This window comes from Carassius gibelio, chromosome B19, assembly GCF_023724105.1.
Source record: "Carassius gibelio isolate Cgi1373 ecotype wild population from Czech Republic chromosome B19, carGib1.2-hapl.c, whole genome shotgun sequence".
Taxonomy (NCBI): Eukaryota; Metazoa; Chordata; class Actinopteri; order Cypriniformes; family Cyprinidae; genus Carassius; species Carassius gibelio.
Window position 1 is genome coordinate 15,585,991 of NC_068414.1, and position 122,234 is coordinate 15,708,224.

Sequence of the window (122,234 nt, forward strand, 5' to 3'; positions counted from 1 at the left end):
AGGACAACAAATAAGTAAGCAAAGTCATATTTACAGAAGGAAACTTGGAGTTTGGTTGTGAAGTTGGAGGTGTTTATGTAGGACATAAAAGAAGGAAAAAGTATCAGTGTACAGTTTCGAACATAAACATACAAATAAATCACTTTTAAATGTATAAATATATTTTTTTAATGTATTTATTACAATCACAAAGTTCCATGTATTGTTACTCACTTTCTCAAAACTATTCACTCTGTGTTAAACTGCGGATCATTTATCACTGCTTTGATGCAAGATGTATTCAATGACTGCATCTGTAAAATCACATAAATCCAACAGGCAATTTCAAAACTGTTAAACTTCAAAGCCTTGCATTGTACAAACCTGAATAAAGACAGCAGTTTGCTAAATGTGCAGGAATACCAAACTGAAATATATTCTAAATCTAAAACTGAAATACTAGCAAAACAATTAGATGTAGTCTAGTTGATGTAGCTTAGTTTTATTATCTGTACAGAAAGGGACACATTAGGAATAATATTCTAATGTAAACATGACCACGCAACACAATTCAGTGAATTAACAGTAGAGAGTGGAATCTGTCTTATGTAATGACATTTAACAAAAGAAAGCATTGTATTCCACCTTTTATTAGTGTTTTTCTTTCTTTTTTTTTAGGTCATTCATTGTTTTATAAGTGTCAGAGTACTTGTTGGGTGACAAGCTTTGCTAGTGTTATTGAAGAACCAGTTGATTTGAGTGTTTTGTTCGATAAGTGTTTTGTTCGTTTTAGTACATTCTGAATGTGCAATTAACTGCTGTGCCAAGCTTGAAATCTGAGTTTTGATATAGTGATCTAACTTTTGAGAAATGTGTCCTAAGTTATTGTAAAATATGCAATAGACGTTTAACGTTGTTTTTTTAAAATAATATTTTAAAATGTACAACAAAACAGTGAATTCATTAATAATTTATCAGCAAAATTTTGCTATATTATTATTATTATTTGTCCATGTAACTTACTAACTTTTCTTTAGTTTTGTCAGGCCATTGTAAACACTTGGACGTGAGTTTTCCAGAAGTTTCCTAGCAACCGCTGACGCTGATGTCACTGTGTGCGGACATATCGCTCGAGCTCTCCAGCGATAAAAGTGCACCTGTTGAAATGGATGTATTATCTGAAGCGAAGTCTAAACCGCTTTCCACGCTGTCAGTATTCAGCTTTATACCTCCCAGAAGGACAGAGCCCAGAGAAATGCGATATTTCAACTGCAGCCCCAAGGTAAGAGGCATTGCTCATTCAAATCCTCCTGCAATCACTATACGTTTATCCGTTAAAACTCATGTTTAATCATAATGCACGTTTAAACGACATTTATAGTGAAAATAACTTATTCATGCCTTAAAATGGCTAGAATGTAACTTTTCACCCTTACCCTGTGTATCATACCCGGATGATAATGAATATGCAAATTCATCCCCGCCTCCATTCACTTACATCAGCAGCGGGTACTTACTCGATTAATAAACACTTCACAAGGACATGTGTCAGTTGAAGAGTAATTCAGCCATATACGTTTGAGCTGATTTCTAGTAAGTAGAGAAAGAGAATTACACTGGGTAGTGACGACAAGTCTCATTACAAGAATAGTAATAATGTGTATCGCATTGGACAAGTAACGTAGCCTAATTGATAGCGTTTTACTTTGATACGTATAAATAACTAATAATGTGTTGCTTGTGTTACACAAACAATGTTACCAGGTTTTCACAAAAACAAAAACAAACAAACAAAAAAAAACCCCGTCCAATTAATACTCAAATCTAGCCTCAATCGATCTTTGGTGGGGGACCATCGGGAAAACCATGGCAACTTGTTTCTATAATATGCTAATTCTATATTTAATGATATTCATATAATATGCAAATTATATATTTAATAATATTCCTATAATATGATAATGATATGAAAATCCCCGCCCCCAACTTGTCAGGATTGGTCACATGTTTGTAATGGTAAAATGTTTCAAACCACAATGCAAAAGACAATTTTACTGATATGGTTTGTCTTAAAGCATATTAAAAACAGCAGAGAGACATAAACAATGTTAAAAACGTATAAAAAATGAAATGGATGTCTTGACATAAAATACAAATCCTTGTGGCATTTGCAAACAAATGTTCACTTGGCTATGTCTGCACAATAAATACATTATAGGCCTATTAGTATATTTAGTTAAAATATAGGTTTACAATTTAATTTTTTTTAGTTGTATTTTTCTTTTATAAATGCTATTAATTACATTTCTATATATTTTAGTGTCACTGGACCACGTTTTGGTACACATTTTCTAAATTTGTCTCATACTACAGGCCCCAGAGAGGTCTCTGTATGACTGCTTACACCAGAGCACTGAGGACTACGATAACAAACTCCACCGTGATGACAGAAAACACACCAAATCCCGGGGCCTGGACATCTTCAGTGAGGTGCGCTTTATCCCAAAACCCCACAGAGACCCATACATGTCAGCTCGGCAGTCCATGCATTGTGTGTTGATCTTTTTTTAACAATGCTCTCTAGAGGACCTAGATCCCAATACATTTCATCTCAACTTCCCATCTTAGGAGTCGTCTAGACCAGCACCGGTTCTGTCCTCATCTGTGTATGGCCGATTTCCCCCGCTGCCGTACGACTCGGGGAGGAGCTTTGCTCGTGTTGCTCACATTCGTTCTGATTTCTACAGTAAGAATGGGATCACCTGGACCGTGGAGGAAGGCTTTGGATCTGTGGCACCCGTCTAAATTTGTCTCTAACATCTGGTCACAATCTGTCACTGCATATTACTGTCAATGTCAAAAAACAAATGTCTGATGCTACAGGCAGAGCAGATTGTTACTATCATCTATACAGTATAATATATTAATCACATGAATGTCTTTATGTTACATGGTGAATAAAAACATTGTCAACATTCTCATGTCCTCAATCATGCCTAAAAAACAGCCTAAAAATAAGAAATGATGTTCTACAATAATAATTTATTAATGTTATCAAATAATTGATATTAATTAGTCCTGCAAAGCGATTAATCATAATTAGTAACACCCAAAATAAGTTTTTGTTTATTTAATATATGTGTATATACTGTGTATATTTATTATGTGCGTGTTTATATTCAAGAAATATATATTAATATTTATATATGTATATATTTAAATATATACATGTTTTTGTGTGTGTATATATATGTATGTGTATATATATTATATAAAATATAATAAATTAATATGAATATACATTGTATACACACATGTAAGCAAAAACATTCCTTTTGTTTGCTATTATTATTAATAGTACTATAATATATAGTACTATTATAGTACTATATATAGAAATGTTTTATTTCAATTGACAATGTTTCAACTATATATATATATATATATATATATATATATATATATATATATATATATATATATATAGTTAAAACATTATCAATTGAAATAAAACATTTGGTTTCTTTTTTTTTTTATGTGGTTTTGATTGGTTTTCATATAAAGCCTATTTAAAATTCATAGAGACTTTGGCATTTATATACAAAGACAGAGACTTTGACATTTATATATAAATTTTTAATGGAAAACAAAATGATAGCATCAAAACATGGCCACCTTTGTCAATTGTCTTTATTTTACAAAATCTCTTCTGCTTTAAATTATGGATTGAGCAACACACAATTACAAGTCTGGGTTACACAGAGCCTCTGAGCCATCCATTACTTATAAAGCAATGCAAATAATCTAGTATATGTGGTGCAAACAGAACGCTGTAGAGCGCCACTAAAATAGGCCAACGTTATATTGAACTGTACATGTTTTAATTAGGTCAATGACTGACTGGTGTGTGACTGAGGTTCAAGGCATTACATTCCCTTGTGATAAGGATCGTGTCATCTCAGTGTGAACGAAGAAGGTTTTGAGATCCCCTTTGCCCTTCACATTGATGATCCCTCGACAGGAACACGTGTAGCCCAAGGTCTGCAAGATCCGACTCGTCTCCTCGGTGACCTGTGGAAGGAAGCACACGAGATGTGATCCACTGAAAAACCCAGAAATAATTCAGCAGGCTTGTGAAGTAAGTAGGTCAGAACAAGGATCGACCTGGATTTTCCCAAGCACCCCTGTGCTTTCCATCCTACTGGCTACATTCACAGAGTTCCCCCAGATATCGTATTGTGGTTTCTGTGCTCCGATTACTCCTGCAATTACTGGGCCGTGGTTTATTCCTGAGGAGAGAAAAGCCGGAAACATTTGACACATCCTGAATGCGTTATGAAGTCTGTAGCACAAGGCTATTATGAGACTCTCTGCTATTTAGGAAAGGCAAATAAAATGCTGCCGGCCGTAAAAGTGCTGATGGGCCCTGCTTACCCACTCGTAGCTTGAAGTCATTAAAGGAATGTTTGTTGATGACGTCAAGCTTCCCCACCAAAGCAAATGCAAACTCCACCATTGTCCCAATGTGCATGTACTGCCGGTCGTGGTCCTTCAGAATATGAACAGGGCACTATCAATGCACACATCTCAGTATTGACTACACCCTGAGACTCTCAAGCAAGAAGCACCACAGCCAGGTCCTACAATAGGTCTAACGAGACTGTGCAATCAATCCAGTGTAACCTTTATGAGAGTTATAATTTAGGGCTGAACACAACAGCTCAAATTTGTACCTGTGCGTACTCTGGTCCAGGGGTCACATTCAGCCCCGTTGCAGCCATGTATGTGCTGCCAATCGTTTTGATCTTCTCCACACCACTGAATTTGGGTTTTGACAGCAACTGTTGAGAACAAAAGCATTAAGAGGAGATGTTAATGTATTTGATCTCGGCAGACTAGATCTGCTGTTCCATACTGCCCATACTACACTCTTTATTAGGATCCTAGTTGGTTTAGTTTACACAAAAATAAAAATTCTGTCATGGAACTAGAACATGGAAACTAGTTCGATTTCATTTATATAAGTAAAACTCTTACTTAGGACCTGCCCCCCTTTTTACTGCTATGTCAAGCTTGTAAACTAGAACTTAGTTCTGCTATTAAAGTAGGTATTACATAATTGCTCTTATCTCAAAAGCCAGACTGTTGACTAGTCTGATCCACTTTTCTGCTTATTATAGCCAAGAACCGCCCACCTAAACTGGAAGAGACCATCTAATCGTCACATAAAGCAGCCAGAGTTCATTTTATTTTTATGTGCCATTTATGGGTGGATTTATCTGAAACTGCTGATACCACAAAGACTATTTTTTTCAAAGGGTACATTTTCTCTAAGCAATTTTTTTTTCAATAAAGTGCTATTTTAGGATAATTTATGAAATATTCTGTTTAAAACTAGCCAAAGGACCAAAGCATATGCCTACAACGCATAATATCATCTGCTTATCGTTCTTCGATTTAGTTTTTGAGGTATATCAGGGCCTGTAGTGTAGCTTTCCACAGCATCTGAAATCAAAACAGGGTTGTGTCAGTGAGTTTACCTCATCAAAATCTGCTATAATCTCATTAAGCAGCCTGAGACACTCCAACCCCTCCTTATTAACGTCAGATTCCGTGTAAAATTCCTTGAAGTCTGGGATGGAGGCGAACATCACACACACCAGATCGTACGACTGATGGTAAAGATCCTGTCAAAAATGCAGCATACAAAATATATCTGGTCATAAAGACATAACAGACGCATTTTCACAGTTTTTTTTTTTTTTCAGACATTTAGATGCTACTTACCTCATTTTTCCAGTTTCGCCCCAGGAAATGCTCTGCCACATGGGCAGGAAGTACGTTCTCCAAAAGCACCCGGTTCAGGTTCTCCATGGTCTCGATCTCCTCACACTCCTTCTTAAACTTGTTCCTCCACAGGAAGTCTAACCTACAGTAATATTCATTCTGTTACAAGAGGACACAGAGGTAAAGAGATGGTACACATCTGATCACCGTAATGTGGCTTTCAAGATGACAAAGAAAACAGAATCAAAAGCACACAAGGACAGTTCATTTTATGGTATATTTTTACGGATTTTTCATGCATAAAGGGCTGCTATCATGAAAAATCGCTTCAATTTTCTCTTAGTTGTAGCTTTGTGTTCCAGTAGACATTCATTGTGAAACATATATCTTGAATCAGTGGAAATGGCACCTTGAAAGGCATTAAGTATGCACAGATTTCTCACTCAGTCTATATTTGCTTTTGCTTATTTTTGTCTGTTCATTGCTTTGGAGAAAAATCAGTCCTCGGCTTACTGATCAACCTGAACACTGCATTACTTATAAATGAATTCACCTAACAGCACATTTCAAAAATACAGAGTTCATCAGACAGGCCTATTATCTAGGGACAAATAGCCTCTCACAACAGAATTAAAAGCACACAGTGAAAAAATCAAGTCTGACCCACGGCCGACCTGAAGAGATACTGAAAAGTTTTCAATGCAGACTGAAAAACACAATTCTCTCCATATTGTATACTGTGAAAAAACCTATTTCTTATAGTGGTATTTATTAAAGGCTTTTTCGTAGGAAAGCTTTATGGTATTGTGCAGTCAGAAGCTGATGAGTGCTGATAATGACTGAAGCCATAGAATCTGGGAACATATTTGTGCTGCCACAAAACTTCTAAAACAACACATTTCAAGGTGAGACGTGACTATTTTTAGATTAGGCTAATACATATTATTAAAATGTCATTGCATTAACATTCAGGGATCTTTTACAATTGAATCAACTGAATAACTTTAATTAAAAGGAAGTACTACTGAAGGAAAGGAAAGTACTACTTAAGTTAAACTCATTCTGCCAAATACCACACAATGATGCACTTACAATGGAATCGCATTCTGGAGATGAAAAGGCAGAAATGTGATGCTTTCATTTTGGTACAAAGGCTTTTATTAACTCTTCCTTAAAAATGTGTATACTGCGTATTTAAGTTTCAATCGTCATTTCAGTGGTGAAACTAAAACATGCATCACTGTAATTCCTGTGGGTGGATTTTTCTCTCCATGTACCTCCGAGATCTCCAAATTAAAAGGATTCTTAAAGGAGCAGTTCACCCAAAAATTGAAAACTGATTAACCCTCAAGTCATCCAAGATGTAGATGAGCTTGCTTCTTCATGGGAACACATTTATAGAAATTTAGCATTACATTATTTTCTCACCAATGAATCCTCTGCAGTGAATGGGTGCCGTCGGAATAAAAGTCCAAACAACTGATAAAAACATTACAATAATCCACAAGTAATTCAAACTCCAGTCCTTAAGTTAACATCTTTTGAAATGAAAAGCTGCACGGTTATAACAAACAAATCCATCATTAAGGCATTATCACTTCTGTCTAAAAACCATTCCATAATCCATAATAATGCTTCCTTCAGTGAAAAAGGTGCTTGATCTATGCATATTTCTCAAGAAGAAAAGATCTTCAAAGACAAGATGACTTTTTCACTGGAGAAAACAATAGTATGGACAGAGGACTGTTAAAAACATCTTAAAGATTCTTACAAACATGAATCTTTTCATTTCAAAAGATGTTAATTGATGGATGTGGATTACTTGTGGATTATTGTGATGTTTTTATCCGCTGTTTGGACTCTCATTCTGACGGCACCCATTCACAGAGCAAGAGCACAAGAACACAGAGCAAGTATGACAGCAGTGTTGAAGCTGAGGATTTCAGACTGAAAGAGACTCACCTGTCTGGCAAGCACAAGCAAAGTGACGAAGAAAATGAACAACGACACGGAGCCCATGGTTTTCAGATCTTTAAGAACACCTGGCCTGTGGGGGGAAAACAGAAACATAAACTTTAAAAGTCAAGAGGATACAAAAATGACAAAAGTTTTGTGTCTAGAGTAGGATATTGGCTATAGGAACTCCTCAGCAACTTTGTGTTCGTCTAACCAAATTCAGATTATATATGCCATAGGCATGGGCATAAATGTTGCATTTGTTGCAGTGGCCAATTTGACCCATTCCGTAATCTTAATCCATTCAGGAATGTTTAATAAAGGCAAGGAAAGGAGAAAAACAATAAAAGAAACAAAGAAAGAATAATACCACAGAAAAAATAATAATTAAGAAAGAAATACAATAGGCTGTCGTTTAAAAATGTTTTTCATCCTTCACTGTTAAATCCTCCAAAAAGACTAATCCAGACAAAGCCTGGCATCTCAGCAGCAGCACCTGTCACTCATAATCCCTGGAGATACTGAGAGACCTACTGGAAAAAGTCTTCATCATTTTACTCACTGTGTGTGTGTGCAATTGAAAATATTAAAGAAGTGTCATCTACAAATAAATAAAACTACAGATTTTTTTTGTGACAACTTTTTGTGACTACTATATGTGGGAGAAAATGGGATTCCAGTACCGGTCGGGTTGCTTGGTCTTGTAGAGGGCCATGCTGTAGTCATCCAGTATGGAGGCGTGGGTCTGAAGAATGATGATATTATAACCCACTACAGCAGCAAGCATAATTATCATCTTCAGCTCATAGTTTATCCTCAGGAACACAGAGCATGAGATCAGTCCCAGAATGCAGCTGTAGATGAAATACTGCCGGGGCAGAGACAGCCAGTCAGATTCACATCTGTACATTCATCAGGGCCAATCAGTATCAATCAAAAGAGAACTATGAAGCTTGAATGTAAATGCTAAGTATTTAAAGAGCGGGTCATATGGGTTTTTAAAAAAATATCTCTTTTGCAGTTTATAATGTAGCTATCCTTAAATGAAAACAATCTGCAAAGTTGTTAATCAAAAAAATTAAGGATAAATAAAGATATCGTCTGTCAAAAGAGAGAGTCTACTCAGTCACCTTAACGAGTCGTCATATTTTCGAATCTTTTGCCTGTTACCGGTATACGTCACTCGGTAACACATATGTATCATCCCCGCCTGCCCGTGAAATACAAACAGAGTCTGACCTGCCCACAAACACTTCTGCTATTAGTGTGTTTACATCATTTTGAGATAACGCTGTGTTCAAGGATACCACAGAAATACAATTCGAACCTTTTGTTTTGTGCATGTCATTTTATCAATGATTGCTTCTCTAATCCTGACTTTTATCTTCGTTGGCTTCTAATCTTCTTAATTTGGACTAATAAGCTCTCCGAACCACAACCTGTAAGTACGATTGATACATTATATGTACATTTTCAATCGAGTGCTCAATATATCTAATATGTGATGTATACCTAGTGCAGCTTTAGGTTTCCAGGGAAAACATATTACTGTCTTACTGAACTAGTTCTGATATTTCTCTGAGAACTTTACTATTTGCTAAGAATGTGTCGATTATTGTAGACTGATGGTGTTCTAATGATTTTGTTGTTACTTCATTTAATAATAAAGAATGTATTGTAACACACAGACTTTATAATAATTGTGAAATTGGTGTTTATACTCTGTTCTGTGTTCTGATTAAAAGTTAAGGCAGAGTGTATTTTGTCTGTCATTCTTCAAACATTACAGCAGACATATTGTGGTTTACAAACTGTATTGTTTCATCAGTTAGTCACGTTAGCACTCAGCTAATGTAGGCTATCCACCATTATTGTTTTAGTGTTCGCAGTTTAGCAGCTAAACTTTAGCTGTGGTCACAGTTGGTTTGCATAAGTGTTTTTGTATTTTGACATAATTATAAAAACGGATTGGCACACTATATTATTGTTTTATGTAAAGGTGCTTTTTCAATGGTAGCGCTGGCTTACTGGCTCAAAGACTCCTCTAGGCCACTCATAACAGGCTTGACGTGCTGACCAATCAGAGAAGAGTAGGCTAATGGAAGGGAGGGGTTTGCTCCGATCTTGCTAGGAACTAATCATTTTGGAATCATTGGCAAATGACTCTTATATTAAATGCATATTCTGAGAAAATGTCAATGTTTTCTGAACTTAGATGCATTTAAACCTCTTTTAGGGGACTCCAACACATACTAGGACACTTTGAAATACCAGACAACCTGCTCTTTAATAACAGAAGCCTGAAATATTATAAAATAGATGTTACTAAGAAATGAAAACGTCATGTACACCAAGCGTCTTTTTTAAAAACCAATGTACTGTATCATTCTAGGAAAACGCTTGAGGACTCTTTTGTCCAGCATCTTGATATCTGTAGAGATCTACAGATATACAGTCATTCATAGCTCTCAGTGCATAACTATATTTTCCAGTATATCTTTCATCTGTGAAATGTCACTGCAGTGTCACCATACATAAGCACGCACAGTATACAGTGACTTATTATATCCTTATGGCGTGAGAAAAATTGGTTTATCACATGACAATCATAATTCATTGCAAGTCTGTTCTGTCAATGATAGATACAAAGCATTTTTTTAAAACCACCATCTCAAAAGTTGTCTCAAAATGTTTTCATGTGGGTTTTTAAATAAAAGGTTATTCATTTCACTCCATTCTGAGAAGCAAGTTATCAAGAATTGTGGGCAAAAGGCATGATATAAGATTTGTTGCAGCTTACTGGCAAGTAGAACTTGTTGTTTGAGGAGACTGTTTGACCATGTGGACCATCCATACTGTTGTTGGAAACGTTGAGTGGAGGTGATGCTATCATCTTGTCTTCGCCTAAGAAGAACTTAAAACCCAACAGATGGAGAAAACAATATTTAGAGCATTACAGCAGAAAGACACCATGATTCTTAGCTAAACACATCTGTTGCATTTGTGACAAATATGCATCATAGTAGTTCATAACACTTTTTTTTACACAAGTGCAAAATTCAACAGAAATCAATAAGCTGTAAGCAGATTGGAAAAACAGGATAACCAGCTGCCAACTTAGGCAGAACAGAAGTATCTATGGATACAGTTTTTGTCCAGTTGAAGCAGTATGTAATTGAAAAGATGCTGAGATGTCTGAAGCATGTTATCTGTGGTGTATGTGATTACTTTAATTCATTTATTATAGAAATACAGTGGACAAAAAATGTTTTGACACTTAAGACACAATAACAAATGCATAACTGTCACTGCAAGAGAACAAAATAAAAAAAATTCAAACAAGTATAGCTGAACAGTGTAACATTTGATCTTAAGATATGTGAAACCAAAAAATTCAAGTATTCAGTCACATTCCTCTTGTGTTTCTCTTTCACAGAGACAACCACTCACTTGTGCTCAGGGATAACATAATTAGATCCATACTGGACCATAGCCCTAGTACTGTGATGCTAACCGATGAATACCGATGAAAATGAATCCAACCAGACAGCTGACACTGATTCTACTCTGGGCTTAACTGTGAACCACCACAGATTCCACAGCTAAAGCCCTCCAACTGGGCCAAAAACTGATTTATCAGCCAACTGTCTAAATGAATGTGTCATGTAATATATTTTGTAAATACTGATAGGTTTATGTATGCTAGGAATGAAAATTGTACACCATTTAACAAAGAAGGCAACTGGCCTTTATATCATCTGTCTTTGTTGCAGTCTTTGACCAAGTTTATTACCTGATCTAAGCTCTCAAAGTTTGGTATGATAAGAGCTGAACTGTACCACTACATGTATTTTCTTCACATTATTATGAAGTTAAACAGTACCTATATCACATTTACTATCTGTGAGGTTCCTCAGGGTTTGGTACTTGGTCCCCTTCTATTTTCTATATACACAAAACTGGGACTTCTAACAAAACTTTAATAGCGTAGTGATATTTTGTAATATTATTTGGGGAAAATATCCTCTTTTACATGTCTTTCAGGTCACAAGAGGTTTAAAAAACTAGGTAAGATCAAGATTTTAGTATTACCCTTATTTCTAGTTCCCTGAATTACTGAACCATAAAGCCAGCAGGCTGTTGATATGTCGGCATAACCATAACCAAGGAAAGCACAGGATATTTTGCTTATTGGACATGCTCAATAATAACAAATTATACAGTATTTGAATCTAATAAATGTCAGTCATTTTAAAAGCAGTCTAATATAGCTGATATACTAGGTATTAAGTAGTAGTGATGCTCACCATATTGAACACGGCCATGACTAGGATAAGTGCAGTGGTTGCCATGGTGAGCGCAAGTCGTATCCAGGGCTTGTTGGTGATGACTTTAGAGGAGCTGGGGAGCCTGGGCACTGTGCAGGAGGCTGCTTTGCCCCATTGCTACAGCAACAAGAGAAAAGTAGAAAACAAAACAAAAACGAGCTTAACTCCCACCAACGTCATTAGCATATCTGCTTCTATTCCAAATGCTCAAGGTTATGACTGTGCCCCACAAGCCAGAGACACATTAATAAACATAACTTTACAGTGAGTGAACATATAACAAAACAAAAAAAAAGCCATCTAAATCAACTTGAAGGAGGAAGTGAACATGAAGCGTCAATCACAATTAATTTTACTTCCATAATTTATATAAAAATGTAATTGACTAAATTAAGGACTTCTTCCCTTCTGAAACATATCTGGTATAGTTTTCCTTCCTTGTAATGTCTGACCCTCCTTGGACCCCAACAGCAATTTCATTGGCTGAAACGAAATTTCCCATTGTTTGTTTCAATCAGTTTAAAAAAAAAAAAAGAATAATACAGTTTAGAATTGTAGCTTAGCACACCACTATTTACCAGCAACCCATTTTCGATGATTTTGAAAGAGGAATTTAAGAATCTGTCTTAGATCTACTGATCCTAAATCCTGACAGACCATCACATGAAAAAGTAAGGTGAAGTACATTGTATTTAGCATTTAAGGTAAATAAGAAGGCATCAGACAAATGATTCACTTAAGTAACGTTAGTAGCAAGAACTTCATGCCAGTTCCTCTCTGCTTCCCTTCTCTTCATTGTAAGTCAAACGAGCCTGATTACTGAGTCTCTCACCTTTTGTTTGTAATGGCTCTTGGTGCCTCTGTCCCGATCTTTGAGTAGTTATGCTTGTTGGATTAGGAATGGTGAAATGGGGCAGGTTGTTATACCTGAATAGTTCATTTGCATGCTGTGTTTAAGGTCGTCACCCAGATGCTTTGTCTCCATTTCTAAGCAATGCCCCCTAAAGGTATATAAACTACAATGTATCACTGCCTTAGTTAGACTTTTGATGACTTCAGCATCATGCAGCGTGTTCTCAAAAAAGAGTCCTGCTGAAGATACCCAACAGTCTCCTGGCCCTCGCTTTTGAGTTTCCAACAGTGGCCATGAAGAAACTGAGATCTGTTTGTAAAACTCACCTTGCACTGACTGCAGTACTAATGTAATGTTGTAGAGGCTGTGTAACCTTTAGTGAATTTATGCTACACTGTCAGGATGAGTATTAACGGGGCTGAAGTGGAACAGCCCTTTACAAAACACTTAACCTAGACCCTGTAGAAGAACGCTTCTGGCTTAAATCAAAAAGAAATAAAAGAGGTAGAGGAGCTAAAAAAAAAAAAAAAAAAAAAAAACTCTCACCAGCCAATCACACATTAGTTACATCGTCAATACAAAAAACAGCTTTCAGTATTTAAACCTATCACTTCTACTGGATAACCTTAACCTATTTTTATATTTTTAAATCTGTGGGCCGAATGTGAACTCTAACATCAGATAAATGGGAAACAAAACTGAGAAAGCCTCTTAACTAGATTCCACAGAGCTCCAGGCACTTATGACTTTGACAGTTATCTGTGAAACCAAAAGAGGGTCCTACCATAAAAGAAACTCAGATTGTGAGTGCCAGAGCTTTATAAAAATGGCCCCATTTGAACATGTTTTTGAAAGTTTTTGAAAGAGGTCTTTTTATCCTCAAAAAGGCTGCATTTATTTGATTACAAATATAGCAAAAATTGTAATACTGTGAAATATAATTACAATTTAAAATAAATGTTTTCTATTTTAATATATTTTAAGTGTCTTCAGTGTCACATGATCCTTCAGAAATCTTTATAGTATGCTGATTTGATGCTTAAGAAGCACCATAAATATAGGCATAATTTCTCTTTAGTTTTTTTTGGGGTGGAATATGACCAGAACATGTTCTTGACTGATTTCCCACGAGTGAATCTACAGGCCTTTGAATATTGAATAAGCCATTTCGCTCTAAGCTTTCATCATATATTAAAGAGGAAAGAGCAGGAGAAAGAAAATAGGGAGACATACAGCTGACATTTACTTAAGCCATTTATGTTCCACAGGTCCAAAGTAGCTTGTAATTTGATTACAGACAACGCTCCCTAAGGGCAGAGAAAGAGTGTTGTTCCTCGGGTTAAAACAAGGAAATTTCAGCCTTGTTTTGATATGGTGTTTTTTCCTCCCGGTATGGCATTTTGTCTAATAAGACGAGGGTCTCAAATGTGCGGAAACCTTAAATAATTTATTAAATGACATTTGAGTACACATTTATTTCCTTCATGGAAAATGGAAAAATATGTAACATGTCAACATCTGAATAGACTGAATAGACAACCCAACCTGCCTCATTCACTGACAATTCACTCTCAAAGAAAGCTTCTTAATATTACCGTCTACGAGTGCGAGCACCACTTACCAGTATGTGACCAGCAAAACAAATGGCGAGGATCAAGGCGAGCAGCAGGAAGGCCATTCCGAACGAAACTCCAAGAACAGTGGTTCTGTGACAGACAAAATCATCAGAGATACTCCAAAGCATATGTATTCATCATCAGTTTTTTATTTATTGTAATTTTTGTAATTTACCCTAATATTACTTCGTAGTGTCTATTTACACTAACATTGCCCACCATTGCGTTGTTGGACTAGTCAACATTACAAAACACGGCTGTCAAACAACAGCTCCAGTGGTAAAACATGTAGCGCAGACTTTTTGACGCGACTGACCCGAGTTCGAATCCGTCCTTTGCCGAATTCGTTCTTGTCCCTTGTCACATTTCATATCACATCAGAAATGCATTTATTTTCAATTAAAATTAAGGAAAAAAATCTAAAGCTGATAATGAAGTATTGGACAGGGTTCGGGTAGGTTTATGGACGGCTTTGTCCCGATAAGTCAGCATCCATTTAATAATATTAATAAAACTTACAATTTACACTCCTACATTATTATTGCATACAGTTTTATAAAGTACACAGAAGTGCAGATATTTGCCCCTATTTGCAAAAGTAGCATTAATTGCAGAAAATAAACAGAAGCTATGGCTATTTGCATTTGGTGTAAATAGCATCTCTCGCTAGTTAAACTTATTGCAAATAGCTGCTGCCCAAATTATTTCAGTTCGTTTAATTATTTAATCATTTGTAATCAAAGAAATCTATTTATTCTGATAATCAAAATTTTTGTAATTTAACTTAAACTTCTTTATTTCAGTTAGTTGCTAAGCAGCATTCACATTTCAAAAGTTCTTTCTGATACTTTTAATTTTTATTTAGCTTTAATTGTTGTAATTTTGATACTTCAGTTTAAACCGGCTGTATGTACATTGACATCTAGTAAGGCAAATGTCTTCTGTTTCTTTCCCGTGTAAGTTTGGTGAGCAGCTATGCAATGATATATATTCTAATATTTTTATTTTTTATTTCATTTTTCAGCTTTTAAGCGAAACAATTTTCAATAGATTTAGTTTTAGTTAACATATGCCTTCTTCAGTGTAGATCGTTGGAATCAATAGGAGAAAACAATTCTGATTGCTTAGAATAACAACAAAAGATATATTTTAATCAAGATTCAAGTTAACGTTCAAATAGAAGAAATAGTGTGAGACATACTAGAAGCTGAACTTCAAGGCTTTGGTGCTGCCAAAAAACAAGCAAGCATCACATATTTTAAAGGCTTTCTGGATATGGAAACAAAAGCATTTAGTTCTAGTCTTTGTGGTGCCATATCTCATTATAAATCTGATATAAAATCAATGTCAGGAGGTGAGAACTCTGCTTGAGAGAAAGTGCTGTGCTCTCGACTCTTGTGAATGCGTTTTCGTTAGGCATGAGCAGTAAATTTGGGTGAAGTCTTGCATAGATTTTTCTGACTTCATACAAAAGAGAGACATCATTTCCAAACCAAATTGGCCTCTGATTAAAAAAAAATCTATAACTGTCTCCTCAGGGCTGTCTTTTTCAGGCTGGCATTGACATTCTCATCATCCCGTTCTTTATCATTGCACTCATTTTCTCTCAATTGTATAGAAATGTTGTAATATTATTATGTGTCACTTGGTCTAAGAGCTGTGGGAGACAGCCGCGTAATTGCATCGCAAAAGACAATGAGATACTTGGAGGATGTGGTGGAGATGGCCCTTACTTTGGCAAGACTAAGAACTGCACTATGAAGATGCAGAAGAAAATGAGACAAGCACAGGTGACGTAGTACTTGAAGGCCGGCAGAGTTGTGGCTCTGTACTGTAAGAAAAAAAAAAAAGCTATTACGGTTTTCTATACGTTTTTGTTCAGATGCAGATTTCTCTTTACAGTATTTGCCTTTCAATAATACATCTGAAGGTGAAATGTACCTCTTTTTCGAGTGTCTTATTATGAAAGAACAGAGAAATCCTCTGAATGTCCTCCGACTTCAGCCACTGTCTGGTGGAAAGAAAGCATAAATTAAGTCATTTATAACAATTCAATCAAATTGTCACGATGAATCGCTATTATAATAGCTTGTTGGGTGACACTGATGCAAAAAATACTCTAAAAGTGAAAAACTGTCAAACGTAGTGTTGTATTTTTTGTATTTAATATAAATAAAAACATTTTTATTTAATTATTTAATATTATATAAATTATAATTTGTTTTATTAATTAATAAATCAACTGAATATTTTGTTTTTATTTTACTAAATACATTTTAAATTAAAATAAAATAAATAAATATAAAATAAATATGAAATATATAAAATAAATAAATAAATATATATATTGCTGATTTAGTTAAGATTTTGAATCCCATTGCGAGGTCAGACTTGATCCTTGTTAACATTTAGCTATTTAGCAATTCATGAATTACTCAATATGGATAAGATGCAAAGCATTATGGATGCTTACTTCTGTGAGTTAATGCCATCAATAATGCGAATGATTCTTTCGTTCAACTCCTCTTCAAATCTCTTTTTCTGAGATTTTGTCCTAAAAGGGAGGGAAAAGGAGAGAGAGAGTCTTTAAACAACCATGGAAATGTAAATGAGGTCAGTGTGAATGTACTGAAAGGTTATTTTACTTGAATTTAGATTTTTGTTTTTTTGTGTTATGTAAAGCAATAAACAGTCAAAAAACTGACCTTTCAGACCTTTGCTGAAAGCTGTACTGCCCTAACGGCACATCCTGTAAGAAAAAAAAAAAAGTGACAGTAATCACCATGTAAATCTCCCATTAGAATGACTGTATTTTTAGCGTGTGTGCTCAGGTTGACTCACGTGTGTGTTGATCTTGCCATTCTCGTTGGTCATGCTGTCTCGATGGTGGAGGTTAGCAAATGGTTTGGCTGCTCCCCAGGACTCGAGGTACTGCGTCATGCGGACAGACGCTCTCATCTTGACCCCATCCAGAGTGGGACGAGGCCGAGCAGGTTGTGGGGGACTCCGTTTTTCTGCCTAAGCATGAAGTAGAAACACAGCATGAAGTACGAGTCTACATGGATATAACAGCACAGAAATCCAAAAAATCGAAGAATATGTCCTGAAGCGGTGGGTCACAGATGTGTTTTATAATATATTCTTGATCCAAGTGTATTACGTGATCAGATACTGATATTCAAGATATTTCTGTCTACTGTGTATTTCTGTGTACTCTGTATTAACATTTTCATTCAGTATAAGCTAATTTAATTGTAACCAGATTTTCTTACAATAATCTTATTTAGGGGCGCCATGTACTGTTTTTTTTTTTTTTTTTTTTAATTAAATTAATTTGAAATAAAAATAGAATTAAATTTGAGAGAAAACTGTGTCTTGTGTTCACATTTCTTATTATATATAAATTTATACATTAAAAAAATATATAAAATGGCTTCTTAAAATATATATTCATTCATGTAAAAAGCTGCTTTACACATGAATTAATATGCATTGTATGAAAGGGGTCTCTTGTAAGAGGTTTGTCATATTTGAGGGTGCTTTAGCTTGAAACCAAACGATAGAAAAACCCTGCTATAGTATAGAAAGATAACAGTGGGTGCCTCAAATCTGTACGGACTACTTTACAGCAACTTGATTCATTGACAGTCATCCATTAGAATAAAACAAAAAAAACGCTAATTGCCATTAACTGAACAACAGTTGATAAAATAAAAGAGTACAACTAAACAAACAAGCAAAAGCCCTCCAAACTCAAAAGCAGTCATCATAACGGCAGTGTGGAGGGAGTGGGTGTGCAGTGGGCTGTTATGATAAGAGGGGCCCAAAGGCTCAAACTGAACAGAAATAAATGTATGAGTCTCTTATGAGAAGAATTTGTTGCTTTTGTAACCTCGGGCAAAGCAAATGCATTGTTGGAAAGTAAATAAGGCACAGAATAAATAAAAGAATAGGCGTTGTTATTTGAATATATGGTGCCAGGCATTATGATATCTGTGGGCTGAAAAGCCCACACACATCTGAATGGACGGATGTTCAGGAATCTTCTGGGTCTTGATGCCCATTTCCTCGAACTTGTGTTTTGACAAACACTCCCTGCGGTTGTCAAATATGACCACAAAGTCACGTTTGTGTAACCGCACAGTCTAAATAGTGTAATTATGCTAATTAGTGCTCAAGGTGAATTTAATTGAATGCAATGCAAAGTTGCATAACTAGACACATTATGACACGATTTATTAACTATCACGCAGCAGGTGTTGGTTTGTCTATGTTTAATACTTTTAACTAATTTTCTGGGTAATAAACAGACATTTTTGTTATTTATAATTATGTTGATTATTCAAAATATATTTTTTTATTGTTTCCACAATAGTTATTATCATAGCTGATGTTTGTTCTAAACTCCTAACATGATTTAGGCCAGTATGAAACCTCTAGCAAACACAAAGCAGCACTGTTGTCTTCAGAAAATGTAAATGTCTAGTTATTTATAAATGTGAAAGCTGGACTACGTCACTTTTTACCTTCGGGTTGATGACTAGGTACGTGATGATGCCGTGCTCTTTCAGGTAAGAATCTCTGCTTTGTCCGTTGCCTGGCTCGACTTGATACGCTCCTTTCAAATGCTCCAGTGTCACAGAAGAGATGTGAACCCGTCTGGAGAGGAGCACACAACTATTACAGGCTGGCGAATGAAAGAACACTTCACAAAAACAGGTGCATTATGTGAGTATTTCACAAATGTTCCAATGCCCACAGAGACAAAAGATTCGAGATACAAAAAATGAATGTAGTGCTTTGCGTTTTTGTTATTTTTGGGGTTATTCAACGAACACTCATTAGTAGCACAAAAGCACATTCACTGTGCTCTCAACAGAGCATTTTTATTAACGTCAAGAACCCTCCATGAGCATAATAGCACTTGTGGCAAATATGTGAAAATCATAAAAAGGGGAAAAACAAAAGTCATATGCTGATCTTACCCAGGTACACCCCCCGCCTCCATGTGATTGGCCAGGGTGACGTCATGTGACCAAACATCATACTGCCATTTCTGGAGGCCGATCACACCGCAGAGAACATTCCCAGAGTGCACTCCAACACGCATGTTAATGTCAACTCCGGTAGCATCTCTCACCTTCCTGAAATAACAAGTAAATTTGCCCATTGTTTACTATTTTAGATACTTTTAAATAACAATAATACAAAAAAAAAAAAAATTACATTATTTGCCACTATAGTGTAATTGAAAACGTGTTTATGTAACTCATTGTGACATTGTGATTATTATTTAATCAGCATGTAATTAATTCCAAATGCATTTTGATCAACTTTCAGAATTAAATTGTATTAAAATATTCTTAAAAAAATACGTAAAAATGATTTTTCTTTTACAATTTTTTGAAAGAAATGTATATGTAGGCACAATTAATATTTGTCTACTAAGCTAATTTTAAACATAAACCTTTGGACTGAAAGGTTTTTTAAATCATAAGAAACACGTTTGGGTACTCCTGATTTTATATTACTATTGTATGTAAATAAGGCAAGTTTTCTTCCCGTCATGAAACATATTTCTTTTACAGCTAGTACACACTTCTCAGGCTCTCCCTCCATCCTTTGAAATGACTGAAACAGCACCATATTTCACTGACATAACTCGGCTTGACACCAGAAATATTTCTAGCAAAGTAAACATCAGAAGGTGCCAGGATTGCAAGCAGTACGTGTTGGTTTATGAGGGAGTGTGTCTGGTATATATTCATTCAGCACTCAGAACGTATCATATCTTGTGTTTCAGATAAGCCCGTTTTAATGTTCCTGCTGCAAAAAAACAGTCTAGACCAGCATGGTTTTTTTTTTATGCAGGATGGATTAATGGATGAGGCAGGATGGGGAAGTCATGGCCTAATGGTCACAGATTCTGACTTGTAAACCAAAGGTTGTGGGTTCGAGTCTCGAACCAGCAGGGATTGTAGGTGGGAGGGAGTGTATGTACGGCGGTCTCTCCCACCTTCAGTACCATGACTGAGGTGCCCTTGAGCAACCCATTGCTCCAGGTGTGTGTTCATGGTGAGTGTGTGTGTGCGCACTTAGGATGGGTTAAATGCAGAACATTAATTCCGAGTATGGGTAACCTTACTATGTCACGTCACTTTCATTAAGCTAGTTTTGGTGCTATTCTAGGTTGTGGACCATTATTAAATTGCTTAACCCCCCCCCTCAAAAAAAGGTGCTGGTGTTCATTCAAAACAAATCAAAAAGCAGCCAATGGTGCATTTTCAAAAAAACAAAACAAAACTAAAACAGCCTCTAGTGCTCCCTCAAAACAAAAGGTACATGGAACCCCAGGAGGTGTGTTTAGTTCTCTGACAGATCATTTCAGTGTATCTGTCACACACCATTCTTATTACTTGGAGCCCCTCAGCTTGAGATATGTCATGCTGGAAAATACACGGGAGGGTTCTCAATTACCCCCTAAAATGGATTTGTGTGTGTGTAAAAGAAAAACATTGCAGTAGTGTAACGTAAAGCAAATGTGTGGCAAGAGAGCGGATGAATGAAGAATGGGTGAGGAATCTTGAAAGGGATTGGAAAAAGGGGCTGCACTTTGAGATGGAGAAAGAGATGAAAAGGAGAACGTGTGGGTTTCAACAACATCACACATCTGAGCCTCTTGAGTATGAGGGTTATTTCAGCCTCCGAGAGTAGTGCTTGAAAAGACAGACACCATGGGAAAAATGGACATAGAAATGGTCTTTTGTAGATGATGAAAAGGTGTAATGTGACAAACACCTCATGTGTATTGGTTTTAGGAGTTTGAAGCAGATATAACTCTAAAGGTCTTTTTGTTCTAATGAAGAAATGGAAAATGGGTAATGTACAATCAGCTGGTCATTATCTCAAAATAAATCCTAACCGGCACTGACTTATGAGATGCCCAGCAGGTGTTCCACAGGCTGGCAACCGTACGGCATTGTAAGCCAGTAATATTTAGGTTAAAATGGCCTATTAAGACTGAATTTTACAGCGTGTTTGCACAGACATTTAAACTACCACAGCTATGTAGGAAACTGAAATTTCCTGTGACAAAGGTCAATAATACAGTTTAGTGGTTATTATGCAAACATATTTTAGTGCAGGTCGCTGTGATGGACCAATTATAATCTAGTTTGAGAAAGATAGCGTGCTCTTTTACTTGATGGCCTCACACATGTCCAGCCCCATCTTCACACAGTCCTTGGCGTGATCAGTCAGAGGGTCCGGCAGCCCTGACACACAGTAATAGCAGTCGCCCAGGATCTTGATCCGCATGCAGTCGTTATCCTGCATCAAACAAACCATTAAGACAGCAGTTACTGAAGACATGATATTCTATACAGCAAATTTTTTTTTATATCATATCAATATATCAATTTATCAATTTGAAAGTATGTTAGAGACTAGGTCTAGTTGTCACAGAGGCTATATCTCATGCCTGTTGGGACATATGATACCTTGGCTATCTGGTCAAATTTGCCGAAAAGCTCATTGAGCATGTAGACCAGTTCTCCAGGTGAACAGTCACTGGCCAGACGTGTGAATCCAACAATGTCTGCATACAGAATGCTGTGGAAAATATTTAAATGTTTATGAAAAGCAGAGTTATCCAAACTGTTAAAGAGTATTAAATTATGTTTTTGCACTGCAATTAATGCACACCTTGCAAATAATTATTTTCGGAATAAGTATTTTTCTTGTTATCCAGTACTGAAACATCCTTAAAAACACAACCATGGTGATATTTAGACCAGCAGTATGATTTTTGTGATACTGCACTTACAGTAGATGGACAACCAGAACGGGTAATACCGCTGCGTGAACCACCACCACAGGGTTGTAGCGTTAACTGCAAGTCAGTCGTGTGTTAAAATCATTTGCGAAACAACCACCGGGTGGCTCAAATGGACGGATTGTGAACTGAATGTAATTGTAAAATGTTGGTTTGTTAATGGAGATGAGAGGAGGGAGTAAAACAACAATAAAATTATAATATAACACTGTAACTGTCAGGACTGGGGTATGATCTGACCTTTTTTCTCTTTCTTTTTTACTTATTGTTCTTTTTGTTTATTTTTTTGTTTCACCTCATTATTCTACCCTTTCGTTTTGTTTCCGTTTTTCTCTCTCATTTATTTTGATCTATTTTCTCTGGTTTTCCTTCCTTTCACACTAGTGCCAGCTGATCCCGTTTAGCAATCTATGCTGCGGCTTGTCTGACACACCTGTTCCCTCTATCTCATTACCCTATTTATTCTGCTTGATTTCAGCACTCGTTGTCAGTGTGTTCTGTGATTTTTGCCGTTTTCAGCTTCGGTTCTGTCCTATCTCTCCATATAAAATGTAACCTGTGTTTTACCCTCAGGATTTATCGGACTGTTCTTCTGGTTCTTGACCGTTCTCAGCTCTGTCTGCACCTCGCTTGACCCCCATCTGCTCGACTATTCTCCTGTCTCCCATTTTGTATTCATTGCTCCCTTCTCTCCTGGTGCTTACGGAGGCTGAGCACATTACCTGTACGCTGTGCAGATGGAAGCTAAAAACTGAGCCATTTTTTCCCAAGCTGAGTAGTGTTTTTTTTTTTTTTTTGAACGTTAGGCCTTCGCCTTCCTTCTGTAAATAAAACTACTTTTTTCAGCTTCATCTGCTCTTGGGTCCTTATCTGACCTGACACCACACACTGACCAAGAATGGACCCAGCGGATGACTCAACTTGGCAGTCTGTGGGAGCGATGTTGGGCTGTCACGAAATGGAGATTTCACCTGTCACTCATAACACATATAAGGCATACAACTGAAAGCAACAGAGAACCTTGTACTCGGAAAAGTGACGCAAAAGGGTTACCCTGCTGTCACAGTGTCTAGCCTGTGTTTCCCTGGGTGTCCACTAGTGGTCTCACTTCCCCATATAGTCACCCCACTTCAGGTACTACATTTACCACAAGCCTTTGTCCGATTCATCACTGGTAATTGCACACCTGCTAATTGCACTCAGCTGTTCCCACTTTCATCATTTTCACCTGTCCATATATAGCCTGTTTGTTTCTATCAGTTTCATGGAGTCCTTGGTTTATATCACCCTGCTTTTTCATGTTCCCTAGTATTTTTCGTGTTTCTTGTTTTGGACTGTCTTTCTGATATTGACCTTTTGCCTGATTGGGTTACGATTTTGGATTCCCCTATTAAAACACTGCAACTGTATCTCTCTGTTTGTGTGTGCGTTCGTTACACCTGCATGTTAAATAGTGACGCCAAGAGGTCCTGTCAAAGCATCAATATGTGACATGATGGGAGAGAGAACATGTTGACTTTTCAATGAATTGTTGGTTGACTTATTCAATAACTCACTCAAAAAGAGCAACTTGTTTCATTCCTGTATGAATCTGTGTTTTTCAATGAATGGGTCAGTGAATGATTCCATAACACACTCACAAAGGGTGTAACTTGTTTTGCTTCTGAATGAATCTGTTTTTCAATGAATTGGTACAACTAAATGAATCAATGTCCAAGTCATTGACTTGTCACCACCTACAGGTGTATCAATGTAAAATTCACAAAAGAATCCCCACCACTAACAGACTGACTGTCTGTTTGGAACAAACACAGACAAACAAAGAGATACAAACTGTTAAAAGTGTCATTGGACTGTATATAAGTGCTCTTGGAAAGCTGCTCAGTTGTTGAGATTTGAGGACCCAAACTGTTGAATGAATAAAAATATTTTCTATGGTAATTGACATCATGCCACAAATGCTTTCCAACTTAACTTTTACTGAACCCAACACGCACCTCTAATACCGCCAATATCCTTCAGTAACATTAATGACATGAGTGCACGGCCTGCCCTGGAAGATGCTCTGTGAAATCCATCATGAATTAGAGATACAGAACATTATGTAGATGCCAAGAAAATATTCTTAGCTTTTTCCTTCAGTCAGTTACACTGAGAACAAGCAGAGCAACAACCAACCTCACCGATCAAAAGGATACTGAAGTAGAAAGAAAATTTGCATCCAAAACAGAAAACTACTCGTTCTTCAATGCAATCAACAAAAATCAATGTGTTTTGGTGAAGAGCCTCTGCAACAGTTTGCCCTATTTAGCTGAAGATTGTGTTTGTTTTTACTTTTTAATAGAAGCACACGAAAGTGTCTAGGCACTTTTAAAAGAGAGCTACTTATATCTAGGTTGATGAATAGCTTGTTTTTTGTGTGCAGACAGAAGGAGGGCAGGATGGTTTGACAGGATCTATTGAGGGTATGACAGCTCGGCGGAGAGCAGGTGCAGTGCATAAGATATGTATATATTTTCTAGGCTGCCTAAAATAAATCAGCTGAGCGCACAGATAGTATGTGCCACAAGTCCTACCTCACATTGGTGTGTCTCTGTACGTAGAGGTTGTGAAAGTTGTTGGTGTTTTCCGCCTGGCCGAAGTTAGGCCCCTTCAGTCTCTGAATGATCTCTTCCTTCATCACCCTCGCAATGTGGGCGGGCAACAGGGACAGCAAAAGACGCTCCTATTGGTTCAGAAGAGAGGGGGGTGGTAGTTATATGTCATTTTGTGGACAATTTCCCCCAAAAAAGTAAGCAGCAAGAACTGTTTACATCATTTATATAAAAAATAATTAATAATAATTGTGTACCAAATTCTGCATGATTGAATGATGAAAACTGGAGTAATCATGCTGAAAATTCAGCTTTGCATCACTACTAAATTACATTATAAAATATATGGAAAATATCTTAAGCTGTATTTATTCGATTTATTTGAAAAAAAAAAACTGTAATACTGAGAGATATTATTTCAATTTCTAATATTGGGTTTCTTTTTAAATATACTTAAAAATATCATTTATTCCTGTGATCAAAGCTGAATTTTCAGCATCATTACTCCAGCCTTCATTGTGACATGATCCTTTAGAAATCATTCTAATATGCTGATTTATTATCAGTTTTGGAAACAGTTGTGCTGCTTAATTTTTTTGGGGGGGGATTCTTTTATGAATAAAAAGATTTTTAAAAAAAATGTATTTACAATTTTCATATTTTCTAACAATATGATTCTTTACTATCAGTTTTTATCCATTTAACACATCCTTGCTGAATAAAAGTGTTCATCACTTAAAAAAAAAGAACGAAAAAAAAAATGACTGACTCCAAACATTTGAACATTAGTGTATATTGTAAAACAAGATTTCCATTTTGAATATATATTTAAAAAAAAAATTTTTTTTTACATTTTATATTCATAAAAGAATCCTGAAAAAAAACCCCAATAAATCAGACTATTATAATGATTTCTGAAGGATCATGTGACACTGAAGACTGGTGCAATGATGCTGGAAATTCAGCTTTGCATCACAGGAATAAACTGTTATTTAAAAAATATTATTTTCTTTTTCACAAATGATGGATGTCTGGTAGAATGACAGACAGAAAATAGGAGAAAAATAACTGAGGTAGATGAACAGACTGAATCATAGCAGTGCAACTAACAGATGTCTCTTGCCGCTAATTAACTAAATATATATATATTCTAAAAGAAAAATTTGAGACTCTACCAATGAACATATGTAGACATCGTTTGCTCAGATGCTGTTCTGAATTTAAACAGCTGAAATCTATTAAACTTTACACTCCGTCTCTTTTTTTTTTGAAACATGTTAATGCTAGAGATCTTATCCACCAGGCTGATTAAATGACCAATATTTGGCTTTATCACATAGTTTTGGCATCAACAGAGAACTGTTCACAGTTGGTTAATTATCATAAGTGGTCAGCATGCTCAATGAAAAATGTTTGTTTATTTGAATTGTGAATACATTTTGTACTTCATCAGCCATCAGCCGCCCTGTTCTTCAGATATCCCATTGGCTTTGACCATGTTAAACCCATATTGGTCAACCACTAATTAAGTCCATTTTCAACCTGGGGTTAAGTAATGCATCACACTTGATTGAGGGTTAACACAGGGTTACAGAGAACAAATAACTCAAAGAAAACTTAGAACAATGTGAAATGTGGAACAGGATTGTGTTTGAGGTTTGAAAAGCCTATTCATTTTTCTTTTTATTATCCCGTCACTTTTCCCCATTCCCTTTGTTTTTCTTTCAGAGACCGCCCTGCTTAATGAAGGACAAATAAAAGAAAACAGAATAATGGGGTGTGTGCCGTGTGCTGATTGCGACTTCAAGAAAAGAGGAGAAATTATTTATACTGTACAGTTTTTACCATTGTACTCAGAAGAAGATGTGAGTGCTTTTAAATAACAGTCCATTAATTTAATGTATTATTATCAAAAATGAGACAAATCAAAGAAGGTTGTCCACTCTAATGGGTGCATGTGCTGTGGTCTGACAGAGTGACTGCGAAAGGAAATGATGTCATTAGTCCATCTTGCGGTCCTTTGTCTAGAGTATAAATGGGCATGATGGTTGCTCTGTTAAAGTGCTGTAAGAAAAAGTGATGAGGATGTTAAAGATCACACAAAATGCTTTCTGTGTTCAGTTTTGACTGTAGTAATAATAATTCAAAAACTTTGAAAAAAAAAAAAAAATCTAAACCTTTACAAAAAGTTGTCTGAGAATTTCTAAATATATATATGTAATATTTAGTTGGTGTTTTTAAAAATTTTTTTTACTACAAATTGTATAGTTTATTATGACTTATTATTTAGTGTATAAACCATATAACCATGGTAATGAGGACCATGGTTTTACTTCTTGTGACCACCATCCTACTGATACTATAGTCAGCTAAACTCTGGATTCTAAACAAGAACTTCTGTTTGGATGTTAGGTTCTAATTGGGGAAGTTATCCAAATTGGAATTGTTCTTTTGCGGAAGTCGTGGCCTAATGGTTAGAGAGATGGACTCCTAACCCTAAGGTTGTGGGTTTGAGTCTCAGGCCAGAAATACCACGACTGAGGTGCCCTTGAGCAAGGCACCAAACTTCCAACTGCTCCCGGGCGCCGCAGCATAAATGGCTGCCCACTGCTCCGGGTGTGTGTTCACTGCTCTGTGTGTGTGCACTTTGGATGGGTTAAATGCAGAGCACGAATTTTGTGTATGGGTCACCATACTTGGCTTCATGTCACTTCACTTTGATGAATTTTAATTGAAATAAAATGTTAATTCAATAAGGGCCTGAATTTAAAGATAAATATCAGTGTCTTATAAGCTCTTAAAGGGAGATTCACCCAAAAATGAAAATTGTCATCATTTATTTAACATCATGTCATTCCAAACCTGTATGAATTTCTTTCTTCTGTGTAACAAAGTATGAGAAATTCAATAAATTGTTGTCTAAACAGTAGAAATCAAGGGTTACCAAAATGGTTTGGTAACATTCTACAAAATCTTCTTTTGTGTTCAACAGAAGAAAGTTGTTTTTAACAACATGAGGGTGAGGAAATTATGACAGAGTTTATTAGCAATAACGTTCCAGTAGTCAAGCTCAAAATCAATGCTTTACTGTCAAGTGCTTTTCAATATGACAAAAATGCATTATCATTTCTGTCCTGATTTATGTAGTAATTTATTTAACTTCAATTGAAGGCCCTATGACCCATCAAAACATTCAAGGGGAATTTTGGGCCGGATTGGCTTGTTTTGCCCAGGGCCAAATTTCCAACACCTGTCCATCCAAGTTAAAAGAATTTAAACGTTCACACGCAGCATCGCTCATCAGTGTCACTTCCAAAAGAGTGGACCAATCAGAAGACCACAGAGGCGGGCAAGCACTGCGAGCTTTTGTTCACAGTAGCAAGTAGCATGGCGACTCTTTTTTGATGGCAACATTTTTGCACTGCGCTTTAAAAAAACATATATATGTTGTAGTGCTGTATCTTGCATTTTTTGTGTGAATGGCCCCTTACGGTGTTACTAGTTGATTGCTTCTTGATATCTTGAATAAGAGGTTTTCAGCCCACAAAACATTTGAGAGATAAAAAAAAAAAATAATAATAAAAATAAAGAGTTTTCTAATTAATATTTTAAAAACACACTCTCAGAAAAAATGGTACTTTCAATACTTCAGGGACTAAATTGCAATATGTACCTTTAAGGTACTAATACATACAATTTAGGGGTAAAAATACAAAGATGCACCTTTTCTCTTTGGTACCTTTTTTTCTGAGTGTAGGCTGCCAAAATTACATGAATTTAAGATTAAATACTGAAAATTGCAAATGCAAAACTAGTTTACAAAACATATTAATCAGCACTGTTTTCAGAAAGGTTTCTTGAGCATCACATCAGCATATAAGAATTATTTCAGAAGGAAGGATCATGTGAGCATTTCTTTCAAAAACAGAGAAAAAAAACTTTGAAGGGAAGTCTATATGTTAAAAAGTAAATATCTGCTGCATTTTGCTAATGTTGTGCTGTGCTCTTTTTATCCCAAAATATATTTTAAAGGTAATGTTTTATTCACCCTTGAAATGTAAAATGAGGTGTATCCGTAATTAGGCTGATGGTCGTTGCTGAACTAATGTTCTGACTGAATGAGCAGCCAGTGCGCAGCTCTGCAGGAGGTAGATGAAGGAAACACACCGGCATGTTTTACAATATGGCAAGAGCTGACGCTAACCTGATTTTACCAAGTGAGACATGTTCCTGGGACAACATCGTTGTTGACCCTGGAACAACATTGTGATTAACCAATCAGATTTGAAGAACCAGTTTATAGATTTTGTGAAGTTTATGCTTAAAATCAGTGTTTGGTGCTTGTACATCAGTGTCATTCATCTATCATTTCCTCTGATTTTAGGGATTACTCATGGTTAAGGTTAGGTTTAGGTGTAGGGATATGGTTAAGAATATATTTTTGGAGTAAAATGTTGTTCCAGGGTCAACAAAATATGTTGACCTAGGAACACATCGGACTTGGCAAAATCAGGACGTGCAAGAGCTGACAGCTGAAGCGGTCATACTGCAGAACATACATGATTCAATCACACTGGGCAGTCAGTGAGCCAAACATTGTCTTTGCCTTGTGCTCTGCAATTGTTCTGCCAGGAAATCCCCCAAAAATCAACAACTCTGATAACATTCGTAGAGTAATGGAGCCGAGGGCATGTGTTGGAGCAGGGTGATATTTCACCTTAGAGAGCGATAATTCCTGATGGAGCAGAAGTGCAGCCAGTGATATGCCTTTATCTCACCGCTCAAATTTTCAAAATATCATTATTTCACCCAAAACAGCAATGAGCACAACTAACCCATGCAAGCGAGAGGCCTTGTACAGACTTCCGCCCCACCCATAGCCAACAGGAAACACAGCGCTGGGGGGAAACAAAGCTATTTTGGGACAATGCAACTCTCGACCCCCTGTGCCTTCCGATATTAGCTGCGTATTGTGGTGGTATAATGATCTCTTCACTACAGCTGCAGGAATGACTCACGCTCAAGCCTAAACGATACCTCCCCAAACGAGGCCTACATTAACTTCCTGTTCCCTAAAGGACCGGGCACCACGCAGTACAGCGCTGTTTATCTGTCCTTTGATAGCAGCAGGGAGTCAGGGCATCCCTCTCGGTCGTACTGTACCTGCTGATGCTTCTCAAATTCCAGTTTGATGGGAGACTTGATGCAGTTGCAGGTGTCGTGGTACGTCTGTTTGAGAGCCAGGTCCATCAGGTGTTTGTGATAGGCTCCCGCCACATTTCCACAGATGAAGATGATGATGTTAGCCAGGATCTGTAAAGACACATAAAACAGGTTTCGTGAGAGGTATAGAGATACTGCCAAAACAATACATTATATAGATACAGTGCATTCAGGAAGTATTCAGACCCCCTGATACTACAATTGTTTCAATTATTTTCTTTTTCTCAATCTACTAACTCCATAACTCACACTGAATATTTATGTAAATGTGACATTTCAGGGTTTTATTTTTTTCAATAATTTATAGACATTTTTAAAATTCTGTTTTCAATTTGTCATTATGACGTACAGAGTGTAGATTGATGAGAAAATAAATATATTTAAATGTATATATATATATATATATATATATATATATATATATATATATATATATATATATATATATATATATATGTATATATATATATATATATATATATAAAATTAAAGAAATTAATACTTTTATTCAACAGACACATTCAATTAATAATACATTGATCAAAAGTGACAGTAAATACTTTTTATATTGTTACAAAAGATTTGTATTTCAAATAAATGTTTTTCTTTTGAACTTTCGATTCATCAAAGAATCTTAAAAAATATATCAAAGTTTCCTCAAAAATGTTAAATAATATTAAATAAACTGTTTTCAATATTAATAACATTGATAATGATTTCTGAAGCATGATGTGATACTGCAGACTGGATTTATGATGCTGAAAATTTTATTCAGCTTTGCATCACAGGAATAAATTAAATGTAGGCTATATATTACCCATACACACACACACATTTTTTCAATTTTTTTTGCAGTTGATTTATGATAGATAGTTTATGATATACACTTTTCCACTTAATATTATACATCAATATTATCAATATTATTGTGATCTATATATCATAGGTTGACCAGAAAAGGTGACCACAATAACATTTCTCTGCAAAATGATCACATAATGTGAACTGTAATCATATTGTGTCAAATATGTTATTTTTTAATTAAATAATTGTACAAAATTTATATATTACAGTGATAAAAGGAGAGATGTGATAAATTTGTAATGAAAATAAATAATATAACAATGCAATAAATCCTGAAATTATATCTTAAAATATGTTTTTTTAAAGCAAAATACAATTATGTATATTGTAATATACAATTTTATATAATACACATTACATTTTTTTTATTTCAGGGTGAAATTTAGTGAGATTAAACCTTAATTAATAACAAAATTGAAAAAAACCTTAATTACAAGCAAGTGTTTATAAATTATCAGACTGATAATGGATATGTTAAATATTTAGTACTAAATGAATGTGGAGACTCAGTGTGCAACCGATACAGCATTGGTATACAGTATAAAACAAGTTATACAAGCACTAAATTGCCTGGTAGGTACAGGAAGACATTAGTGCCAGACCACAGACACTTCAGGAAAATATGCACAGCAAGCCAAATGGCTTTTGACTGAGTTTCAAATGGCAGAGGTAAGTGCATTAGTGAAAGATGGAAGCAGTATAAGGATCCAGAGAGGGATGTGCCTCTACACTGATTCAAGAGATATTGATCTGCAGGAAAAGGGAATTCAGCAGCCCATGAAAAGCTTTCAGCAGCCTCGTGCATTATGTCAGACAAAGCAAATATCAACGCAATACTGAATACGGTGCTATATCTTTCACAAATGGAGAGCAGGATGTGTTAAATAATTGGGTTTAATTGCAATAAATGAAACTAGACACAATTGTGTAGACACAATAAGGCATGAACAATGACAAACCATACAATAATGAAGATTTGACTCATGAATATTGGTGCATGCATGGAATGAAAGAAGACTGTCAAGAAGAAATAGTTTAAATAGATTTTTAAATTTAAATAATTAATTAATTAATTCTGTATGTAAATTTGTTTTTTTGCCATCATGTAAATATAAAAGTTAATTTTAATTGTATAAGTTAAATAAATAAATAAATAAGAATCAGGTTTCATTTTAAAAGTAATATTTAATTTTGGCTTAATATAAATATATCATTTAATTTTATTAAATAATTTTATGAGCAAAAATATAAAGAAATAATCAAACAAATACATAAATACATTTAAAACAGTTTTCTTTTTCAAGTAAAATTTAACCTCGGCTTGATTTAAATATACAATGCAATCGGAAAGTATTCAATTGCCAGTTAATTGCCAAATTATGAAAGACTTGAAGCTAGAAATTGGTGCCAAAGGTGTTTTAACAAAGTTGTGTACATGTGATTATTATAATTTTTTATATATATATATCCATTTGCAATACATAACGTGTAAACATGTTACTAGTTAGACTTTATCCAAAGACTTTTTCAAAACTATAATTCCTGACTAAATGTATAATCAAGTGAAATATTATGAAGTTTCAATAACAATATACAATACTATACCATTCAAAAGCTTGATGTAAATAATATAAATGTAACAAATAAAGATAACTGTAAAAAATGTAACAAACAATGCTGTTCTTTCAATTTATCCCCCCTAAAAAACTGAAAACAATATTCTCAGCTCTTTTCAACATTAGTAATAATAATAATAATAATAATAATAATAATAATACATGTTTTTGTAGAAAATCTGATTGTTAAATGGATTTCTGAAGGACTGTGTGACTGGAGTCACACGATGCAAAATAATGCAAAAAATTCAGTTTGAAAGTCAGCTTTGATTGTTCCTAATAAACTGTTTAACTGCTCCCGCAAGTGGATATTAAATTATGTTGTGGGATAATTAAATATATTCTTAATAAACTACAAACATAAAATTATATAGATTTATCACATCCTCACAGTAACTCATCCCTCTCAGACACATAGCTGACTGAAAAACTCATTATGCAGCTCATTATGCAGATTATTATGCAGCTCATTATGCGGGCCTTTGTCTTCTCAGGTGTAAATCACAATGATATTCATGATAGTTTACGCCTACTCGCATATGACTTTTACCAGCAAAAAGTGTCTTAGAAAATTTAAACCAATATATTGTTTTCTGTGAGTGAGTAAACAAGACGATTTTCATATAATTTAGAAAGAAAAATTCTAGGCTACAAGCTCCAGTTCTCAATAGTCCCGGGAACCAATGTTATGTATGTGTTTTATTGCCTCATTCAAGTGATTTAACATTTTTAGTTTTTCACTAACCACGCATAACATTTTTTTTCTCAAAAACACAATCATGTACGTATACATGCTGCTCACATATTATTTTAACCAAGTTTGTGCTGATTACAGTGCGAGTAGACTTTAGCCATTTAGATGTGTATAAGCAACTGAAAAAAGCACAAATGTATGACAAAACTTCTCTAGGCCCCAAAAATATTCTTAGACTCCAGAGAGTTAATATGTTTGCAGATTTCAAACAAACTTCTATCATGTTGTCATTATGGGATATTGTTTGTGGAATTTTTGAATTTTTAGAATTTTTGAATATTGCAGTATTATAATTTTGGAATAAGGCTGTAACATAACATAATGTGAAAAAAGTGAAGTGCTTAGAATACTTTCTGCATGCACTGTATAATTTATTTATATTTTATAATTCAAATAAATGAATAAATATACAAACAAACAAATAAATATAAAAGGCTTCTATTTTAAGTAAAATGCATTCTTGGCGTAATGTAAATGTATAATTTAATTATATTTAAAAATTCTAATAAAATAATAAAAATATAAAGTAATAAACAAACAAATAAATATAAAACTTTTTTTAATTAAGTCATGATCTTGGCTTGATGTAAATAATTATTTTTTTTATTTAAATAAATGAATACAAAATAATTTCAAAACAGGTTTCATTTTGAGAAAAATGTAATTTTGGCATGATGTAAATATATAATTTAATCATATTTTTATAATTTAAATAAATAACAAATCACAGATTTTCTTTTGGAAAGATACTTTCTAAGTACAATAAAATGTCATTTATAATGTCATACTGTATTTCTTATTTTTTTTTTTTTTTTATGAAGTTTAATTCAGACAGGTCCTTGACAATTCACCAACATAGTAAGCGAGTTTAAATCAACACTATTCGATCATAAATATGAATTTAGGGTATGGTAGCTTGTGATGTTGTGGAGAAAACCACAAAAAATTATTATAGTAAAAATGTATTTATTTATAATTTTAAGTAATTAGTGTATTTTTGCATGTAATAAGTAATTTGTAATCAACAGTATACCAGAAATGCTGTCAATAAACCATAACTTGCATCTGAGCTCTGATCATGTCTTCAATTTGCCCCATTTAAAATATGTGGTCGGTCTCGTCTGAGCCTCTTTCAGACTCATCAGATTTGCAGCTTCTGTGGCAGCCTCCAAACACACATCTGAGTTGAGCGGCGGAGTAAGAACAGACGGACTTGTTAAGGTTCACCCCAGACTGTGCAAAGGCCTCTGTCACTTTAATTAGACTACAACCTCCTGCTAATATCACTCAATGACATTATTAGCAGATTAAACATCAGACAATTACACAACACTCTTCACAGTCAACAAAGAGCTCCTCAACGACCCCTCATCATCTTAAGGTGCATTGTTTGGCTTCCAGAAATTGATCAAGACCAATCGAACATTAATTAAGGAGAAGTGCTGTTTGCCTTGAAACTCTGTCTGGATGTGTCTGTGCTGAGGACAGCTGTGTTGGTATCAATGAACGACTTCAACAGAAACAGAAACCGCTTTTAAACAGCCAATATAATGTAGTATTACATAATGACTGATTGCATATGGCATAGATGTATATTTCTCAATTAGATCTGGTTTATCAGTTTGATTGGTTGATAGTGATTATAACATTATAAATAAAGAGCTGGTTAAAGCTTGTGTTTTCTCTCACTCCAACCTGGGTTTCTCTCTGCAGTGGGTGAAAAATTTATATATGCCATATGAAATGAGCACGGAGGGGAAATTGCTCCACTTACGTAACGTATTTCAAACTGGATTTTAAGATTTGTGTTCCTCGCTGACTAACATTGGAAATATTGGTGCTTTTTCAGCTATAGACGCCTTTGGACTAAAGACAACTCTTAAGACGCTCTAATTTAATTTCTGCACAATAATGTTCAGCCATATATGCACATATATACAGGATTTGTTTCCTCTCAAGTAAAAACAATTTGCACCGGTCTAATTTCCGCCACATCTCAAATTATTTATTTTATTGAGTTTAATAGCATTGGATTATTGATATTATAATTTTATAATAATTTTTCAATTTTGGGGGGGGATAATTGACTGGCTTCATTATCAGACTAGAGCTTAATTTTTTCCAAATGACAATTCCTCCCAAAATAAACAAACAAACATACAACATATTAAACTAGATTTTTTTCTTCACAAAGACGAAGTTGACCATTTCCCCCAAACTACTTCTTTCTCTCTCTCTCTCTCTCTCTCTCTCTCTCTCTCTTCAAGCATGTGCTATTTAAGGGCTGCTCCACCTGCATGAGACACACCTGTATCTCACTGGGAGAGTTTTATAGGACAGATCCTTCGAGAGCGGCCTTAATAAGTCATTCTTCTGGCTGTAATCACTGAGCGAGGAGGAAGAGGCCAGACATTAAAGTAAACGAGCACAGAACAGGGTCTGCAGGGAACCATAGCTTAATTACAAAACACTGGCATCTGACATCATCTCTGCAACTCTGACCCAGACAGATGTGACCCTGTTGTCAACTTTGTTATTTTTTTAGCCTCTGATTAACACGAGACCTTCGACTGCCGAGAACATCAGCGGAAGTGACGTCCAAAGCCCATAAAGCCTCTATTAAACAAGTTATGACCCGCAGCTCTGGAGAGCACCTGACATAAAGAGGTCGTAACGCCTGTAATGAGAGCGAGGAAGGCTTGATTAACCGCCAGTGCTGAATGTGAAGGGTCGTTAAGGTTGGTTTTAATGAAGCTCTCCTACTGTTGGAGGACTGACCGCGTTGAAAGTGTTTACAGAACCTTAAAGCGGATTATTTTCAAGGCTTTAAATTGGACTGGACAACAGCTTATAATAACAATCTACGCCCTTCCTCTACTGGGTTCTTGAACGTAATGCTGCTGCCTCTCGAACACAATCTGACAGCCAGTATTTTTGTGTTCCTGTGGACCATGTGACTAGTGTGTTGCCTTGGTTACATGTGCTGTGTCTGAAAAACATATCCGCTTGAGATCTGCTTAGAAAAAAAAAAAAAAAAAAAAAAGGTTCTGGAAAATCGATAGAAAGGTAGGCATGAATTATTATTTAAGAGTTATGTAAGACTCTTTAGTACAGCAAACGGAACAAAAAGCAGTGCATTGAAGTGCAGTCGGTGTACCTGTCAACGTAAAATAAATATAAAAGGCTTCTATTATAAGTTACATTTATTATTGGCTTAATGTTAATATATAATTAAAACATCAAAACAGGCTTCATTTTGAGTAAAATGTAATTTAAGCATGATGTAAATATATCAATGAATTATATTTTTATCATTTAAATAAATACAAAATGAAAGAGTTTATATTTTCTAAGCACAATTAAATCATTTTATTTAATTAAAAAATGGTTTAAAATTACAAATCAGGATTTCCTAAAGACATGCAGTGAATCATTAGCAGTCAAAAGGCATGGACAGTCACTTTTGCAGCTGACCCTTTTGGAGGAGAGTATTAAAGTAAATCATGCAAAGTTTTGTGTTGGTCATTTAACTTAAGTTACTGCTACTATTTTTTTTTTATCAAGAGTCTTCATCCCAGTTTGCGCATTGTTAATGTTACTGCTGCTATTATTAGTATTATGTAGTTGCACTCAATTTGCTACGTTACTGTACTATTGTTTTACACATTATTCAATTTTGCACACTTGCACATACAGATGCACATAGTCTATATTTCTACTTCTGCAGCATAGTTTTATTTTTTTTATGTTTGTTTTTATGTGTGCGTGTTTGTTTTTAAATAGTTTGCACTTGTCTTTGCCTTCACTGTGGGAAAAATACAGTGCACAGGGAAACTTGTTTTCTTCACTGTGTACATGATAATAAATGCTTTAAATCCTTGAATCCGTACAGGTATTCACGGCATTAATTATCACCCCCCCCCCCCCCCCCCAAAAAAAAGCATGTCTTAACCCATTCTGCTTCTGTGTTGTTAGTAGATTACATGCAGTATTATCATTAGTTCATCATTAGTTATGTTTCCATCCACCTATTTTTTATGCACATTTTGGGATAGTAATAAAAATTGTTAAGCTAGTGTGTGTTACAACTAACCCTGCATTAGCATTGTACCCTGTGCTCTCCATTACACTTGACCACAATGCATTTTCAAAGGGAACAGTTTTTAAAACCTAGTGTTGTACAGAGCTTTATTTACTTTAATTTTATTTAAAAAAAAAAATTAATTACTTTGCACTTTAAATTACATGTGTTTAGTGGTCCATACTGTATGTAACCGATGACACCATTTATTAATTGCGGTACATCTAGTAATAAGAAGTGATAAAAGGCAGTTGAAAATGTTTTATAAAGTTCAAACACTAAATGCGCAACATTTTATGTTTTACAAATAAAATGAAATATCTAATTTATTTTCGGCACTTCAGGAATATTTTCCTCAAATTCTGAGCTTAGGCATTTTTCAGACCTCAGACAGACTTGCACACTTACTTTCTGTCGCATACAAACACTATCAAGCCCAGTCCCAAGTGGCACACTTCACATGCACTTGTACTCTTGCAGACCTACATTGGCTACCTTGTGAACGTGATCGTTAAGTCCACAAGACTGTAGTGTGTCCCATTCGTTGTTTTAGTTTTCAGAAGGATGTGCTCTTCTGCTAAGCCCACACTGGTGCGAGCCCGCGGCAGACTTCTAACCGACATACAAAGTGGCATTTCATCACAAAAGTGTGGAGTAAACAAAAGTGTTTAGGGAGCGATTTGGCACAGGGCCTCAAGTGGCCAGTAAGTTTTAGTTTGTGTTTTGCTGACTCTTCTTCATCCATTGATATTAGGTTTTATACTGACACCTAGTGGCATGGAGGCATTAGGTTTGTTTGCTAACTGCTGCCGCTTCACAACAAAGTCGTTCAAACTTTGTTTCATTCCTTTTCATGTACGTTTTTCCATTTCACTTGACTTCTTGTTCTGAAATTTTATTAGTCCACTTAGGGCTGGGCGATATATCTAACAATATGATCATGCGCATCTAGTCAGTAAATCTCCTGCTTTCAAATGGTGCGGCATTTAATAGACAGAGCCGCAGATCACTGACAAGCTGCGCAATATCGCGTTCATTATCACCTTCATTATATAATCCAATATATATCTTCTGCCAATTCTCCAGCCTAATGCTACAGTGTTTAAAAAGAAGAAGATCAGGACCAATAGCCGGGTTTCCATCCAAAGTTGTGAAATTAACTTATGCACGAAATTTGGAATATTGCTCAGAACAAGCACCGTTTTCCATCCAACGAGTCAAAAAGAACAAAATTATCACTTCTTGATAAAATGGCACTATACATCATTAAGGAAAGTAGGAGAGGGTACTGAATTTAATAATTTCCTATATAAATACTTGCACCTCAGCACAAGCAGACGAAACGCGGCTAAAATGAATGCGGCTATCGCTTTCGCAGGTGGATGCTGCTGTTTGGGAATGCAGTCGTTTAACAGTTCTATGAGGCAGTTATACAGAAATACTTTGATGACGGACATTGCTCTGGCATTTCAGAATGACTGTAACATCATTTTAGATGCTGTGGAACAAGATCGGTCCACTGGTTAGTCAGGATTTACAGTCCCATAGCGCAAAGTCACATGACTTTTTTGATGCGTTTGGAGAAATCTATTCGCAAAATGCATTTCCATCTCCGATTATTCGCATTAACCCTTTTTGCAAAAGTCAAAAACCACTTCAAGCGACATAAAAACATTTTTGCGAATTAAGGCATTTTTATCAGCATTTCCATCACTCGATTCTGATGCAATACTTCAAAATGTGCATAAAAGCAGGGTGATGGAAACCCAGCTTATGACACAGATCTGAAACAGCAAACCTTCTGGAATAACACTGGATGGAGAAATGTTGCCTGTAATTTCTGAAAGGAAATGTGTCATTTATGTGGGAAGGCCATATGATGAACAAAACTGCCAGGCTGACAGTGGAGGATTATGGGAAGTGTGCCCTCCCATGACAGCAAAGCCATATAGGTCATGGTGAAACACCCTCACCCCTGACAACCCCTGCATGAAAACAGAGTAGAAACATCCTTCCACATTCACTCGCTCTCTCTGACTCACATTCTCAAACACATTCTCGTGTCTCAGACAACTTTTTACAGTACAAACTCTTTGGTCTCTTTATGCCATTCTGGTGCTCAAAGACTGTCACCGTTTATTCTTAGATACTAGCTGTTCCTTTCTCAGCCCACACAATGTGTGTGAACAAAATCAACTGGAATGACACACACACACACACACACACTCTTACCTGCCAGACGAGGGCTTCCATGTGGTCGGTAGCGTTCGAGAGCCAGATGCTGAGCACTAATGTGTGGGAGGATGAAGTGAGGACACTAGCGATGACAGCATCCCTCATGGAGAACGGCAGCATGGTGTACACCACAAACACAATAAACAGGAAAAACGACACCTGCAAACAGAGTTAACATTGGAGTGTCATTTAACATCTACAGCTCAAAACATAGGATCAGGATAGATGCTGAAATACACTGCATGACTTTGCCCAGATTTTCCCCCTGATTTACAGGTTAGACAAGTTGACGCTTTTTGCTGAAAGTCAAAGTCAGTCTGCAGATTTGAGTTGACAGATTTCAATGAAAATCACCTAGTGTAAGATGGTCACAGACTTTATTTTTTGCATCAGGCTATGATTCCATCCAGTTGGAGGATATCAAACGTATCGGATATTTTTACAATGCATATTGCTTATATTTGTGATTCCTCTTGTAGCATTAAGGTACGTGTTCCTGGATGGGTTTGTTGGGTTTTGTGAAGACTTGAAACCTGGTAATGTGTGATCCTCTGTCAGTTAAGTGGCTAATAAATTAAATACACTGATAGACCATTAGAGTAATTTGTATTGTGTTATATTTGTTTTCTAAATTTTCCTAATGGCTATAAAATTACTTGTTTATATAATACACTTTTTTTCATTTCCATTTTCATCACAGAATAAGACAGAAAATATATTTTAGAGTTTTTATAGGCTATTGTAATAAATTCTTCGAGCTCGGTATTTAGCCTGGACCCAGAGCACTTCTCCCCATGCTAGGGAAGGTACGGGGCTGATGGTGAGGAGTCAGGGTGGTGGAGGGATGCTGAAAGTCTGCAGAGAGAATGAAGGTAAGAAATTTTAGGTTATTTACAGAGGTTCTCTCTCGAGCTGACAGGACAGATCATGTAATTGCTGATGTTGAATTGGCTGGGTTAATCATATGTATCATAATCAACTTGCTCCTCTTGAACTTTGTTAATAAAACATCATGTGTCGTCTTCACGTTTTTTATTCAGTTTAGTTGGAGCGATTGCTAGATACCTTTGCCAATATTATGGATTTCCTGGCATGTTATCACTTCTATGAGTCCGTTTTTCTATGAGTCCGTTCGAGTATGGATGAAACACACTGAGAGTGTTAAGAACAAAATCATAATGTTCACATCGCCTCATTTTGGATTTGAATAAAACGTCAGGGCATGCATAGACTATATTTTCTTTTTTAATTGAGATCTAGATTTAATCACAATGGTCCCTGAAAACACACTTGACTGAAAAAGTATTATACTGTACATCCATGGATGCTGCCTAGTGTTTAAATCAGAATTTTCAGATTTTTTTATTCATATTTAAGCACATGCATATATCAAACAACACAATTAGACATTAAACAGCATATAAATCAATCTCTCCATCTATGCTTTGATTATCATTCTGAATCCCACCTGGACATAGTCTTTGATGAAAAGCACAGCAAACCTTTTTCTTTATAATGCAATTTACACTCACATGTTCAGATATGTTGATATGTTTCATGTTCAGATATTCATACAACAAAATTTCGTTGTCAGGGTTCAGTGGCCTCATTTATCAACAGTGCATATGCACAGATGTGTGCGTAATGAGTGCATAAGAACAGTTTCACACAAAGAGTGGGATTCACCAACTTGTACTTACAGTATACGTAAAAATGTGTGTAAATATAAGCACACCTCTGAGCATGCTTACACAGAGAATATAGTGGTAGAATAGCGACACTACACATACAAAGCATTTAAGAGTGTCACAGTTTGCATTAAGCAATTCACATATGTCCTGTGTTTCCTTTAATTATAAAACATTCAATTTATCACTTGTCTTTAAACAGACAAGTTTTGTAACTGGTGTCAAACCCTATAAAAGACAGCTATGACAAATGTTTGTCTCAGACTGTGCAATGGCTTATGTTGCATTATTGGAAGTCTTGGCAAACAATACGCTCCGTGGAGAACGCATTTTCAAAGACCCCACTGAGAGTGAGAGCACAGAATGACTTCTCAGTCGGTAAGGCTTGATTTCGGTGAGGACACATACATTAACGTGATTTACACATACATTCACGTGATTTATAAAGGGAGGTGTTGTCACAATATATGGTTCATTGGAGATGTTTCTGAATCCAAGTGAACAAGCATGGTACTTATGCATATGTAGTATTTAGTAGTTCTGTACTGTTCTGTGTCATGTTTTGCCCCTGTTTCTGTTTTTTCTTATTTGTTCACGTTTCTCTCCTTATTTGGCTTGATTATTCATCCCATGCACCTCTGTTTCCCCAATCATCCCCTGTATTTAAGTTCCAGTCTGTGCAGTCTGTCTCTGTCAGGTCTATTTGTTTCTACCTGTGTTTGCCCAGCTCCTTTTGTGGATTATCCTGTGTTTTTGTCATTAATGACTTTGAATTCTATCCCATGGTTCCTAAATTCTTTCCACAGCAGTGTAATGTGACAGTTCCTGGGGCCATTCCATTTTTATAAAAATGAGAAAAAAATGCAGGTAAAAAGTTAAGTGGGAAAAAGTAGTTGCAAATGTTTTCGAAGATAAACCCACTCGTCTCTGCGGCAATAAAATGGCAACACTTTTTACTGCATGTCGTGCATGATTTGGAGGGAAATTAAACACTAAAATGACATTATGTTTAATTCCTGTAGGAAAATTGTAGGTTTAGGGATTTGTTTGGCTATTTGTGACTTTGAAATTAGCTTAAATTAACATTGAGTCACCACATGTGACGTTTTCATAACGATTCAAGACAAGCACTTCAAAAGTGAACTGATGCCATGATGAAACACGGGTCGTGAGTGTTTGTTTGCTTGCCTTCGCCTACAGTGCTGAGAGAGTGAAAGGCTCTCAATCAATACTGACAATTTGATATGTTTTTTCACAAAGGCCTTTATTACAGGAGAGTTTCACAATTCATGCTGAGGTGGACTGGAGCTCATTATGACACTGACAGCCTCACAAACGCCAACCACCCCTAAATAATCAACCACTCAAATTTATGAATCAGCATCAATAACAGACTCAAAAATTCTAAATCATCTGTGTATGTATTTTGGGCTTACACATTATGTGTGTAATATATTTGCGCTCCGGCTCGGCTGTCCAATATAGTATACATTTTTAACAAGATTTTTATATAATAACTTTTTCAGCCTGCAACCTTTCGTAACAGCCTGTTTACAAAACCAGTCTTGCTGCACAAAATGTGCTGCTCAAACTGTTCATACTGAAATGATCAGGGACATTGTTAAAAATAAACTTCAGCCACTTTTTCCATACACTGGGATCCTACGGAATAATATAAAGAGAGCCTGGAGATACACGCAGCCAGAGGAAGCACAAGGTTTGGCAAACTTTCCCCACATTTCACCGGTATCATTGGTTTATGTGGTGTTTAGGAAAAATATGATCTATCCTGCTTTCATCTTGTTACCTCAGGTTTTTGATCATCCAGTAGGCCTTATTGATGTAATAAACGTGGGCGCTCCTGAGCTCATGCATTCATCATCAGAAAGTTACGTAAATTCAGTTTAGTAAATGCACTTTTTTGACTGGAAAAATAGATAAGTTCTGAAAGTTTCAGTGTACATCAAGCTCTTTTATCTCAAAAGATAAAGACATTTGTCTGAAATTTGACTTGCAACTTTTACTAGAGGTGAAGAATGCTCTGCTAAATTGAATGAAGGTGAAAAGTGAATATTAATATTGTTTTTTAAAGAAAAACAGAACATTATGTTACAGTTTTATTTTTTATGTATTATTTGAGTCATTGTTAACTAACTATTAAAGTAAACAAACTTAATTAGCTGCTTATTAATAGTTAGTAAGGTAGTTTTTAAGTTAAGGTAAGGGGTAGGGTATTAAGGCATTTAAAATATGTTCATGCACAATAAGGTATTTATATGTGCTTTATAAATACCAATAAAAAGCCAATATGCTAGTAATATGAATGCTATAAGCAACTAGTTAATATTGAGAATCGGTCCTTAAAATAAAGTATTACCATTATAGTATAGTTACTTAGTTGTTGTTAATAAACTTTTAAGATTTCTGAAATAACACCTGTTATCACTGGCTTACTTGTGTGCTAACATATTTCATGCTGACATTTATCACGGTAGCGAAGCTGCTAAATAACGAATAGGTATTAATATTCAGGAACGCTGCTAAGGGGGAAAGCAATAAATGGTACAAGAGGGTCAGAAAACCTGGTGATGCCGCTGCCCACATTTACACACATTTAAGGGGTAGTTCAACCCTTCTTTCTTCAGTTTCTTTCTTCTGTTGAAGACAAAAGAAGAACTTTGAAGAATGTGGTAGTTGATGATAGCCAGTGACTCCCAAAGTCATTTTGTCCATACTATGGAAGTCAATGGCTACAGTCAACTTTTTAAATACTTTTCTTCTTTTGCCAACACTCATGTTTTTCAAAAGAACAATACAAAAATCAGGTTTGCACAATATGTCCCCTTTAAATGATCTGTGGTCTTATAGTTAGTGCCAAACTGCAGGTTTCATCAGGTTTTTAACGCTTCAACGATGTAATGCGCTCATAAATATTCCAAAACGTATGTTTTATATATATTTTACACTGAGTGCTGTTTGTGTGTGTGTGTGTGTGTGTGTGTTTGTGTGAGCGAGGGCTCAATATAGCACTGGAGGAATGGCAGATAGGGCACTGGACGGCAGCAAAGCCTAATGGATTTCTGGCTTGGTCACAGAGCACACACACACACACACACACACACACACTCTGCCAAAAAACAAACAGATTGCAGGGCAGAGATTTTTCTTGAGCCTTATCGATCGCCATTTCCACTCTGTCCGGCGCAGAGGAGGATCAGAGAAACCATCAGGAATGGTTACATTTGGCTTATGAAGGAGAGAATCCCCTAGCAGACAGAATGCTCCGCTGGGCTCCGGGCCGAGGGACGTCTCACACTTTCACCTCGGACTGGACAGATAGCTTGTGTTTTCACTAAAGTTTTGAAGTGTCGGGGTTCAGCCTCAGTTCCATGCCTGCTTAAAGTACTGGTCTACTGGCTACCAGGATTGAGACTGGCAGTTCATTTAGTGCTCTTATTCTACATCAGACCAGGTTATTTGGCACTCAATCCTAAATATTTTGCCTTTGTATGACCTCTGGTTCCTAGTACATACATGGGAACTAGACTCATGAAGAAATCAAGCATGATACAGCATTAAACTGATAGATCAAGTGAACATACAGTTAGTTAGGTCCATATATATTTGGACACTGACACAATTTTCATAATTACGACTCTGTATGCCACCAGAGTAGAATTAAAAATAAAAAGATGAAATTGAAGTGCAGACTTTAAGCTTTTATTCAAAGTGATTGAACAAAATATAACCTAAAATGCTTAGGAATTACAAAGTTTTTTATACACAGTCCCCCCATTTTCAGGGGCTCAAATGTAACTGGACTGATAAATGTAATCATACATAAAATGTTCATTTGTAATATTTTGTTGAGAATCCTTTCCAGGCAATCACTGCCTTAAATCTGGAACTCATGGACATCACCAGAGACTGGGTTTCCTCCTTTGTGATGCTTTGCCAGGTCTTTAATGCAGCTGACTTCAGTTATTGTGTGTTTGTGGGTCTTTCTGCCTTTAGTTTTGTCTTCAGAAAGTGAAATGCATGCTCAGTTGGGTTGAAATCTTGAGATTGACTTGGCCACTGCATAATAATCCACGTTTTATACCTTCAAAAACTCCTAGGTTGCTTGTATGTTTTGGGTCAATGTCCATTTGTATGAAACACAGCCCAATAAACTTTGCCGCATTTGCTGAATCTGGGCAGACAGTAGCTATATTCCTATACAGAATTAATCCGGCTGCTTCTGTCTTCTGAGACTTCATCAATAAACACCAGTAACCCAGTGTAAATGGAAGTCATGCATGCTCATGCTCACACACTGCTCCACCATGTTTCAAAGATGATGTTATATGCTTTGGATCATGAGCTGTTCCAAGCCTTCTCCATATTTTTTTCTTCCCGTCTTCTTCCCGTCAGGCTGATCTTAATTTCAGCTGTCTAAAGAATGCTTTTCCAGAAGTGATGTGGCTTTTTTTTTTCTTGTTTGTGCCTTGTGGTGAATCCTCTGTATTTGCTCTGGTGAAGTCTTCTCTTGATCGTAAACTTTGACCGTGAAACACCTACCTCCTGGAGAGTGTTCTTCTCTTGGCTGGATGTTGTGAAAGGGTTTTTCTTTACTATGGAAAGGATTCTTTGATCATCCATCAATGTTATCCTCCATGGACGTTGAGGCCTTTTCATGTTGCTGAGCTCACTATAGTGAACACCAAACTGTTAATTTGTTCCTGCTATCTCTCTGGTGGATTTTTTTTTGTTTTTGAAGCCTAACAATTGTCTGTTTCACTTGTGTGGAGAGCTTCTTTGACCACATGATTTGGGTTCACGGTAACAGCTTCCAAATGCAAATGGCACACTTAATCAACTCCAGACCTTCTACTTGCTTAATTGATGTAGAAATAACAAAGGAATATCCTACATCTGTCTATGAAACAGCTTGAGTCAATTGTCCAATTACTCCTGGTCCCCTGGAAAAGGGGGGAGGTGTAACTCCTCAATCTTTCCTCTAATTTTGAAGACAATACCTTCAAATTAAAGCTCAGATTGTGCACTTTAACCCATATTCATTAACTGTAACTTGAATCTGTTTTGGTCAGCAGTTAAAATAATAAAAAATGTGCCTGTGTCTAAATATATATGGACCAAACAGTTAAAAGGAGTGAATAAATATTTTATGGAGGAATAAATGCTGTAATCAACAAATATTCAAACGAATATGGATATATTTCTAATTCATTTAACAGCACTTTGTAACAAAGTTTTCAAAATCCTTATACTTATTTCCAAATTCAGATTGGATTTTAAATGCCAGATTTTTGGTGTGGACTTTTGGATGTCACTGTATCTTTCCATATGGCTCCATTTTTTTTAGCCAGTCTTTGTGATCATGACTTGTTGGGCTGAGAACAAATAGAGTCACAGCTGGTTTGAGATCTGTGAAACTCTCTGATCTCATTTGGAGCGGTTTGCCGGTATTAATCAGTTTTGAATTATCATAGGCATGCAGTAGCTGCCAATGGGATTTGCATTGAGGTTTTGACTGTACGTCACAGATTTCTCATTTGCACTAGATGGAAAAAATGCTCAGCTGCCCAACTCAAAGCCAGGAATCCTAATATCATTAATCCAGTCTGATGCTATTTTAAAATATTAACAAGTCTAATTATAATTTAGCTCATTATTAATATGTCCCTGTAGAGAATCTGATTATTTAAGTTGATAAAAGATTGTATAATCATCTGGTGTGTCCAAATCTTTAAATACATTTTCAGCTGAACTATTCCAGGACTGAGGTTATTATAATTAACTAAGACCTCGTGACATGACATTTTCACTGTCCCACGAGATCAAAATGAATATAATCAATGTTGTTGTTATTTAAAATAGTGTAAATTATCAAAACATTTCTTAGTCTTACATAGAACTGTTGTTTAAAAAGCTGCAATGTTACTTGATTTTGATGAGAATACCTTCAAATTAAAGCTCAGATTGTGAACTGTCAAAATTGTCCTGAACTGTCTTAAGCATGGTTCAGTGAATTACAACTTTTATATAAAAAACAAACAAACAAACAAACAAAAAAACCTTCCAAATGTTTATAAATACCTCCGACATGACTGTACACGTGTCTATTTTAGTAAATGGCAATAATATTTTTATCTATATATTTCTGAAATTGAAGGACCCCATTTGTGGTGGTGTTACTAAAGCCCCCTATCGAGCTCATGACATGTGCACGTGGTCAATTTTTCTCTCAGAATTGTTCAAATATTTACCTTTTTTGGAAACATTACAGAAGTGTTACGTTTTGTTGTCCTTTAGTGTGATTTTTTTAAATCAAAAACTGCATGTTAAACCATATAATCACTTGAAATTATACAAATGTGCCTTACAAATGGCTAATGACAGGTAAGCTCAGAATAGCAAGGATAGAAAAAGGATGAAAAATCCTTTGGTGTGACAGAAAATGTCCACCGGTGTGACACCACAGTGTGATCACACCACAGGAAATAAATTGTCACACCACAGCACAAGGCCCCTTAAAAAAAAACATTTAAAATAATTAAATAAGATTAGTTTAACTCCTTTTTATTATTTTTGATAATTTTCAGTGTTCTTAAATGCAATAAAATCATTAATTAAACTATTTTCTGATGTTTTTGCAGAAAACATGCACTGTAATAAAGTATCATGAAAATAAGTATAAAATGTGATACTTTGTTTTTGAAACAGAAAAAATTGAGGGAGCGAAATAACTGGAAGAGAGAGTACATATACAGAAAATGAACAGTGATCCACAGAAAAGAGGAGATCTTAAGAGAACAATGCAGAAAGTAAGCAGAATCAAAATGATGCCTTAAAAAGAGTGGCCATATGCTATATATAAAAAAATAATAATAAAAAAAAAATTCACACCTTTATGATTGTAGCTTGAATATCAATCATATTTAGCTGTGCCGTACATGGACCAGGGGGCTAGAAGAGATTCAGTAATATACTGATTGACTAAGAGACTGACTCTTGTTGGTGAAAATGATTTTGTTTTGTTTAAAATCGTGATATTGCTTATATCAACAATTAACTTTCTTTCTCCTTTGACATGTCCAAAATTAAATAGAAATACTTTAATAACGTCTCTGTTATGTTTGTAACACTGGTTCCCTGAAAGAGGGAATGGAGACGTTACGTCAGTGACTGACGAATTTGGATCTCGCTAGAAAGATGAATCACCTTTGAGTGTTAACAAAACAAGCCAATGAATGTTGCACGCAAGATTTCCATCAAACACCCCGACCAGCAGCGTGGGTTTATAAGGAGAGCGCGAGCAGTCGCACATTCAGTTTTTCGTTGAGGAGCCGAGATGGTGAGTCTCGGCTGTACAGCAGTGATACAGCAACTGTGGTGATGGAACGTAACATCTCCATTCCCTCCTTCAGGGAACAAGGGTTACATACGTAACCGAGACGTTCCCTTCCAGTCAGTCATGTTCAACGTTACGTCAGTGACTGACGAATTGGGATCCGTATGGAAAGTGCCACTATTGCTGACCCCCTCCAGTGCCCTGCGAAAGCCGGCAAGTCCCCCCACAGCAGTTGGGGCAGAGGAACTTAGGAAGAGGAATCTGCCACTGCTGTTCTGTAAAGTGAGAATTGGATAACACTGGGAAAGCGTACCCAAGTAGGGGAATGCTATGGAACCACATCCTGCGAATAGGAAGTAACATGTGGAAATTAAACATATGGACTGGCCATAGGGCAGTGCTACATATGGAAGCCCTTGCGGTAGACTCAGCCTGCCTGGGGTGAGATCAATACACAGCAGAAATAGCAGAGAAATCTCTGCCAGGGGAAGAAACAAGCTTACCATGGGGGAAGCTGTACCGTGGAAGAATACACATGTGAGCTCACCCGAAGAGGGCTAACCTTGGACATACACATGAGTGCTGGACCTGGCATCTGGTGCTCTGCCATGCCTGACTGCCGAGGGTGCGGGAGGAACTTCAACAGGGTTTGCCAAGAGGGAAACTGAGCTGAGAAGCACTTAAGTGCACATATCTGGACCGTAGAGGTGAATGGTGCAGCAAGCGTAATTAAAACTGAGCCGGTCCAACATTACCAGCCATCTGAAGCCAGTGCACAAGAGGACACAGGCTCTACACAGAGATTATAGAATCACGCAAATGTGTTAGGTGTTGCCCAGCCGGCGGCTGTACACATGTCTGCCATCGAGGTGCCCGTGCCAACTCCCAGGAGGAAGCCACAGGTCTTGTAGAGTGTGATTTCACTCCAAGGGGGCACGGTAAGTGATGAGCCTGATATGCTGAGACTATAGCCTCCACTATCCAGTGGTCAAGTCTTTGGAGACAGCCTTTCCCTTCTGCTATCCTCCGAAGCAGAAAAAGAGCTGGTCTGAGGTCCTGAAGCTCTGCGTGCAGTCCATGTAAATGTGCAAGGCATGAACGGGACATGACAGAATGACTGCTGGGTCTGCCTTCTCCCGGGGCAGCGCTTGAAAGTTCACCACCTGATCCCTGAAAGGCATGGTGGGAACTTTGGGCACATAAAAAGCTCACGTTACTCCTCTCCTCATCAGGTTACACTGGCTACCAGTAGCCGCTCGCGTCAAATTCAAGGTACTGATGCTTGCCTACAAGATGACCACTGGCATGGTACCAACATACCTAAACTCACTAGTTCAATCTTATGTGCCATCCAGAAGTTTGCATTCAGTAAGTGAACAACGGCTTGTGGTGCCATCCCAAAGAGGTTCAAAATCACTCTCACTGACCTTTTCCTGAACTGTGCCCAGTTGGAGGAAAGACCTCCCAATCTCAATTCGAACTTTACTCATTTTCAAAAAACATCTAAAGACTTTTTTGGCAACACTTAACCAACTAATACTAGCACTTACCTTTTCTTTTCTTTTCTTTTCTTTTCTTTTCTTTTCTATCATATTCTTGAAAACAACAACAACAACAACAACAACCTGGCTACGTGTTCTGTAGTAGACTTGCTGAGACTTGTTATGGCACTTGTATACTGTTGCTGTTTTCTTGTTGGTCTGCTTGCTTCTATTATTCTCATTTGTAAGTCGCTTTGGATTAAAGTGTCTGATAAATTATTAAATGTAAATGTAACATCCAGGCAGGGGTCTCAGGACAACATGAGAGTTGGCTGGCCCAAATTCAAGGCATGAATCGTTGACCGAAAATGCCTGCAGGTATCCGACCCTCTTGACCGAAGCCAATGTGGTGAGGAGCACCTTCTGTCTTTAGCGACAGAAACATAAGCTCAACTGACTGACTGCAGAGGCTCAAATGGCTCCAGCATCAAAGCTGTCAGGACCAAGGGGAGATCCCAAGAGGGTACCAGGTGAGGGCACAGAGTGTCCAGCCTCCTTGCCCCCCTAAGGAACCTGATGACCAGGTCGTGCTTCCCAATGGACTTGCTGTCTACTGCATAGTGGTGTGTGGCAATAGTGGTAACATACACTTTGAGGGTGGAGGGAGATAGCCTTTGCTCCAGCCCATCTTGCAGAAAGGAGAGCACAACCGTGATTGGGCATCTACGGGTGTCTTCCCGGTCCGCTTCAGCGTGTAGGCATGCCTCGTTGAGGGCGCTCTAGCTGAAGTGTTGGTGTTTACTACTGCTGGAGGTAAACCACCTAGAACCCCCGTGTCACGTGCACCCTCATCCTTCCTCAGATTAATTTCCCAAGGACGGGCTGTCACGAGGAGCATCAGTTCTGGGAACCAAGTCCGACTGGGCCAGTATGGCACTACTAAGAAGACCTGCTCCTCGTCCTCCCTGACCATGCACAGCGTCTGTGTGAGAAGGCTCACAGGGAGTAGAACAGCTGGCAGTGGGACGTGTCCGGAGAGGCAAACAGGTCTACCTGAGCATCCCCAAAGTGTCTCCAGATCAGCTGGACTGTCTCGAGGTGGAGTCGCCATTCTTCCGGAAGGGTGGGCTGTCGTGAGAGCTTGTCGACTGCATGATTGAGCTCACCTGGGACGTGAATGGCACGAAGTGACCTCAGATGCTTCTGACGCCAAAGGAGGAGATGGCAGGCGAGTTGCGACAGGAGCATAGACCACCCTGGTGGTTGATGTATGCAATGGTTGCAGTGTTTTCCGTGCTGAACAGTACGTGCCTGTCATGCAGCCTCGATCTGAAGCGGTGCAGAGAAAGCCATACTGCCAGCAACTCGAGGCAATTGATATGCCACTGCATTTGAGGCCCTGTCCAGGTGCCTGATGCTGCATGTCCATTGCATATGGCACCACCGCCAATGGCCGAGGCATCTTTTGAAACAACAACATGCCTGGACACTTGCACTAGGGGGACCCCTGCCAGCAGAAAAGCAAGGTCCGACCAGGGGCTGAAGGTTTGGTGGCAGTACGGGGTCACTAAGACCCGGTGTGTGCAATGTTGCCATGCCCATCTCAGGACTCGATTGTGAAGCCAAAGCTAGAGCGCTCTCATAGGAAGCAACCCTAGTGGCGTGACAGCAGCAGCGGATCCCATATGCCCCATGATCCTCTGAAACAGCTTCCATTGAGAGACGTGCTGACAAGTTTACCGAGTTCAACTCCATACCGAGAAAAAAGATTCTCTGCACAGGGGAGAGTTTGCTCTTTTCCCAGTTGACACGAAGGGAGGACTGGGGGAGGGGAGGACCTTGTACTGATCGCAACATTGTAATGGTCATATTCCCACAATGAGAACATGACTCATCCACGAATGCTGCCTACGCATGCTCGAGGCCTAGGCACGTGATGCAGTGATCGCAGAGATGTATAGTAACGAAGTAGAACTACTTCACTACTGTACTTAAGTACTAAAAGGCGGCATCTGTACTTTACTAGCGTATTATTTTTTTCTCCTACTTCCACTTTTACTTCAGTACATATTTTCGCTGAGTTTAATACTTTTACTCCGATATTTTTTTATGTGCTGCATCGTTACTCGTTACAATTATAAAAATGTTACGAATCATTCCATTACAAACCCACATTACCACAGCCAGAACTGTAGATGGCAGGTTTGATGAAGCTGACACATCATTGAGCGAATCAAGCGAGACTGCGCGTGCTGACTGAACTGCTGTGAAGAGAGAAATGAACACAGAGCCGAACCAGATAATGACTCGTTCACGAATCAAGAACCGGTTGCATCGGTTTTCGGATCCCCAGTAGTTCTTTCTGAAAGAAGAAAACAGTAAACCGATTCTTTTGCGCTCGACGTAATGGCGTCATTGGCGTTGACTGCAAGCCTTCGGTTTACCTGGGGTCATAACATTAGCACAGAATCAGTTCAGAATCAATCACCAAAAGAATCCGTTCAGACGCTCTGTGTGTCAGTCTGCTTCACGCTGAATCACACATGCGCAGTATCATCAGCTCCTCGGTTCACGAATCGGACGCGTCTGACAGAAACGGTTTTTGACTCGTGAACGAGTCTTTATCTGGCTTGGCTCTGTGTTCATCTTCAGTTCTCTCTTCACAGCAGTTCAGTCAGTGTACTGTTTGAGTAAATGAATTACTCCGGGATATTGGTTTGTTTTAACTCAGAGGGAGTGTCATACACATTAAACAAGTTAACATCTTAAGTCATTTGTGGATTAATGCGTATTAGAGACGCGAACCGTTTAAAATGATTCCGTTCGATTTGGTGAACTGTTTCAAAAAGATCCGGTTACATTGAATGATTCGTACACGAACCGGATATAACAAACTGCTTTGTTTTTAACTGTCTTACAACAGACACGGAAGAGAAGACAATGCTGAATAAGGTCGTAGTTTTTGCTATTTTTGGACCAAAATGTATTTTCGATGCTTCAAAAAATTCTAACTGACCCTCTGATGTCACATGGACTACTTTGATGAAGTTTTTCTTACCTTTCTGGACATGGACAGTATACCGTACACACAGCTTCAATGGAGGGACTGAGAGCTCTCGGACTAAATCTATAATATCTTAAACCGTATTCCAAAAATAAACGGTGGTCTTACGGAACAACATGAGGGTAAGTTATTAATGACATAATTTTGCAAATTGTGCGAACTAACCCTAGTAACTGTTTTTTGTTTACAAAAAGTTACAGTCAAAGGAATTGTGATTGTCCTTTAGTGAAGTGAAGTGACATGCAGCCAAGTATGGTGACCCATACTCAGAATTTGTGCTCTGCATTTAACCCATCCAAAGTGCACACACAGAGAGCAGTGAACACACACACACACTGTGAGCACACACCCGGAGCAGTGGGCAGCCATTTATGCTGCGGCACCCGGGGAGCAGTTGGGGGTTCGGGGCCTTGCTCAAGGGCACCTAAGTCGTGGTATTGAAGGTGGAAAAAGAACTGTACATGCATTCCCCCCACCCACAATTCCTGCCGGCCCGAGACTAGAACTCACAACCCTACAATTGGGAGTCTGACTCTCTAACCATTAGGCCACGACTTGATTTAGGTTAATCAATTGAAATAGTAAAAACAAAATGTTCAAACTTTTGACTACTTTCTTTAATAACTACATAACACAATACTTGTACTTTTACTTTCAGTACTTGAGTAGTAAATTTTAAAATAGACTACTTGCAATACTTAAGTACAAAAAATGTTGAATACTTCAGTACTTCTACTTAAGTGTGGTGCTTAAAGAGCACGTCAACTTCTACTCAAGTCACTTTTTTGATAGAGCACTTGTACTTTTACTCAAGTCTGGGTCTCTAGTACTTTATACATCTCTGAGTGATCATGACCGTCAGATGGAGCCAAGAAGCAAACACATCCAGAAATGCACGAATGGAAAGACATCTTTAAAAAGATGCCCCGTCACTCATGGAGCTCTTTTAGTAATTGCTCTTTTAGTTGCTCTTTTTGTGAGAACACCGAAGTGTTGAAGGCCCAGGAGGATTTGCAGCGTGACTGCAGAATGGGTAGCTGCATCACGCCTAGATCGTTTTATATTTGTATATTAAATTATTGTATATTATTGTTATATTAATAAAAGTTTTTTTTAATATCAGCTATTTCACTTTCATTTAGTTTAACATGATGTACTAAAATAACTCAAACTGAAACCAACCAAATTAACAAAAACTTAAAATGCAAACAGATGAGCTATGGGTTATTTCTCATTAATCTGAATGATGAGAAATTCAGATGTATAAATCTATATACATGTTATTCCTGCATATTTTATGAGTACAGTTTGTAAAACAACATTTGTTTATACCCAGATTACCTTAAATTGTCTTTTTAACATATGTGACCCTGGACCACAAATGTATACAATATATTGTATTTTTGGATAATGCTTTTGATCAAGAATATTGTGTTCAGATATTATTGCTATAAAACCTTCACATATAATTAGATTGTAACATATGTAGAGCATATTCTTAAGGGTTGCTAAGGCAACAGATGGTAGTAAATACATAAGACACACTTAACAGGTTTGCTTTTCATAGTGAATAAGATTATGTGATCTACTGGGATTCTAATGTCTGATTAACCAGTCTGCACTGCTTTGGTATTAAGAAAGCAAAGGGAAATGGAATAATCTAATAATAATCTAAGAATCTGAAAGCCTTATATTAAAAGAATAATGATGTAACATATAATAAATAGTGTTATCATCACACGCAGTCCAATCACATTTATGGATCTCAGGAAAATCTCAAATAAACGGGGTAAACTGAGGATAATTTGCACACAGAATTTAAATTATTAAACACCTGGTATGGCAAATTTACATTAATGACATAAAATGGCAAATTACATTCTGCGACACTAAATATAAACAACATACCGAACTTATTCACATTATTTCATACATTTAACTGATATATTCAGTTTAATGCTTTTATAAATATTATTCGAAGTTTTTTTTTTTATTTAGGCCAAACCATTGTGTTTTACTAATATTAACTAAATATGAATTTTACCTAAATTTAGCATCTTATACACTCTAAGAAAAAGTGTCTTCTTTACACTTAAATGGTATATATTATTACCTTAAAGATACCAATATTATTAAAGTTGAAAACAATTATAATCTGTACTTTATTTGTGTCATTTAAAGTGTTACAAACAAAATTTACTACCAGAATTAACCTCAACACATAAAATGCATTAATTCCTGATTGACAGCAGTGACAGCTGGTGCTTTTTAAATGTGGGGATGCACAGATGCCATCTATCAAAATGTGTGTTCACATTCATTTTTTATCCCAATGACTATCTGCAATGTTGCTAAAAGCAGCTTTCCACTCACTACGTGTTTCCTGCACCCTCTTAGAGCAATCACCACTGATTGTCAGATTTCACCCAGCATATCTGAAACAACACAAGAAGGCATTTTCCTTTGCCCTCCTCCTTCTAAATTCTTAAAAAAGTGACTCAAAATCTATTTTTCACCTGCCTGCCTTCACTCTCCCATCACTTCATAAGGTCTACATCAATCTTTTACATCCTTCATAAGGCATTCAATCGGTACGTCTGGCAACACCAAATGGTAGGAAACGAGGCTACGCAAGACTGTGTGTGTTTTCAGAGAACTTTTCTTCTGATTTGCTCTCAGGCTGATTGGCGTTACGGTGAGTACGGCTGTCTTTTGTTCCTCGTCTGACTCTGAGCTCAATTATGTTCTCTCTCCTGTACAACATACAAGGGCTGCCGACTTTTCACAGGCATCTCTAACTGAGAACTACTGCTGTGGGTTAATGATGCCTGCATTACAGACATCTGTGAGGAATAGTGAGGGTTTTTCATCTGCGACCCATGCTGGTGACTCTATAATTCGGGACTCTACAGTTTTAGCTTGTAAGCGTTACAAAGCGACTCAAAGTATATAGCTTGTTAGAGCTCAAGCAATGTGGCCAACAAATAGCATTATCACAGAGAAAACTATCCTAAGAGCACAGCGTGTAGCTTAAAAGGCTAGAATAAAAACAGGAAATTAAATAGGGCGAAGCCTAATAGAGCTCTTTAGGTCTTCATCTACTGTAGACGCAGATACTGTGCCATTCATTTCCGCTAATAAGAGCACATATGCTACTTCAAGACACATCCAGATACTCTTTGCTAATTAGTACTTTGCTGCAGTACTCTGAATGCTAATTAGGTGGTAGCTTTTTCAGATCGCCTGAACCCGACTAGTTCTTCCCGTCACGTATGCAAAGACTTATTAGCAGGCTTCTCTGAATTTCCTGCATTAGATGTCTTGTTCCCTATGGAGCTAAACTTTCAGTCACAGCATGTGAGCTCAGACTGCACCAAGCTCAAGGAGTAATTTATACGACAGAGAAGTGATATAAAGACTGGCGTAGCTGCTCTCCACTATACAGGGTGTCCTGGATGCTGGTGGGCTGCTGTCTCAACATTTTCACCAGTTGGCACCTTTTAGCATGGCTATAGTGCTCCATAATCTACACCAGTACCAAAACACCACTAACCAGTCTGGCGCAGATAAAGGTTCAAGGTTAAACTGGTTGGCATGGCCCAGATTTTCTATACACAAACTGAATTGTGGCTCACCTAAATAAGGACCAACACATAACAGAGTTAAAGGTAATTTACTTCCTTTAGCCCTGTGCCTCTAAAACAGGCCATCAAATAGCAAAACAATACAAAAGCAATGAAATACAAAGCAAAGTGGATCAAAACAGAAACAAAAACAAAGCAAAGCAAAATACAGCAAAACAAAGCAAAAAAGTAATGAAACACAATACCATGAGAAGCTAACAGCAAAACAACTAAACAAGACAAAAGCAACGAAACAGCTCAAAGAAAAAAAGAGCGAAAAATGCAAAACAACCCAAAAGCAATGAAACACAATGTAATGCAAAACAGAGCACAAAAAAAACAAACAAAAGCAAAGCAAAACACAAACAAAACTCAAAAACAATACAAATCAAAGGAACAGAAAAAAAAAAAAATAAATACAAGCAAAGCAAAACAGAACAGAACAAAAAAAAGCAAAAAAAAAACAAAGCAAACTAAACAAAACAAAAGCAAAGTAAATCAGGACAAAAAGAAAACAAAGACAAAAAAAAAAAGAAAACACAATTAAAAAAAGGGAGCACAATCAAATAATGCAACAACAACTTTGAGCCACTCATTAATATGGTATTCATAACCCCACTTCTAATGGAGAAACCTCTCCAGAATAGTGGACATATTTATGGCTAACTGTTTGAAATAGATGTCATGTAGGTGCTACCTAGCTTTTACTGAAGCAGTTCCTAGTAAAACGTTGCCGCCCTTTGATGCAGAGCCAATTTGTGTCGTATACGCATATCTCATCATTTCCAGATCACTGAGCCCATCCGAGTTATTAAGTTATTAAGTCATGTCGAGCAAATAGCCTGGATGACTCACGGGCGAGCTACATTTACTAGTGCACAGAACATCTCTCCTTCTACAGCCAGTGTAAAATCATAACTCAAGAGCTGTTTATAAAAGACGACCAAAGCGCGGATGTTTTTGCCATCTTGCTGAGTGGTGGCTGGGCCGATTGCACCTCATCCTCGGAGAGTGGGAGGAAGTAAAAACAAAGTGCGCGAACAAGCCAAGCAAGTTGGTTTAATACCAGATTCGTTTTATGGATGCAGAGGCGGACAGAAATAGAGCCAACTGTCATAATTACTCTAAGACATGCATTTATGTTGCGACTGTGTCACAGTCATTAGCCAGAATCATGTGTTAAGCGGAGTCAATGAACTAATGAATGATTCAGTGCGCAGAACAGCTCGCACACTAAAATTCATGAATTACTATGCAAATGACTGGAGGAAAAGGACACCGCGTTAGTGAAAATCTGCATGATTGTCCAGCGCTTTCATTGCGTCCACTAGCGCTTTCCATCCAGAGTAATTTACTTGCACATCTACATATATAAGTCACACTGATGCAAGTCGTGTTTTATGCATGCAGAATACTTAATTTTGAGCACTTCATTGTAATAAAAAGGTACATTAAAAAGTGATAGGTTGAAGGCAGTCACTCAAGAACAATTGCACAGAAATGCAGAGCAATGAAAGTGCTGCCACTCAAGCCTTACCTGGTCCCAAGGACAGATGATCCCGCCGAAGAACATGAAGAGATAACCCATGGCAACCAGGCAGCCCCAGATGAGCAGGGAGAAGAGGCGGAGAAGCTTTTTGAAGACCGACTCAATGCAGACGAGGATGAAGATGGCAAGAAAAATGGCCAGAGTTGTGGGCACAGTCATGATGAAGGCCATGTGTTCCTCCATGCTCTGTGGAAACAATGACAGTTCACGGCTCATTCACTAGCTGGTGAAGAATAGAAGTGTCTATTGAGACACGGCGGGGGGAAAAAAAACAGACAGAACATATCCGCTTGCACATTTAGATCTGGATTAAACACAAAGAAGAACTGAAAGAAAGACTCTTCTGAGTCTTTGACAAAATAGTGAATCTCTGACCCTAACCTCAGACTCTGAAACAGATTTCAGTCTATTCTTTATCCAATAGCATAATGTGTTCTGTCAAAGTGTGACAGTTTTTTTTACTGAATTATTAATACTGACAATTAACATTTGAAAAACAGTCAAACTGTTATAGTGTTTAGTATAGTGCAGTATAGTGTTTTTGTATATTATGTTCAGAAAATGTAATCAAATCAATTAATGCACATTAAAATCAACATTTGCAACACATTTCACTTCCATAATGTGGCATATTTGAGTGAAACAGGATATGCAATAAAAAATTATCATGTTATCATGCTCACCAAGAATGTATTTATTGGATCAAAAATGCAGTAAAAACTGTAATATGGTAAAATATTATTACAATTTAAAATAACTGTCTTGTATTTGAATATATATGCTGTACATTATTGTTCAAAAAGTTGGGATCGGTCAGTTAATGTTTTTTTTTTGTTTTATGTAATTTATTTTTCATTTTTAATGTTCTCACCAAAGACCCAGTAAAAACAGTAATATTGTGAAATATTATTAGAATTTAAAGTAACTGTCTTCTATTGATATATATTTTAAAATATCATTTATTCTTGTGATACATAGCAGAATTTTCAGCATCATAACTTCAGTGTCACATGATCCTTCAGAAATCCTTCAAATATGCTGATTTTCCGCGCAAGAAACATTTCTGATTATAATCGATGTCGAAAACAGTTGTGCTGCTTAATATTTCAGCGGAAGTCTGTATTCTTTGATGAATGGAAAGTTCAAAATAATAGGATTTATGTGAAATAATAATCTTTTGTAACATTACAAATGTTCACTTTCGGTCGGTTTAATGCATCCTTGCTGAATTGATTTCTTTCAGAAAAATCTTACTGACCATTTTTATATTGTTTCTGGGTTGTTTTGAAGGCTTTAATATCTACAACAGTCTGCAATAAATGCAACTGCATGGAAAGGAGCGATTGGCGCATTCTTTTAAATTTCTTCTTTTGAATTTCACCGTACGAAGGGAATACTGATTTGGAATGAGGTTGAGTAAATGATTTATTTTTAGTAGGACTATCCATTAAAAAAATTTAATATGATCAATTTCATTTTACGCTGACTTTAAAGAGGCAAACCGAGACCTTTCATAAAGTCTATTTCTACCTGAAGCTCTCGTCACCATTCGGTTATTCTCTGTTTGACTGCAAGAGTGTGAGGGATTCAGTCTAGACCTACAGTCACACATTCACAGACTGTTCATCTACTGCAGACGGAGACAGAAATAGACAGAGCTGCGGCAGGAGGGTACAGTCAGAGGAGAGCATTTTAATAACTACATTATAGCTGCATTATCTATGCAGATTTATTGCAGATGACTCATGACATATGCCATAGAGGGTTGATTACTGTTTGAATTGAGCAAAGATTATCTCATCCTCTGGCTATCATTAAAGCTTTTCACAAAAATGTATATATATATATCACAAATTACAACCAAGCAATTCAGTCCGGGTAGTAATTATTTATTTGAGGTGTGTGTGTGGCTTGTACAGGTGCTGTAGATACGGGTAATGTGGTGTTGCACCATCAGTTCGGATGACTGTGTGTGTGTTTTGTGAATGATGAGAGAGCACTGAGCTGGCAAACTCACATTAATATAATGCCTATACCACAGTATGACTCACCAGCCATTAGAAGAGACACCCCAGGGAGTACTACAAATTCAAGGGAGCTCTGGCAAACAGATCGGATCTCAGTGAACTCTTGGGGAACACACCCTTTCTGTTTCCATTAGCCACAGACTGACAGAGAAGTGCCCACACCTGCTCCACTTTTCCATGCACTGAAATAACTCAACATTGATTATAACTTGATATTGAAAATTAAAGAAAGCGATGCTTGAGTGTGAAAAAGTTGCTAGAGTATTGATAGATGGTTGGTAAAAACATTTTTGTTTTGCTTTAGAAGACGGTGATTCATCTACCGGGGTTGAGTATGAGTTATCGTGTTCACTTTGTGTAGTTTTTGAAGTGTCGACTTTTGAGGTCCTAAACACTTGCTTTATATGGATTCACAGAGGTGGATTATTTGTCTGAAAATCTTAATTCGTATTCATCTGAAGAAAGACAGTTTGAAGACCCTTTCAAGGGTAGACAACAGTTTCAGTGGAGAACATCCTGGAGATCTGAGATCAAATCAAGGTAAATATCACATGCAAATTTTCAGTCAGTCTGTAATTTTGTCAAATTCTAACAAAATGTGAAAGTATTACTCATCAAAACAAAAGAGCCTATCTATTTTTTTTTTAATGTAATGTGCAATGAGTTATGCACCAAGGGTTCTATTAAGGTTTGTTAAACCCTCATTTATGCAACAATAATGCTTGCTTTAGCAAACACAATTAACAATGTGCACCCGTCTGACATTCCCCTTCCTCTTTCCAGGGTAATTATAATTAAATGTCTACATCAAAGTACAGATTCACTGCCTACATGATTAGTCCTAAAATCCCCATTTTAGGCCCATTCCCATCAGCCCTTCTCTCATCACTCTTTCATCCCTTACAGCATTAATCAGACTTGGCTCCTATCAGTCCCTTTTCTTCATGCTATCAAGGGCCAGAGCTCATATAGCGGGTTGATTGTCCATTTGAGCCCATTTAAATCCATTTAACTCCACTTTACAGGGGCCACAAAGGCATGGAGATGCACACATCGGGGTGCTTTGTTACAGCGCTATCCCTTCCACAGCCACTTCCTGTTCATTTGTCTGAGTATTTCAGTTTAATGTGAGTTTGTGTGTGTGTTTACCGTGGTTTTGCAGCCCTGCAGACTTGCTGATGGGACAAAAATGTAAAACATGCCACTCACCGTCAGCAGAAAGCAAACTTACACCATACCCACACACTCACGTATTTTTAACTGTCAAAACAGAGCCACATTTTTCATTATCTCACAACTGCGGTTGTAGAAAAAAATAACAAATTTCTTCTATTGAATTTTGCAATATGCCTGCAATGCTGTGCACCTGTTTTTGAACGGTATGGAGTCATGCATTTTTCAAACTCTTATTATTCTTCCAAAGTACTGACAGGCACTTATCTCACACGAGCATCTATTACAGTTCACTCATCAGTTCTGTATCCATATTTACACTTATCTTTAAAATAAAAGAAAGCTACAGTGGCAACAAAAGATTGGGATAAACCTATACTTCCAACCATGTTTCTCACAAAAAATGAAAATTTGCTGAAAGGTGTAGATAAGATTGTTTCCTCATCACAACAGATTTTGGGAAATGTAGCATTTTATGTCACTTGCTTACCAGTGAATCTACTGCAGTGAATGGGTGCCGTCAGAATGAGAGTCCAAACGGCTGATTTAAAAACATCACAATAATTCACAAGTTATCCACTCAACTCCAGTCCATCAGTGAACATCTTTTGAAAAGATGCGTGTTTGTTAGAAACAAATCCATTATAAAGAAGTTTTAACTTTAAACTATAGTCCATAATTCAAAACAACGCTTCTTTCAGTGAAAAAGTCCATCTCCTGTTGTCCTTTCACATCAATATCCACTGAGTTATTTGTTTAGAACTGTTTTCAGACTGCTTTTGCTTGTCTACTCTGAGAGTTCGTAGAGCTGTTGTTGCAAATTAATGAGAATTTGTTGACGTTGCAAAATTACGTATAGTTAGAATGTCTAAAATGGACTATCAGAATAAAGTGTAACCGATTATTGTGATGTTTTTAAATCAGCTGTTTGGACTCTAATTCTGATGGCACCCATTCACTGCAGTAGATCCACTGGTGAGCAAGTGATGTAATGCTACATTGTTCCAAATTTGTTGTTGATGAAGAAACGAACTCATCTACATCTTGGATGGCCTGAGGGTTTTGCATTAAAGGGTAGGTTCACCCAAAAAAGAAAATTAGCCCATAAATGACTCACCTTGCAGTCGTACTTATATGACTTTCTTCTTTCATATGAATCCAGCCAGAGTTATTTTTAAATCTGTCTTTGATCTTTTAAGCTGTTTGATGCCACTCAGCAGGTGTTGCATTGCATCAGTCCATGATAAGTTTAATAAAAAGCGCCTCCATTAAGTGTCTCACACGGCTCCGGGAGGTGAATAAAGGACTCCTGTAGTGAATCGATGCGTTTTCATAATAATCACTTTAATGTCGCTTGCTCAAACAGTTGTTCACGGAAGCAGCTCAGCGAGGATGACGTATGAACTCAGTGTTGCACATGTAAGTCTCGTGAAAACCAACGTTTGTTAACAGGAGCTAAGGAAGCAAAGTTTCAGAAAAAACCAGACTCCTCTTGGCTTATATTGAAATCCTCTGACATTCTCCTTTTCAAATCCTTGTTTTGTACTTCTAATTAGTGACCGTTGTTTTGATCTCTCCACTGCGTTTCTGCATGCGTTACTTCTGAACGGCGCATGCACAAAGCTGACCCTCATATGTCAATCCCCCAGAACAGCTTTGTTCAAAACTTTGAGCGCAAGCTAGATTAAACTGATTATTATATCATAATTTTGAATATGGATATTTTTCTTACAAAAATGCATCGATTCACTACAGGTGGCCTTTGCTCACCCTGCGGAGCAGCGTGAGACAATTTTTTTTATTTTGAATGGATGAGCTTTTTATTAAACTTCTCATGGACCGATGAAGTGCAACACCTGCTCAGTTGCATCGAACCGCTTGAAAGATCAAAGATATTTTTTTAAATAACTCCAGCTGAATTCGTCTGAAAGATGAAAGTCATATACACCTAGGATGACTTCATGAACTAACTCTTTAAATTCAAACTTTACTTGTAAATGGTATGAAAGCTACTTTATAGTCATCAAGCACTAGGGAACCAGCACCTTGTTTAAAAGGACTGTAGCACCTATAAGCAAAGCCAAAATGGCAATGAAAAGCATAATTGGTTGCAGATGTAACTTGGTATGAGGTTTTGTTCCTAATGCAATGACATTCATACATTTTAAAGTGTGGCTTAAGTGTCCTAATACTTTCTGGTGATGTCAGAAACCACTGTTTCATATAATAACCTCTTCAACCTTCCTGCACAGGGTGTCTGTGATATACGGCAGCACTTTAAAATCTATTTGGTTTGTAAAAAAGTGCGCATTAAACCATAGCACAAGTACAAATTACATGCGCATCTCACACTGCATTTCTAATTAGCTCAGCCAAGCAGAGGCCAACACATTTTTTACAGATGCTGTGGAGTGTGTCAGTGAACGAATTCAATCAAAGGCACTATAAGTGAATCTTAATGATCACATGAGCTGGTTAAATCAGCTCAGTGTGACGTCGTCTTCTCCGTAACTCATCTAATTGATCAACCTCCATGTCAGCTTCATCCCACTCCAGATTATCATATTTCTGCAGTGTTGGCGTCAGCTTTATTACATGTTGCCCCTCCCTGATCTCACCCAAATCCTCCTTGAAAACTCCCAATGACACTCCACACAAATGATCATGAGCTGTAACTGAATGGGAGGTTTTTCTTTAAGCACCGACTAAATTAATTGTTGATGATCAGGAATGTGTTCGTGAGCTTGTTTGTGTTTGCTGTTGAAATTGAAGCATCGAGACGATGTGGGTCCGTGGCTCTTGTCCAAATAGTCTGTTCCAAGATTTGGCTCTCAGTGTAATATGAAGAGGTTAGAATGGGAAGGAGTGCAGCCATTAGAAATTAAATCTTGCTGGTAAGAGGCTTATCATCAGGATGAGAGAAAAATGTGTCCATTTTTGCCTCGCTGTCATTGATTAAGATGGTATCAAATGTGCTACTTAGCACATAAATCATTGTATGATAGGTTATTATAAGAATAAGCCAATTAGAAGATGCATCTTAAGTGAATAATCGGATAAAGGTTAGGTTTAGTTCCAACATCAGAAGCACTAGTAGTGCATCCTCAAACCATGCTCAATTTTCATTGGGAGGATCATAAAACTGGCAAAATAAATACATAAACAAATAACTGGGAACACCTTAGTAAATGTATAGCAACACTACTCTTGCACAAGTAAGCACCAATCACATTTTCTTCAAAAAAATCGAAAATCAATAAAGTCAATAAATGTATTTTTACTTAGTGCTTTTTCAAGTATCTGTCATTTATTTTGGGATACTTTTACTTCACTACATTTCAAAGTACAATACTGCACTTTTTACTTTAAAATATATCATTTTTCATTATTTCAAACTGAAGTAATCGACCTGCTCTGAGATGTGGTAGTGATGTAGAATTGACAAACAAGCTGATTATATTCAGTGAACCTGTTGGGTTGGTTCACATATCACGAACCAGTTTTAATTGAATGATACAGATGTAAATCGGACGGACCCAATTTGTGAACTGAATCAGCTGAAAAAGCAAATTACTCATTGTATGAAAAATATGGTAAATAATATATGGTAAAATTAATTAATAAAGTTAGAATAACACAAAATAATTCCCATGCATCTTCTCCGCAGGTGAAGCAGTTTCAAAACAATACTAGTATGTTTGCAGTTAGTGTTAACTTAAAATTAGCTTTAACTTACAGAGCTAACACATGTGACGTGACGTCTACTTTTATATTGTACAGTATTATTATACTATTTGTCACCACACATTTACACATATTTTGTGGTAATTCATTTTTAAATACTATAATGTATATTTTGTTATTTTCACTTGTTGGCATTGTATTTGAACTATCTGTTCTTATTCTAAAGACCTGATTTGTGTACTTCATCTACCACTGATAACAATTAAATTCAATATAACTAATGTTGTGTTAATGAAATATCAAGGTTTTGAAAAATGTGCAATGGCCATTTCTTTCACACCAATATACATGTTTTTCTTTTCTTTTCAGTGTTTTTTTTTTGTTGAAAAAAATGGAAAATCTCATTTAATTAACCAGTGCACCGTCGCTTGCACCTGATTAATGTGGCTTTCCAATCGAGTGAACTTTTGTTCTTGTTTTCAGCCGTTATCGCACGACTCCACCAGCACTCCATCAATCTTTAATCTCTCAGGACAGTGCAGCAGCAACAACAATCTTTAGACAGGTTTGCTGTGAAAAAACAAGATAAGCTTTCAAAGAGGAGAAGGCAGAACTTCCTGCCCTGAACTGAAACAAAAAGGCACGACGGACGGAGAGCTGGCGATAAAGCAAAGTTTGTGTTTCGTGACATTTTTTGGCCCCATTAGCCAGCCTGTGTAAAACAGACCGCTGTTTCCACGATAAGAGCCTCAGCGCTTCAAAACAACATACCTGCGGTCAAACCACAAGAGCATGATGGGAGCTGTGACACCACACACACAAAAGATCTGTGTAAACGCACTGGGCAGTAAATGTTACCGTCTGAAAGAATGGGGTCTAGGGATGGTCACAAACGTCTGACTAATTATTAAGTGAGGTCAGTGAATTGAGATTTGTTCTGTTTTGGTGCCGATGCTTTAATTAGCATGCTGACAGTGTTCTGGGTTTAAGCCGATGTGGGGGCTTCAGTCTGCGCTTTTGATCTCAGCCCTCCAAAAACTCTGCCGTGGACTGAGCTATCAATTCCCTTAAAAACAGGTGATTATTTGATCATGATACAGTAGGAGATCTTTCTCTGGCTTGCGCTTCATTTCTCTAACCTAACCTTTCATGATTAGACATGATTAACCGCTAGACATTTGTCAACAGCTAGAGGTTTTTGACTATGGTTTCTGTCGCAGCTACACAATTATATGACGTTGCTGTGCTACAAATTCAGAAAAACATTATGTTTGAATGTGTTTTTAAGCATTGCAGTTTAAAAACAAGTGGTTTAAAGCCGTTGAAACAATCAGCAGCGAAAGATAACTCATTTCGCTATTAACACCTTGATAAACACTATTAATGGGACTTTGTGAATACCCCCTCAGTTATTCAGGTCTTGCTTAATACAATTAGCTGCATAGAAGTTCAGGTAAACCACTGTTATAAAATATATAGTTTCGCAAACCTCCAATGGGAAGCAACGAGTAAATTGTTTATCATCAATAGAGTTTTTAATTCCAAATTGAAGTCTTCTCGCAACTAGTTAACTTAAATGAATTGGTTCAAGTTCTCCACATTAGATTACACACATTAAAATGAAGCAACCTTAGGGCTTACAGTGTACACCAAGCGCACGACTGCAATAATCTACCAGCCCATTACACATAAACACAGACAACTGAGTATCTGGTGAGAGAGAAGGAGTCAGAGAGAGAACGAGTGAAACAGCAGGTGAAAATGAGGGTTGCACAAGTGGTGCTCTCAGAAACGGCTCTCTCAGCAGAGAGATTCACACAATCTGCCACAGAGAGAGAAAAACACACGCACGCGTAGACACAGAGAGAGTGCTGCATTCCAAACACACGGGGAAAAACATTTCTGCAGCGCTACCAAAACCACAACTGTGGGACGAGAGAAGAAAATGAATGGCTTCCCAAAATAGGAACAAAACAAAAACATTTTAAAGGGATAGCTCACCCAGAAATGTACATTCAATCTTAGTTTACTCGCCCACATGTTGTTCCAAACCTGTACGACAGTCTTCCTGTTTAAAATGACTTTTCATGTACATCACAATGGATGTGAAGTGAAGCCATCAAGCTTCACAACTGACATAAAAGTGCCTCACCTACAATCTGTTTAGTGTCATAAAATTGAATTTGTGAACTGTTAGTCTAATTTATGAATTAATCATTCAGATCGGGTCTGTGAACGGCTTATATGTTGGCCTGTTACTTACAAACAAGTATTGGATGACTGCAACAAACTAGGAACAGTATTATGATGCTTTCGCCTTTTTTGAATCTTGAAAGCCTCAGTCACTGTTTATTGTAATTGAAAGAAAAAGTCCTCACAATTTCTCTTTTCGTGTTTCAAGTTCACAACAATATATTCAATGTCAATTTTGGGGTGAAATATGACGAGCGGTTCTCAACTGGTATGTCTTTTCTGACGGGTTTGCAAACAGAAGTGAAAATGAAATGTTAAATGCAAATAACAACATAATTGTGCACAGTTTGTGCAGAAAAATAAACAAGCTTATCAACTCAGAGGTAGGAGCACCTCCCAAATCTTTTTACTGTTGCCATCAAAGGCTGTGTGGCTGAACTCTACGTTATTTCAGCACACATTCATCTCTAACTTTGCAGAAGCCAGCCACATTTAACAGATGCAAATATGAGCGGCTTACACAACATGCCCTCATCCTGAAAACCATGGACAACTAAACTAAGCAAGGCAAAATAAAAGCCTTAGACACCGCAATAATTCAGTTTTGGGTTCGGCTGTTGAGCCCCAACTTGATGTCCAATGCAAGTCCTGAAGCCAAACCAGTTGAGAACCACCTGAGAAGCACTGTGTTCAGAAGAGTACAGAAGAGTAGGTGGATAAAGAACAGAGTCTCACCAGTCCGGTGGCAAAAAACACGGCAAGCAGAGCCAGGCATGCTCCCATGACGATGAGCAACAGGAACACGATGAGCGGATGCTGCTGGCTCATACGGTAGTAGGACTCGTACACCCAGTCTGGAGACTTCAGCCCCCCGGACGACGCCACCATGTCCTCCGGACCCTCCAGCAAGTACGCCGTCTGTTGGAACATGGGCTCCAGTTGGACCCCAGAGCCTTCGTCTTCGTCCTCTTCCTCCTGCTGCTGCCGTCCCGGCTCGTCCTCCTCAGTGAGGGTGCTCAGCTGCGGCGGGTGAGACAGATGCGTCCCGCGCCAGGGCAGGAGAGAGAGCGCTGCCGTACGCAGCATTCTCCAGCCAACATGATGAACTGAGCAGCGGAGAGCGACTGAGACACGCACGAGAGAGAGCGTGTGAGAGGAGGAGGAGGAGAGAGAGAGAGAGAGAGAGAGAACACGAGTGTTTGTCTGACAGAGCGCGAGCTCTTAGTACGACTGACTCTGTAGAGTCTGTATCAGAGAAAGGAAGAGAAAGTCTTCAAAAGAATGTGAAGGGAAGAGGAAAAGGGAGGAGAGAGGAAAGGGAGTGGTGGGCTTGACGGAGGTCCAGCAGGCGCAGTATAATGTTTGCTATGCAGCACGTGGCAGGTTCAATGATATGATTAACCATTAATCAGAGATGATTAGAAACCCAGAGGAAAATGTGTCGCGCTTTCAGAGCTCAGGAGAATTTCGCATGGTTATGCTTCACTGAAGTATCAACTCTGATTCTTCAGATGTTTCTTGGGTGGGTGGAATTCCTTGTAAATAAGTGATTCTATCTAATAATCTAAATATATATATATACAATCCTAAAACATAAAAGTGCTTAAAAGGTTCTTCACAGTGATGCTATAGAAGAACCATTTTTTGGTTCCACAAAGAACCATTCAGTTAAAGGTTCTTTAAAGAACCATCTCTTTCTTAACTTTTTATAATCTGAAGAACATTCTTTCACCATGGAACCATTGGAAAAGAATGGAACCATTCAGACAAAAAGGTTCTTCTATGGCATCATGAAGCACCTTTATTTTTAAGCGTGTATGTATATATATATATATATATATATATATATATATATATATATATAATGATTATGATGTTAGCTGAAAAATAAATAAATAAAAATTAAACCACACATCACAATATAAATCACATTTAAAAATAAATAATAACAAAAAATAATAGATAGTATAGTTAAGATTATTTGATCTTGAAAGAATTTGATTTAAAAAATTAATTGTTTATTGTTTGAACTGATTTTTTGAGAACCTTGGCACAGTTCAAGACACTGAAAAATCTAGTATGAAACTCTAGGAGATTTAAATGAGTTTTAAGAAAGACGGTTTCTTTCTCAGAGTAAAAATAATCATAAAATAAAAAAGTTAATTATGATCTGTTTCTTAACATTGAGACTTTATATAATTTCGTATCTCACAATTTTGTCTTTACCGACAAAACATTAGAGAAAAATCCTCTCCTCTCTCGAGACAACAGACTGGTTGAGAAGAAAGGAGAGGAAACAGGAAACATGATAAAACATTTCCTTGTAGCTCCCGTCTCCAAGAAGGACAGGATCCAAGATCCTTTTTGGACCTGGAATAACATTCCTGTCGAGGTTTAGCTTTAAAGTGAAGCCGTCTTTGAAACCCAACCTAAACTTTGCTTCTGATTCTGGAGGCAGCTAATGTTAAGGATTAACGGATAGGGTAAGGACTTGACAGAAGACACAGGAATGTGTCGTACTTGTTAAAATCAGCGTCACCAGCTGTTGCTCTTTTACTTGCGAGTCTCTCAGAAGACTCTCTTCATGTAGTAAGTAATCCTGTTGTGTTCCAGAAGGTCTTGTGAAGCTGCGAGGGGTGATTACACTCTCCAGGGGTAATTAGACAAGAAATTGTCTGCTTCAGTTGAGTCAGCCGCGCGCCGGTCAAGAGCTCTGTGAAGAGAGAAACTCCCCGATCTTCTCATCGTCTCAAGTCGATGCCGCTCTTGCCAAAGAAAGACACAGATTGTTCAAATAACATGGACATGATTGAAACGTCTTTCACCTCATTAATAACAAAACAGTCATTATAGCTGCCCACCAGCACTGTTACGAGAGACACTCGAGGTGAGAGTGCACTTGTGGATGAAATCAAGGCAATCAGTCATTAAACATTCAACTGAAGACAGCTGAAGTAAATAATGCAGAAATGAATTAATGAATCGAATAATACAGGACTATATTCCATATGCTCCTTTTCCCCCTTGACATGAAATAAAAATAGAGTGATATAAGGGTTATAGATCAAAGAGGAATCAGATCGGGTTTTGAGGCCCTGAAGCGATGACCTGTAGAAATGTGCCGTCACAAATTCAAGAAACGTTGGACGTCAAAACCCACCAAACCTATAGGTAAGAGACAAATGCAAATGCATCATATTTATAATAAGCTTATTTAAATTCATGTCACCCATATTAGACTTTTGTGAGATAATGGATAAAGCTCAATGAAGATAACCCGAAAAATCCTGCCTTGTACTTTTCTTCAGAGTGGTTTTCTCTTTGAAACGTGTACAGGAAATCACTTATGAAACATATCACTATTCAAAAGCTGACTGGAGTCTGTAAGATTACTATTTATTTATTTTTTGTCTTTTATGCCCACCAAGCCTCCATTTATGTGACTAAAAATACAGTAAAAACAGTAACATTGTGAAATATTATTACAATTTAAAATAACAGTTTTCTATTTGAATATACTTTAAAATGTAATTTATTCTTGTGATGCAAAGCTGATTTTTCAGCATCATTACTCCAGTCTTCAGTGTGACATGAAGTCATTCTAATATGCTCAAGAAACATTCCTGATTATTATAAATGCTGAAAACAGTTGTGCTGCTTAATATTTATGTGTATATCGTAAAAAAAAGTAAAAAAAATATATATATATGTATATATATATATATATATATATATATATATATATATATATATATATATATATATATATATATATATATATATATATATATATATATATATATATAGGAGTTTAAAGAACAGCATTTATTTGAAATATAAGTATTTCGTAATATATCTTTACTGTTGCTTTAGAAGCATGAATAAAAGTATTCATATCTTCAAAGTAAACAGATAAAATATACAAAAGTCTTACTCACCTCAAACTACTGAATAGTACTAACATACTCATCCTCGCTCATGTCTTATTTGCTTGCACTGTCCTCCAAAACATCTGCTTGTTGTTGTCACCCAAATCGCCATCCGAGAAAGGACCTGAAGCATTGAGATCAAATATAGAGACAATCTAAGTTACACCCTCTTTTTTTTTGCTTCACCACCTTGGAACCCCATTTGGAGTTTAAGTTTGAGGCTTTTGTTCAGATGAAGCACATGCAACGCACTGTACAGCTGAAAAAGACCCTCATTAAACCACTTCCCTTAAAGCGGTCCCGGTCTAATGGCTGTGCGAGACTGTGGCACTCTGCTGAATTTTGACTCCACTGAGTCTGTCCAGTGAAATGGGCTGATGATCTCATTAGATGTGCACATCTGAAGTGCTCCACAGCCGCACAAATGCATGTACAGTATACATACACTCTCCGAATTTAACAAAGCCAGCCAGTGCAACCTGAAGCATGACCTTCCTTTGCTGTTGCAAACCTCATCTTATTCAAGTGCTGCAGGCATCATCTGTAATCCCAAGCCTTCAGTAATGGACGTGACATCTCTACACTGCTTGAAGCTCTCTGTTGCCATGTTGTGGTATTATCATCAATAGACTTCGATTGGAGAGCTTACAAGCCAAATTGTTGTCATACTGAGCATTGACAAGTCTGGATCCCTGACTATTTGGAAAACAACACCTGCATCTCAAAGATCCCATTAAATCAATGAATTCTGTGTCTGTTTTGTGTATGCTAGCATTCAAAAGCTTGTTTTGAAAGACATCTCTCACACTAACAACAGCTGCATATAATTTTTTCCACACTTAGCTTTATTCAAATTTAAATTTCAAATTTTAAACATTTGTTTTATTAGTGTTGGAAACAGTTCTGGAAACTGGACCATTTTTTTCAGGATTCTTTGAAATGAATAGAAAGTGTAACATCAAAATATTTTCTTTAGAAACTTAAAACGTTAGGAAACTTTAAAGTTACTGTAACTTACTGCTTCAATAAGACAAAATATATCAATAAAACTTTTTTTTTTAAGGAACATAAAAAAATGACAACATGCACGGTTGTTAGGACAAGGGAGTGAGTAAATGATGAAAGAAGTTCGACTTGAAAGCAGCAGCAGGGGATTTAAATCTTTAAGGGAGGCACAGCACCATCTCTGGCGAGGTTTGAAAGTCGAACTTCTCATGTTCTTTTAATACTTCAGTCCCTGCTCGAATCTTCCATCCCAGAAATAATCAGTCTGAAGAGCCTCTTATCTGCAAGGACAGACTGCAGACATCTCAAGATGCTCAGATCAGAACCTGCCTGTAATCTCACATAGCAAATCACTACTGGTCATTACTAATCACTGCACAAAACGTCCTCTCGATATGGACAGAAAGCCCTCATAAAAGTGGTAAGCTCAGTGAAGCCAATCTTTCAGGATCCATTCAAATGTCAACCACAGGTCAAGAGGCCAATTCCACAGCTAGCTAAAAAGTTCAAGCCACTGTTAAACTGACCAGTGTTGAAGCTGAGAGCGACCAGAAATGAGCGCACCATTTGATTGGTGGGTTTAGGACATTTTAAAGATGTAAAAGGTTAGGTGTCTCCAACCTTCTCAACAAAGAGCCAAAAATAGAGCTTAAACAGGCCAACAAGACAACAAGCAGGGGGAGGACGCAGAATGGAGTTAATGGGCCGGGCGGCTAGAATTTTAACTGCAGAGCAGTTTGTCGGCATATCATTTTGTTTGTCGTACACAACATCAGTAATTTGGACATTTCCCAGTGTGCTTAAATTCTTTTCTTCCTGTACTTGTGAAGTGATGCATAACATCTGCTGGGTGGGGATGACAGAATGAGAGCAGGGAACAAAGAAACCACTCTCAGTATGTGTGTGATAATACAGTATATTAGCTTTCTTGCATACATGCATATTCTGTTGCATGCACATTTTAGATGTTTCAATATCAGTAACATCACGGGTTGTTTCTCACAAGTCTGTAATGCCCATTAAAGCTCTACATGCACTAATGCACGAACTAATTTCAAATCTGACCAGCTTTAAACTCTTGTACCTTCTTTTAAAATAGGCCCACATGCACGGACGAGCACATCTGCTTGAGAATTTAGCTAAGAGAACCAAATTGCATTCTGGGTCACTCACTAAGCCCTAATACCATTACATTTGCTCCAGCTGATGTTTCCTCCTGACTTCACATCATGTTTGGATGGAACATGTTTGTTGTAATTTGGTAATTTGATGCAGTTTACCATGGGTTATGCATTTGTGTTTATGTTTCGAAATGAACTGCATACTGTAAAAGCATGTGGAAGCAAAACAACACTGTTTTTTAATTGTAAGTTTCATTGTAACAAATGAATAACGGTATTCCAATATATAAATAAAATACTGGTTTCTGTTTTTAACAAAGAAAAGTTTTGTTTAGGATAGTGAAACTGTTATGTCAAAACTGCACAACAATTACTTACAAAAAAGGTGATGAATTAGGCACTAAAATAATCTAATCTAATATCTAATATAAAATATTATATTTCCAGATAAACTGGACTCTAAGGAAAGTAGCAATCAGACACGATCAAATATAATACGATATAAAACATAATATATACACATGGTTTATGCATCATGCATATTTATGTTTCTAAATAAACTTGTTTAATAAACATAATTTGACATAATCAAATATATAATATTTAACATGGGTTTATGCTTCAGTGTCTATGTTTCTAAAACTAAAGGGAAGTAGGAGAAAACATTATTATTATATAATATTCACATAATTTAATATAATCAAATATATGACATCTAACATGGGTTATTCAATGTTTATGTTTCTAAATAAACTAGACATTAATGTGAAGTAGATTAGATAATATTCACATAAATTCCTATAATCAAATATGATATTTAACATGGGTTATATGTCAATGTTTGTTTCTGAATAAACTAGATTCTGAAGGAAAGTATAGAGGAAATGTAATATGTTACATAAAATAAAATAAAATATAATATTTACCATGGGTTATGCGCTAGTGTTCATATTTAAAAAACTAGACTCTAAAGGAAAGTAGGAGGAAATGTAATATTATATAACAGTCACGCATAATAAACGCAAATATAATACAGAGCACGAGTTATGCATCAATGTTTATGTTTCTAAATAAACTAGGAAAACAGGAGGAAAATGATTACATAATATTCACATACTATATACAAACAAGTCCACCCCTCTGTGTTAAAATCAAGTATGCGTGTATAAAGCCAAAGTTAAGATTTTTGCCTCCATGGTAACAAGCTAGAAGTAGGCTAATTCGTATCAGGGAGCAAAAGAAGCGACTTCCCGACATCTCCTGCGAGAACCTCTTTTGTCTTTGGCTCGCAGCGGTGGCGTAACGAGGGAGAATTAATTGGATTCTCTCGAGGCAAGTTTCCTGACTCTTTTCACCCCGTATGTCAGTAACAACAGTGACGGCGTATCAGGATGGATGGTGGTTTTGTTGAACATGTAATTGGGGTGTCATCAGTTAATTAGGAGCTGCTTTGTGTTTTATACCCACAGCCAAAAATACGTCGCTATTATATGTCGCCGCGATCACGTCTAGACTCGAAAAGACTTATCTTTCCGCACCTGCACCGATAGATAAGAGGCTTCCAATAAATCTTTGAAGATATGGCCTAGTTGCCATCCTCCTCTTCATCATCTGGTTCATTAAGCGAGGTCCACTGTCAGAGGAGAAAGAATTACAAGTGACAGGAGCATATTGAGCCCATCCAAAACTCATTTGCTCCAAAAAAAGGGATCTGCTCTCTTTTCAAAGGAAACAAGTGCAGCCATAAAATAAAATCAATGCGGTTACACTTTGTGTGACACCGTTCAAAAATAGACATGATGGCAGAATGATGAGAGAAGACATTTAAATGACGTTATATATATTTTTTTCCCAGCCGCAGGCTTCAGCGTACTCAGAAAAATAGAGCAGTTCGACAATCTGCCTTCATCTTGGGCTTCTGAAGATTTGCGTGGATATCTGACAACACCTAACCCCCTAAATTCCTTTGTGCAGACTTGCCGCTCACATCGCGAGCAACGAGGAAATCTGCTGGTTTCAGATGACACATCTTTCGTCACTGAGGAGTTGTGGTTTTGTGTACTAATGAGGAGAAGAGATAATGCTGGTATACTGGAAATCTCATTTCACTATGTGTTCCAGAAAATAAGTTGTTTGCAGCTTATACGGAAACCGATTGTTTCATAAAGTATGATGCATGCTTTTTTTATCCAAATTTCTGTGCAGAAAGGAGGCCAAATCTATCTGCATATCTAGCATTATTTCAATTTTTTTATTTATTTTTCCACAATACGTCTCTCAAAATAGCACTGCATATTTCATGCCTAAGCAGTCTGTTTCGCAGGGCTTCATTACTGCTGGAGCTGCTCGGAGGTGTTTTGGAGAAGACTTTGATTCGTCTCTCTTCACTGTGCTGTGTTTGACTCTTCATCAAACATCACCGCACTTTTGATGAATTATAATTTCTTATTTGATGACAGTTGATGACTATTTTCCAGTTATACTACTCTTCTTCAAGAGTTGTCAATGGACAAGAACATGTAAAATATATACACTAAGCGAAGCTAGCAATAATCACTGTTTATTAAACATAAACATACCCCTATAAAGCCTACTGTATCATATTTGTAACACAAAAGCTGCAAACTGATCTGCATGAACACAGCTTTGCTGTCACAATCGATTACATGCCTTCTTTCATCTGATTAATAGTTTGTATTTTTTTTGTAAGTAAAAAGTCGTTTAGTGTCATTGTAAAAATGTTCACCTTGATGTTGTAATGTGATTTTTTTTAAAGTAAACATAAGAATAACATTTATATTGTTAATAATTATAATAATAATAATAACTAATTTATTTGATTACCAATACGATCATTTTTTTTTGTTGCTTTTTGGAAAAACCCTGTTAAAATGTAAGTATCAAATGTGATCAGGCTTTTGATAAACGTTTATCTCGCAGTCATCATTGTGTTGCATTGCATTATAAGCTTTGACATCTATAAAACTATAGAGTTCTACTTATAAACAGAAGCAATTAAATATATATCATCTTACTCTTACTAAGACATTACTGGGTGATGTCGAGTGATAACTAATATGCATTGTTACAAAGATCTTATTGATCTGCATTACATCCTTGCCATATATAAATATCAGCATCTGCACCAAATTGCACATTTGTACTCAGTTTGGGCCTCTGAAACTGAGTTTTTTTCCTCGAGTATGAGCTCCATATTCCCACTATATCATACTATATGAGCCATAAAAATCTGATGTACTCAATTCTTTTTAATTTGTTGTCTATAGGTTCAATAAACTCTTCAATTTCAAAACATATCTGACTATATATATATATATATATATATATATATATATATATGTGTGTGTGTGTGTGTGTATGTCAGGCTTTGCAGGTTAGGCTAGGCTAAAGAAAACATAATGCATGTTTAGTCAATGTTAAAAAAAAAAAAAAAACATTTATGTTGATTATATAATAGCACGGAATAAATCTTATAACAAAACTTCATAATATTCTCTTAGCCTGAAGTCACCATTTCAAGCAGTAATATCACATAGCCTATCCAATTTAACAGGAACCAGGATTACAATAACGTCCATTATTTTACAGTTTTATTAGCCATTAGGCTAATTAGGCCATACCTGTCAAGTATCCCGTTTTGGCCGGGAAAGTCACGTATTTTACCCTTCTTTCCCGCCGTCCTCCCGTATTAGTATTTTCCCGTAAATCTCCCGTATTTTTTTTTTTTTATTTTAACCTGCGTTATTAATAAAATAATAATAATAAAAACATTCCCAATCTGAGCTCTGTCACTAGTCTCGCGATAACTGCCACCTGTAAGTAGCTTGTCGCGAGGGGTGTGTGAGGTCAGGTGACATGAGTTATAACGCGGGAAAAACAACAACAACAAAAGAAAAAACCGAGACGGATGATGGATGCTACGATAGAGAGTGAAGGCACACCTGCCAAAGAACCAAAACCCATGTGTAAATACCAGGATAAATGGGACAGCGAATTTACTTTTTTAAAGAATGCAAAGTCTGCAACAAATTTGTACAACAACTCACTAAAAGAGTAAAAGAAAAGTTATGTGAAATAAAAAGAAAAACTGTAAAAGAAAAGCAATATGAAATGAAAAGAATGTGTGGAATGAAAATAAAATGTAAATGTAAAGACAAGCAATGTTAAATTAACAGAAAATATGCAAATAAGCCTTTAAATAAATGCTCTTCATATATACCCTTTTGTGTTTTCATTTGGGCTATAACACCTGCCTTAAAATGTAAGGGATACTGGAGCTTTGTTGGGGTGGTGGGACTGCTTGCGGTGGGCGCCGGAAAATTTCCCTTATTTTCAAATTCAAAACTTGACAGGTATGAATTAGGCTCTTACATTTTTTGATATTTCCAGTTACCTGGACCGGTTTCGTTCGGCCAACGAAAATACCTCAAAAACGACCAGTTGTAGATATTAATAAAACACAATTTAGTAGGTAGAAAATTAAACTGATTGTTAGCTTCTGGTTTTTGCTGTAGCCCTTCTAGCCAGAACCCAAAAACATCGCGCGTCCTCGGCGACACGTCACGTGTTTCGCTCCTGAGTGAACCGATGCTTTTGATCGATTCGATTAGGTGAGTGATTCAGTGATTCACTTATAACCAGTTCACGAAACCACAGTGTACATAGTGCACACGCAGTCAACCACACCTAAATAGTTTCTTAATAGTTATGGTTTGCAGCTTCGTATTAATGTTTTGCAGTTGTTCAAGCAATATTTTAATACTAACCAAATACAAGTCACCTAGGGAATTTTACAACAGAAGGATTTGGAATTTATTTTGGGGGGGGGGGGGGGGTGTTGGATACTATACACCTAGCCAAATGTACCATTGATTAACATTGCAACCTATTAGAGTTTAATCACATTTTTTTCATATTATTAAGAGGATCTACCCCAAACAGCATTGATTTGCTCAGTCTGTGCCTCTGAATAAAACTGAGGAGCTCTTTTCAAGAGTCATTAAATATGACCAAAAGCTTAAATCAACAATGACAGCGGTTGTCAACCTCATATACCGCCAACACTCATTTGAACTTTAATGCATTCTTAAAAATATATTGTTCAATAAGGCTCAATAAACCATTCCATTAATAAGAATAATAAAAAAATCATTACATACATCAGGAATATTACAGGGTTAAATACAACCATTATATATATATTTTTTTTAGTTTTTTCAACATTCTTGCGGTCCTTCGAAGCAACAAATTATAATTTATTATCGGCTTAGGTTTTTCTCTTTCAATAGACTGTATAAAACAGATGCTAACTGAAGAGCTCTGACTTGTCATGAAGTGCAAGCCCACCATCTAGAGGTAAACATTCAGCAAGACTATAGAATATACACAGGACAACCTTTTGAACAATTTTGTCGAGTTTCATCTGGTTGCCCGTTGAAGGCAACAATGCCCAAAAAGTTGCCCCGTGTATCATCAGCCTAAGAGCACCAGCTACAATCCTGTGGTTTTCAACCTTCAAACATCTGCCATTAGTGCTGGTCTAGTAAGGCATGATTTAATATTTCATTTAAGAAAGAAAAATAAACCACAAGCAACTGCACCCATGGTTTTAAGATGTTTATTTAAAAAATAAAATAGAAAAAAAAATATTACATAAAAATATTGAAGGAAAACAAAAACAATTCCTCCGTCTGACCTCTTGGATGCGGAGCAGGCCACACTGAGGGCTTTCAGTTAAGGATTGACAAAGAGTGCTTTTGGCCACTGCGACATTAACAGACGTCAGCAAAAAAAAAAAAAAAAAAAAAAATTACATTTAAAATCCATCACTGAGATTCAATGAGGAGCGTCACACTGTATCAAGTACATCACTACAAATGTCAAACCATTACAGAGTGAAACACTTCCACCTTTCCAGCACACCTCCACAGATTCACTCGGGAAAAACAGGGAGCCGTTTCCATTCAGACAAAATCACCTGTAAAGTAGGTCCTTATGTGAACCGAAGGAGGGGGAGAGTTGCCTCAATGTCTGACCCATTTTGCAAAAGATGCTGGTTCTATCTAAAGCAGAAACTGCTTTTAGTGTTACATTTGCCCTATTGCATTGAGAGGCAGGCGAGTCAAGAGTTACAAGGACAATCCGCAGTCTCTGTATCACATATGACTTTGTAAAAACAAGTCACGTAAGCCTGTGGCAATCAAAGTCATTCCATACAGACTGTAAGTCATGGTTGTAACATTGTAACAGCAGTAAAATAGTCTGGTTGATCTTCAGGAGGAAATATCTGCTCCGCAAAAACTCCAGACAAGACGTCTGGCTGTTCTCCCTCCATCGAAACAGACTGAACTTGCATACAGGAACGGTTCACGTGTACCTTGATGCGTTGCTCTCAGGCCTGGGTCCGTCTACGGTCACTTTGACAAGATTAACAAGCAAACGGCCGTCGTGAGGGACACAGGATCAGAGGTTTTCAAAACTCCACTTGCATAGTAACTATAACCTGTATGCCTGTGATGTTCAGCAACGGCAATACAGTTTTAGTGTGCCATATACAAACAGAACCCTCCCCTCCCCCCAAAAAAACAATACAATACAGTACAGGAATAGGTAATTACCAAAAAGGCATATATTAGAGCATGTACCTGGCAATAAATGCACATCAAGATTCCAGAAAGGAATCAAAATAAATTCCCGTTCTCCGCTAATCTGATTCGGATGCCCGTTCAGAACTCGAAACGGTCCGATAAGGGCACCTTGCATAAAGCTGCACTGATCTGGAGTCTGCTCGCACGTTCATTAGAGCTTCCCTAAAATAATTCACGTCTCACACTTACCTAGAGCGATTAAAAAAAGGACAGACACACATATAAATGAAAGCGCGTACAGACTAAGGGCTTGAGAATTTTTTCAATGTCTATCAGTCGGTTCTCAATCGGTTAAATCCAAGGCCTAAGGCCTCAATGCCACACAACTACAACCTTAAAGACGAACGAGACGAATAAAAGCCAACAGACGAGACTCTGAAGCTCAACACAAAGTGGGAAATGGTGACACCTACAGGCAAGTCGTTCTGCGAGATCTACACTTGGCCGCTTTAACTCGCGCTCGTCCAGGTGCAATTTATGCAGAGAAAAGGGGAAGAGGGAATATAAACTCTCAAAAACAGTTTTAAAACTGACTTTTCCCCTTAAGGAGCCTGTCTGACAGGAATCTGTAAACGATGAACGAAATTAAAAACATTACAAAAATAAAAACGTTTTTACAAAAACAGAATGCGGGACACAGAAAAAAAGCGAACAAAATCAAAAAAATTAAACATGTTTCCGGAGTGAACAAAAACACACAGTTATTGCACAAGAAAGTAAAGGTTGCGTGATGTGAACAGTCAATACGGTGGAGGATCTGGAAGCATCTCGAGTGCAGGATTCGAAGCCAGCGTCACACATACATACACCCCGAAACAACAAAACACACACTTGAAATCCACTGAATCCAGGTCGTCCCACATGTGAAGGGTGTCACGTTTAGACTGAAAATATGAAGACAGATAAACAACGGAGCATGAAACACACCAACAAACAAACAAACAAACAGGAAGTTGTGGATTAGACGATCAAAAAACAAAACAAACAAACAACAGTTCCTGTTCTCGAAGCTTCCTCAAGAAGATTGCACAGGTCAAAAAACCCCAAATCGAGTCAACATATACATGCAGAGATTCAGTGGCAGACTGAACTACTTAGCACCACCATCACCACAACTACTGAACGAGGAGCTGGGTGGCAAACGCTGGTCTCTCAGTGCTCACACCATCAGCAGGAGGGCTCAATGAGTTCTCATCGTCTTGAGATGGGACCGGAGGGGTGGAAGAGGAAGTGAGGGGTGGAAGGGGAGCTTCTGGAGGGCAGGCGCGAGGGCTTTATCTGCTGAGGTTGTCCAGCACATTGTCCCTCTTCCTGCGGCGCCAGGTGTTGCGGTTGTACTGCATGTGGCTTCGGCTGGAAAGGACGGGACTGTGCACCACGGCGGGGTTGTGGAAGCCCTTCCATGGGAACTTGGGACCTGTCTGCAGGAGACAAGACGAGACAGGGTAACTTTATCTGAAAAAATGGCTCAGCATACATACATAAATAAATGGATCATAAATAAATAAAAATGAAAACATGCATACCATTTGAAAGTCTGGGTACAGCATTTATTCTGACAAGTAATTTGTATTATTTTTACTCTAATATATTTTATTATTTATTTATTTTAAGATGCCAAAAGTAACAGCAGAGAGATTAATATAACGTTGTAAAAGATTTATATTCCCACACTTGTGATCTTGGCCACTTGAGGACAGGAACTAATAGCATAACACCAAAGCACAGTGCCCTTAAAGCACACTAAATACACACACGAGCACTATTAAAGACTTAGTGTATCCCATCATTCATCCTGTTTTGGAAATTTTGCTGAGATCTCGCGAGAGGTCACGGAAACCTTTCCAATGCAAGTTAAATATTAATATAAGTAGTAGTAGATAGGGCCTATCATTACATATCATTTGGTAGAAAACCAAAGTGATGCACATTTTATTGGTGCAAAGGAGAGTAATGGTGATATTTTGTACAACATTTGCAACTGATAATCAGACTTAATTAGAAGCATCACAAATTATCTCACGTTATAGGAATAATGAACAGATATTTAGACACTGATTTTACAAATGTAAAAATGCAAGTGTTTACAATACTATAAGTGTGTCCCCATCAAGTAATGAAAATTTCTACAAACTTGTGGTCCTTATCCTTACTTTGGCCAAATACAAGTGCAGTCTTTATATAATAAAAAAATGTTTTGTTGTACAATCATAATATTCCCACAAAAATATTAAGCAGCACAACTATTCAAATGATATTAAAACATTCACTTTAAAGCAAATTTGAATTAAAAAAAAAACCAATAATTAAATTAGTTCTTAATTTTTTAATTACATTTCAATATTGCTGCTTTTGTTGTATAATTGGTAAAAAAAAAAAAGGGGGAAAAAAAAAGGAAATAATACCCCAAACTTTACATTAGTAGTGTAAATAAAAAAATCCTTATTTTTATTTTTAAATGCAATAAAAGCTAAATGTTGCTTTCCATGGAAAACTGCAAAAAAAAAAAAAAAAATAGGATAAGATGAAATGGTGTGATGCAGCACAATTATCTTTAGCTTACTCCCTGTAAGGCATTTTTAAAAAGATTTTATGAAAAATGTTTTAGAAATATAATTTCTATTTTTTTTTATAGTATTGATACATGGTTAGAGCAAGCCAAGCTGATGAAACATTACTCATTTTAGAAAAAATAAATAAACTTTCCATTTATATAAAGTTACTTAAAACCTGCATTGCATTCTTGATGCTGATTTGACATTGAGCATTGCTGAATTTTTTCATCTTAATTAAAAGTATAGTTCACCTAAAAATTAAAATTCTGTCATTATTTACTTACCATCATGATGTTGCAAACCTGTATGACTGTCTGTCATCTGTGGGACACAAAAGATGATAGTTCTGGATCCCATTGACTTCCACTGTGTGGTCAAGAAATACAATAGAAGTCAAAGGGAACGGAAACCGTTCTGTTACCAAAGTCTTTGGAAGAAAGCGAGTCATACAGGTTTAAACGACATGAGGGTCAGTTAATGAAGACATTTAATTTTGGAGTAGACCGCCCTTTTACTTCGTCATTAGACTAGACTGTGAAGTCTTGATGAAGGAAGGAAGGAAAGTTGGGCTCACTGTCAAGATTAGAGATGCACTGAAAAGATAACTAGCCTGAAAAATAAATCAATTAGTAAGTTGTAAGTAGTATTAGTAAATTAGTATTAAAAAGAAAAGTTATGTAGACTATTAAAAAGCACAACTTGATTTTAAAAATGCATTATTAAATGTTGAAATTTACATTAAGATTAATAAATGCTGAAGTAGTATTGTTTATTTGTTCATGTTAACTAATGAACCTATTATTAAAAAAGAAAAATGTTCAATTTTATTGCTACTTTTAGTAAAAAGTATGAGGTGTTTTTTTATTTTTTTTATTTAGCATCATTAAATATTGAGTTAAATTGAAAAGTCTTATAAAAATACTTTGTATTATTTAATAAAATGATAAATAATCAGAATCTGCGCTTCGGTGCATCCCTAGTCAAGATACACACAACATCTAGAGGGAGGCACACGCAGGACACCGCCTACCTTGGGATGGTGGTGGGGACTGGGTAGAGGGCTGGGGGGAGCTGGGGGGGGCATGTGGAAGTATGGGGGTGGTCCATCTGCCATACACACCTGTCTGCCAGGTAGAGCGTGGACAGAGAAACTGCCGGGGATTGACACTCTCGCCTGGAGAAACACAGAGAGGAAGCAACCTACCCATCAAAGAATCCTCATCAAATTCAACTATAACCAAAACAGCTCCTCACCTGGGCAGCCGGAGGCATGCTGAGTGCTGCAGTGATGCTGGCTTTGCCCGTGTGCATCTGAAGCGCTGGGGGCAGGGGACCGGGTGCCAGGATCTGGAGAGGGAAGGGGGCTACAGGTGGAGCCACATACGGTGTGGAGTCAGAGTCCTGAAGGAGCAGAGGTCAGATATGAGGGAGTGAATGACAAATTGAGCATCGTATAACCCTGACATATGAAATAAGTCAGAATTATATATAGAAATATTTATTTTCTGACTATTATTTCATATGTCAGTCTTTTACGGGGTATATATGAAGAGTTCAGACGCAAAAGCCTCCAAGTGCCATCTGAAATGTTCTTCTAAAATGAGCAGTTTCCTCAGGTTCTCTGGTGTTTGTTCAGTCATTTCACTTCAATGGCAATGAATAGGTAGTAATGGAGTAGTGTTTTGAACCGCTTGACAAAATCGTGAAATAATGTGTTGGATATTTTGAGTATCATATTTGATAAATCGGGTTTTATAGTTTTTATAATGCCCTTGGTGCATTAGCTGATATTAATATGGGCAAAAGATGAAATTCTGATAACTTGTAATGCAAATCAATGAGCGCTTTATAACCACATAACAGTTAACGTACATAAAATACATATAAATATCAGTTGTCACTATATCTCTCAATATGACTTCGTAAGATTATATTTAAATGCTTAGTTTTTGCTTAACAGAGCTCTACAGCTTTCATATTAACAACAAATTTATTGAGAGATGAACAAAACACAATCCTCATAAGTCGGATGCATTTTTAATATGGACATTTTAACACACATTCTATAAAAACATAAGGGATGGATAACCAAATAAAGCTAAGTTTCTTTAGGTCAGTAAATGGTCAAGGGTCAAAGACAAGAAGGATCTTCAAAAATCAAAACAAAAGTTTAATACAGTTTAATTACATAAATCATTTCATCCATATTCTGACATATTAAGTTTTTGAAGCATTAAAGCTGACACTTTCCTTACTTTTAATATACTTTTTATGCAGATAAAATCAGTTTTCACGATTTAAATTTAATGCAGACACCAAATTGGGACCTTTCGTCTGTGACCCTCATCTTTAAAATGTCACCAACAATATTAAAGCTATTCTTACATACACTTTCTAAAAATCCTTTATACAGCAAAACGACACATGAACAAGAACCTTATAAGAGAGGGTTTTACAATTACTGAAAGGCATATATATGACAACAGAAGGCATGTAGTAGAGACGGTGCACAAAAGCTGTTGTTTCACAAAGTTCGGATTGAGCTCATTTAGAGGCCCTAACATGTTGAACATCCCGTGTAATGCAGTATGTTTGTAGGGTTGAAGGGCAATGCTTACGATATCACTGCCTGACAGCGAGGACGCAGAAGAGGCGGAGGAGTGCTGCTGAGGGCTGGAGAGGGACATGGGGGAGTCTGCGCTGTGAGGGGACACCGAGTCCCTCTGCTGCTGCTCCTCCACACCTACACCCAGCAGTGTGCCCGTCTCCACCTGCTCCACTGAGTCTTTAGGAGATGCACCTGCGCTTCGCAGACAGGACAGCAAAAACATCAGCCATACACGACTACAAGTTACGCTGAATCAGAGCAGGTTACACTATGGTGAAGACTAGGAGGAAGACTTCAAGTCATCCTAACATTGCTGTAAAACGTCTTGAACAGGACATCAGTGACTGCTCTGCTCAGATGGTCTGCAATGCCTCAATGATTACTGCACATTATGAAGTACAATCAAAAACACAAACACCCTGAATGAAGTTAGGGTGGTACATTATGAGCAAGTGTCTTCATATTCAGACGCACCTTTGTTCCTCTCAATGCGGGCGTTGTGTCTGCAACCCCACTTCTTTATGATCCACTCCCTGTAGTTGATGACTTCCTGGGTGACTTTAATAATGCGGCCCAAAGTGCTGAGGGGACGAGATAAGTGGCAAATTAAGTCAAGAGTTAGAGAGGACTAGGGTGAAGGTGCTTTTATGCAGATGAGATGTACCTGTCACTGTCTTTATTGGGGTAAGAACGTGCAAGAGGTGAGACGGCGTGACCCAGTATTATATACGCGTAGTCGAAAGCCTCCTTCACCTGCATGGCACCATACGAACTTTTGCCCACGTCATTACCTAAACAATTATTGAAAAGAAATAACATACATACATATTATATACAAATGCATACACACAAACATACAAAACCTATTAACAAAATTATTTTTCACAGATTGATTTTTGTATTTATGTGGTGCTAACCATTGTACACTTTTTTTCATGATTCACTATATAATGATTAACTGCACTATTAATGATACACAAAAGGTAAAGTGATTTTTGTACTCAGCATGACAAACTTCAAAAGAAAAAACTAAAAAGTGAAACAACTTATATTAAAAGTTTGTTTACTGGTGTAATGAGTTATTAACGGCTAACTAAACTTTCAGTAAATTGCTTTGCTTTCAGTATTGCTTGCATCAAATTACTTTTATTGCTTAAAAGCAAACACCAGCAATCAAAGTCATCTCCTTTTCTCAAGCAAATTGCAAAAGTGTCTCATCAACGGCTCTTTTCCAAAACCTAGCGAGCGGCCTACCTAGACAGCATCTTAAGACACCACAGGCGAAGTTAATGTGAAATCTGTCCTAAAACATAGGCAGCTGTGTTTCTAGATATCTTATTCAGGCCAAATTTGGATTCACTGAAAAAGCAATACAAGAATGCATGGTGAAAGAACATACATTTTATTCCATGCCATAAATGCAGGTTTTCCAAAACTATACATTAAATCATAAAACACTGATCAACTGATATATTGTCTGGGGGAACTTCAAGTAATATTTAAAGGGTCCTGCAGACAAAAAAAAATGTAATAAATAATAATCATAAAACAATGGGCATAAAATACATGTTTTTCTGCATATTAGATTAATAGGTTGAGCATCATGCTAAACCAAACTGTACTGAAATTGAGCAGATTCTTCATGTCAGAAATGAGTGAAATTGGTCATTTATGAGGTTCCAATTCATTTAGGACACGGTCTCAGAAAGCAGTTGCCAATGTAGGCAGTAGACAAGCAGCTCACTAGGTTTTGCATTATTGGACCAATTATTAGATAAAGAGCTTGAACAGTACCTGGAAGAAGAGGGTCCTCGATACAGAGCATGGAGGGCCTGTAGCCATTACTCATGGCCTTCATGATGTCCTCTTTAGCCATGTAAGCGCCGCCGTTCTTTATCCTGATGCCCGTCTTCAGGTAGTTGAAGTGTCTTCCATACAGCTCGAAGAACTCGATGAGCAGAATGCCAAGGTTCATGTTGGGATTCCTAGCATCAATCCTTGGGTGTAACTGTGGGTGTAGGCCAAAAAACAGCAGGCAAAATGAGACTCTCTCTTTATTTGATTTTTGGCAGTCATTTATGAAATTAGTGCGACTGACAGTTATACAAGGGTAGTAAAAAAATGCTTGACAAGTAATGACAGATCTCTAAATGAGACGAGATCAAGCTATTATTATTATGAAACCCTCTTAACGCTTCTCTTGGGCTGCTAACGCTGTACCTGTAAGAAGCTGATGACCATCAGGATGAGACTGTAGGAGCTGATTCCTCCCGTGAAGACTTCGTTGAGGTCTCGCTGCAGCAGGAACTGCTTCAGCACCAAGATTAAATAAGGCAGCACGGTATACTTCTGTGTGGGAGAACAGAAGAAGGCATTTTAGACTTTAGAACATCAAAAACCAAACAAACCTCATCTACACCACACATCTCACGAGCGACTCCATTTAACACTTGAATGATCACAGCAAGGTCTTTTTTTTATTTTTATTAACCATACAATAGTGCCTCATTACACGTTGACGTCAGGAATATCGAAAGGGTTTAGTGAAGCCTTGCACATGTATGTGCCTAAAACATAGGAACTGCGCACATGGTTGTCTTTCACAGTAGATAAAATGCAGCTGTTCGGAAGCTGCAGAAATATTTACATAAGGTGAAGTGTTATGATAACTGGGGACGTTCCTCCATGCAAGATCGACACCGTCTTGAAGGCTTTGGGTGTCATTCACTATTGAAGTGTTTCAAGTCCTCCTGGGAAGTTGGAATTATTAAGTTATGAAGTCAGTTGCGATGTATAACTTTAGTAAAAAATGATAAAAAAAAAAACCTTGAGATGCTCTCCACTGTAGTCCTTCATAGAAAATGCAACATTGGGACATTACCTTTGCATACAAATTTTTTTTTTTTTTTTTTTTTTTTTTTTACAAAAAGCAAAATTTTTGACTAAATATAAAAAAAGCTTTAGGACACTTTAGGACAACGTGACTTGTAAAATCCATCTGAAGGAGCATGTTTATCAATATTTTATTACAGAAGTTATTGTTAAATATTTGTGCACATGCACGTTTGGTGAATCAGACGCTTCACCCCTAAATGTAGTATTAAGGAAACATCTCCTGAAGGATGCACAGATGAGAGCCATGAAGGTGATCTTGCAGTCACAGAGGAGTACTGCAGGTCTGCTCATGGAAATGAGCTTGGCCTTATTCAAACATCTGCACTGAGAGCTTGCTGACAGATGTTCAGTTATGCTTCACCCTCCTGCTCTCTTTAGTCTGACACTGATACTTTAAGACTGACATCAAATGAGCAAACATGGAGCAAATCTAGGACACCTCAAACATGTAAATACAAGTAGAGTTCAAAATGTACATCCTGCCTTTAGCAGGTGGGTCAAATTAACTGAAAGAATATTATAGATTTATAAACATTAATAGCAGCACCACACAGTGGTCAGTCACATAGCAAAATACTTCTTTTCGACATCAAAACTATTCGAATCGTGTGCATATTTTCATTTTGGCAGCTGAACACAAGGAACGCCAGGACACAGAGTTCCAGAGACACTACAATAACAGAATTCATTTGGACTTTGAAGCCAAAGCCTTTCATTTGTATATCCTTTGTGTATAACGAATCCGGTCAGAGTACTTTTATCAGTGATGGCCAGACTGTCATTATTGGCTTGGGACTTAAAGTACAGCATGAACGAACAACGCAATGGTCAAGGCCCATAAAATGTTTTCACAAGAAAATGTAGAAAGATTTATGCAAAAATGCAACCACAAGCCTGTTGGGAATTGCCTGCATGTGCTGAAACAACTGAAGACTGGTAAACTGAACTGCTTTGCTTTTGTTCACTAACACGCATGCATAGTCTATAGTCAAGACACAAAATGTACAACTCACATTTACAAAGAACAGGAAGTTTTGCCAAAACAGCAAAACAATAATACTTTGAAATATAACAGTTTAAAATAAGTTTTCCATCTGAATATTCAAATGTTATTTATTTCTATCATGCAAAGCTGCATTTTCTTCAGCCAGGACACATTGGCGTTTTCAATATCACATGATCATTAAGAATTTTTTTTTTGCAAATAATGTCAAATAAAAAGTTCTTCTTAGAGACTACAACAAAGTGATATGCTACTTTAGCAAGACTAAAATTATTGAAAGTAGAGTTGTTCCGATTCCGATACTAGTATCGGAAATATCTCCGATACCACAACAAATTCTGGCATCGGCATCGGCGAGTACATGAACCCATATACCGATCCGATACCATTTTCTTAAAAAATACCTAGTTATGACCGCAAGCTTTGCCTAACTGCTGCACGGTTCTTCTTCGCTGCTCAAAATGCATTGAAAACACAGGAAGTTGTGCTGTGTTGCCACAAGCAACCCCTGTTTAGAGCAGCGAAGAAGAAATGAAAACGCGTTAGCAGCCCTGATCTATATATGACTGGATCACTCATCACATTCTAAACTGCCAAAAGACAGTGAAGCCGCTTCTATATTATAGATCAGTGGTTAGCAGTATGTCTCTGTAGTACCGGTAGTTACAGACTCTCAAGTATATTCAGTACCGGCAGCTGCGTTCAGTCGCTTCCGTGTAAGTCAAAGCGCAGGGCTCCAGACAGTAGCCGAATATATACTAGTGTCTGTGAATATTAAACTGCAAAATACTATTTAAATATTACTCCCGCAAAATCTACATCTCTGTGGGTGACTGGCACAGATGCGCGGGAGCTCGCTGTTTTGTAGTCTCTGCTGTGTGTCATGAGGACACGAACGCATAAACCGTCACTTCATGAGAATTTACCGTTTCATTTGAGAATACTGTCATATCATAAACACAGACACTCAAAGATCTTCATGGCAGCCCATTAAAATAAATGTTTGGTTTACATGAGTAAATTGACAATATATAAAGCTACTGTTGTAGCCTACAGTAATAATAATACGTCTCTATAATAATAATAATTATGCCTAGATGGTTGCTTGTTTTTTACTTGTTTTGTTGTAAAGAGATTATCTGATTAATAGATCTTTTTTTATATTCCTAGACTTATTTGTTGCAGTTTTTTTATACAGTTATATTGTAAAACTTAAATACCTTTTTTAGTTTGCGGTGTTAGATTTTTGGCTGCATTTGAAGTTCTTTTTTGCATAAGAAAATAAATAATACTGTCAAATTCATGTTAGATAATAAAAATACTGTAATAAATACAGTAGTTCACCATGTATTTGTTCATGTTTTATTGAGGGATCTGTCTGAAGCACACCATAAAAAGAATTCTAGCAATTTACACAGGGCTAGTAGTATATACAGCTGTATATACAGATATACACCCAGGTATCGGATCAGTACTCGGTATCGGCCGATACCCTGAGCCCAGGTATCGGAATCGGTATCGGGAAGAGAAAAAGGGTATCGGAACATCTCTAATTGAAAGACATGTGCTTTGAATTCAGTACTAATTTAGTTCACACAAATAAAAACATACAAAATTAACGACAAATAAACCAAAGCAAACAATATCCAGATGTTCTGCACATCTTGAAACTATACATTTAGTTTTTTTTTAAATTAGATTTTCTAAATATGCAAAAACCTTTTTACCTTCACATATTCTTTGATGAAGTTAGCAGCTTTGATGCCCGTCTCCACGTTAAAACTTATGTCCACTTTCACCTCGGTATCCTGATCTGTCAGTTTGATGATTGGTACCTTCAGAATTCAAAGATATGAACAGAACACAAGTAATGACCAAGAATCCCCCAAATGTTAAAAATTAAAGCAAAACATCCAAACTGATGAAAATACATTAAGCCACAATCACTGAAAATGAAGCTGTTTAACCGAGTGTAGTTGATGTAAAAGCAACAGAGGGAAGCTGGTACCGTAGCTTTGTCCAGAACTTTGATGGAATATGGTTCTGCCACATTGTGTTTTCGGAGCGCCTGCTCCAGCTGCTGCAGGGGAGGTTTCTCCCATTTCCCAAACACCACCAGGTCAATGTCACTACAGTGGAAAAGCAGCAGCCAGGTTAACTTTAAGCAATTTGTTCAAATCAACACTCTCGATTAAGCCATTGAAAGCCCAAATATCACATGAAAACAAAAACATCTTCCAGCAAAGCAGTTTGCTGTAAAATAAACTAACATTCATTTGTCTTTTTAGAAATGTTCAGTCAAATACACGAGGCCTACGGACTAACATTAACAAGGAAAGTCTTTCAAGCTTTAGAGACCTTTTTTTTTGGACCGTACAAGTTTTGCAAGCTACAGATCTAAGATCATTCGTGCAATCCTCACATCTGGAGTTAACAAACTGCAATTAATCATAAAATGTCAGTTTAGATATTGAAAGACAGCTCAGAAGGCTAGCAGTCTATGGTTGTGATGATGATGAAGCACGTGCTCCAACCCCACTAGTCTGTGAGAGTCATCCAACTGTGAATAATGATAGGACAACAACAGCGTTGTCACTGAATGTGTAAGATTAAACATGCATTCATTTACCTGGTTGGGAGAAAGAGTCCAGTGCTAAAGCTGCCAAAAATCTGGACCTGAGTACATAACAATAATGAAGAAAAAAAAAAAAACATTTGAATTTTTGACTTGCATTTAAAATAGCTCCATTTGAAAGACATCATCTCTTAAGCTGGCTTACTTCAGCGGTCGGCCACAACTCTTTGATGACCGACTCTATCCTGTCCACCACCTCCTGCCTCATGGTGGTCTCCTCAGGACGAGGAGATATGAAATTGTAGAAGTCCATGATTTCTTCATGCAAGCTTGAAGAAATGAGAAGGATTACAATGGAAGGTCATTGGTACAATTTAAGAGGTCATTGTTGCATTTCCTTCACAATGAGTCAGAGCAAGAATCTTAACATTTTTTTTCTTCATTTTCTTTAACCAAACAAACAAACAAAAACAAAAAAAAATCAGTGCAACAGGACAAAGAACTTGACTGGTTAAATGCTAACCAATAGCCAGCCGTTCAACAAATTCACATTTCCAGATCTGGCTCCAATCTGGTAGAAAACATCCACATTTCACAATCCAATCAATTCCCTATGGATAAAAATCAACTGCCGGTTGTTAACTGGCAAGTATTTAATGCATGAACCATGGAAAAGATACTCCAGATTCCAGTACAATGAAGTAAAAATCACCATTAGGAAATTCCAAGTGTGAAGATAAAAGAAAATAAAAAAAATATGCACGGAAACCCTACGAAAATATAACCATACAGAGAAACATGATCAACAGAATGACATTTAGTGTGGTTAACAAATTTAGATGGGATGTATTGTAAAATTTATTATCCAACCTTTACATTTGGTCGTCCAAATTGTGAATATTTCGTAACATCACTGATGAACTGATTGGGCTTTCATTTTTGTTTTTAATCATTTTTACAATACCACTGCATATATAAAAAAAAAATTGCACATATGAAATACTCATCACTTGTAGTTTAAGGGATACTCCATCCCAAAATGAAAATTTTGTCATTAATCACTTACCCCCATGTCGTTCCAAACCTGTAAAAGCTTTGTTCGTCTTCAGAACACAATTTAAGATATTTTGGATGAAAACCGGGAGGCTTGAGACTGTCCCATAGACTGCCAAGTCCATGGTTTTCTTTCAAATCAAAGCATAAATACTCGTGGAAACAGTGCGTTCTTAAGCCACGGCTGACACAGAAGAGCATAGTTTGAGTGATGTGGAAAGACACAGAGGAGACCGTTGACAAAAGGAATTGTTGAATGAAGTCATTATTTGCTTTATTCGTGTACAAAAAGTATTCTTGTCGTTTCATAACATTACGGTTGAACCACTGACGGCAGATAGAGTGTTCTGACGATGTCTTTCATACTCTACTGGACCTTAACAGTATTATTTACTTGGCAGTCTATGGGACAGTCACAAGCCTCAATGGTTTTCGTCCAAAATATCTTAAATTGTGTTTCCGAAAACAAACAAAGCTTTTAGGGGTTTGGAACAACAATGGGGGTAAGTGATTAATGACCATTCTCATTTTGGGATGGAGTGTCCCTTTAAAAGTTCTTATTGGTTTCCCTAGAAAATTTGAAATAAGAGCTGGAAATACCAAGAAAACCAAAGCCCACCAATCTTAAACACCCAAACAGTATTTTGTACCTATGAGTGTATGACACGGTCATTGCCTCATTCGGTTCCAGATTCTTCCGTGGAAAAATTCCAGCGGTCTGGAACCATCCACCACAAATATCACAAGTTTATGCAACAGATTGGTCACTTCTTACAGGCCTACAATTGCGGAGTTACTAAAGATTTAAGCATGCATTGTATTAAGTGTCCAGTGTTATAGTCATAAATCAGCAAACACCAAAACTGGATCCAGCAGACAGCCAACATTAGCGTACAGGCGATGACAGCAAATGTAACACAAAACTGTTAGTTAAAAGCTAGAAGCAAACAACAAACCACTTGCTGTATTTATAAATGAAGTTACTCAGGTTTGAACAGGTTCAGGTCATAAAAAGTCATGTAAACCATGAACCAAACCAGCCAGCTACAAGAGGAATCAAAACATTACAAACTGTGACTGGAAGCAGAAAAAATATTTGAGAATCAAAAATTGAACAAGAATGTGAGCTTAATGGTTTTAATGCGGAAAAGAACTACAATCCCATTAAGAATTCCGAATAACAATCAAATTAAAAAGATAAATATAAAACCACTGATTTAAAACAGTTGATTATACATATAGAAAAAAATACATTGTGTGTTCACTCACTGCAAATTATAAATAACTATAACTGCACATCTTGCAGTGAATAATGTACATGCATAGTCAAGTGTTTAAATCAATAGTTTTATTCATGAACTGATATGACTTTATATGAAAGGATAAAGGAAGATGTCACTCAGTCCCAGAGTTTTTCCAAAATTGGGCCAAGTAGACTAACAAATTTTGTCTCAGTTCTCAGATTGGTTGGGATTTCTCTGCTGAATCATGGGGCATTTTTCCACCAAGTGGTCAATGGCTTCAACATTTGCCTATACTGCTGATTAACAACCTTGTGGCTTCAAGTAGATCAGTCTTTAAAAGATGTATTATAAGTTATCACTGAAAATCACTTTCCTTTAAGAAAATGAACAGGCTTTTTACTTCTGGAACCCACATTAAAACAATTGAATAAGCCTATTATATATTTATTTTCCATCAAGTGTTAAAATTACTATATATCCTAACCTGAACTTTAAGTTTTTGCTTTGATTTAGCCAATCAATCATAATTCACTTAAACAAAATTGTGACCCTGGGCCACATAATTAGTCATAAATTGCACCGATATAGTTGTAGCAATAGCCAGCAATAGACTGTATGGCTCAAAATTATAGATTGTTCTTTTATGCCCAAAAACATAAGGATATTATCAGGTCATGTTCCATGAAGATATTTTGTAAATTCCTACCGTAAATATCAAAACAATTTTGATTAGTAATATGCATTGCTAAGAATTTGGACAATTTTAAAGGCAGTTTTCTAAATATTTTGCACCCTCAGATTCCAGATTTGCAAATAGCTGTATCTCAGCCAGATATTGTAAATGATAAGACATTACATGTTTGTTTCTCGTTTTAAGGAGTCAGTGAGCTGTTGACTGGAAAAAACCGCTCTAAACGATTCGAGAATGAATCGTACACACCAATTCAACTGATTCACTGATCTAAAAGATCCGAATCAAAAGATCGAATCGTTGACGAATCAGATTCGCTTCAAACGGTTAATCAGACGCTCACATTCCACAAGTGACCAAACCCACAGACCGCAGCGGTTCCGAACCGAGCCCAGGACACCCCTGCTAACGTGCTAAAGCTAATCCCCGGCCCAACACGACAAAAAAAAAAGGCCCACTGACACTTTATCACACACGAAAAGGCCACAGAAAGACAGCGCAACATAATAACGCCCCGCTGCTGCCGTTATAAATCAAGCTCATCTCACCCGTCCACTCCTGGGTTATATTTCCTCGTCTTCCACGGCGTGCCGGTATTGTCATAATTGCCGTTAGCCCAGTTAGAGAGCAGGTAGTTTATCCCATAGGTGCTGGCCTTGTTGTCGCTTTTCCTCCGGCCCGGATGATGATGGTGGTGGTGATGGTGGCTGTGAACCGCTGCTGAATGTGACGGATGCCGCTTCATGCAACTCTGCTGCTGCTCTTGATGAAGGAGATGCCGTAGATGAGGAAGAGGAGGGTGATGATGATGATGGTTGACATTATTCAGCACGCTCTCGCTGCAAGTAAAAAACGCATGCCCCTTGTTCATATTCCCAGCGATTATATTAGGGCTCGTAGTCCTTATTTTAGAGCAGCTGGAGGCCAGATCCGCCACCGAGCCGGTCTTTTGGGTCATTTCGCCGTCTCCCGTGTTTCCATTCAACGCGTGAGCCGCAGAGCCGCTGCTCGAGTTCGCAGTGCCGTTGTTTTTAATGTTAGTGCTGTTATTCGCATTGGACGCTAACGTTACAGTTTTATAACCGTCAAACGCCGGGGAGTTGACACAGAGGTTGTTGTGGTGGTGGTTCTGGTGCTGACCCGTGTTAGTCCGGTTGACCTGAGACGTCTCCCACACACGCATCCATAACGCGTTCGCGGGACCCTTCTGTTCCGGCTGAATCCAAGCGACCCTCGGATCCATTCAACCCGTCTTTCCAACACCCCTGTCAAACAAACGGACGCCTTTCCCCCGTTCAGCGGAGAAGTTTGATTTCGGACCGCGAGAACGAGCCTGTAAACGGGGCTACGCGAAACGACAGGGAAAATAACGACGTGCCGAACGACACAACCAACGGGAATCAATTAGTGGCTCTTTCCCCCGCTAGCAATAAACTGTTAGCTAAACTATACAGTGTTTCCAATATGGCGTAGCCTATTCCCTTGAACCCCAAATCCAGTACGCATGTGTAGGATTTAAACCATCGGGGCAGCACACACCCCCAGACTCCAGTCCACACACCGAGCACGCGCAATCGAGCAACCCCACCCTTTCTGAACGGATTCAGAGCGAGGAACACACATTTGAATTTACAACCTTGCCTAAAATCGATATGCACCGCGAGCGACGCGGCGCGCTTAACACACGCGACGCGCGAGAACTGAGAACAGCTTGTACAGTGGCCGAGTGGATGCGTGCAGTAATAGCTACTGATGCATCTAGATTTATTTTTTATCTTTTACATTTCAGTTTCATAGTCATCATCTATTTTATATTAGACTTCCAAGACACCAACTAAAAAAAACCACAACAAACAAACAAGAAACAGAGCACAGCTTATAAATATGGCAAGTAACCACAGGGCATTCCACACACACATATATATATATATATATATATATATATATATATATATATATATATATATATATATATATATATATATATATATATATATATATATAGACACACACACACACAATTGCATATGAATTAAAATATATAATTATATTATAAAAGTGAAAAATGCAAACAATAATTTGGCATCTAAAATATTTAAAGCATTTATTTATTTCAGTATACATATAAAAAAATATGCTTCTATGTTATTAACGTCTGTTACCCCAAGGTCACCTATGTTGAGTAATTATTGAAGGTCTCCCTAACTATCCTATTTTTATGCTTCTGCTGAAAAATTATTTCATTATTTAAACAAATAAAATCTAAATAATTAAAATAATTATGATAAACCTACATTCTAAATACATTCTTCGTTTAAAAAATAAAATAAAAATGTGTATGAAAAAAAGTTTAATGTGTTCTTGATGCTGAACTAATGTAGAATGTGTTAGACAATCAAAACATCGGAGAAAAGAGCTCCATATGTTTTTATGAACAATTATACAACCCGCTGATTTAGTGGTGTGCCAAAAAAAGCTGCAAATCAACATTTTAATGTTTAGGAAGCTTTATGAAACTGGAAGCAATGCTGATTGTACTATGAAAAAATGTGCAGTAATTTCAAGTAAAAGTAAAAGAAATTCATGCTCCAATTTGAAATCAATTTATTAACAGAAAACACTGATGAAAATCTTAATCATAAAAAACCTAATAAGCAAGTAGCAAATCCGTCACTTTTTCTCATAAATAAGAGAACCCTAGTGGTTACTTTTCCATCTTGCTTTCGAGGAAAGAACAGGCAGTCTCTGTTTATGATAATAAATCATAATCTGACACCATGAAGAAGAAAGCAGTGATAAGCTCCTCCCACAGTGATTACACAACCAGTGCTTTGCCTTCAGCTCACGTGCAGCGTGTGTAACATGGGGGAAGCCCGGCACAGTCAGAACACACACCTCGTGTTCATCTGCATTGAGTCACACTACATGCAGGGATGGTTCATCCATACAGCTGAATTTCAGTGCTGCTGGTCTTGAGGGTTACATTTTTTTGTGTCAAGTCTTTTGCATGCTTCTACATCACTCAAAGCCTAAAGCCCAGGTGAGGGGGTTGCTCAGTGTTGCAAAAGGTTATGTATGCATGCAATGCGGTTTGCAGAGGGATTTCATCATTGCTCTGCTTAAGGCTGGGGTTATTTCTCCAAAGAACGGTCAGATTGCTCTCTGCCTGACATGACACCTCCAACAGCTCCAAACTGACCACGAACATCTGAGGGGAATCAACTAGAAGGATTTTTTTTTTTCAACTTTAATGTCAATAAATGAAATCTGAAGTACATAAGTGACTTAGAAAAAAAGTGAAAGACACAATACTTTTTTCCAAAAAACTAAAAATCGAAATTTTTCCCAACTTTTGGCCTACAGTTTATGTATGAAGCATATAATAGAAAACCCAAAACAAGCTTAACTATTGAAAAAAAATGCATAAAATACTTCACAGTATCACACTACAGACAACGGGATGTTTCTAAGCAATTTAGATAAGCTTCCACATTCCAGCGTAAATCAACCATCACTGACATACAACACATAACTCTCGCCATACTTCACACATTACACCTGAAGGTATTATGACAACATGTCAAATCATGTCGGCGATGGTAAATGATGATTTTGCAAGCATAACTTATATACAAAAACAGCTTCAGCTATGTGGATTGAGCTGAAATATTATGACATAATGTTGTTGTACATTCATTGTAAAAAATATATTATGGTAATGCTACCATGATTTGTGTGATTTTTACTATTAGTATGCATCTTACTATGAAGTAGAAGAGCAAAACAAATGCTTCATAAAAATAACTATATCTGTCCTTTTAAGGCAAGGCATGCGCTTCTTTTTCCTCTGAGAGCAGCATTCGCTCTTGGGATACTTCTGGTTATTGATCTTATCTTAATACTTCATTTTGCCAGCTTCATGTATTGACCCTATTGCATATCAGCCATCTGTTGACAAAAATATCTTGGTAAACATCAGGGGGAAAAGTGTTTGGCAGAAGGTGCGTTTAGTTTGTTAAGATGGAATCGATTGGAGGCTTTATGGTAATGACAAATGATGACATCCAATAATAAATCCATGCACTGCTATGCCCCTGTTGAAATTCATCCAATTTCATTTCTTAAACCTTCTAAACAGTCCACTTTGGGGAAGGGGTTAAAGATCGACACATGAATCAGTAAACAATTTTAAACTGAAATCTATTTTCATAACATTTAAAGAGATTTTATTTGAACACATGTATAGCATAGCTTTTCATTAAACAGGAAGTTTCAGAAATGTTCAGTCCAAACTGACACGGAGGGCTGAATATTTCAGATCAGAAGATTAATGGTTCTGCTATCGTCACATGTGCAGTACATGGTTAAAAGTTCTGTCTCTTCAGAGGATAAATTATGCATTTCCTCGCTTTTTCTGAGCTTGGACAGCCTTGTATCCGTCACGATCAGTCCATATTTTGTTACCTTCCTGAAGAAGAGGTGGTTTATAAGCAACGTCTGGATTATGGCAGCAGCTGCCTGCCATGTGCATTTCATCTCATCTGAGACGCTGTATGATATCTCAAAGTAATGCTGTTTTTGCACTTCATAAATGTGTGTGCTGCTATAGAATATAATTAAATAATTTATCCTGTAGAGTTGAGTTATTGTTATTGTGTAATGCTGGATCTCTTCCCAGTCTCTGTACAGTATTATAGCACTTCCCTTGAAAACCATAAAATATTTGTTGTGCAATCATAACGGGGAAAAGATCACCGTATTGTTTCTGTGGAAGTGTGGCATATGGGCTTACCACAGGATCAGAACACAAACGGTATTAATGCTTTCCTTGATTTAGGATAGTCTTCAAACTTTGTGAGATACCATCTGTAAAATTAAATTACAACACATTACAAAACAATCTCATATAATGATGTCATCATACAATAAAAATGTGTATTGGTGGATCTGTCTAGAACACGTCTACAAAAACAGAGAAATAATAAAAAAAAAATAGTAAAAGCTTTCTTTTAATGAAATAAAAAGTGGCTTTATATATATATATAGAGAGAGAGAGAGAGAGAGAGAGAGAGAGAGAGGTTGAAATCAGTGTTATTTTAGTTTCTCCTAGATATTATTATAGTATATACATTAATATTTTGCATTAGTTTTTATTTTTATATTTTGACTTTAGTTATTGTTTCATTTCATTTTAATTGGTTCATGCTATTGTCTATAGATTTATTATTAAAAAAAAATATTAAAAAAAAATTAAATTTCACAATGCACATAGTCCTAAAATGATTCTTGAATTAATTATGACTCAGACATGAGAATTGAAAGCATACAAAGTTTTTTGTTTCTTTGATAATTGCAATCAGATTGGGCAAGAATGTTTGATATGGTAATGTCTTACTTGTGGTGGGCCACTCCTCTGTTGCACAGCACAATGAGAGTGAAGAGAGCAAAAGCTGCACTGTGGACCGAGTGAGCAGCCAGAGCAAATCCACTCCATTCCACGATCTCCCCAAAGAAGTTTGCTCCTGATACATACTCAAACAAGCCCCCTACAAACAGAAATACTTATGTAGAGATATTTGATCGGAAGACATCACAATAACAATGTGTTTCCTGAACAATAAAAAACATGAGTCTTATTAAGTGTGAAACCATCTGACTAGCATGTTGTCTTTTTATATATGTCAGAAAAAAAGCATGTCTTTATTCATATTTTTTAAGGGCTTACCGACTCACATTATTATGCATATTGTGATTTTTAATTTAATTTATTTATTTGATAATACCCTCTAAAGTTGTGATGGTAGCTTTGAAACACTTAAAGAAAAAAGTAAGTGAAGTAAAAGATGATTACATTTGCATCTTGCACGGACTGTATGGGAAAAGACAAACTACTAGCATCTCTGGAGCAGGGTGGTCCTGACAAGTTGATAAGGCAATGAGTCACGAACAGAAAGGGCATCTATTATTATTTTCTTTCAGAGGCAAAGTCAGATTCAAAGGGAAATAGATTTTTTGCATTGTATTAACATTTAAACCAGCACTGAAGAGGACGCCTTAGCACCGAGCGGTGTGTGCTGTGGTTCTTCAGTGCTCTTATTTAGTACTCTTGAATTTGCATGTATATTGGCAATTTCATGATTTCATGATTGGCAATTTCATGATCAATTTCATTGAAATTTTATGATAATTTTTGTATTTAGAATATTCATATATTGTGGTAAAATCTAAATGCTGTTTGTAAAATTCTGTGATTTTTTTATGTGAAACATTTTAGTCAATTTCGATCCATGATTTTATGCCACACTTCCCACTCTAACACATTTCCAATTCATAAATTGGTATTTTACCTCTAGGTATCTTATAGTCTGTCTCTCCAGGCTTACGGAGGTTCCTGAGAATATGGTCAGAGTGAATATTAATGGAGCATCCCAGGAACCACATACAAGACCCTGAGAAAAAAACAATACAAAAAAATATAAAATACAGTAAAAAAAAAAAAAAGTACTATTGTAAAATATTATTATTTTTTACAATTTAAAATAACTATTTTCTATTTTAATATATTTTAAATTGTAATTTATTTCTGTAATGCTAATCTGAATTTTTCAGCATCATTACTCCAGTCTTCAGTGTCACATGATCCTTCAGAAATCACTCTAATATACTAATTTGGTTCGCATAACCATGACAGGTCAGCGAGAGTTCAGAGATTTTACCAATATCTCTACCCTGCAGTGGTCAAAGTTACAGTAGCCAGTCAGCTGACCAACTATAAGGTCAAGAGAAATGATCTGGAACATGAGACTAACAAAGACCCTACGAAGTAGCTATTTATGTCTCTTCCTTGACCAGTAGAGAGCATGCATTGTGCTGTGTCGTGTGCTGATGGATGAATTCCAGCATCAGCTCTTAAAAAGTATATAAAAACAAACACTATATTCTTGTATGAAAGAGGATAAGCAGAATGATGGAAATGACACTTAGACACTGAATATTTACTCCCTAGCACCTACCTATGATGAAGCAGGGATGTGTGACCCATCCAGGTGGGTAATCTGCATAGTGACTCAGGTATCTCGCCTGCAGGTACCCATTATAAATGCAGAAGACAAAGGCCAGGACAAACGAGATCAATGGTGTGGATTTCCCTCCTCGAATTAAAAATGGGTAGATGAGGGACCTAAGAGAAATACATGTTTCAGATATAGTGTATAAAATAACACATTGCATGGTAAAATGAGGTTATTTACTCATGCATGTCCAATGTCCATATATATTTTTTTCTTTTTTACGTTGTAGATCATAAAATCTAAAATCATACCTTTGCAAATAATGAAAAATGAACATGAGCAGAAGTAACTGATTGGGCAGGTGCGTTATCTTTGCACAGTGACGCCAAAGCACTAAACTCAAAGGCACCAGAAAAGCAGGCAGCTCCTGAACAAACCAGGCAAGTTTAACATTCACAGGGAACCCATACCGGCTGGATGCATATCTGCCATAAGGCACGTGCTCATAGAGTAAAGTCACAAAAGTTATGAATCCCATAACCATCATCAAGTACGATAAACAGACCAAAACGTAAACTTCTTGCTCCTCCGAGAGGAATAATGTCCTCTGAATAGCGTCCATTATTGCTTATACAACTTAAGTAGAAGCAAGGTACAGCTAATGTTTGATAACTCGTGCACATGCACAAAACAAACTGACATCGCGAAGAATCCTGGAAGACACGCCCATAATACGGGTTTCGCCAATCAAGAAAGACAGTGGGCGGGGCATGTCAGAAACACGCCTTAATATAAGCAATTTCTAAAAGCTAGTGCTGCATAAGCTTTTTTTTGTTTATTTATCTTTTACTGTTAATTTCCTATTTCAATATGTTTAACAAATTTAGTCAAATGCAGAATTAAATATTGAAATGCAAAACAACATCCACATATTTCATATAATTTCGATTTTGTTTTTATATAGCTGTACCATTGTAAGTTGTATATTATTCTTCTGACAATTAATTAATAAGGATTGAAGGTCAAAGGTGTAAAGGCAGAGAAGCTTCTGCATTTAAGTCAGGCAATATTGTGGACACCGAGTAAGCGGTCTTTCAGTCGAGTGTGCGCTTGTTTAGATTGCGTCACGAACACGTGAATTCAGCAGGAGCTCAGAAGCGCAGTTCAGTTAAAACGCATCGTTTATATCCAGAGTTATATGCGTGTCCAAAATGGGCAGGAAAAACAGAAACAGACAAAGAGCTCAGCAGAACAGAGACGGAAGACCAGAAGGGAAAAGAAACCGAGATGATGCTGTGAGTTTGCTAACTGCTCTAGCTTCTTAATTTTCTTCCCCGTGCCAACACTGCAGATTCATTTCTGGATATGATTTATGCTGCACGGTGATTGCACTCATCATATAGTTCTGTCATTGTGATTGTGCATCATATAAAACAGTTTGAGGGTAATCTCAAGGTAAATGACATGCAGGAAGCTAGTAATAGTCACTCACGTGGGTTGTTTTGGCAGGGCTGGGGAGCTGGATACTCTGAGATCATCAAGGAGAACAAACTCTTCGAGCATTACTACACAGAGCTGAAGATCGTCCCCGAGGGAGAGTTTGAGCAGTTCATGGAGGCCATGAGAGAGCCCCTGCCAGCTACAATACGCATCACTGGATACAAGAGGTGACCTGATGCTTTCTGAAGTTATCATAGAAGGACACACAGTGCTTTGACTGCCACATCGTTTGAATTAGGACTTAATTGGTTGAAAAATACTAGTTAGATTATTTACTGCTGTCCAAATCGTGATTTACCACTTTTCCAGTTACCACTGACCATCATTTTAGATTGACAACTTTCACGGATAGTTGAGAAGACCTTGTGATTTCATGAGCTTGTAACGATATGCTCTTGTCACGATTCTGTTTGATATATGATACTGATACCATAATATGATACTCTTATGATACTTACATTTGTTTAAATTATTACTTATAAGGCATGACTAAAGTACTGTTCATTTATATCCAGGGATGCAACGTAAGTTATTTTTATTGACTTCCATGAAATTGTTTGCAAAATATTAGATAAAAAAAAAAAAAAGCAATGTTGTTTTGGCAAGGGACTAAAATGAAATAAGATGAAGTTGTACTAAAATGACAAACTCGAATAAAAAAAAAATTAAAGCTACTTAGAAATATTTTAAAATGTCAAAAGCACATTACAATTGCTGCAATTGATCCTGTTTTAATTTTAAACATGAATTTATACCGCGATATTAAATAACACTGCACATATGATAAACAGTTAAAAGAAAGTACTGTTTATTAAAATGCTAGATTTGCTGCGATATTATATTAGGGCCGGACTTAATTCTATAAGATTGGGCTTGGTCCTGCTCTCCCATGCAGAGTGTGCGATGACGACACCAGAATAGAAATATTCATTGTTCTGCTTTACTAAAATCATAATTATTTAAGACACACTCTGTACCTCTCTACATAGGTTGAAAAAGTTTTGAAGTTTATTAATAAACATGAAAGCTCAAATGTCTGACTTTCTTGGTTTACCATATTTGATGCAAATTTTTTACTTAAACCTTAATTTTAGATTGAGTATACACCGTATATTTTTTCGGTCCACAATACTTCTTGCTTGCATATATGCATGCATGTGTGTATTTATATATGCATAATAAATATACACAATACACACAATGTTAACAAACTTATTTTGGATGTGATTATTTGCAATTAATTGTTTGACATCACTAACAATTCAACTTTTTTTTTCAATTCAAGCTGTTTAATGAGCTGTAACAAAACATGAGTGTAATTCAACAATGTTGTAGTCACATCTCTTGTGTATGAAGAACAGTAACAAAAATACATAAAGAAGAAAAAACTGGCACTTTATTTGTGTTTCACAGTTCTTTGTTCCTTTTTCAACCCCTGTAATCAGTCACGCCAAAGAAATCCTTCATACTCTTAAAGAGAAATACTTCAAAGAGGTGCAGGATCTTGAGGTGGATGGGCAGAAGATCGAGGCTCCTCAGCCCTTAAGTTGGTAAGATGAATAAAAAACTATTTGCTTATGTCTTTTACCTTTTAAATGAGTTCTGAATGTCTTTGGAAATCTGTAAAAGGTTAGTCTCACTGTGCTGTTACAGGTATCCTGATGAACTGGCGTGGCACACTAACCTGAGCAGAAAGATTCTGCGCAAATCCCCGCTCCTGGAGAAATTCCACCAGTTCTTGGTCAGCGAAACCGAATCGGTAAATAAAAAATCAGCAACTCCTATCATGGAACTTCATTTTTTTTTTTTTTTTTTTTTTTTATGAATGCAAATATTGTTTGTGACAAGCCATTGTTTTAATCCTGTTTCCTCAATCAGGGGAATATTAGCAGACAGGAAGCAGTCAGTATGATTCCTCCTCTTCTACTGAAAATTGAGCCTCAGCATAAGGTACATCTTCAACAGCACCATCACGAGTTTCCTTAATTAAAAACCAGCTGGGTGTTTTTCTGTTCCATGTGTTTTCTGCACCTAGAGAATCTTTCTAATTGTGAGGTCTCCTCTCCCTCTTTCTGCCTCGTCTGACTAGATTCTGGACATGTGTGCAGCTCCAGGATCAAAGACTGCTCAACTAATAGAGATGCTTCACTCAGACATGGACGTACCTTTCCCTGGTAAACAGTTACTCATCAGTATGGGTTTAAGTTTAAGATGATCATATCTCATAAGGTATCCTCTACTGGTCTCTTCTGTGTCTTCAGAGGGTTTTGTAATTGCCAATGATGTGGATAACAAGCGCTGTTACCTGCTGGTCCACCAGGCCAAGAGATTAAACAGTCCATGTATTATGGTGGTCAACCATGACGCCTCTAGTATCCCACGTCTGCACTTTGATCAGGACGGGAAGAAGGAAGTCCTGTTTTACGACCGAATCCTGTGTGATGTACCCTGCAGGTGAGTTGTGTGGTTGCCAGGTTGGGAAGTTTAAGTAAACCACAGAGCAGAAGATGTTTTTTCATGAGAAAAGCACTGATTGGGGGATTTGAAGTATTGACATCTGGCAACCAGATCCATGAAAGGTTGTGGAGGCTTGTTACCAATGCAATATAATGGAAATGGCAAATTAAAGTGATGCACCTTCAAGATATATAACTAGCAGGCAAATATCGAAACTGATTACTGGTATGCTTAAACCATGATCATGATTAAAATGCAATTTATCTTGCAGCCTTAAATGACTTAATTACTGAATTAAAGAAATAAAGCCATATTGAAACTGAAAATATAAATATAAACGGTCTTTCAAAATATTAAAATACTATAATAGTATATAAATGATGATACACAAACCCCCCATACACTTACACTATATACAACCCAACTTAAAATAATTATTATTTTAGCAAAGTATAAGGTCATAGATGCCATACAGAAAAATAAGTGGCTCAACCTTTTAATTATAAAACCTGGAACTGATTTTAGTGTATATGAAATGAGTTTGTGTGGCTTCTGATTGGTTTTAGTTAGGTGTCTTTCAACCCGCCCAATCTTTCTGGAAAAAACCCCCCTTAAAATTCGGTGTTGATCTTCTCGCAAACTTCGCAGAAGCTTCAACCTTACAGTCTGGTTCGTGATTATTGGTTGCTTAAAATGTCATCTGCTGGTCTCTTCTAAGCGGTTATAAGTCAAAATAAGATGCAAGGAGATCAGTCTGGGTACTTTTGATGTGGATTATTAAAAATATTCTGTAGATGTATAAACTGCTTTCTTGTACACAGATAATGAAATTCAGATTGTCCACAGTGTATGTAGGGATCATATTTATAGATGCGCACACATACCAGATCTCTGTGTTTACAGTCGAGCAGTGAATCTCTTCCCAGTGTGTAACATCATATAGCAGGGTTTATAGCTGGTGGAGTCTATACTCGGTCTGCAGCAGAATCAGGTGCCAAGCACAACACTGTCTGCCTCCTTACCAGCAGGCCAAACAACACACACACACACACACACACACACACATACACAGTGTGGTCAGCCTGGTTTTGCTGCCTAAACATTTCTCTCCATCGGTGAAATGATTTGAAGTGGACTTTAAGATGTGATTATGGCTTGCCTTTTTGCCTGAGTAGGATTGTAGTTTCATAACTTTGAGTTCATTCCTGAATGAACGAACAAATGAAAGCACTTTTATTTGATTCAAAATTTGCTGCATTGTTAACCAAACACTGATGCAGTTGATAAAAAAAAAAGGCATATGAGCTCGTAAGATCACAGGAAACTCTTAAAAGTTAATACAGTTAATACAGGAAATAAATTTGGTAATAATACCTCTATCTGTAATCTAGTAAAGAATCACTAATTATAACAAGTAACTGGAGTTACTTACTTTGTAATCGTAATCAGATTACATTTTCAAGTAACTAATAAACAGGGTGCACGGAGGTATGCAAATACATATGTTGACAAGCAGGCATGACAGCCTATCATAATGTTCGGACCGAATAATCTGATTGGTCGAGCATTTTATGGTCCTAAACAGATTATATAAATTCATATAAATACATTTAGACCACTTAACTTAATGATTGTTATCGGGATGTCAGGAGACTTTCAACCAGCATAACAAAAAAAATGTTTGATCCAAATCACATACCCTGCCTTTAAATGTAATAAGGAAACCATAAAATAAAGTGTAACATGAAATGATATGAAATTGCATTGCAATTAAACGGCAAACAATAAACTTTTTCTCTACAGTGGAGATGGAACGATGAGGAAAAACATTGATGTGTGGAAAAAATGGACAACCAGCAACAGCCTCCATCTCCATGGGTAAGACTAGTCCAGTTCATTTGGCCAGTGTTCAGAATAGTGTACTATAACTGTTTTTCCAGTGTGTAATTTGTGTGCTGTGAATACAGGCTTTCTGCAAACACACAGAGCTTTAAATGTGAACTGGTGGATCGATAAGAAGACATTTGCATTATAAAAATCTAAACTGTATAGGGGTGTGTGATATGCATGGCCTATGATACAATTGTAGTATCTGTTTTAATGATGTACGATTTGATATTGTCGAGTATATCACGAAAAGCAAACAAAACACACCTACAGAGTGCATGCATACATTAGTTGAAGAAGTCTAGTAAGTTAAAGGGTTCACCCATAAATGCAATTCTGTCATTAATTATTCACCTTCGTTCATCTTCAGAACACAAATTAAGATATTTTTGACAGAATCTGAGAGCTCTCTGACCCTCCATAGACCGCAAGGATATTACCAAGATCAATGCACAGAAACGCACCAAAGACATCAGTAAAGTAGTTAGTGTGACATCAGGGATTCAACTTTAATATTACAAAGCTACAAGAATACTTTTTGTGCGCAAAGAAAACGATAACATTTTAGCAATTGAGCAATTCTTATACTTAAGTTACCGTCTTCCGCCATTTTGGAGAGTACACCAGAACGTAATCCGCAGTGTTTGCGTTCAGTAGACAGCTTGCGCATGCTGAACTTAAACAACGCTTAACAGTCTCTGACAGCAGATGGCGCTAGACTGCAGTAAATTCAGCCTTTGCTCTAGAAACCCCATAAATAAAGCAGCTGCTACTTTCTAAAACACATTTAAATTATAGCCATTCAGATTTGTGTATTTACTGTGGTGTTCATCACAGCGCCAAATACTTAAATACTTGAACTTAATAGGCTATTTATTTACCTTTTTTCATTTTAATCTGGATATTGTTTGAAAGCATTTTAATTCTTTATTGTTCATACACACTTTACATTAGGGCTTCATTAGTTAACATTAGTTAATTCATTAGTTAACATAAACTGCCAATTGAAAATTCTTCTGAACATTCATTAATCTTAAATATTCCAATATTTAATAATATTTCATTTGAAAAGTAGCAACTGTATTATTTAATGAGCTAACATGAACTAAGACTTTCATTTATTTTTTAACAAAGATTAAAAGCTTCTGTAGCAAATGTAGCTATTGCTCATCGTGAATATTAAAGGTTAACTAATGAGGTCTTGTTGTAAAGTGATACCTATGGGTCTTTATAGTTGTTTAGCACTTTAATCAGTGTAAAACTTTTTATTTTTAGTATTTATTGTATTTAAATGATCAGTTATTTTTGTTATAAGAAAAAATGTTATTTAAACTTTAAAACTTTTTTTAAACTAAATTTCAAGAAACTTTCCAATGTCTAATTTTAATGCATTATTGCTGAATAAAAATATAAATTTTACATACACATACAGATTATTTATTTCATCAGATGACTTAGATCAAGACATTTATTTATACTACTTGTGTACACAACTGCATTGAAGTCAATATATCATAGTTTTGCACTACAGAGTATACGGTTCAGTTAGCAGTACTCCATTCTGAACGTGTCCCAGTGTTTTCATGCTCTCCGATGAACCCAAAGGTCTTGATACATGAAGATCAATGTGTCTGGAGCTTAAGCACTTTGGCAGCAGCAGTGAATCAGCAGTGATGTGTTTGCTATACCTCGTTAATGAAACGAGATGTTGTTATCTTTAGGTTGCACTGTCAGCATGGGTCTGTGTGTGTGTGTGTGTGTGTCTGTTCTCAAGCTGCAGTGGTTGCAGAACAGAGCAGTTTGTTATGCTCTTAAGTGTGCGTGTCTTTTCCATTCCTCTGTTTGTCTGTCAGGCTGCAGATCAGGATCGCAGTGCGAGGTGTGGAGCAGCTGGCAGTAGGGGGCAGGATGGTGTACTCCACCTGCTCTCTGAACCCCATCGAGGATGAAGCGGTTATCGCTGCTCTGCTGGAGAAGAGTGAAGGTATGTCTGCTGTCCTCCGGCTTCTGCCTCAGAAACATTTCTGCCCCGTTTCCTAAGTTTTATTTTAGGACCTTTCTTATTTGAATTTATCACAATATTTTAATGAAAGTTAAGAAATTTTCACCCCAGTTCTAATTACCATTATATAGCTTTTAAGTGTTTCCTACTTTTTTTTTTTGTTTGTTTGTTTTTTTCTCATGTGGCTTTTTTTGTTTGTTTTTACTTTCTGCAAATTTTTAAAAATAATTTAAAATCTGCAAATATAAAAATAATTTTAATTAATATTTCTGTTTTAACTTTTGAAGTCTTAGTAATTTTGTTGTGTTTTTGTCTATGAATGAAAATGGTTTTGGATTTTTTATGAATTTATTTTATTTAGTTTCAGTTAATGTAGTCTAGGTTGAGGGGAAAAACTGGTGTTTTCCTTTAAGCTGCATGTATTAGTCTTATTTCTCCTTCATCTTTTTTTTTTTCTAATCTCACTCTGCTGTGGTGGTTTCTTCACTCTTCATTATTTCCCAGGTGCTTTAGAGTTAGCAGATGCCTCTGCAGATCTCCCAGGACTCAAATATATGCCTGGAGTTACATCTTGGAAGGTAATGAAGCATTAGCCTCCACTCTCTGACATCAGTTTCTGTTTCTGCTTATGAATGTTGAGTTTGCCCTGGTTTACGTCTTTTGCGTTTCCCTTCATTGACTGCAGCGAGGGCATTAGACTCTAGTTAACAATAGTCCTCACTGGAGCCCACAATAAAGCTCTTTTGATAATCCAAGATATCTTGGTAACATTATTAAAATAACATGCCTATGCTCGTGATAGCCTCTCTAACCAAATTGAAAGTCATCAGATCTTGTACTCTGGTTTTGATATTGTAAAGTTCAGACAGTGATGCAGAGTGAACATGACATGTGTGGTTGGCAACTTGGAGGCTAGTCTTTAAAGGAGACCTATTATGCCCCTTTTTACAAGATGTAATATAAGTCTCTGGTGTCCCTAGAATGTGTCTGTGACGTTTCAGCTCATAATAACCCACAGATCATTTATTAGTTCAAATTTTCCCCCATGGCGTCAGAGCTATTAAGTGTTTATTGTACATTAATCACCAATAGGACCAAACACAAACATTTCAGCTCCATGTCCCCTTGAGCAGAAACATTTGTGTTTTATCCTATTGGCTATTAATTTAAAATAAACCCTAAAGAGAAGACTACTTTGTGAGTGCGGATCGTGGTCTTATATACCTACTTAATAGACTGACGCATAAAAGTAAACGATTAAGTGACAGAAGAGCTTTCTGGAAATGCTTGCTAAATAAAAAAAAACTAAACAAATTGCTTTAGAAAAAAGGTAGTGTGACCTAGCTCTGTGCTCTTTTAAAGGTAATGTCCAAAGAGGGTCAGTGGTTCTCTGACTGGTCAGAGGTGCCAGCAAGTCGACACACTCAGATCAGACCCACCATGTTTCCACCAACAGACCCAGAGAAGTTGGCCAATATGAAGCTGGAGAGATGGTGAGTTTGTTTCGATCTTATATATGTGTCTATAACAGAAACATAACTGCTTCAAACCGTTTCTGCACATGCTTGTGTTGTTCCAGATCTCTCCTCCAGATGGTAGTATACAACCACAGTAAAAGTGACTGTGTGTGTGATCCTAACGTACTCTGTCTCCAGTCATTATGGTTCATTTGTTTGTGTTTTCAGTATGAGAATATTGCCCCATCACCAGAACACGGGTGGGTTTTTTGTGGCTGTGTTGGTGAAGAAGGAGCCCATGCCATGGAACCGGCGTTACCCAAAGGTATTAGAAACCTCAAATACATGCAGACAGAGCACTGAAGTTGTATGGGAGTTATTTTGCTTATTTTTATGGTATCTTTTTGTCATTTTAATATATATATATATATATATATACACACACACATTTAGTATATATTTTGAAAAAAGTAGCTTTTTTATATTTATAGTATTATATTTAATATTATATATAAATATATTTAATATTTATATATACATAATAAATAAACACCGTACACATGAAGTCCACATAAAGATTCATCATCTGACAGCACTAGTTTCCATCATAGTTTGTGCGCATGTTTTCCTACTGGATAGGAAATGTATCCTACATAGTTGAGTGCACAAGTTTTTTTTTTATGTGCATTTTTTAGAATTTATGCACTTTTTTGTGTTTTCATCAAGCGTTTTAAAAATAGGTGGATGGAAACATGGCTGTTGTCTCAGTCCTCTCTTTGTCTGTAGCTTCGTAATAAGGAGGTGAACTCCTCCAGTGAGGCGGCTGCTGCAGAGGAGCTGCAGGAGGGGGAGTCTCTCGCTGACGTCCCACCAGCAGACGGCTCATCCACTGATGCCCCTGTGGAAGCGCCAGAGGGCGAGACTCCTGCAGAGGGAAACCCGTCTGTCCCAGACACCCCTGACCCTTCAGAGGTCAAGAAAGATCATGTCTGTGGGTGAGTATCTTCAGCTAGGTGTGTATGCGGCTGCAGCAGTCACCCTATTGTTCTCTCTGAGCTGTGGATTTTGGGACGCACCAAAGAAGACATTTTGGCTGATGAGTGTTTTAATAATCAGTAGATCTATTATCTATGTTATATATTTGTTGGTTTTAAACATTTAATTAACAAGATATTGGTAAAGTAATATTAAAATAAATCAATACAATGGCAAGAAAATCAGTAGCATTTTTAGGGTGTCCATTATCACGGCAGGATGGTCATGTCCATAGTTCCCAAATGAGAAAGTTTGCTCAAGAAATTTCAAACACAGTCCTGTTAACATCATCTCGTTAATGTGTAATACTACTACTACTACTACTAATAATAACTAATGGTAATCAATTTGTCTGTTACATAATATTACAATAACAATAGTTAATATTCTAGCAACGACATAAATAACAAGCAAATCTAATTATTATTATTATTATTATTATTATTATTATTATTAGAATGGTTTAAAACAACCATTTTAGCTGTTAATAACAACCATTTAATAATAAAATAACTATTTTATAAACACTACTGTATTATAAAACAAATAACTGATAATAAGCAATGCATGGTTATTTGTATTATATAACATACATTGATTATTATCATATTATATCATAGTAATGTATTACTTTAAAAATATTATTAAATTATTTTTTATTAGAACCGTTATTTTTTTATATTTTTTTTTACTGTTACATATTAGACACTTGGACAAAATTAATTTCAAAATAACGTTTCCATCTGGAAGCTACGTGAATTGCTCTGTAAATATCTCCTTACTGTGAAAATAATAGCACTATATTTAAGATAAAGAGTATGAATGTGTTTTAATTGTTGAACAGACATTCTACTTGTATAGTTATTTGATGACAGTTTGAACCATTTATTGTTTCTTAACCTGTTGTGTCCCATAATAGTTAGGTATAATAGAAAATCAGCAACTGTGCAGTTTTCTTTAAGAATTCAGAGAGAATCCATTTCAATCCGTTGGCTCTCAGGCGTTGCTTGTGCTGTTGATTTCACCTCCCCCTAAAGGACGGTGTGTGCTCCTGCAGTTGTGCTCCACATTGACATGAAGTGCTCTGTCTGTTCCAGCCCCCCTCCTCCAAAGAAGATGAAACTCTTTGGCTTCAAAGAGGATCCTTTTGTGTTTCTGAAAGAGGATGACCCCATCTTCTCTCCTCTCCAGTGAGTGCCTTTCCTCTCCAGTTACAAAGACTCGCTGCTCAATACAAATACTGTCTTTACAAAAGCTCTAATATCTTGCTTTTTTTTTTTTTTGTTAAGCAGTATTTTTCTGATCCCAGTGTGTGTTTGTTAAGCCTGAATATATATGCTCTGAGTGGGCTGGGACCTTTGTGTGTGTGTAGCATTTATCTGTTATTACACTATAAATCCAATGTGACCAATCAGATGAATGGATGATATGATCATTATCGTTCAGTCACTGTGACTCTGTCTTTTGTTTGTGATGAATGTGATTTATTTTCTCACACAGATGCACAGTGCCACAGTGCTGGAAACCCGCCATTTTGACTTGTTGGAGACAACGCCTCTGCTCCATATGTCGCAGCGTGTTCAGCGCTGTGTGCATATGTGCGTTTTTTTTCCTTCTGTCTAACCATCATTTATTTTATGCTGTGATATCTCTTTGTCTCCTGTAGAGCTTTCTACGACCTGTCTCCAGATTTCCCCAAGCTGAACGTATTGACTCGCACCCGCGAAGGAAAGAAGAGGAACCTGTACATGGTGTCCAAAGAGCTCCGCAATGTTCTGCTCAACAACAGCGAGAGAATGAAGGCAAGAGCAGACACACACACACACACACACACACTCTCTAATGGGCCTTCGTCAGTGCTAGCAGTGATTGAGGATGGCGTACAGACAGATGGGGACAGCAGCCTCGCTATGATCTCATCTCTATCTTTGCTCTACTGCCTTCACATTCATCAAGTATGAAACAACCATCTGCTGCTAATGTAAACAGACATCACTGGAGTTACGTTACAACAAAGAAACACTCTGTAAACACTTACACACCACGTCCTTTGTTGTATTGTTTGTGTTAGGAGTAATTCACATGCTGTAATGTTAATTGGCTAGTAATGCAGAACTATTAAAACTTTTTTTAAACTTGGTTTTAATTTATTTATAAACAATTAAACAAAGATAAAGAAGATAATTAAATATTAATTTTATTATTTTGTTATAATTGTCATTATATATAATTATCATATATATATATATATATATATATATATATATATATATATATATATATATATATATATATTAGAAAATCTCTTTACATTATAGTGCGAGTAATATAGTAATAATTCTATATTAATATTATAGTATAGTAATATACACAACTAATTATTAGTAACAGTAAGTATTAATAGTAATATTAGTAAGTGATATTAAAACATATTTATTAAAATCAAAAGCTGTATCTATTAATGTTACTTAATGGACTTGCATTGCTAACATGAAGTAACAATAAACCGTTGAATTTTAATAGCTAATGTTATAAATATAAAACATAAGTACTGTTAGAAATGTTTGTTGGTAGTTGGTGTTAGTTGATGGATGCATTAACTGATATTAACCTGTGGTACCTTACTGTAAAGTTTTACCAAATTAATAAAAAATAATAATAATCTAGCTGCAAAGCACTGTTGTAGATGGAGATCTTCAAGTCAAGTGTCTGTCTTTCTGCAGGTTATAAACACGGGCGTGAAGGTCTGGTCCAGAAATAATGATGGAGAACAGTTTGGTTGTGCTTTCAGACTGGCTCAGGAGGTGGGTGCATGTAAAAAAACAAAAAAAACAAAACAAAAACACGCACCCAAAATGGATTAATCCTAAATGAATTAGAATAAAGATAGGGTTGTTTGTAGACGTGTTTTCATTATTTAAAAATCATATTAAAATATATTTTTCAAGTTGAAAAGCAGCAGCCTAATCCCAAAGATATGTCTTCAAGATATAATGGTTTGATTTCACACGCAATTTAGACCAGAAAGGCTTTGGATATTAAGTTGTACTGCAGTAATCCGTCTATAACTAAAGCAACACTCAGATATCTCTGTTGTCTCTGATGTTTTTTTGCTAAAAAACTAGGTTTAGTGGTCTTTAGGGAAACAAGTTAATCTCAATGTGCCGTTTATAACCTCCTGTCTGCTCTAGAGGGAACTTCCATTACCATTTTCCACTACAGTCTATTGATTTTTAGCTAGAGGAAGATCTGTTCTGCAAATTTTGTGTGTGTATTTATTCTTCCCAAAGACAAAGGAATAAATTAAAACATGTATGCTGCTTTCCAAGGCTGAGTTAATGGCAAAGGGGAATGCATTTGTGCACTAGACTTAATCATCCTGTGGTTACATGATTTTCTAAATGCTATATGTGTGTTTCAAGAAGTCTTTTGAGTTCTTGACTCTATGCTGCTGTCTGTCTTTAGGGTATTTACACGCTATGCCCCTACATCAGAGGCCGAATCATCAAAATCGGCGTGGAGGACGTGAAGGTGCTCCTCACGCAGGAAAACCCCTTCTTCAGCGAGCTTGGAGATGATGCTCACACTCAGGCCAAGAAACTTGGTCAGTGTCATTCAGAGTCCTGCTAATGCCACTTGTGTTTTAAGACCATGAACGCTTGAAATCTTCACCATGTTAAAATGTATAGGCTTTTTTTTATTTTATTTTTTGCTGTTTTGAATGATAATTTGTTAAGGTTCACTCAACTTTTTACATGCATGCAATCACATTAGATTGAATTTTTGATATGTAACAATTTATAAAATATAGAAATCATTATAGAAAATATGAAAATCCCCAAATCATGGAAAAGGTTGTTGCCACTTAACCGATGTGATTTCTAGCTCTCAAAAACTCAGTTTCATATATTTCAGTCAGGATTTCGCTTGCATCACAGTACTGAAATGCTTTAGTAAGGGTTATTAATGGTCTCTTACTTTGGGCAGTCTGTCCATACTCTTATTACTTGATCTCAGCTCATCTTTTGATACTGTCTGTCATAAGTTATTACTCCTACGTCTTTCAGAGATTGGCATCTCAGGAGCTGTATTATCCTGGTTTTCCTCCTATCTGACAGACAGAAAATGCTACATCACCCTGCATAACTGTACATCACCCACTGTCATACTCGAACAGGGTGTTCCACAGGGCTCAGTTCTCAGCCCTTCAGTATTTACATCATGCCCCTTGGATAAATTATTTGCCACCATGGTTTTCAGTACCACTGCTATGTCGACTATATACTGCACATTTTACACATAAATTTCATGTAATTAATTGTATATATTTTATTTGCTAAAATGTTATAATTTCTATATGTATATATTTGTGTATAGATATTAATCTGGTGTTCTAGTAGTTGCTGTGACACTTGTCAATATGGTCAAACAGCCTGTGACAAATTCCCATGTTAAGACCAGAACCTTTGGCTTTTACTCTTTCATGAAGCTCATGTGATGCACATTACATCCAACAAATGCGTGTTTTTTTTTTTTTTTTGACATTGCTGATGTATTCAAAATCTTGATCTAAAAAGCATATGTTGTTCTCTCTTTCTCCAGAAATGGGCAGCATTGTATTACGATACCTACCAGATCCACAGTAAGTGCTCATGTTCTCAATCCATATTATGTCAATGTTCTATCATTCTATCATATATCTGTACTAAAGCCCAGTGAACTATGTAGAGTACTTTCTTCTAAGACAAAATGGAACTAGTAATTTTTCCAATAGTTTGGTGTTAGCATGTTGCTAAGCTAACAGGACAACATAATGGAAAAATACTAAAATTCACATTTTTTAATATGTTATGCACAGATATTGAGTAAATCAAGCTAGAATCACAATTCATTCTGGAATTTCTTTATATGTGTGAAGGCTAAATGTAGTTCTGCCTTGGATATGAACCAAAATCAGATCGGTTTTCTGTATTTTAGAGATCAGGTGAAATCTTAACGTGCGCTCTAGGTAGACGTCTGGCAATGTATTTGAGCGTCACTCGTGCTGGGACTCCTGTGGCGGTGGCTGGGAGGTGTGCAGTGTTGTATGTACACAGAGGGCTCTGTGATGCCACTCCTACTATTCTTCAGCCAGTCAGGAGACAAATGAATGGAGATTGAGCGCTTTGTAGCCATTATACCCCTTGTCTGATAATTAAAGGGCTCGAACTGATGCACCGGTTTCCTCTTCACAGATAAACAGCTCTTCATTGTCTCTCTAAGCAGAAAGCTCATTGTTTGGCCCACCAGACAGTCATGTTTCTCGTTGATGGGCTCTTACTGTGTAGAAAACTAGTCAATCCAGCTGGAAACGGTGTCCTTTTATCTCTGTCCCTCTCTTTCTGTCACACACACAAACACACCCACCATTTTAATCCGTAAACTCTGGTTTTGTGCCCATGTATGGCTGTGCTTACACCAGATATTTCTGTAGATTGGTTTGTTTGTTTTATTTGATATTTTAAGTAGTTCACATATTTATTTTTGATATTCAGATGTTTGTTTGATTTAATTTGTTAGATTGTTTATTATTTTTACATTTATTTAGATTTTCATTTATATTTTAGATATTTTTTATTTTATTATTATTATTTTTATTTTTTATTTTTTTTTTATTTGTTTATTAATTAGATTTTTTTTTAAGTATGTAAACTTCTATTCTAGACACTGTATAAAATGTATTTATTTAAATTGAAGAAATGTACAACATTCTGTGCACTGTATGTTAGACGAAAATATTCTCATAAGGGTTAACCGACCCTTTGCTAAAATATTTCCAATTTACTATTATTTATAGCAAGGAATATATATGGAAGCCATGTTTCAACCGTGCAAACACACCAATGCACAATTCTAGTTCAGGTCCATCAAAGTTCATCTGCTACACTGCTAGCTCATCTGTGATCATGTGATCTGTGATAAACTCAACTCATGCAAGTTCTTTATTGTGCATCAAGGAGTAGAATAGAGTTTTGAAACTGAATCTCAAACAGCCCTTTTCAGTATTCACAACAAATGGTCTGTTTGATAAACGTTCGCCACACAGCATTATTGCTCCATTCCTTTTTGTGCTAGACAACATGTCTAAATTAGCCTCATGGCATCATGGGAATCTATGAATAGGTCCATTTATTTTCTCATTAATATGAGCCCCCACAAAGCACATACTCTAATATTGACGTGCATGCACTTGTTCTTCACCGTTTCATCACAGTGAGTGACACGAGCCGAGAGTAGCTCTGATGTCACTGTGATTAGCGGCGCGTGGCGCTGTGGTGTCATCCTCCTCTGCTGGCAGAGTGCTGCTGGCTCCCCACATGAAAACATGACGGCCCGTTCCAGCACAGCGCGCCTGATCATCTTTCACTCTCTTTTTCCATCCGTCTGATCACAGGCGCTCTTAAAGTGCCCCGACCGCCATCCCTGTCACACTCCACTTCGGTTCCTGGCGCTGTCTGCACTGTAGCTGATCAATAATTTGCTCATTTTCCTCTCCCCTTCTTCTGTCTTGCTTTCTCCTCTCCTTGTTCTCTCCGTCACTCATTCTTCGGCTCTTTTCCCTCTTGTATAAACTTAAGTTTTCTTTCTTCTCCTCTCTCCAGGGATCTTGATGCTCCTCAGTGCCCTATAGATTTGTGCGGCTGGAGGGGAAAAACTTCCATCAGGCCTTTCGTCTCACGTAATGAGTGTCTTCATTACCTCCGGATGGTGGGGGTGGAAGTCTTCCGTGACAAACAGGGCAAGAGGAACGGCGGTTCAACAGAAACCCAGGAAGGAAGCACAGAAGATGCCGAGGGACTGAGCCGAGAGGCAGATCTCTTAGAACAGGAAGGTGAAGAAACGGAGCCAAACAGTTCAGAGTGCAACATTAATGGCACAGAACCTGTAAGCAGCACTTGTGATGGGCCTCCAAGTTAGCGATCTAAGCCCTTAGTATGGGTCAGGAGAAAAATGAAAGGCTCCACTAGACCTTCCGGTTTTGTATTTTGTTTGTTTTTTCCCCAGACTGCACACTTGTACAGGAGCATCTGGTTGGCTAACTTCTGAAGAAATCCATGCAAGGATTTTTATTTCATCAGAGCTTTTTAAAATCTTGATTAAAGCATTTGCTGTTTGTTTTTATAGTTATTTTTTTTTTTTCAAGGGACAAATTTAATGTTTTGCATTAGTGTCTAGGGGCTGCACACTAGCTCAGTCTTAAAATGCTTTTCATTTTCTCAGATGTATATGATTTACGCATTGTACATTGTATCAATTTGTTCATTGTTACAAAACTTGCAATAAACGGCATTTGTCAATATTTCAGTATAGTTTGGCACCATTTTCAGTGGTGTATATATGCCACATTTAAGTGTGCTGTAGTAAGAGGGAAAAACTGTACATGAGAATAGTATGTTCAAATTTGCATTCAAGCCACAGGAGAGTATTTTTAATTACAGTGAAGTGATTCAACTGATGCTGTAGATCACATAACAGTAGCTTTGTTTCCATTACCCATCAACATGGGCAAATTGAATTTCAATTACACAAAAACTTGCATATTTTAGGTGGTTTTTCAGGCAATTCAAAAAAGGAATATATCGTAAAACTGTAAAACTTTGTTAAATCCTGGAGGGTTAGTTTCCTGGTAAATTGAGTTCTGACCATGACCAAACACACCTGAACAAGCTAACCAATGTGTTCAGAATTCAGGTTCATTTGTGCCACTTTGTGTGTTGGCTTCCTGAAGAGATTAGCGATGTCACTTTCATCTGAGTTTAACATGTCATAAAGCCCTCACAACTTGATTTGAACATTTTGGGAGGAGTACAATTTACATATGTGGTTTCGACAGCCAGATGCATTTACACTTGTCCAGTTTCATCTGGAATGTGTCCCAGACCACCCCTGAAGTGGTTTATATTTATGTTTGGTGTTTAATAATCATTAGAAAGCAAACAGGCAGCTTCAGGGGTGATGAAAATATTTATTTTGAACTCGGTCATGGAAACTACCATGTGTAGACCTAATTTAAGCTATTTAATAATGAATTAAAAAAATGTATGCCTGCATGCCACTGTATCCATATTGAACAAAATGTTTGGACAATGGATTGATGTGTCACCATCTTCTGGCGAGACATGGGAATTCATTCGGCATGACCTTCTCAATGCATTATGGGTATTCTCAAGCCATTGAGTGTACATCAGTTGACACTCGTTATTACAGGACATTGTGGGATTGAATGAACCCACTTGATAACATCCAACATGGTTTGTGACACCACTACAAATGATTGTCCTCTCATGGATTTCACACACAACCCGAGAAGGTCTTCAGGATTACCAGAATCCTGCAGGCAACTGAGTCTGATCAGGTTTGGTGCTGAACTCTGCAGGAAAGTGGATCTTGAGGGTCAGAGCTATAAAAAAAAAGGTGATACACTTCATTAACCCCTGCACTGACAGACATGAGTGTAAGCGAGAAAGGGAGGGTGATTCACTTTGGTTGAGCGAGAGAAATGCCAGATCATTTTCTGCCAGATCTACGATGTCTTACCCAGGACACACTGTCCACCCCCTCCTCACTTCCTGCTACAGTACTCTATCTCATACCCTTATCTGCACAGTTGTCTTATCAGTTTCGTAAGTATCCTTCTTCCATCTGTCTCTTTCACTGATTCATCAGTGTCAGAATCAGGCCATTGTCTGTCTTGGTCCAATCCCATTCGGTATTATGTCCTTCTCTGACTCAAACTTGTCGGGTTAGGTAACACACTCTCGCCTTTTTTTTAGCCTTTAAATCTCGGTGTCTGTCTTTGGTTGACTGCTGGTTGTTTGGTTTATCTCCCTTCATTAGCTTATGGTGATTATGTTTCCCTGCAGCCGTCCATTTCACTTCCTGTTTATCGGTCAGTGTTCTTTCACTCGGGCTGACAGGATCCATCTCGTCTCCTGCTTTGACTGACAGACTCACCTCTCTCTCCCTCTTTTCTCAGGCGTGTTGGTTTGTTCTAGAGATAGGCAGAGAGTCTACAGATTGTGGAGATTGTTACTATGGTCACTGCAGAGAGCTCTGAATGTAATTAACCACAGTGACACAACCAGCTACATGCAGCAAATGCCGTGGCACAACATGTGAGAGAGATCTGACATAACCCTTTAAAACTCCTAATTATACTCAAACGCAGTGTGATCTGGCATGCAAATAACCCAAGGAACTATGTGAGCGGACATTGCCTTACTGCTTTCAAGCAAGATACTTAAACCAGCACACCAGAAACAGCACACCAAATAACTTTCTGCTGACGTTCAAGCTGACGTGTTACATCTAATGGGCTTCCAGCTGTCGTCGGGGAACACGTGGTGGTGGATTATGTTTTCATATCAATGAAGGCTGGTGTACAGACGTGAGAGTTTTAAAGAAGGTGTGCTGCCCAAATTTGGAAGCTCTCTTTATTAACTGTAAGCCTTTTTATTCACCGCGGGAGTTCTCCTTGATTGTTTTGGTGAGTGTGTACATTCCTCCTGATGCGCGTGTGAGCGCATGTGGCCAATCAGATCACACACACACAGAACAGTGTTATCCGGACTCTTTCATTATCATTCTCTGTGATTTTAATAAAGCTATTCTTACCCATGAACTGCCTAAATATAGACAGCACATAACATGCCCCAACAGAGACCGCAGTACACTGGACTACTGCTACAATGTTTTAAAGGACGCATATCAATTTGTCCCCCGAGCAGCTCTGGGACACTCTGATCACTGTTTGGTTCATCTTCAACCAGCCTTAAACCAATATTTAAAACAGCAGCCATAGACAAAGTGAGTTTTAGAAGATAACAATGTAATCCTCAGCTTTCAGTCTCTCTATTTCCTGAACTGAACGCCCCCACGTTCATGCTTGGCTTACTCGTGCTCTTATTTTAAATTCAAAATAAACCTGGCATGTGGGAGGAGGG

General features: G+C 37.0%; 5 protein-coding genes across 9 annotated transcripts; 2 read left to right on the top strand and 3 right to left on the bottom strand.

The window, feature by feature from the left end:
• Window positions 1-1,010: 1,010 nt before the first annotated feature.
• Window positions 1,011-2,956, top strand: cfap90 (cilia and flagella associated protein 90). The gene is made up of 3 exons (XM_052584105.1): window positions 1,011-1,261; window positions 2,353-2,469; window positions 2,608-2,956. The coding sequence occupies exons 1-3, from the start codon at window positions 1,085-1,087 to the stop codon at window positions 2,782-2,784; spliced, it is 471 nt and encodes a 156-aa protein (XP_052440065.1). The 5' UTR covers window positions 1,011-1,084; the 3' UTR covers window positions 2,785-2,956.
• A 637-nt stretch (window positions 2,957-3,593) lies between these two features.
• adcy2b (adenylate cyclase 2b (brain)) lies at window positions 3,594-68,805 on the bottom strand. The gene is made up of 25 exons (XM_052584071.1): window positions 68,292-68,805; window positions 58,468-58,665; window positions 39,718-39,879; window positions 30,111-30,260; window positions 24,930-25,078; window positions 22,019-22,130; window positions 21,721-21,848; window positions 19,505-19,663; window positions 19,046-19,178; window positions 17,361-17,537; window positions 17,225-17,268; window positions 16,993-17,073; window positions 16,461-16,530; window positions 16,253-16,350; window positions 14,525-14,609; window positions 12,030-12,167; window positions 10,523-10,636; window positions 8,406-8,590; window positions 7,729-7,813; window positions 5,767-5,925; window positions 5,520-5,666; window positions 4,713-4,820; window positions 4,414-4,528; window positions 4,144-4,268; window positions 3,594-4,050 (listed from the first exon to the last, which is right to left on the bottom strand). The coding sequence occupies exons 1-25, from the start codon at window positions 68,640-68,642 to the stop codon at window positions 3,898-3,900; spliced, it is 3,426 nt and encodes a 1,141-aa protein (XP_052440031.1). The 5' UTR covers window positions 68,643-68,805; the 3' UTR covers window positions 3,594-3,897.
• A 10,430-nt stretch (window positions 68,806-79,235) lies between these two features.
• tent4a (terminal nucleotidyltransferase 4A) lies at window positions 79,236-96,614 on the bottom strand. 3 transcript variants are annotated; one of them, XM_052585062.1, is made up of 14 exons: window positions 95,452-96,613; window positions 92,121-92,244; window positions 91,970-92,016; window positions 91,349-91,469; window positions 91,068-91,175; window positions 87,663-87,791; window positions 87,237-87,450; window positions 86,107-86,233; window positions 85,917-86,023; window positions 85,453-85,634; window positions 84,089-84,235; window positions 83,865-84,008; window positions 83,119-83,200; window positions 79,236-81,700 (listed from the first exon to the last, which is right to left on the bottom strand). In XM_052585062.1, exons 1-14 carry the CDS (start codon window positions 96,144-96,146, stop codon window positions 81,471-81,473), a joined length of 2,457 nt encoding a protein of 818 aa, XP_052441022.1. In that variant the 5' UTR covers window positions 96,147-96,613; the 3' UTR covers window positions 79,236-81,470. The 3 variants fall into 3 exon arrangements, with proteins under 3 accessions (XP_052441022.1, XP_052441023.1, XP_052441024.1); XM_052585063.1 differs by lacking the exon at window positions 83,119-83,200 and having other exon boundaries at window positions 95,452-96,614; XM_052585064.1 differs by lacking the exon at window positions 83,119-83,200 and having other exon boundaries at window positions 83,955-84,008; window positions 95,452-96,601.
• Window positions 96,615-99,106: 2,492 nt separating this feature from the next.
• On the bottom strand, window positions 99,107-102,630 carry LOC127978765 (3-oxo-5-alpha-steroid 4-dehydrogenase 1). 3 transcript variants are annotated; one of them, XM_052583654.1, is made up of 6 exons: window positions 102,225-102,630; window positions 101,917-102,083; window positions 101,251-101,352; window positions 100,299-100,449; window positions 99,696-99,769; window positions 99,107-99,371 (listed from the first exon to the last, which is right to left on the bottom strand). In XM_052583654.1, the coding sequence occupies exons 1-5, from the start codon at window positions 102,533-102,535 to the stop codon at window positions 99,703-99,705; spliced, it is 798 nt and encodes a 265-aa protein (XP_052439614.1). In that variant the 5' UTR covers window positions 102,536-102,630; the 3' UTR covers window positions 99,107-99,371; window positions 99,696-99,702. The 3 variants fall into 3 exon arrangements, with proteins under 3 accessions (XP_052439614.1, XP_052439613.1, XP_052439615.1); XM_052583653.1 differs by having other exon boundaries at window positions 99,107-99,769; XM_052583655.1 differs by lacking the exon at window positions 101,251-101,352 and having other exon boundaries at window positions 99,107-99,769.
• A 361-nt stretch (window positions 102,631-102,991) lies between these two features.
• Window positions 102,992-119,590, top strand: nsun2 (NOP2/Sun RNA methyltransferase 2). The gene is made up of 19 exons (XM_052585065.1): window positions 102,992-103,208; window positions 103,423-103,580; window positions 104,859-104,963; window positions 105,067-105,172; window positions 105,292-105,363; window positions 105,503-105,587; window positions 105,675-105,867; window positions 107,674-107,748; window positions 109,611-109,741; window positions 110,264-110,337; window positions 111,122-111,252; window positions 111,445-111,541; window positions 112,003-112,211; window positions 113,349-113,441; window positions 113,918-114,053; window positions 114,975-115,055; window positions 115,717-115,855; window positions 116,854-116,893; window positions 118,893-119,590. Exons 1-19 carry the CDS (start codon window positions 103,125-103,127, stop codon window positions 119,206-119,208), a joined length of 2,325 nt encoding a protein of 774 aa, XP_052441025.1. The 5' UTR covers window positions 102,992-103,124; the 3' UTR covers window positions 119,209-119,590.
• Window positions 119,591-122,234: the final 2,644 nt, after the last annotated feature.

What these genes read in the sequence shown, in the direction of transcription:
- nsun2 (XM_052585065.1), top strand. Translation starts at nt 103,125, where the DNA reads ATGGGCAGGAAAAACAGAAACAGACAAAGAGCTCAGCAGAACAGAGAC. An exon ending in AAATTGAGCCTCAGCATAAG is followed by an intron (nt 105,364 to 105,502) that starts GTACATCTTCAA and finishes TCGTCTGACTAG; the next exon opens with ATTCTGGACATGTGTGCAGC. An exon ending in CGATACCTACCAGATCCACA is followed by an intron (nt 116,894 to 118,892) that starts GTAAGTGCTCAT and finishes TCCTCTCTCCAG; the next exon opens with GGATCTTGATGCTCCTCAGT.
- adcy2b (XM_052584071.1), bottom strand. Translation starts at nt 68,642, where the DNA reads ATGCTGCGTACGGCAGCGCTCTCTCTCCTGCCCTGGCGCGGGACGCAT. An exon ending in ATGGCAAGATCAACACACAC is followed by an intron (nt 17,269 to 17,360) that starts GTGAGTCAACCT and finishes TTTTTCTTACAG; the next exon opens with GATGTGCCGTTAGGGCAGTA. An exon ending in GGGTGCTTGGGAAAATCCAG is followed by an intron (nt 4,051 to 4,143) that starts GTCGATCCTTGT and finishes TTCCTTCCACAG; the next exon opens with GTCACCGAGGAGACGAGTCG.
- LOC127978765 (XM_052583654.1), bottom strand. Translation starts at nt 102,535, where the DNA reads ATGGACGCTATTCAGAGGACATTATTCCTCTCGGAGGAGCAAGAAGTT. An exon ending in ACATCCCTGCTTCATCATAG is followed by an intron (nt 101,353 to 101,916) that starts GTAGGTGCTAGG and finishes TTTTTTTCTCAG; the next exon opens with GGTCTTGTATGTGGTTCCTG. An exon ending in AGAGGAGTGGCCCACCACAA is followed by an intron (nt 99,770 to 100,298) that starts GTAAGACATTAC and finishes TTAATTTTACAG; the next exon opens with ATGGTATCTCACAAAGTTTG.
- cfap90 (XM_052584105.1), top strand. Translation starts at nt 1,085, where the DNA reads ATGTCACTGTGTGCGGACATATCGCTCGAGCTCTCCAGCGATAAAAGT. An exon ending in ATTTCAACTGCAGCCCCAAG is followed by an intron (nt 1,262 to 2,352) that starts GTAAGAGGCATT and finishes CTCATACTACAG; the next exon opens with GCCCCAGAGAGGTCTCTGTA. An exon ending in GCCTGGACATCTTCAGTGAG is followed by an intron (nt 2,470 to 2,607) that starts GTGCGCTTTATC and finishes TTCCCATCTTAG; the next exon opens with GAGTCGTCTAGACCAGCACC.
- tent4a (XM_052585062.1), bottom strand. Translation starts at nt 96,146, where the DNA reads ATGGATCCGAGGGTCGCTTGGATTCAGCCGGAACAGAAGGGTCCCGCG. An exon ending in AGTTGTGGCCGACCGCTGAA is followed by an intron (nt 92,017 to 92,120) that starts GTAAGCCAGCTT and finishes TTATGTACTCAG; the next exon opens with GTCCAGATTTTTGGCAGCTT. An exon ending in CCCAATAAAGACAGTGACAG is followed by an intron (nt 86,024 to 86,106) that starts GTACATCTCATC and finishes TCGTCCCCTCAG; the next exon opens with CACTTTGGGCCGCATTATTA.